We start from the raw sequence: 144,179 nt of genomic DNA, 5'->3' as shown, positions 1-144,179 counted from the left end.
GCTGAGGTTTGGGATGCAGCTGATTGGAGAGAGGGCAGATGGCAGAGCCTGGTTGGGCTATATCTGCTCTTGGAGGCAAACCTGATTTACAGCTCAATCCATCTTCTACACTCTAATTTCCCTGCTTTAGTAGGTCACTCTCTCGCTTCACATGGTACTTCTTTTGGAACAAATTGACTAGGAAAAAGTCAAGAGTTTAGTGTATATTGGATGGACTAATTCAGTCACCTTTCCAGGACAAAAACAGTATAGAAATAGTATGAAAAGAGCAAGTACCTTGAGGGTTTTGTGTGAAGGTTATTCCCAGGGGACCTGAGGACCATGCAGTGATACTGTGGCAACATGACCATTGCACTGCATGTCCTGGTACCTCATCTGGGGCTGGTTGTGGCTTCATGTTCTCATTCATGGGTTGCTTGGGCTGGGTCAGGTGTTTTCTCCTCTCTTGTGACATTTAAACAGAGGCCTGGCACTGTTATTGGATGCATTAAGCTTTGAGCCCAGTTCCTCAGTGATGGAGCCTCTGCCACTGCCCTGCAACAGCCGCTGTGACATTGCAGGAGGTGCCTGACCTGAGCCGTTGTTTGCTTCCCGCTTAGTTTCCTTAAGTCCCGCAGGAAACCGCTTTAACCAAAACCACATTGCATGTGTGTTATATAACAATAATCCGTTGTTACTGTCACCAGTGGGTTTTCAGGCCCTATCCCAACACACGTGTGCCCTTGTAGCAGAAAAGCCCACCTGGCTGAGCAGGGACCACGGGAAGGAGCCGAGGCTCACCAGTCCTGCTGGTCAGGTCCATCCCAGAGAGAGCCCTGGACTGGGTGGCTGTCACTTCAGGCCTCTGAGTTGTTGCAAGTCAATATACTCATCCAAAGAGCCCAGGGGCTGGTAGAGCTCTCTGTTGCCTCCACACAGCTTGAGATGCCTGTTTTGTGCAGAAAATTTGTGGAGAATCACCATCCCCATACCCTTCTGGCCTGAAAGCAGAATGGGCACTGCAGGAGCCACAGCTGGTGGGATGCTGCAGCTCCCCATGTGCTCTGTTGATCCTTCACTCCAGCTTTCTGCAGGAAAGGAGGTGTAAACTACCTGTACTGTCCTTGCTCCAGGCTGGCCTTGCAGCCCTCTGAGGTGAACCCTCTGATTAAAGTCTGTGTGATGTCATGGATGTGCAAAGATACCCTTAGCTGCAAGATTGTGCAACTGGCTTGTAATGTGCATGTTAATAAGGCTATTAAGGTTTACAAATATTCTGCTCTTCCTTACAGTTTATAATTTAATTAATTGCCAATTAATTGTCTTATTTTCCCCCTGTGATTGATGTCAGTGAGTGGGATTAGGCAGCATCAGATGACAGAGGAAGGAGGAATGAATGCAGCATTCTATGATGGTATGAGAGGAGATGTTTTTATGGACAAATCCTTTCTGACATGGATGAATACCTCAATGAGATATCACAGAGTATCAGCTCAATGCATATTGTAATGGGATCATTAGCGAAGGTACCAGCTGTGTGAGGTTTGTATTCACAAGCCACGAGTAAGTAACGGGGAAATATTGGCTCCTTGGAAATGTTTGCCCAGCATAAATCTTTCCTTTTTTTGAGAGAGCTGGTGCTCAGTTTACATAAACTGGGAAACAATTCTCTAAGACTTGTGGGACTGAAGTAGCTTCACCCCTTCCTTTGGTGAAGGAAGAGAATTTAAACGCAGCCCTATTCAGCAGTATTTTTCCAGGGAGCAAAAGTAACAAGGAGGGTCTTCCGTCAGTGTATGTGAGCCAGGCAATGGCCCCATCCCTAAAACAAGAGGCATTGTTATTTCTAAGCAGGGAAGGTGGGATGGCTGAGCAGACACTGTATCTTCTTTTCTCCCAGGATTCTGAGTCTCTCACCAGGCTTGTTCACACTCTGCCCACCCCCAAATTCCTGTTTGATGGACAGGTCTGTGCATCACGGGCATCTAGATGTGCTGGGAATATCATTCCCTCAAGATGCTGTTGTGGCTGTGGACAGGAGCAACTTGTAGCCACGTTGGCCGAGCGGGTCACTGAGCTCAGGTCAGCTCTCAAACCGGGAGTATGAACTCAGAGATGCTGCAGGAGGAACTTTAGAGCTTTTGCCTTCCCTGAGTCATTCTGGGTGACCAAAGGCAGCCAGCTCTGCGTGGGAATGGTTTGCTGTTAGCTCCCAGAGCCTGCAGTGGTGCCAAGCAAGGGGATCTGGGGTAAACAAAAACTCAGTCTTCTGCGACTTTTGACTGGACTTTGATCGCATTTCAATGGAATAGCCCTGGAGTGATTCCAGTGGCTTTGGTGTGAGCAGGATCAGACTGTGAAACTGGGCTGCACAGCAAACAGCCTGAGTGTTCCTGCTGGTGTGGTTGAACCCCTGCTTAAATTGTCACGAACTAATGGGCCATTTCTGAGGCTGTGATGGGAACGCAGAGCCAGCCAAACCCCATCTGTCTCTTTTAATTCATTCCTTCCATTTTGAGGACTTAGCCTTTAGAAACAGCTATCGGTGATTACATAAAAGAGATTAGCCAACATTTCTGCATAAATCAAGGCCAGTGCAAGATGTTTCCTAAGTGTGTTGCGAAACTCAGGGCTGGTGGAGGACAAGTTCCTCCTGCAGCGAGTATCCCCACACCCAGCACGGCCGGTGGTGCAGGGGCTCGATGGGATCAAGGGCAAAACCTTCCTGCTTCTCAAAATGGCCTTTCAGACAAAAAAACCTCTCGAAGAAAAGATGTGCGTGGTGGGGCATGGTCTGCCCGACGGCTGTCTGGTGTGAGTTTTTTCACAAAAGCAAATTTTCTATCCAAGATACGTGATGGAAACAATGAAAGAAAGGAAAGGGCTGGAGAACCTCGTTGTAAACCAGATCTCCATGTGTGAATTCAAATCAATCTTGCTGCTGAAGGAAGAGCCAAACCAGAATGTGTTACATTCACTCTTTTAGCACAGTTGCTAAGAAAATATCTTGATGTGAACACTGTTGGATGACTCAACAACTCTTTTTTGTTGTTGTAGTTTCTTTTTTCATTTTGAGGCAATTTCATCATTTTTTCTCTCTTTGTTGCTCTGTTAACATGCAGGGTGAGGTTGTCCCAAGGTCAGGGAGTTGGAATTTCCCTTCCAGTGTTGTCTTACTTCTCCTCTCCTTTTTTTCTTGCTTTTTCTGCTGCAGGTCAGAGCAGATCTATAAGGAGGTTGCTGGGGGGAAGGCTCAGCCCTTCTCACCCATTCGATCTGCTCTGGGTAGTGCCAGTCCCCTGATGGGAGAGCACCTGACTCGGCACTGTCTTTCCACCCCATCATCAATATATCTGCATCACAGCTTCCCTCATGAGCTTTTAAGCCAAAAATACCAAAAGCAGCCTCGAGTTTTTAATTTCTTCATTTTTGAGGAACTGAACTTGAGGCAGTGCAGCTGAGTTTCAACAGGGCCAAACACATTAGCTCCCATTAGCAGCTGAGCACTGATTGCTGCTTAAAATCAGGCATGAAGTGTCTTTAATGGTATTTATTGTTTAGAGAATTGTGCTTTGAACCTGAGCAAGACCTAGGAGAAATCAAAGAAAGGTGGATTCACACTTTTATTTTCAGGTGGGAAACTGAAACAATGTGAAATTTCAGTTCTGCCATTTAAATGTATGTTGGCTCCTCATGATGAAACCAGCTCCTCAAAGGCATTTAGTAATATTTTTTTGAAAAGCATAAAGGTGCTTATTTCCTATTGAAATGTGCAGGAAACATATGCCCAGGAATAAATCTGAAAATGAAGGTGGTTATCTTTCTTCATCCTTTGATCTCTAACATCTTTCAAAATCTGGCCTCCAAGTGATGTGCCCAAGGATGCACGAAATCAAGCACTGAATCTTTATCTCCTGCACTTGTGCGTCTCTGCACTACAATTCACAATGCAAATACATTCCTCCTCGGGTCTAGTCCTGGCTAAGGAAGTCAAAAAGACTAATCCCAGAAATAAGGGTTGTGGACAGGCATTCACAATTGCCCTGCACAGGCACTCTCCTCATTTCCTCCCATCCAGGTTGCAGCTGCGTTTGGCCCATGATTCTCCCCAGATGTGTGATGAACTGAAAGATCTATCCCAGTACTTGACCTACAGGGAGGACCACGGAGCCAGTCAATTCTAAAAAAACAGCCACAGAGAATCTGAGACCTTTTCATGCTGGAAATATTGCAGTGAGGAAGGAGAGTGCCTGCAGACACCACCCGCCTCTGTAGTGAAGGGAAATCTGAAGTTTCCCCTCTGCTTTTTCCGTGCACAACAGCATCTGTACGCCTCATTTCCATCTTCACAGCTCCTGTAATTTACATAATGAACATTTGCAAAGCCTGAGATCTGGGTTCACTTTGTACCACATTTACTGTAGATGACCTTCAACGTGCCATCAGAAAAGTTTCCCAGGCAACTTTCCCAAAGGATATGAATGTGAAACCTAAGATCGTCAGGAAAGGAGAAAAAGGAAATAAAAGCAGATTTCTGAGATATCTGTCATTCAAAGATATATTTTCTCTTCTACAGCAGAACAAAAATATTTGACTTTAAAAAGGAAAGGAGTTTTGGCTTTAACAACTTGCTTCTTTAAAGCAAGTGTTCGTATCAGGTCCCTCAATAAAGTGACTTTAATTAGTTTTGCCTTCCTAGATCTGCAGAAAGAATTTCCTTGATAAAAATGCATTTGAAAAAATGATAAGTAGAGGGGAGGAAAAAAACCCAGAGAGGCAATTTTATTTGCATTCCTGCATAAGCAATGGCTGTAAAATAAGTTTATCCACCTCGGTCCCCTAATCAGGTAATTAATCTGAAAAAAAGTCTGGTGACAGATAACTGGCAATCTAGCAGAGATTCAGGATTGAGGAGGAATCCTGACCTCGAGAGATGGGAATAGGACATAAGAATGAGAACAAGCAGCTGAAGCCACTTATGGCTCCTCTGAAGGTGTCAGCTGCAGCTCTGATTGTGCCTCCTGATAGTGCTCCAGCAATCATAAGGTGATAAAGCAGGAACTGACCCATTTTTGCCTATCCTCAATGAACTGTCCTCTTCAGCCCTCTTTCAGGTGTCAGCAGAGCTCATCTGACAGAGTCCTCAGAAGCTGCATCTCCAATATTATATTGGAATTTATGTTATACTTACGTGGGCAGAAGGAGGCAAACTCTTATAGGTGTTGCTTGGGTTCTGGATAACCACAACTCAGGGATCATCTCTCATCTGAGGGGGTGCCTGTGAGTTTGCTTTTTGTTTGCTGTTTGGGCTATCACACTGCTTACTGCTCACGGAAGCAGTGGAGAATGCTTTGAAAGAAGAGATGTGTTTTGTAACTGACTCAGGACTCCTGTCTGTACAGAAAATAAATGGAAAGCTGAAATACAGAGACTTACTCTGGAGATGAAGAAAGGTGCTCATGTCAGCTGTCAAAAGACTCTTCAGACAGAATGAATCACAAACCCACCATGCTGGAAATGCTAAAGTAGATAAACGTGACACTGTTCCTGTTGCTGTAGGCCAGGCATGTATGAAGTGTTGCTTTACATAATAAGCTTGAGAAGGCAAGCAAGCTTTTCAGATTCCTTTGTGCTTTGAAAATAGTGCCCTGTGTGCCTCTTAGGGCAGGTAGGTGTGTTTGCACACTGTCAGGTGTGACTGGTATTAGCTTATATCTTCCTACCTCTCCTGTGTTGCCAGTGGTTTATCCATATATCCTGTGTGATTGGTGCTACTGTTAAAGGGCCAACATATAGGTGAAAAGTGGAATCTGGATGAATCTCCACCAGCTTGTTTCTTTTAGTGTGGTCTGGCTCTTGGACTCCAGTCATGATCTTGGCCTGCAGACAGATAATTGTATAATTCAGTATTTGGAAGACAGGCTGCATGTTGCAAACTTTCCACCTTGGGACCAAAAGGGAAAGGGGGGACGGGTTGAAGGGAGAAGAGGAATGCTGCTGTCCAAGGGGCCCTGGGAAGGACCTCCTGTCCTCAGTGGCTGCTGTGTCTGGCACAGCAAACAGGACTGTAAGAGGAGCGTGTGCGTGTTGGATGAGGTGTCCAGTATAACATTACCCTGAGCCAAAAAGAGGATCTCTGCAGCTCCCCTAATCCATTGTCCTAAAATGACACAAATATACTAAAGTCACAGCTCAAGGCTGCTGGACCTTCCTTTTGGACTGGGGGTGGGGCTTTTGCTTTTAGCCATAAAAAGAGGCCCTGCTTTTTTCAAGCACATGCTGGAGTCGTGAACAAATGGTTAATGTAGCTGCAAGGCAGCCAGAGAAGCTGTTCCCTGGGCTTAGGAATGTTTCCTCCTTTCAGCCTGCCTTTTTTCTTTCTTTCTTATTTTTTTTTTATGGTGCCATATAGTGTTTAATAATTCAATACATACATAATCCAAAATAAACACACTAATTAACCTTTGTTTTGAGAAATTTAATTAGTTAATGCTTAGTCTCTGTTCAGATTCCAAACAGTTTGGAGTGGGAAAGGTGCCATGGGGAAAGCATGGCAAAATATGTTTAATGCCGAGCACCTTCAATTATTTAAACAGTAACGTGGGCTGGACCAATTAAAAAAAAGAAGTTGTTATACAGGCATGTACATGCTGAAATATCTTCATGCAGTGTTCCCAAACTTCAGCCTTGCTGCAGAATATGTGGTAAAATATATCTACACATAAAGCAACTGTATGGAGGAGGGAGTCTGGTGGCTGTGCGATGATTCAGCTGCTTCCTGAACCCCAGAACCTCCCTGGTTGCTGAGCCCCAGGCTCAGGGTGCAGGAGGGATGAGAGAGGTACTAAAGCTGTTGTGGTGGTGACTGCCTGCCCTGCCTGGGGGAAGCTGGAGGGCAAATCCTGTCCTGTGTCCCAAATAGATGATGAATTTTTGGAAAGGTCAAATGCTGTGCTCTGACTCACCAGTACAAGTCATCTATGGCCCAAATGCCTTCAAAGTATGTTATTGTAGGATAATAATTTTAGCCAAATACTCAAGCTTTAATATTCTTCCCAGCTGAACTGTAAATAAAATTATTTCCTAAGAGCACTTATTTGAGCTTGATTATTAAATACATTGCCAAAATCTGGTCGGTTAATATACTGCCTGCTACTTGAGCTGAAGTATCTGAAAGACAAAGAACGAAGTAAACGAAAAGGAAATCAACATTTTGCTAAATTGCATGTTTTTAAAAATCCTATAATTGAGGCTGCTACTTCATTTCCATTTGTAAAACAGATTGAGTTCCCCTTCCATCTACTAATGGATCTGGTTTATCTCTGATACTAATTGCAGCATTTGCATGGTTTGCACAGGCTGCCGGTGGTGACAGGACTTTGGATAGGGAAAGTCAAACTGCTCCTGCTGAGTTCTGGGCTGTCACTGAGGAGTGATACCTGGCACTGAGCTCTGCTGAACTTCAAGACCTTGTTCTTTCTCCTATGGCTCCAAAGTCTGGGTCAATCAACCAAGATAAACTTGTTAATTCGTTGTCAGGATTATGTGCCTCAGGTCTCACTTGAGAAGCAGTGGGAAGGCTCAGGTGATAATAAAGCAACACCAGACAGTCTGGATGTTTAATTAAACTTGTCCGTGCTCTCTCTGACCTAGTGACTGGGCTGGAAATGTCACCAGAACAAAGGTTGCTCATCAGGTTTGCACATGGGCTTTCCTGCTGCACAGGGAAGTGGGGAGATGTGGGGCTTTGCAGCTCATTTCTCATTCTTGCAGGTTATCCTTGGGAAAGAAATTGTGCTCCAAAGGTCTGGGCAAAAAGAAAACAAGTTTGAGTTTCTTTAGATGAACGAGCCTTTTCTTGGAACCTGCTCTATCTAATCTGTTTGCACACACCTGAATTAAGCAATTATGGGCACTGGCTCTGGTGAAAACATGCTTGGCTCTTAGCAGCTGCTCAGGAGCTCAAGTATACACTTTTTATTGCTGGGGGTGAGGAGGAAAAGCAGATTTTCAGAGGATTGTACCCAGAAATGTAAGGTGGAGACCTCTGTTTTTCCCTACCGCTTGGTCTCTGCAGCCTGAACACTTTTCCTGGTATCCCTGTACACAGATCCATGATAAAAGCCTCCATGATGTGTTCCAGCCTCTAACATCAACATCCATACCAGCAGAAGCGAGCCGAGGATTCACCCTTCGCTTTCCCCCATTTCATTTCACATTTACGAACAGAGGTTTTTTTCTTTTTTTTTTTTTTTTACTTTTTTAAGTCACCCTTGAAAGCAATTCATCAGGTTCCCAGGGAGCTCAGCGTGGCAGAGGGAGCCCCGGCTACAGAGTGGCCTTTGTGGAGCAGGTCCGTGGGCTCTGTGCCACCGGCGCCGCGGGGGAGAGGTTGTAATAACGACACCAGCGCCGACCAGATGTCTTGGAGAGGATTTGGTTTCAAGACGCACGGCTGCTTGTCCAGGAGAACGTGTAGGGGGGTTCTGCTCTAATATACATAATTTGTTTAAAAAGTTTGCAGGTGTTAGAATTTTTATTGAAGGCAGGGAGCTGAGAAATCACATCCAGTTGGTGAGGTAATGCTTGCTCTACCCGGGGAGCGCGAGCAATCTGCATTAAATAAAGGGCAGCTGTGTTGCCAGCAGAATTTTATATATATGAAAACTAATCTAAGCCATACCAAGCCAGACCTCTGCTCCTGCAAATCCTGGGAGAGAATGAGAAAATCCCCTGATTTCTCCCAGGTTTCCTCCAAAAGCTGGTGGGGACTTGCACCTCCAGTGTGGGAGTCCCTGTCCTGGCTGGCACTGCTCCATGGTCTGCACCCCAACAGCTGTGGGGATGAGCTGGGGGGGATTAGGGGTGCTGCTGTGATGGAGCCATCCCTGCAGCTCATCACAGGCTTTAGAGGAGAGAGAACAGCTGCTTCCTCTGTCATCGCCCAACTAATGCCTGTGACGTGTGGCCCCACAGGGCCCAGGTAGAGCCGGGTCCTCACTTCTGCTCCAGCTGCAGGGCTTTGCTCTCCTAAGCCAGAGAAAAAGAAGGACAGCACACACCAGCAGTGGTTCCCATAGAGCTATTCAAGGGTTTTGGTTTTCTGTTTCCTCTTCTTCTGGGCTCAGTTCTGCTATATGTTGAAGCCTCAGCAGAGGTTTAAGATTTTTTTATTTATTTTTTTTTATAGACAGGTTGTAATGTCAGGATATGAGGTTGAAAGGGCAGGTCTAAATCAAATCTCAGATGAATTCTGAGCATTTCCTTTCTACATGGATGAGATCCAAGAATTTTTCTCAGTTCAATAAACCCCACTTATTTGTGATGCTCATTCAAACAGACTTTGAATCCCTTGCTCCCACAGACCAGGGCTGGTCATTTGGGTTCTGCATGGCTCTTTCCAGAGAGCTCAGGACATGTGGAGTCAGCACGGGAGATATTTGGGGTGACAGCTGAAGTGGGCTTAATTTTTATATATATTATAGATATTATAGATTATATATATATAATGCCATCTAAGGAGTCTTTCTGCTGCGCCTTTTGCAATCGGATATGTCTGTCACGTATTGGCCTCATAAGCCACCAGCGTGCCTGCAGCAAATGTGGATAGTGCCTTCCCAAATCTTCGTTCGCGAAGCCCAGCCATGATGATAATGCCTGTCAGGATATAGCCTGTAAGACTCAGGTAGCATTTTAAGTGCTGCCTGCACCCAGTGCTTGGGGCAGAAGGACTGGCAGACAGGAGACCTGCTCTAGAGGTGGGGGCACAGGCTTTGTCCTTAGCACAGCCCCTCCAGGAATGTTGCACATTACCCCCACACAGATGTTACATAAAGAGGACTAAAAATAGAGCAAATGATACTTCACAGGCGGAACATCATCCCCAGGGGCTCTCAGGGTTTCTACCAGTTGGGACTAAGGCACAGCTGTGGTGTGGAGCTCTGATGATGGAGCCCTACACATCCCACCATGCTGCCCCCAACCTCCTCTGCATCCCTGGGCCTGGGCTGAGCGAGTCCCACAGGATCTTTTGGCTGCCTGAAGTAAATTTTCTCTTATTTCCCTCCAGGCTCTCTCTTTTCCCCTGCTGCTGAATTTCGCTCAGCATAATGATTTCGAGGGCACCATTTTCAATTTCCTCTACGGAGCCAAAATTAATACTGAGTTTATGCCACAGTGTAGCAGCGCTTTAAGCATCCACCAACAGTGTGCATATTTCACTATAATGTAATGGCTCCTAAACCCAAATACTGCTTAAACCACAACTGTACTCCACTGTAAATATCAGTGATGCTTTCCTGAACCATGGTGCCAGCAATGATGACTCCGTTGGTGCTGCTGATGTTAACATCCCCCCAGGATTTTATTACCACCAGGAGCATAAGCATGTGCAGGTGCTGGGATTGTGGCCAGATGCTGCTGTGGGGCAGGGAGAGGTGCTGGTCCTCACCTTTCTCTTTTCAGCCCTGTCTGCATAGGGAAGCCCCTCTCCTCTTCCTTCCATCACTTCTCTCTCATCACAGCTCTAGGCAAGGGTTAGATCCAAGCAAGAAAGTTCGGGTCTATTTTCCTTGGTCCCAAAGCCTTGTGGGCAAATTATTGAGATGAAGGTTTTTAGTTGAGTTATGACTTCATTTTATACCCTTCTATTCACACCTCACCCCTTACAAGAGAGGTGGCCACAGGGGTTTTTTTTAAGTAATACATATAGGTGGGAGGACAGAGGGAAATCTGTCAAAAAAAAGGGTTATAAGTGATTGCCAGGCTATGGATTGACCACGTCCACTGCCTTGGGCCGGTGATTTTGACTCTGTTTAGAGAGGAGCGGGGGGGGATTATAAGAACCCGCGTGTACAAAAGTACACAAGCCATTAATTATGGCGACTGCCCCGCAATACGATCTCGCAAGAGCTAATGGAGCATGAGAAACCTGTGGAAAATATTAGTGAGGGCTGTCAGGATGTTTGTCTTACGAGCTGCTCTGGATGATCTCATCTCTCCCAACGTTTTGGAGGGCGAGGGGTGTGCCGGGTCAGCGGGGGCTGCGGGAAGGAGGGTGATGGGGTGGGGGCACGGGGTCTGCACAGGCAGGGAGAGGGACACTTGCTGTGTTCTGCTGCTGGAGATGAAAAATAGGGATGGAAAGGGTATGGCTTGAGGGCATTTGGAAAGCATCTTTTCTTTCTGCTCCTCTGAAACAGCCTAAACAAAATGTCACTTGGAGTTGCATAACTGGGCTTGATGCAGAGGGAGCAGCACTGGAGCCCCTGGTGAGGGGCCGCAGGGGCAGGAGGGATGCAGCCAGGCTGGAGAGTGATGTGTTGCTGTGTGCAGGGTAAGAACCCTTTCTCAGGGGAATTCCTTCTGCTCCCACGCCTTCTCCCCACTGTGGCTCGCAGAGACCATGCCCAGAGGACCAAGTGATGACAAACAGGCCAAAAATGGTGGTGTGGCAATGTCAGAGCCAGAGGTCAGCTCACTGTCCTGATTTATAAGAGATCTTTCCCGCTGCATCCCAGGGCTGCCTTGGCTTTTCATTCATGCAGGCGATGACGAAGGGCCGTGCTTAAGCAGCATGACCGTGCTGGCACGGGCAGCTTTTAGGAGCAGGAAACCGCTCCCTTTATCCTCGCTTGATCTTTCGGAGTGAAATATGTGCAGTGCCCTTGTCAGCAGTAAGAGCCTCCTAAGGAAAGAAAGAAAGGTTAGCAAGCAGAAACAGATGTTTACCTTTAACTTCTCGCTTTGTGTGGACTGGGGAGGCAGGGGGAGGGAGATTTGCAGTGCAGGAGAAAATGCTCTCTGAAAGCCTGAGAAAGTCATGTCGGATCAAATCTGCCTTTCCCTTGATTTTGCTGTGGTTTTTATTTGGCCCAGCATTCTTTCTTTCTTATTATTATTATTTAAACACTCCATTCTCTTAAGGGAAAGATAATTGCTTTTTCTTTCTTCTGCCTGAGCCTCTCAATATGATTAAGATATAGAAACCAAATGCCTGGACATGAGGATGATCTAATAGGCAACGACCAGCCCGAGTCACTGTGGCCCAGTTAAAAAACATGGCACTTTTCCAGGATATATTTGTTTCTCTTAATACGGTGATTTGTTTTTCTATATTGCTCTCTATAATTATCACTGTGCTGTGTATTCACTGGCTCTAAGCTCAGTATAATATAAATCTGGAATTAGTCTATTGAAGTCAGTGTCAGATACATTTCCTTTAACATCTAAACTAGGTCTTAGAGTCATTTATCCTACTGTAGCTCCAAACTAACTCCACTGAAATAAATACAGCTTCTCTCTCAGCAGTGTTTTCCAAAAAGCCCTCACCACAGTCCCTGTCTACACTTTCCACCCTTGTGCTAAACCTTAGGCTGGGGGTTAGAAAAAAATTTCCACTAGAGGAGGTGGTTCAGATTAGGTATTAAAAACATTTTTTCACTATAATAGCGGTCAGATATTGGAATAAATTGTCCAGGGAGGTGGTGCAGTCACTGTCTCTGGAACTGTTCAAGAGATGGCTGGATGTGGCACTTGAGATATGGTTTAGGGGTGATTAGGGTGGTCTGGGTTAATGGTTGGACTCAAAGATCTTAAAAGTCTATTTCAACCTTGATGATTCTGTGATTTTGTGAAGATAACGCCTGTGGCATCTTGCTGTGCCTTCACATCAAACCTTTCTTTAACCCCCCACTGAAATCTGTCTGTTTTCCTCGCTGGAGTACAAAGGACAGCTGGGTCGGAGCCAGAGCCTCCCCCTGCACCGCTGGCAATGCAGGTTGCTGTCCCTTCACCACTTTAGTTCAGCCTCCCTCCAAAGCATTTTTGGGTAATCGTGGGCTCAGGCTGCTGTTAAATGTGGTGCTTGAACCTTTTGTCTTTCCCTGGGCTGCCAGGGCTGGAAATGGCTTTTACAGGTTTATGTAAAACTTCGGCTGCTACTAACACGTGCCCAGTTAGGGCTGAATCGGGGTCAAATATTTATCCTTCCCAAGATTTTTTTCAGTAGTCCAGGGGGAGGGTGTTGAGGCCCAGAGAAGCTGTGGCTGCCTCATCCCTGGTAGTGTCCAAGGCCACACTGGACAGAGCTTTGAGCAACCTGGTCTAGTGGAAGGTGTCCCTGCCCATGGCAAGAGGGGTTGGATCTAGATGATCTTAAAGGTGCTTTGATGATCTTAGAAGTCTTTTCCAACCTAAATGATTCTATGATTCTATATACGTGGAAATTATCAGTGAAAACACTATCAGGGTTGCTGTGCTGCACACAGTGACCATGGGGCTGACCTCCTTGAGTAGGTGGACAGCTGGTCCCTGATGTCCCCTGGAAATAGTCAAGTGCTCTTCTATGAATTCTGATAGACATTGCCTTAAAATAAAAAAATGTAGCTTTTCAATCTCTTCCAATTTTAGATTCAGGTAATCTGGAGAAATCCTGATATATCTGAGAGTTTGGGGTTTTTTTCCTCTCTCAGATGAAGGCTGGGGACATCAATAGGCGCCCAAAACACGCCTCGTGCTTCCCAGTGTTTTCCCTAATTTTTTTCTCCAGTCACTGCACAATAAATGCACTTCACAGCCCTGTGCTGCTGCTTGATAACACAGCTGGAGAGAAGCTATTTTCTGATTTTCAGATATCGTGGTTTATCTCTAATGCTGGTTTTCACTGGCAGTTTAAGAAGTTCTTAGAAAACTCCTCAACTTCCCCCTTAGCACTGAGATGGTAAGAGACAGATAAAACTTGTTGTTTAATAATAACCACCAAAAAATGTAGAGGTTTTTTAGATGTAAACTCAGGGGCTATTATTTGTTTTTTTAGAGATGGCACATGGCTCAACCCTATCCTGAGGAGAAACAGAAATTATTAAACATCCTTTCTACTGGACTTAAAAACAAACAAACAAGCAATCCCAACCAACCAAACAAACAAATAAAAGCAGAACAAAACAAACTGACCCAAAAGCCAAAGAATGTAGTTTTTACTGAAAAGTTGAAACTTGAAGATTTGGGATCAAAAAACTTTCAACTCAAGGCTTAAAGTTCTGATTGGGAGATTTTCTTGCTGGGTAGTTTTGTTGGCCAAGACAAAGGTCCTCTGTCACCCGGGGATGCTCTTTCAAGTGGGAATTAAGATGTTCCCGGTCATGGTGATGAGGTTGGGTTTGGGAGCTCTCCCCATGAGGAAAAAGGAGGCATTTTTTTTAGGAAAAGAATTGCTATTTCCATTGGACAGCAGGCCTGTCTCTAAAGATTTCTGTTACGAACCTACCTTCTTTGCAGAAAACATTGTTCCTCCTGGCTACAGGCATCACTTCAGAGAACAGACACCTCCTGGTCCTTCCCTAAGCATCCCCCAAACCAGCAATATGTAACCAGCTCCTGCTCCCTGTTAAAATTCAAACCACAGCCTTCCTCACCACTCCTTTTCTCAGATGACATTTAAACCTGTCAGCAGTCACAACTGGTGTCATGCAATCCTTGTAACCAGTGCAAAAGTTGCACCCTGGCTTCCAAAAACAGAAGAAGGAAGAGGATGGCTAAGAATGGGCATAAATACACCAAAATGCCCGTGTGCTGCTTTCCCTGCTGCTGGTCTGACAGCGTTTCCACTGCTCCTCCCCTTGGAAAGCAAAATAAACACGGGCAGCAGTGAGTAATAATGTGTAATAAGTAGGGATGAGAAATACATGTATCAGTGGTCAAATTACATGGGCTGTGTGTCACCCCTGTCCCCACACCACGTTTGATGGCAGCTAAGTGTTGTTATGGATAAGGAGAGGGTGCCGGAAAGTGCTGAGAAGCTGGAGTGCATTCCTGTAGAGCAGCTGGAGGGGATCCCTGAAGGGATTCATAGAATCCGTGGAGGGATTCATAGAATCATTAGGGTTGGAAAAGACTTCTAAGATCATCAAGTCCAACCATCAATGCAGCACCACTACCTTTCTCACCACTAAAACATGTCCTCAAGTGCTATATCCATATTTTTACTTCCAGGGATGGTTACACCACATCTTCCCCAGACAGTCTGTTCCAATGCTTGTCAACTCTTTCTGTGAAGAAATTTTTCCTAATATCTAATCTAAATCACCCTGAATTTTGTCACCTATGGGCTCTGGCATTTCAATGCTGGGCTCATCACATCCCAGTGGACTTGGGATGAGCACTTGTGTGCTTGCCAACATTGCCTGCCAGGCAGTGTGCTCATGTGCCCCCCCAAGAATGGCCAAAGCTGGAAAATCTGGTAGCTCTCAGGCAGATACCTTGTATAAATGGAGATTTCTTCCGTATGCAGTCCAAGTATAGGGTACCTGGGCTTGTTCCTGGGTGAGCACAGCACAACCAGCAGCAGCGGCGTGTCTGCACACACAGCCCACACTGGCCAGCACACAGCCATGCACTGACACTGCCTTGAGTCCTGAGCACACATGTGAGCCATTCCAATTGCTTTCATCTGGTACGGCCCAAAACATGGCCACGGGTAAGCAGAGACCTGTTGTTGTTTGTCTAAGGTACAGAGGGGGCTAAGACACTTCTCTCGGGCTGCTTCCGTTTCCCTGTGATTAATATATTCAGGTCTGTAGATGTTTGTTTTTATAAACTCCACAAACAAAAACTTGATGTTTTGGTACCAAGCTCAAATATGGGAACAATTTGGTTCCCAGCGCCAGCATTTCTGATGCAAGAACTGAAAGGCGTCCAGAAATGCCGTGTTTTCACTGAATAGTCTTTGGTCCCAAGATATAGCATTTTTAAAGCATTACAGAAGCAAAAACAATCCCAGTGCCTTGAAAGCTTTTTACACTGACTCTGCTTCATGGAAACACTGACTCAGGGCCAAATGGCTGATTGTGTCGTGTGATGTAAGAAGGAGTTAGAAAGCTTAGCAGGGCATTAGAATAATGCAGTGTGTGTGTGTGTCTGCGTGCAGTGAAGGGGGGACATGGCATTTATTAGAAAGCTTTAAATCTTTTGCAGCTCTGTGTTAGTCACTTGCAAAACAGTCACAGACCCAGTTGAAAGCGATGGGAATGTGATGTCTGACAGGCTCTAAGCTGCTGAGCTGAGTTCCTGGTTGAGATCTTTTCAGTTCATTTAAAGGCTGCAAAATCTTCCTTGCTGGGGTGGGGGGGAAGCAAACGCTGCTGCTGTGCAGCCAAGGGAGAAAAGGACTTTGTTATACTTCTGGAAGGGGAATGAAGGATGTAGCAGTGTTCAGGGGTGCCAAATTCTGTCTTGGTTTCTCCTGTCACACTGAACTAAGGGTGGAGATTTGGGGATGGTGCAATCCTCCCCAGATGCAGAGGCTGGCAAGGGGAGGGATGCGATGCAAGGGGAGTTCCAGCTCTGTCCCTTCCCTGCTCCATGCTGGTGGGAAAGATTTTATCACTTGCTTTATCTTGTTGTCCTGCCAGGGAGAGAAGCCATTCATTGCAAACACGAACTCTGAGATGAGTAAAAATCAGAGATGACCCAAGTGCCTGGAGGCATAAAACCAGCTACTGAATTGTTCAGCTTGTTTAATGAAGTGGAGCAGCACAAAGACACAGTTCACATATAGATTTATATATACAACACTGGCACTCAAACAATTTATGGAGCACACTGCAAATTTAAGATTGCGAAGCCTGGCTGCTGTCAGCTGTTAGAAGGAGATTTGGGATGGAAAGTCCTATCAGAAAAGCTGCCCTTGCTGTAGTGCTGTGATGGCAGAACATGAAGGATCTGGGGATATGCCAACTCACAGCTGCTGTGGGAGGTCAGTGGAGCTGCTACTTAAACCTCAGGTCTGGCTACAGTGAAGTGCCACTTGCTGTTGTCATCTTGCCCTTGAGTAGTGACTCCCTGCAGAGCCACAGGTAAGTCACTGTCCCTGCTGCACCTGCAGCACCAACAGAGCTACAAGGCAGGTCTGCTGCAGTTCACTCCTGTTTTCTAAATATTTCCATTCTACACACACACATACAGCCATGCCACAGCCATCCATGCCATCTCTTCCTTTGCAGCCACCTCAGTTCTCAGCAGCACGGTTGTGAGCGGGCAGTCAGCTGCCCTCTCTGCCCTTGGTGTCTTCACTGTCCTCTCTGCCCTCACTGCCCTCTCTGCCCTCACCCTTCTCCCACTCTGCCCCTGGCACAGCCCCACGGTCTCCCCTGCCCGCCAGGCATCTGTGCTCATCCCCAAACCGTATGTGCTGCCAGCCTGTTCCCGGCGTGGAGGGTGAGTAAGGCTGTCTCATCGCACTGCTCCCACCTCCAGTGAGTCATCGGCCAGGAGGAGATGCAAGCACTGAACTACATTCTATGCCTGTATCTGAAAGACCGGGTTTGAATGATGGTGCAGGTCATTAGATCCCTAATTTCCTCTTTAATGGATTTCCTAATGCATTTGATGAATAAAGAGATGCTCAATAGTAAATAGAAATACCATTTGCAATCTTGGACGTGAAATGGGGCCGTAATGTTGCCATTATTTATGTTTACCCAAGCCCTGTGGACCTCAGTGAGGTGGAACAGTGTGAATGCTGAAAGGACGGGGGCTGGAAGCCCACGGCAGTGTCAGGCCGGGCCACTGCCAAAGGAACAACTTGAGTGTGCGAGCGATTTTCGGAACATGAATGATCCCATTGACTCCTGATAGCCTGCGGATACGACCTGGGCTGAATGGGCCTTGTGTTTGCAGGGAAAGACGGCCCAGAAGGACCTGAGAATGACTCCAAGCAAACGTTGCTAAATGTCACTTTATTCGCATTGTCTGTCCCAGACCGTGAGCTGGGACATCGGGAGGGGTCCTGGGTGCCAGCCTGGGGCTGTGCTGGGGAGGAGATGGTGTGAACAGGGTCCTGCCTGCAGCTTGACCAGCTCTGTGGGCTGGACTGAGCCCCTCGAGGGGCTCATGCTCACTGCACGGGAGCTGCCATCCCTCCACAGCCTCCTGCCCGGGTGGAGCTCTCTGCCCTGCTGGGTACAGCAGCTTGAGCCTCTTGTTTCAGAAGTACCACGTTGGTGCACAGTAATGTGATTATACATTCACATCCACTTGTGTAAAGCTGGCAGCATCCTCAGCGAATATTTTCATACCTCCAGTTTCTAAATGGCATCTCTGCTAACAGCCATGTATCATCATTACCAGCAAGGCTTTGGAGGACGCATGAGCAAAGTGTGATATTACTTAAACCTCTCCAAGTACTGTCTGACAATTAATCAGGCATGGGTTGGTTACGTTTTCACCTTACTCGGTGGAGAATAATGCAATGTAACGAGGCAGGATTTTAGTTAAAATTCTCTGGTGAGCTGATCCCCCCAGGGCAAGACAGCTGTCTCCCTGTGTGTATACGAGGACACCATGGACCAGAAGGCTTGTCTAGTCTTTTCCTTCCTGCTGAAGCATCAGCATCAGATATTGTTGGGTCAGTGCCAGAGATGAGAATCCAGCCTAGAGGAATCAAGAGTCTCATCCAAAACTGGAGACCACCAGCCCTTGCTGGCCCAGACATCATTTGATTTTTGGGGTCTCATCCTGCAGCTGTTTTTGCTACAGTGTTCTCTCCAGTAGTGCCATTATGTATTAATAAGGGACAGAGCTGGCAGCAGGAAAGGGCAGCAGAAGTACACATTTGTCTTGCTGTCCAGTAAGCCACATAACAAATAGTGATGCCAAGTGTAATCCTGCTTCAGTTAAAACTGTTGCTTTGGTTTGTCATCATTCATTGTTTGCAGTAAAGCAGCTTAATGACAGGATGTGGGAAATGAAAAGTTTTTTATGTCCTCATAGACTTTTTAAAATAAAAATTCCTGAGTGATGAAGGGGAAGAAGGTGCTTGCACAGGAACCTTGGCCAGGGTGAACCTTCCCCAGCCAGGCTCAGGAGATGGAGGTTTTGCTCTCAGCTTCAAAAATAACCTACTATGTAAATCCAGGCAGTATGCAAGCAGTCCCTCTGCTTGCTCTGCTTACATTACACATCTGGCGCAGATGCTCCTGCCCGGCGCCTTGCAGAACGGGATTTGCATTTTATGGGAAGAAATGAAAAGATAAATCCCATGGACCTGTGTGGGGCCACTTCTTTTGCAAAATGCCTCATGGCCAAATGTTAGATTTTGAACCTAAATATAGGGGAACGGAGGCAATTATTCACATGGACCGTGAGCAAGTGTATGAAATCTGAGGTGGACAAGTGCTTGAAGAGGAGACTTCATTAGGCAACTGAGGTGCATGGGGTGCCTTTTTCTTTTTTAGATGTATTTTAATAATGATCTTAATTTTCATACAGGCCACAGTGGGGCTCCACCCCTTCTCATGCTATTCACGTCTGTCTAGTTGATGGAGCAGAATTACCAGCATGTGTGTGATTCTTTGCTCCCAGTGGGAATTCTTCTTCGTGGTTGCACTTACATCAGGTAAGCAAATAGGGAACCTGATGGGTTTGGTGGGAGATGCATTTCTTCGGGGCTTTAGACTTGTTTCTGGTAGGTACAGCCCTCGAAGCACCACCAAAGGCTGGGATGTGGCCAAAGTCTGTCTAACTACTAGCCCATCCCCTGCTTGACTCTGCCTCTAGAAATATTCTCTCTCCTCTTCTATGTATATTTATTAAGCTATGTCCTGAACTACATGAAATCAGTGTGGAATTTGCCTGAGGTTTCTCTCTGCTGGCCCAGGGCTTCTCAGCAGTGTACGCAAAATTAAAGGAGGTGCTGGGGTTGGGATGAAACCACTCCTGCTTATTGGAGAGGGAGAAAGAAAGGAGTCAGGGAGCTGTGCTTTCTGCCCTCGGTGCTGCAGGAGGGTTGGGGAGTGGCTGAAATCTCTCTGGTGGGCTTCCTGCATACTTGGGATTTTCCATGTTTTACAATCTCAGATAAGTGTCACCTTTGGTTTTTAGGATTGTTTGTTATATTCTTACAATAACCTATTACCAGCAGATCACTAATATGCTCATCACCACTCTCTAGGTCCAAAAGTTGGTTTTTCTGTAGCTTTTTTTTTTTTGCATCCCTTGAAAATTTCTATTTCCAACCAGCCTACTGTTATCTCACTTTTGCTATTTTAAGTTCTGTGGCACAAAAAGGCTGACTCACAGAAAGCCGTGTTGTAGGAAATATTGGCTCAGCTGAGGAAATAATTCTCAGTTCATTCTTCCACTGTGAGATTTGGGGGTTTTTTCTGTCCCTTTTTTTTTCTCTGTGTGTGTGTTTTTCGGTCTCGTGTTATGGCACACATCTAGCACCGTGAAAAATGGAGAGCTGTTTCTAATAGACTGCTCTACCCAGTCAAATCTCTCTTTCTCTATATACCCTGAAGTGTTTTATGTACCTGCTCAGAATGTTACAAAGGATGCTCACACAGCTCACAAAATTTGGTCTCATTTTGGAAATGTTTTGTGGAAATATGCTGCTTAATCTGCTGCAGCCAGTCACAGTTACTGTCGCGGCGGTGCATGTCGGAGGGGGTGAAGATTACAGCCAGCTTGGGGAAGTTTGATACGTTATCAGAAGTCCTCAAGAATAAAACTGAAAGAAGTGGATGTTCAAAGAAATGTAGAAAATCGACAAAAAAAAAGGGGGAAATACGGGAGGCCCCAGGGAAATCATCCTTCTGGCTGGACTTGTGCTGCTCCTTCTGAGTACCTGCAGTCACCCTCTCACTAAGGGATTGTGTGGAATAAATCCTGGGTGTGCTTTAATTGAGTGCTAAGCACATAAGCAATGTGCAGTGAAAGACAAGGCTGGAGATCCAGGATGAAATCCTTGCCCAGCGGGGTGGGGAAACAAAAACAACCCAACAACTGCAAAACCTCTATTGACTTCAAGGGCTTTAATCACCGGAGCAAGTTGTCTAATAACACACTGCAGGGTGTGCTTTGGCACTGCCATCTACTTCATTCATTTTATGCTTAATATGCCAGAAAACAACGTTTAACATCTTGTATAAATGGATATGGCATATCTGTATGCAGTAAATCAGCTGATGCAAATAATATAAGAAACAAAACCAGGGGCTTTCGAGTGTACCTACTGATGTTTTTTTCTACACCTTTTTGACACCATCATTAGCAAAACCTAATTAGAAGGTGGTTTTCAACAACTGCTGTCCTCAAGACATAAAGTATACCCCTCAAATAAATAATATTATCATCATCTTTAAAATACTCCATAAACACTAATTTACCCTCCCAATTTACTTGTGAGATAGATAATTATGTGTTAACAATAATATAATCACCATTAGTAGCTGTGTTAGTCCTCTCTTTTTATAGATGGAAGCTCATGCCCTGATAATAAACAGCTTGCTGAAGGCCACATGAGGAGTCTTTCAGGACTCTGATTATGGAGCAAATCAGTCCTGGCTCTGTCCTCTCCTCACATAAAAAACGGAACAATGTCAGTATAATGAAAAAGAAAGCAGGATTTAAGCATGGGCAAGAAAGAGAAATCTTCTTCAGGTTGGCTGGATTCTTGAACTGACAGGAAATATTAAATTAGTATGTGACAGAAATCAAGGTAAATAATAAATATTATACCTTTTGTACTTGTGCCTTTATTTACTCTGCAGTAATTATACCGAGTAATGTAGATTATATTATGAATCACTATGACGCTTACAAGACTGAATTTTTTTGCAACCACATCCTGGCCCTGTGAGATAATCTGTTTGATCTCCTACGAGGGCCAGATATGTCTTGCTTGAAACTTCAGAGGTGTGTGAGAGCAGCTGGTACACACCCTTTTTCGTAACCATGTTAAAATAAAACAGGTTTGGATTTGCTCAGCCAGTGTAGGATGTAACATCTGAGTTACAACCCTGCTGTGAAGGGAGCTTTGCCATAACCACAGAGTTAACAGGGACCCCTTCAGTATTTCTGTTTGAGAAGTAACATTTTCTTTCCATCTTAATGTGGATATTTTCATATGCAACTAAAAAAAAAAAAAAAAAAGAAAAAAAAAAAAGAAAAAATTAAAATAATCCTTAGTGATTAAAGCCAAAACATAAATGTGTTCCTATGCCTCCAACAACCCCAGTTCATGCTAAAGCTACAGTGCTGCACCTGTGATAACTAAACCCGCTGAGGTCAGTCAGTGCCACTTCCCAGAGTCAGGTCTGTGTCAGCATCTTTCTGTGTTGTTCGCTCATTTTTCTCCCCTTTTTGTGTGAAATACCCACCAATCCTCCTGGGGCCGGATTCTGGGTCGCAAGGGATGATATTCAGCTTTTATTTTGTCCTCCCTCTTGTGCCAGGATCGACTGTGGGAGCCCGGGGAGGGACAGTGGCATCCTTTGCCCTCAGTATCAGCCCTCTGTGGGCAGAGAGGCCCAGGGGCAGCAGCAACAAACCCATTGGTTTTCTTCTCCAAAAAAGGACAATGTGCCCAGGTGGGAGCAGCTGCTTCCCTGCAGGAAGTCAACGTACAGGAGCCCTTGCTTGAAGGGGCTCAAGCAGCAGGCAGCTCTTCTCTGTTTCTTCCACTTTTCCTTTAAAAATCCTTTCCTCTGGCACTGATCTCGAAGCTCTCCTTGGTACAACACGTTCACACACACATTTATGTTCCTCTTAAAAAGCCTTCAGGGAATGCTGGGCCTCTGGATGGGAAGTCAGCAGCAATAACACAGTAAGGCCAATGGCTCAGTTTGGTAAGTATCTCTGTTTTTTAGGGGCCTGCTGGTAGATTTTAAAATCAGAAATGTGAAATTGGCCCTGTGCAGAAGGGCTGAGGCGAGCAGCTCGTGCCCTGTTGGAGCTCTGTACACCAGGGAGATGCTGACAGATTCTCGTGCCTCAACACCAGTGTAGGGCAAAACGTGCTCTGAGCAGCATAACTTGTGTCCTGAAACTTCTGAAAGAGCCACTTCATGGCTTTGGATCACACAGTCCATCAGCTGCCTATGAATGAGGGACTATTCACCTGGTCATGCTGTGCCTCTGCTCTTGCTGTTTATTCTGGGAAGCAGAAGCCTCTGAGATCGATCTGGTAAGTGTATCAATGAGATGATTGTTTTGGGATTGACTCCTCCCTGCCTTATGGAGTTCTACAACTTTATCTCTGTGTGTATACTTTAAAGCATCTGATAAAAACTAGTGCTACAGGTATGCTAATGACTAATGTTAGACATTTTTTACCATATATGTGCACTGTTCAGTTACTGATGAATTTGTACACTAGGGTACAGGCAAAAAATGCTCCATACTCAGAAAGAAGCCCTTTTCCAGCATGTCATCTTCTGCAGTCATTGTCAGCAGACTCAAAAAGAATAAAATCAGTGCTTTCAAACTGGTGAAATCTCCATTTCCTTTCTCAGGACAATACAAAGACAAATAGTTTACAGGTGTGGGTTGGTTTTGGTTTGGGTTTGGTTTTGGTTTTTTTTTTAAGTTGATATCTGCCTCAAATTAAAGGGAAAAATAAAGTCTTAGAGTATGAAGGCCACCAGCCCTAACTGTTCAGCGCTTCCGGCTTGCAGCCACAGGGAAGTCAGGGTGGAATTGTTAGGGTGTGGGTGTACTTGTTCATTAGGATTAAAGTGCCCTTGTGGTTTACGTTAATCCACTTTGGGATGCAAACTGACAAAAGCATCTTTGCGGGGAATTGGACCGTCCATCCAGGGAGCCCGATTCCAGCACCCAAGTCCCTCCTCCACCCTGCCAAGCCCGGGAGCTCCCCCGTGGGAGCCTGATGGTTCTTCTATTTAAGTCAACAGGGTTTAAGTCCCGCTGGTTTAAATATCAGGTTTAACTGGGGCTTGCCTGCATATCAAAGGCACTATGGTAATTTTTACAAGGGAAAGTGTTGAGGGAAAGTGTTTGCCTAGTGCTGTCCAGGCTCCTCCCCGCTGTCCCTGTTGCTCAACACGGTGCTGAGTCACTGCCCTTTCTCACCCAGTAAGTGCCTGCACTTTCTTGGTGCTGTGTTTGTGTAGGATGGGGTCATGCATGCCCAACCTGGGGGAGTCCTCTGCATAAACAAGAGCTAAAAATGAACAAAGAGCCTTCCTGCTTCGCTGGTATTTATTTACGCACTGCCATGCGTGGTAAGTTCCATTCTGGCACCTGGATTACGTGTGGATTGGGCTTGAACTTTCCTGGAGTCAGTCATACACTTCCCGCTGATGTACTGGTGCCTCACTGGGCCTTCAGTCTCGCCTCGATCTGCAGAAGATTTATGGAAGGATATTATATAGATTTAACACAATACCATGGGTTTTATTATTTGCTGGAAAATGTTAATAAACCCCAAGTATTACAGATGCATTTTAATCCCTGAAGTGATTTTTGAGTAGAATGCATGAATTATTAATTGTTGTTATTGTTATTATCGCAGTGCATACCTACCTCACAGGGCATTGTGAGGATTAATTAATTCTTGTAAAGATGTAAAAGGCCATATAGGTGTCAAGGGTTATGACTAAAGTGCTTTGAAAATGGAAACCATTCTGTGAGTGCCAAGTATTATTATTTATGGAGTCCAGGCAATGTGCTTGGTGCTGTGCAAACACTGGGCCAGTTATTGCAAATATTTGCTTATATGTGCTTGGTAGGCTGAGCACTCCCTGTTACAAGTAATTTCAGCTATTTTAAGGATGTGTCTTAAAAATATGGCTGTGAGAAGACTTGCCAGTCTCTGGGATGCCATGGGCCATGAACAGCTGGGCCACTGAAGCACTTTGGAGGCAAGCTTTTATTCAAACACAGGTATGAACCAAGACCTCAGAACCGCTCCAATTACACATCCAAAAGTCAGAACTTTGCCCCGTCTTTCCCATTACTCTGGGAAAGGAAACTTAACAACAGTCATTGTTTCAGAGTGCCTCTCCCAGCTCAAGGCAAAGCCGACTGCCCAAGCTCAGCTTGCTCACCAAACAATCTGCTGTAAACCACAACCTGCTCAACTGCCCTGTGTTACCCAACATCCGTTCTTGGAAACCTCTGAGAGCGAGAATCTCCCTCCCAGACGCTCTGGAAGTGGCCTCTGGTAGCTCTGAGCCCAGCTACGCATTTGGGCAACAAGAACTACAAAGTCTAAAGTTCATCGTGGAGAGCAAAAGGCTTTTGTGCAGTCCTGTGGGGTGTTCGCCTTCGTGAAGAAAGGGAAACCAGAACAAAACGGATGGGATACAATTATTAAAGCATCAATCTGTCAGAGTGCACTTTGTAGATCCTGCAGAGCAGAACGTCTCCTCGGGTAATTGCCCAGCCGAGCACGTCAGCAGGTTAAAAACGAGAGCCTGGCACCCCGGAGCCGTGACTGAACATTTGGAGAACGCCAGACCACGGAAACCTCCAGCCAGATGACTTCAGTTCAGCATGTTGTCGCTGCTCGGCAGATGGATGGGAAGTCGGTGTTTGTAGTTCCTGAGGGCCAAACAACGCACACTCCAGGGATTTTCCCTCCCCCGTTTCTCACACAAGCTTTCTGAACGTTACACCTCTCATTCCCGTTTCATGGACTTTTCTCACAGCTCCTCCCATATCCTTCTTTAGGCCCCCGGTGTCCCCCACTCCCCTAGAAGAGCTCCTTTTCCTTTTGCCTTAGGCTACGTGTGTATTCCCATTCCCCTTCCTCCACCCAGTGTTTTTGCTTATCTTCTTTCAGTAAATCATAGTATCAAGGAGGTTAAACTCCTTTAGAAGCATGGTCAGATCTGAGATAATAATGCAGAAACTAACGAGTTTCTTTGTGCTAACGAGTTTCTTTGCACTTCTTTTTGCCCCATTTAAATTTCCCAACTTTCAGCAAAGTGGTCAAATTTTGGAATTGGACTGGTTGCGGTCTTCAAAAATTATCACCTCTTACATACCTAAAGCAGATAATCTACACACCATTACTGAGAAGAGAAAGTTGCCCACTTGGGCCATTGAAACCATTGCAGAAATAAATATTGGACATCAAGGGATTTGCAATTACAAATATGCTTCCTGACTTCCTAGAGAGATTTTGGTTTTCTCATATAACTCTGACCTCTTCCAACAAATGGTCTGAAGGCCCAGGGTTTTCTCAGAATTGTATGATTTTGCAGTGCAAAAAAATCTGTTTTCTCAGAGTATTTTAATATTTTTCTTCATAAAAGAAGGAAAAATGCATGGGCTTGACCCTGAGGGAAATGAGCACTATGAGGTGATCCTACACCCAGACACCCACCCATCCAAGGCCTTGTGGAGTGGTTGGGTCCCACCTGTTTTTAAGATGATGCTCAGGTAGGTAAAATCTGCCTGTAGTATGTCTTAGGCGTTAGGCTGAAAGTAAAATCCACTCTTAACTCCAGAACTGCTGCCTTATGACCAGAATTCTCCAACAATGCTGAGCAATATCCATTAAAAAAAAAAAAGGAAAAGCAGCACTGAATTCGTGGCCCATCTCTTTATCCTCTTTTGCCAGCAGTGAAATCAAGCTCTGCAGAACTGTGGTGATGTGGAGGCCGTGTTTGAGCAGCACCAGACCTGGGATAGGGTCCATGGCGAGCCTTTGGAATGAGCAGGGATAACATCAGATGTTTCTATCGGATCCGTGCATGGTTTGTGGTCATTGTGACTCTGCACGGTGCCAATGACCGGACATGAGAGTGCTGGACTGTCGCCCAAGAGCGTGAAATGCTGTTGCAAAACCATTTTAAGATGGAAAGGGCTGCCTGGTCACGAATGTGCTTTTGATTAACAAAGCTCGCTTTCAAAAACAAACAATGCAGATGGCAAACAGCATTTCAATTCTAAAAACGAGCAGAACCCAGGTAGGACACTACACTGCTGCAGTGGAGGATTATTTTCATTAAATGAAATTAGAGGGCAGAGGCGGTAGCGGGGCTGGATCCCGGTGCCAGCTGCCATCGCCAACTGCGACGGGCTGCGAGAGAAGGAAAAAACCACCATGTTACATCCTGCATTTACATAAGCGCTGTTGGCAGCGCAGTTTAATGGCTTTCCTAGAAAAGCTCCACGGCCCGGGGCCTGCCATGCCCGGGCGGCCTCCCCTTCCCCTCCCATCCCATTCCCCGCAGCCGCTTCCCCGGGAGCAGCAGCGGAGGCGAAGGGCGGGCGGGAGGGAAGCAGGAAAGGAAAGGGATCCGGGAGCGGGTCCCCCGCCCCGACCCCCGCGCTACCAGGGCGGCGGGGTTGTGTGGCCGGGCCGGCCCGCTCCTCCTCGCCTTGGCCTCGCCTCCCGGCTCCGCTCCTTCCCTTCCTCCCTTCCTTCCTTCCCTCCCTTCCTCCCCTTTCCCTTCCCTTCCCGTCCCTTCCCCGGCGCCCATTTCGGCGCGGCCGGGCACCCGGAGTGTCTGCGGGCCGCCGGCTGCTCCGCGCCGCTTGGCTCCTTCCCCCAGTAACAGCTCCCACATTCCGCCCCGATCCCTCCTCAATCTCAATCACACACACACACACATATTACTTTTTTTTTTTTTTCTCCCCTCCTTCCTCGGGACTTAATCTCCAGCCCCCCCTCGCCCTCCCCACCCTCCCCTCCCCCGGCCCCTGGCTCGGATATAATTGAATATCACAGCGCTACGCGCTGGGTATTTTTTTTCCTTCCTCCTCCTGTGTGTGTGTGTGTGGTGGTTTTGTTGTTTTTGGGTTTGTTTTTTTTTTTCCCCCTCTCCTGGTATTTTTTTTCTCCTCCTCCTCTTGGTGTGGACACCTTAAAAATACATATATATAGATATTTATATATATATATATATTATCGACACCTATACGCGTGTACACACACACACACACTCACACGCAGGGATGTGCGCGTATAATATACACGCGGCGGTATAAAACACACGGGAGGAGGAGAGACAATCCAGGGTGAATTCCTCGTGCCTCCATTCCCTGGGAAAGGGGGGAGCAGCCGCTCGCAAGGTAAGGACCGGGGGGCTCCGAGCCCCGGGGGCGGGAGGGGGCCGGGGATGGGGATGGGGGGGCGGCCGCGCTGTTTGTGCCGGTGGAGGCAGGAGGGGGATGGGACCAGAACGCCCCTGTGACCCCCCTGTTTTTTGATATATGTGCATATATATACGTATATGTGTGTATAATATATATATATATATTTACCCCCCTCCCCCACTCCGCGCCGCTGGCTTCCCCTCCCCCACCCGCCTTCATTTTTTTTAAATTTTTTTTTTTTTTTTTTAAGAAAAAAAGGGTTTAACGGAGCGGGGGATGGGGTGGATGGGGGGGACACCGGACTCGGCAGCGAATGGCACACGGGAGCCATGGCGAGAGGCCTATTTTTAGCCTGATTTGTGTGGAAGAGCGGCTTCCCCTCCCCCCCTTCCCGCATATTTACTTATGGGGGGGGAGGGGAAAGGGGGGAGGGGAGGCCCTGCCCCTCCCCCCACTGCTCGGAGTTCTCCCCCATCCCGACCCGGCCATTCCTTGGAAGGGGATACACACCCCTCCCCCAACGCCCCCCGGGCCATTCCCGATGTTTCTCCCCCCGCCGCGAGCCAAGTTATTGATCAGTTTTCCTGCGAAGTTCGGGGCGGAACATGCAATACCCCGCGGTCGCAGCGAGCGGGCACAGTTTGGGGCATAAAATAAGCTTTTTTCCCCACTTCACAGCGTCTTTCTGTTCCCGGGTTTATCCCTGTCTGAAACCCTGGTGTAAATTGTGTGTTGCATCAATGAGACGGGCTCACACGTTGATGCAATATGTACATTTTCTTGGTGGAGGATATAAACCCTGTAATATGTGGCTTATTATTGTTGTACCCTCGAAAGGGTTAAAATCTATCGTGTTGTTCCAGGTGAATTTAATCTTTCATCACCGAATTTCCTTTTAAGGAAGCTTGACAGAATAAAAGTCTCCCCTCGCTTGTCTTTATCCCCAGAACAGCAAAACTTTGTCTGTGCTTTATGGCAGGGGCTGGTTGCTGCAGATGACACGTGAGTCTGGAGGAAAGTTTGGTTTGTAGGTCGCTGTGTAGGAAAGTGAAGTTTGCTGGTGAAGTTTTTACTACTCTCCAGTGTGCTCAACTTCCTCGTTTTCCTGTCTGTGTAAATCAAATTCCTAACTGATTTATGGGGGGAGGGGATCACAAAACATACTCCTTATTGTTAAGGCATGGGAGGCATGATCAGGAGAACCAAGTCTTTGTTGCGTGAAAAAAAAAAAGCAGTATTCTATTCTGGGCTTATCTGACTTGCTTTGCTGTCCTGTGGTACAAAAATAAATGTCTGAGCATGTTGAATGTATTAACTGAGGTTCTTTGGTGTTGGTGGTCTCTACCTTTTGGTTGTCGGGAGTTGTGCCCCTTTGGCAGAGCGGGCACCGTTTTGCAAAACTGAACTTTAGGGTTTGAGTTGTACCTGAGCTTTTGGGCAGTTTTGGGCCCTCTTCTTGCTCTGAGCAGCCTGAAGGCTGATGTGTGTGAGGCTCATTCTGGGTTTTGGGCCTTCCTTTGGACACATGTTAGCAGGGTTTTTGGAATATATTTCAAATGAGGACTGAACCTCCAAACTCTTGTGTGTGCCCCTGTATTTAAGCAAGTGGGCATGTGGTTGGGCATGTGAAAGGCTTTTTTCCCCCTTATTCATAGAAGTAAGAGGTCCACGCGGGTGATGGTGCTTAGGGCACAGGTGGTGCCCAGTACATGATCATGACAAGCTTTCTGTGGTTTCTTGTAGTGTTTTTTTTCTATTTTTCCTCTTTGCTTTTGGCTGAGGTCTAATGGAACAGCAGCATACTGTAGTATTTGCCTAAGATCACCTCAGCTTGTACACTGTTGCTGCCTTAAGTTTTCTTAAGGGAAGGTGAATTTGTCTTCTGGTGCTGTGTCTTGAGAACTTGGTGGCCTGCCTTCTAAACTGTTATTGGGAACACCTGGAAAACATTTGGTTCTCACTCCATGAGGAAAGGGGTAGGAAATGTAATTTATATGTATGAAAAGAGTTGGTGTTTGGCTTTTGGGCTTTATGTTTATTTTTAAGATTGTTCAAGAGTTTATTTATTTATTTATTTACGTTTGTTTGAATATGTGCAGCCGTAATGCGTATGCGTAGCGTGAAGAATGCAATAATTACAGGAGATTGTGTTGCTCAAGCTTTTTCCCCCTCTTCAAACAGGTAGTTAAGATTTTTTTTTCCTGTGAATTTTTTTTAATATGAATACTTCTTTCAGTTTTACTCTATATATGGTAATTATTGATGTTTGTGTAATGCTTTGAAGTTATAAGGCAGGGTATAAGCGCTAAGTACCCAACAGCAATACTTCATAGTCATTTTCCCATCATGAAAGAGTTTGATGCTAAAAAGTGCTACAGCCCTAAGCATAAAGAGGCTCTGGATGGATTAGGGGAAATGGTCAAAATTGCTGATTAATGTTGTTTTCAGATAATAGTTTTTAGTTAGGAAGAACAGATCTGAATGATGTAAAGCAAACTGAGTTATTTTACCTAACTTGATTTTAGTCTGGAATTTAATTGAACGTGGACTTCACATTTTAGTCAGAATGTGTTTGCTGTTAAAAGTTTTTTGTAGTGGCAGTAAAGACCCACATCCTACAAGGATGTAATCGTGCAGAAGTCAGGAAGTCCTGTAAAAAACACAACTTTGTGAACATCAGTGGTCTCATTCGGCTGAATAAGCTCTGCAGCTGTCTGTGAAGTTGCTCCCAGAAGCTGGGTGTGTTTTGTATTAGTGGTGGGCAGTAGGATGTGAATCTTTCATTATACTGATGCTGTTTTGGTATCACAGGGCTGTTAAGGGTTTTCGAGAAGGCTGAAGTAGTGACATGTGTGACACCTTTCCATTACTAATCCTGTTCCACTGCACGTTGGGAGTCCCAAGCAGTAGCCAACCCCCGCCAGTTTTGGCTTGCTTTGCCTGTCTCTTCCATCCCCCCAGTCCTACAGCCACTGGGGATTGTGGTGCCTGTGTGAATTCTGACACCTTACTGGCAAGGACACTGTGCTGGCAAATGGAGAAGAGGCAGACACAAACCTCCCGCCAGCCATTCCCCTTCTGAACTGGAATAGGGAGGTCATGAAGTGGTCTGGTCCCTGCTTTGGAGAGGAGTGCAAGGGCAGGGTGTGCTGCTGTGTCTGTGCTGGGATATTGTGATACTGAAATGTATCGTACCAAAGTGTGACTCATTCACAGTCTAATTCGTGTTGTTTATATGGAGTGGTGTGATATCGTTCTGTGTGCTGACCATCCTCCCTGTGCGTGTGTTTGGGCGTGCGTGCACACAGGGTTTAGGGTGTAATAATGGCTGTATTTAATACCCTAAACATCAGCTCATGCAAGTAGCTGCAGGTTGGGAGAGAAGTGAAAGTGTGTGTGCATGCACACTGTAATTATGCATGTTTGGCTCCTACAAAAAGTAACTGCTGTGAGAATATACTCATTGCGTACTCATTTTTAAATACAAATTTAAGTGTTTGTGTTAGGTGGAGAGGTGTCAGTAGTTTGCCATTAGGAACTATGATTGACAGCTCTTTTCAGTGTTTGAGTTTCACTGCAGCATTAATGTAGTAGCTTCAAATTAACAGGTGATGAAGAAACCATTTCTATGTTCCTGCTATTGCTTTGGCTAACCCATTCCCAAACATGTGCAGTTTTCTAAGTGCTGCAGTATGAAATTAGATGGTCTTAATTTCTATAAAGTAACTTAATAATAAGAGTGACTTTACTAGAAAAAGGTTCATCCAGTGATCCCGAGCAGAGTAGATGGAGACTGCTTTATTCGTCTCATAATTGGTTTCCTCCGAGATAAAGTATGACAATGAAATGAGGAATAAGAAATATCTTTTGATATGAAATTGTAGGGGAATATATTGGCTTTCTTTTAATTTTGCAAAATTGAATTAGCTAACTGGAGGTAAGAAGCAGTGAAGATGAGGCAGCTTAGCTGTCACTTTGGGAGGGTTGATTGCTTGAGTGAAAAGGTTTGGAAGTCTGGTCTGGAAATCACACTGCCAGTTTGTATGAAAACTGTGAACAACTTCTTCTCCTTAGGATTTCATCTTGTGATGTCAAATCCAGAATGGGAAGGCCCTTTTCTTCTTTCTTGTAATGAAAACAAGGCTGAACTTGTTGATACAAAATGCCCTGGAGTCTCAATGGCCTTGTTTGAGCTCACATTGAATTTTCCTTTGGTTCTGAAGGATCTATAGAGTCGTAACTCAGCTTATACTCTGAAACCCTGATCTTTAATACTTTACCACGTAGCTTTCTGTGACATCCTTTGGACTTTCCTTTTTACATGGTTAAAAAAAAATAAATCATTCCTTGATAAGAAATAGGCGGTCATTCCAAGCTGGAGGTTATTTAACTGTAGGGATAAGTGCACACACTGGTCAGGTGTGAAGGATCTTGCTGTCTTGGCTAGCCAAGGAGTGAAATGCTGGTGCTGCACCTCACCCTTGCTCACTTTCTTTCTTGGATGGGCTGATTGCAGGGAAGACTTCTGAGCGTATTTCCTTACCCGTAGAAATAGTTATCCAAAGGTTTGGGGAATTGGTGTAACTCTCTGAAAAACCTACTGAAAGAAGCTCCAAAGCGATGAGGAGGAGGAGGAATGTTACGGAATTGTCTTGGCCAATGTATGTGATCTCATTCAAAGAGTCCCTTTTTGGTCTTTGAATGTACGTGTATGTGGCCTTACTCAGTGCTACGAGGAGATACTGAGGTCCTTCTCAATATGTCAGTTTGAATACCAGAAGCAACATCCCTGGGTGTGCTATCAGACTAACACATCATTTTTTCAGGATGAGTAATGCAAACAGGTTGGGTGTCAACCTGGTTACGTGGTTCAGTGCCTGCCCGTGGCCCTTTGTGGTGCTCTGTGTGCCATGCTGGGCTCCAGTAGCTGAGCGCTCCAGAGTGCAGTGGGAGTGGGGATCAGTCCCCTGGATTTGTGCTGCAGTTCTGTTTGGTGCAAACATGACTCCTCTGAAGAGTATAAACTGGCATCTGCATCTGTAAAGTAAGATATTAATAGTCTTATTTTCTAAGATGCTGAGTCCCCACAGTTGCATGTGAAGTTGGCAGTCTCTGTGTGTGCTTAGCATTTCTAAAAATCAACTCTTGTGTGTGGTTTGCTGGCTTTTGCAAACTCCCGTGAGGGTGTAGTTTCTGTTCCTGGGAGCAGTATTAGTAAAAGGCTATGTTATGTACTCTGACTTGTGTTTATTGTTGTAATTCTGAAGTCTCCATGTTGCAAAGGAGCAATCTTGTTTACTAGTAATGTCTAGCAGTAAAAAATCAGAATCATCCAGAGAAAAAACAGTTGTGTGGTTTTTCTGTTTTTCTTTTATGATCTAAGGCTCAGTTCAATCTTTGTTCGATCTCAGTGTACTACAGACACACTCTATACAACCGTGTGCCATATGCAGACATGCTGAGTGTCATTTCAGATTGCTGGAGGTGCATTACTGGAAGTTTTAGGTGGTGTGGTGTTAGTAGTAGGCCTTCCCTTCCCCCAGTTTCGCCAGCCTGGCAAGGCAGACAAGCAGCAGGAGCACCCTGCAGCTAATGCTGGTGCTCCTTTTAACCCGTTGTGGGTTTGGGGAATGGTTCAGTCACTTCCCCAGCTGCACGCAGAGCTCCCTCCGAACCCCACTGACGTCAGGCCGATGGTAGACTTTTATGAATTGGGACTGTGAAAGTGCCTGTGGAAACTTTCCTGCTCTGTACACAGCTACGTGCCTGCTGGTCGAGACCAGAGAGCGCACAGAAAAGATCTCTCTGCAGCCTATTCCTGGAGCATTTTTCCAAGGTTACGAGTTAAGGGTCAAATATTTACTGTTTGTGAAAATGTAGTGCTAAATATTGTGCCCAGTGCCAAAACCACAGAAATTGTCAAGGTCTAGAGCCCTAAATATAACCAGCCCTAGAAGTTGCATCCATTTGACATTAACGATGTTAAAAGTTCAGGCTCTTCACATGGGTGGCCTATCGCCGGCAAACTGAGCAGGGAATTTGCTGCATGGTGAGCACACACGAGGTGGATTTCAGTCCCCTGATGGTTCCCTAAAAGTACCAGGCAAAGAAGCAGCCGTTTGATTTCCTGCAAAGAGTTGCCCAGGCTGGCCAAGGAGAGGAATAATAAGTTTCATAGCTCTTTTGTGATTTTTGGACAGACTGATTCACGCTCGATTGTCAGCAAGGCTTCTGAAAATACGTTTTTGCTTTGTAAAAATAGTAATAAAAAGATTCAATTATTTTTCATTTATTATTGATGCTGGTGTAACTTAGAGTCCTCTTGGACAAATGAGCATTTTTGCCATTAATTTGAGCACTTGGGAGAGTGTTAAATGTGGCTGAAAATCTTACCTTAAAACACCAATTGATCTTAACAGACGTGAGTCTGTTGCCCCTCCCCCCTGCTTCCTGGTGTCTCCAGCTCAAAGAAATCATGAGGACTTTTCCTCTTTTAGGTTATGTTTAAATTTGTGGAGAAAGAAATAGTTTTGATATTGCATAGACCTATGGGGGAAACAACAAGAGATCTGGGTCAAAAAAGTAGGACGTGCAAGATTTAGAAGCTGTTGAAGTGTATTTATTTGTCCTGTATTAGGTTAAAGGAAGTATTGGTGCTCTCAGTTTGGCGACGTGTCCTTGAGTCTGCAGTGTGCTGTAAAGGGAAGACAACTGTTAAACAGTGAATCACCACTAATTTTTGTATGGATGTCCACATTCTTCTCTAGTGCAGAAATTTTTGCCTGGATATTAACACAAACATGCATTCCTAAATAAATACTCTTGGAGATAAATTTTAATTAGGAAGTGCTTTGTGAAAATACAGATTTTTACCATGATGGTGTTTGTGAATCTGTAACGTATTTACTTAGGAGTTATGTTTGTTCAGATAGAATACTTTTTAGTGTACTTTGAAAGCAACATTAGCACAGATGTGGATGGAGGAAAATGAGGGACCCGTGTTGCCAAAACCATCTATTAATGCTGACATCAAATAAATTGTGCTAGAAATGGCTACTGCAGTGGATCTGGGGTTTAGAGAAGTAGGGTCCGTACTCGCTGAACAACATGAATATTCTGCTGGTTCAGACCCAGGACCTGATTTTTCCCTTTATTTCAAATGCACAACTAAATTTCACAATCTGGTGTCTTGTTGAGATTGTAAGTATCTAGCACTGGGTAGGATGAAAAAAAGTCAGGAATAAGAAACTTCGGTATGTTGAATTGCAATAAAACTTGAACAAAAATACAATGAAACAGCCTAATAGGCAGCTTTGGTGAGCTTGATCTGATAGCAGGAACGGATATCTAAATGTAGCTGATTAATAGAAACCAACTTTTTTTTTAACAGCTTTTGCCATTATAGTAAATGTTTGTCACAATTATTTGAATTGTGAGAAAATTGCTTTGTATTACTGTGACTGTGTTCCAGGGCAGATTGTGGAGGGCCTTGGATTGCATTAGAAATATCAATGTGTTTATCTTACTGTTGGCAAAGTCCATGTTAGTTGGGTCTTCTGCTGTCTACACGTGCAAGGTTATTTTGATATGGATTAGTTATTCCTAGTTCATCAAGGCTTTTGTAAGAATCTTTCTTACAGTGCATTTCATACACAGTAAATACATTAGTAATTAAGTTCTAAGAGTCTGTTCCATTAAAATAAAACACCCCCTTGCTCGTTGGGTCATCCCATTAGGGTGCCTGGGCACCACAGCACTCCCAGGGGTATTATTTTCCAGTAGAATGCATGGGCATTGCTTTTGCCTTAGAAATTAACTTAGAAATTGCTCTCTGTGTGGTTCTGGGGGCTGGCCGTGAAAGCTCCAAACAATATTCCTGTCAATCTCCTCTTGTTGTCCCAGTGCCTGGGACACAGCTTGGGGTCCCCATGTTGGAGAGTTGGTGGCTGCTTGTATGTACTGGGGCACTTTGAACTTTTAGAGACCCTGTGTGTATTGACAGAATTGGTAAGAAGAATTTAAAAAAATATATATGAAGGATAAAGGGATGGAAACTTTAAGAGGTAGCCAGGGAAAACACTTTCGATGTGTTTTGACTCGCTTTTTGATGCTATGGATGACTTCACACATGAGGCTCGGAGGGTATGTGAAATGCAGTGACAGACTCCAGCTAAGAGTACGTCCCCTACGTAGGCTGAGGTTCTCTGTTGTGCCAGCAGCAAGGCTTGTGTCCGTTGGACACTGCTGCAGAGCTCCAGAAAGCTCCACTGATGGTGTTAGAATATGTAAAATCTAATTTGCCTGCTCGATGTGCCTCCTGCTTTCCCAGCCGTGGTTTGTAACTACCTGCTTGCGGAACGGAGTTTTTTCAAGGTGAAAGGAAAGAAATGTACTGGTTTTAAAAACACACGTTCAGAGATCAGGTTAGTCAGATTTCATTTACATTAATGTTCCTGTAAATGCTGTAAATTTGGAACTGCAGCGTACTTCCATGTGCCTCTTACTGCCTAGTTTTATTTGTTAATCTGGTGCTGTTGGGCCTACTGCTGTTCTGTGTGATTAAAATAACCCCCCAAACTTCCCCCTTCATAATAAAAGACAAGTGGTGCAAGATTGTACTGCTTTTTTTCTTTCTGACGCTTACTCTTCCAAGGGTTAGAGTGGCTGTGCCTGCTCCTCTTCTTGGCTCTGCTTCCTTGTCCATGATGTAGCATGAATATGGCAAATTAGTGTTGTGTACCAGAGTGTTTTGTGTCCATCCTGACAGTTTCCATCACTTTATTCTTACCCCATGCTGAGGCTTTATTTGAGTTTTCTAATCTTTCCCCACTTGTGTTTTTTCCCTGGACTTTCTCTCTCTGTCATTTTGGACTTTTCTTTTGTGTTCTCCCCATCTGTTCTTGTCAGTCCTTTAAACCGGTGCCTTTTTGTTTCCGTTCTCTGGGGTTTCTCTGCTTTCTTCCCATTTCTCATAGCGTTAGTTAAGTTTACATATAGGGCTTGATCCCAGGTAGGTAGCCCTCTTGAACCAGAGGGGCTGAAAGGGTTTGGATGGTGCTGCTGAGGAAGTCTCATTTTGCGGGTTGGCAGCGAGCAGAGGTGAGCAAGGGCTCTGCCTGTGGGCAGATGGGTGGCTGGGACAGGCACGCAGGAAACAGAGAGGACAAATTTTGGCAGTGCTTTATTTGATAAAAATAATCTTGGCTTTAGGCATAAAGCATTGATCCAACTCTTGATGAAGTCAGAGGGAGGCTTTGGAGGGAGTTGGTGTGAGTGTTTAGTGCGAACACAAAAAGCTGAGGAAGCCTGAGCAAAAACCTCAGCGCAAGGTGAGGTTGGCTTTGGGCTTTTCAAAATAAGGGGGTTTATGCAATAAGCTTTTCACTGATGTTGTGACTTAAAATTAGCAAAAACAAAGTCAGTCATCCCAAAATCAGTGGCAGCCTTATCTTATTGTTTTTGTTGTGGGTAGTGTTGACAAGTCACATGCCCCATTGTTCTGGGTGAACAAACACTGCTTTGAGGCTGCGAGCTGCGACTTGCGCACAGGCGCCTCTGTCCTGCCCGGCACAGATGAGTGTGTGTAAGTGTGACTTTGGAGTGGAAAGATTGTCTTTAAAGACTTCACGGCTAGAAACTGCTGTAATATACGAAATAACCTCTTGCTTGGTATCTAAGCAGCATTTTTATTTGATGTCTTGTCGTCCCGAACCTAAGAAAATAAGCGCAAGTGGTTAGGGAGTCATAAACTCTCTCCTACCTTGTTGTCTAGAGAAACCTATGGATAGCAGGCTTGTGTTCTGGCTCGGAAGCGCGGATGTGCTTGGGGCAGAGAGACCGCAAGATGTTCTTTCTCAAAAGTCAGGAAAAGATTTTTGCTTGGAAGTCTTTCAGGTGTAGGTCCTTTACCTCAAAGCTGTTGACACTTGAGACGATAACAGTGAACCTCATCTCTACTGTGGTCACAGTTTTGTGGATCACCTTTAAATTACTCTTGCCATGTATAAATCCCTGTAATCGGGATATGTGTAGTGTAACTAAGATGGATGCAATAGAGGCTGGCTGCAGGAGCAGACTTGGCACTTGGAGGCTGTGGATGTAGTCATCCAGCTGTATCTGGGGGAGAATTCCATTGAAATTGCTGTGAGTTTCGCTTAAGGAAGAGCAGAAAGATTACTCTTCCCTGCCTACAGTGATTTCTATTATGTTGTTGTGTTTAGTACATCTTGAGTAGCTATGCTCCAAAACCCATCCCTCAAGTGGTTCCACCACGAAAATTCAGCCTTTCCTCATCCCCAAAGAGCTGCCAGGGTCCAGAAAAAGCACAGGCGTCTTGAAACTTCATATAAGGTGGCATTCCTTATGTGTGTAGTATAAGGAATATAGTAGTGTAGTAGCTCATTGTCTGGTCCAGTACTTTTGATTTGTAGAATCAGTTGTTGGGTTTTTTTCTCTTTTTGTCAGCTCGTAGTCTTGCTTTTTCCTCTTCGGAAACCTGTGCTTGCGGTGTGTTTTATACCTAAACAAGAGCATTCACCAAAATGGTCCTGAATTGTTAGAGTTCCATTGCAGGTATTATCAAGATGCTTTCATATGTAATGTCACGAAAGGTGGTAGAAACTTTCAGGCTGGTAGAAACTATTGTAGCTTGATAGAGGCAATTATGGAATTACTTTCTGGTTATAAAGTATTTCTCTGCATTTTCAGAGGCCTCTCTAGCTTTGTGGTGGATTCCCAAGGACACACCTCCAGTCCCCACACCCAAAATTTTGCTTTTCTGAGTTGACCTAATATACGTGTATGTAACAGATAACTATGTTTACTTTAGTTTGCATCACTGAAGATTTTCTGTCCTCATAATGATTAGGACAGAAGCTGGTGTCAGGATTATCTGCTATTTCTGCCACTCTGTGACCTTAGCAAATGGATTAACAAATTTACCCATGCACCAGTGATTTAATTCTTAGCAGGAGCATTTTCAGACCTGTTCAGTGCCCTGAGACCTTCTGGTGAAAGGCTGCATGGCAGTGTAAAGTGGCTCGTTTCATTTTTCATCCTCTGCTTCCTTGGAGTTTTCAGTTTAGGCAAGTGCTCCGTTCCTTATTTTTGTGTGTGTCTTTTAATTTTGTCTTATGTTAGACAAAACATGGTTCTTTGCATTGGAAATATTTTCTGATAGTGCCAGTACATGTTGAAATCAAGCTACTTGGTTCGTAAAGTAGCGTATTTGTGTCCTTAGTAAAGTGGGAATGCCACCTTATATGAAGTTTCAAGACGCCTGTGCTTTTTCTGGACCCTGGCAGCTCTTTGGGGATGAGGAAAGGCTGAATTTTCGTGGTGGAACCACTTGAGGGATGGGTTTTGGAGCATAGCTACTCAAGCAGCCACTTAACTCAGCAGTTGGGGTGGGAAGGGAGGTGGTGGGACCCTTAAGCTGACCCTGTTCTTGATGGAGCAGAGATGCAAAAAAGTTTCTATTGTCTCCTCTGCTGTGCTGATAAAGAGGCTTATTGCTCCTAAAAACATCGTCTCTGTAAGGATGTGTTAAAGGCAACAGCTATTTTGGGAGTGGGATGTGTGTATTAAAATCCAGGTAGTTTTACTGAACCAGTTTGCAGCATGACCTCACAAACTGCTGCGTTGTTACTGTAAAGGTGGTGGTAAACTTTAGCTTAACCAGAGGTGTGAACGGTGAGGGTGGGCCGTGAACTTCTTATCTCAGCTTTGCTATCAGACAGAATCTTCACAGGCTGCAGTGGGGTGGCTGATAGCTCAGCCCAGTCTGACACCAGCCAGCAGGATCGCATGACTCAAACCGTCTGGGCTGCTTGGGTTTGTCCGTGTAAAAAATAAAAATAAAGGGTGACACGGTCTTTGTCACGTGCTCACAATTTCATTTGGGCAAGTCTTTCTTTATAACTTCCGAAATGATTCTTGTTTATAAATTTATGGTTAAGCAAATGCACAAGCTTGTATAAATATCTTTTTTTATGCCCTTTACTGGGAGCCAGTGGTGTTTTCCTTGTCTGAGGGCGTTGATTTCAGGTGAGTGTCAGTATTGGTGCCTCCTAAAACACACTTCAGTCTTGGCTGTCACAGATATGCTTGTGACACTGATGAGCACATACTCCCTGTTGTTGTTTGGCTGCTTTTCACTTGCTGGAAAATGAAATTTTTGGGAATCTCTTCAGTTTGGGAATAGTACTTTGGGTTTTCCTGTTGTAAATTGTAATTTTGTATGGTGACTTTTCTTATTTTCACCATATTCTACTCTGAGAAGTATCCTCTGGTTAATTTGAAAAGAAAGTCCTGCCAGCACTTTAATAAATTGCTTAAACTTTACAAAAATGTATTTACGCTTGCTGGCAGCATGGCTTGAAGTTAAAAGAGGGAATTTACAGTATGTTCACATTTTTGTTTGGAATGACTCCAGAAAGAAAGTGTTTAATTCCTCTTTAGTGTAATATATATCTATATATCAGCAGATATAGCTGTTGGTGTAGTCAAGCCCTAATTGTTGAAAAATTATCACTTTTAAGTGTGATCCTTGTGTATATTTAGAAGAGCTGATTGAAGCCCTTTCTTAGTTGAACTGTTTTCTCGTGTTCTGAGGCAGTTTGTGTTCTTTGTAAGAAATGTATTATCACGCCATTGAAGTCAATTCAGGTTCTCTGGAAATGATCCAACCTTCAGGAAAGAAAAATATTAGTGCGCATGTTGAGGGAAAGGGTTTCCCTTTATTTCAGAATTTGCTTGTCATGTGTAGCAAATAAGCCATTTTCAGATGCATTAAGGCTCTGTGAAACTAATTTTCAGGGCTGACAGTTTTCTAGTCCCGGGTTAAACAAAAAGATTTAAATTTAATGTTTCCAATTTTTTTGTTTTGTTTTAAATAGCAAGGGATATGTACATTTGCTCAGTTATAATTTGAGTGCCGTGCATATTTCAGGAGAACAGAAAAATTAACTGTTTGAAATTATGATGACGATGGGGTAGCATTTTTTAGCCAGTCATTTGTCTCAGTGTCTAAAATATTTTGTTGCCAGTTTAAATGTTGGAATTTACAGAAGTAGCCTTTGCTTGGAAGCCTTAAATATTTGTAATGTGTTGTTTATTTGGTTTATGAAGTCTTGTGCTGTTTGAACGCTGGTTTTTGTTTTAACTATGAGTTTTGGCAAAGCACATTCTAGTCTATGTAGTCAGTCATAAACAAACCAGAGGCCACTAATGTTTTAGTCCTGCGGCTGTATCAAATTGTATGGGGTTAAAATTAAAGCTGGGTGGGCACGTACATCTTGGACCTGTGCTCCTCTGAGACCTTCAAGATGCTCATGTCAAAATTCTGTGCCTTCAGTCATCAAAGCAGTGACTATCTCAAGTTTTTATGACTTTAATCTTTTAACTGAGGAGGGGCTTGCAGGTTTCTAGGCCTGGTTTGTGGCTGAAGACCAGCACTGCACATACAAACCTGTCTCGAGTTGGGTGCCTGCTCTCCAGAGCGAGCGGAGGTTCAGTGATTTTTGCAGGATTTCGTGTGCTTCCCTGGGGAGGGCAGGGATTTGGCAGCAGGCTGTCCTTTGGTAGCTGTGTGCTCTTCGAAGTTATGCAAGCTGGGCCATTTAGCAATCGGTTTCTGAAGGCTGCAGACAGGCTACAGAAGGGTGGAGATGAGGTGCAGCCAAGAGGAGCCCCATGATCAAGGACTCTTCTCTCAAGGCTGCTCAAAGGCTTGTGCCGAGGCGCCCAGGGAAGCAGGCGCTGGGTCAGGGGGTCACCCCAAAGTACAGTCCAGATGGCCTCTGTCCGGGGTCAACAGGAGAAGAGGCTGGAGCCTTCCCCTAAACAGAAGGGGTAACTAGGCTGTACTTGAGCACAGCCCTTCTCCAGGAAAGTGCCACCCTCCTGTGCCCAATTGGAACCTGCCCTTTGTTCCCTCCTCTCCTCTGATTTAGCTACCAAACCGATGGCATTTTTCCTGCACCTGTCCAGAGCGCTTCTCTCGGTGTTGCTTCTGAAACAAATGCCATCTTTGCCCCCTCATCATTGCAGTCATAGAGCTGCAGTTTAGAAATTATTATTATTTTTTTTTTTAATATTTGCACATATTTCAGTTTATTTTCCTCACTTAGGCTTTTAATATCTTAGTGACTCAAAACCTCAACTGGCTTTGTTTGGAACTGTTTCTTCCTCAGGGAGAAATCAGACCCGAAGTGTATTTTTCTGAAGTTTCTGAAGCAAAAGCTCTGTGGTAGCATTTCTGAGTTGTTGAGATTAGCTCTGAATTTCCAGATAATGTAATTTTCTTTTTTAAAAGAGGTCCCCTCCCCCCTCCCCGGCAAGCCCTAAAGTATTCTTTGTGTGAATATACTATATGATCTCTAATTATATGATCACATACCATTCCACAAATAGTGCAATACAATAGCATAGAATTATTCCTAGGATCTTGTAGAGGTCTATTCACCAGACTACCTTAAACCCTGAGCTTGCAATTTGTTTTGTGTAAATCGACTCCTTCGCCTCCCAGAAGCCGTGTTTACTGTAGCTCTGCCTTGAAGCCCAGGTTCAGAGCTTGTTATGGAATCAGGGTTTGGGATGTCAGCCTTGAAAGTTGCCATTTAGCTGCTCTTACACAGCATATGCATATTAAGTAGGATAGCAGAATAACAGTGAAATTGCTCACCTAGGTCTGCAGATGAATTACCATAATTAACTGCTTCTTCCCATGAATTGTACCTAACGAGGGCTGTGCTGTTGGCTGAAAATAAATTGCATAATGCATTGCTGTTGACTAAATTATTTACATACCTCAGAGAGGAGATGGTATAAAAAGGCTGCAGAATAAGTGCTGGACCATTATGAAAAAGAAATGGGGGGGAGGGAATCACAGCTAGAACATGGTGTAGCCTGCCTTCTCCCGGGTCACCGAGGAGCTCTGTGTCCTGTTTGCAATACAGTGTGTGCCTCCATGGTTACATATTTATCACATTGCATTGCATAATGTATGTGTGGAGAAAGCAGAGTTAGATCTGTGCACACAGCCTTGGGCCTGCTCTTAAGAAGAGTGTGACTGTGTGGTTATAAATTGCTAAAAATGACTTTTCTTCCCCCCCCCCCCCCCCCGCGTAACTGGTCCCAAAATATACGAAGTCAAAAGCAGAATGTGGCTTAACAAAATCAATTATAAACCAAGCTGAACAATTTTTGAAATGCTTGCTGTTCTGTGTTTATTTGTGAAGCGTCTTTTGTGTGCCTGTTGTGAGGTGGTTCAGCATTTGTGGGCTATATTCATGGCCTGTTTTTCTTAGCTTCCTGTTTAGCCAAGAAGTGTTTTAAAAGAGCTGTATTTTCATCTGCTAGCCTATTTTTGTGTTGTGGAATCCTCTGCAGTCCTATTTGTTGATACTTATTAGAAGAGATGGTTTTGCTGTATAGAGATTACTTACACTAATTTACCAGAGGATTCAGACAATAAATATATGTGTGAGCTGCTCTGCACATGAGCACTGGCAACACCAAATAACTGCAGTAATAAATGTGAGCTCAAACAGAGGTGGCGATTTGTGTTAAGACTTTTCCAAAGTGAGGCTTGTCACAGCTTGTGTTTTCCATGGGCAAAAGCTGGTCTGGAATCGTAGATCTTGATTGCTGCTTTTTTGGGGGTTTGCTTTTTTCTGGGGACTTTGTTTTGGACCTAATCTTCTCAATCATTGACAAAACTTGAAGGTGCTTTTTGTTCCTGCGTGTAGGGATGTCCATCCCTGTGCCCCCATCACAGAGGTGGTGGTTTGGGATGGACAAGGAAACTGCAAGTGGGGTCACGGCCCTCACAGAAACTCACTTGTTTATGTGATCACTTCTGGTTATGATCCCAGTGGAAATGTGGTTGCAGAGGGGAAAAGCTTTGTAAAAACAACTAAGCTTGGGAAATTGGATCACATTTGTTTTTTTATAAGTAGGCCAAAACATTTCGTGATAAGGCTGGTATTGAGTAGGCTCCCTTCTCTTGCCAGACTAGCTGGAATAGCTCAGCTGTTGCGATAACAGCAACAAGAAAAATGAGTCAGTTGTTTTCTTTACCTGTTAAAAATTTTTCTTGAAAAGCTTTATTTCCTGTTTGACAACATGTGCTTGAAGTTTGGCAAAGTCGTGACCTTTGTGTCAGCAAGGGATATTTTTGGTTTTGTTTTGGGTTTCTTTTGTTGGTTTTTTTTTTGTTTTGTTTTTTTTTTTTAATGTTGGTGGGGCTATTCCGTAGAACATAAATCTGACATTTTGCATTTTTAATATAGTACGCTGTTCAGGTGAGTGAACCACTTACTGTGGAGAGGTTGTGTGTAATATTATTAATAAGCCTTAAGTGACAAAATGGTATTATTTGGTATGCAAGCAAAAGGGTAAAGATAGCAGAATAATCTTTGAAACAAAATGCATTAATGTTCATCCAACATTTGTGACATACCTAACAAATTATGACAAAACATTTTTAACAAATGTTTTTCTCCAGAATTTCAGAACATTTTCACTTCCTTGCACAATGTACTTTGTAATAATGGGTGATTAACAGTGGTGTAAACACATCCTGTGCAAAAAAGTGCCACAGAGGGAAAAATTTGGGTCTCTGTGTGTTGTTTGGGTTTTTTTTTTTAATATTATTTTGTCTGCCTTATTTATGTTTTTAGAAAGGGATCTAAATTTAATTTACAGTAACAAATTGGAGTTTTCCATGTCAAAGTTGTGAGATTGCAGTGTTCCTGGCTGGTACAGTCCTTCACATACACAGTGAACCCTGAAGGCACTGCTGAAGGACAGGGCCTTTCCTGCTGTCCTTCTCCTATTGGTGTTTGTCACTGAACTTCCGAGCTGTTATTTTGGAGAGAGGGATGATCAGAAAGGGTGGCAGAGACCTTGGAAATGCTCTGCCAGAATCTGAGATCTGAACTGGGGTGTGTGAATGCATATTTCCTTTTTGAGGACTGGAAGAAGAGTCCAGGGCCTTAAGAGCATAGAGGAGGGGGAGCAGTGGCAGTAATTGTGTTTCTTGCTCTTCTCTTTGGAGCGCTGATTACATGAAGACATAAGTTCAATGTACTGCTTTAGCTGGGTAGGAACTTCACCAGCTTCGTAGTCCTGTCTGTTAGCAATGAACTGTGTGAGGATCATGAGTGTTTCAGGATACTGCCACCTGACATGGCACTGCATGTCGCCTGTGGGACAGGGATCCATCATTCTGGGCACACCACGGGGCTTAGTTGTGTTTGTGTGTGGTTAGAACTGCAGTGACAAAATACTGCAGTAGGGAATGGATGCTCAGAGATGAAAGTGTGCATGGTGTTGTAACGTCCAGGAAGAGGAAATGGCCACTTTAGTACCTGTGGCACCACTGTCTTCAAATTCGTTTGGCTTTTTGGTTTGTTGGGTGAAGTTTTTTGTGTGTTACAGAAGGGTTGTAAAGGGAATAAATGAAAAAAATTCGTGCAAAGCCTTGGCGCAGTGAGAACCTGTTATGAAGTATGAGTAGAAGGGGCAGGACTTTACACTTAGGGTATAACTATGGATATGGAACAATTGTAAATTTGCAGGTGAGAAAATATTCTACTTTGCATCAGGCTTTCCAAGTCCCAATTGAGCACGGATAGAATTTGTCTTGGCTAACATCTGTTCCTTTCTGGAGTAATTGACTTTAGAGGAAGGCATGAAACTTTAATATGATTTCTATTTAGCTCAATCTATCTCTTTCTTTGTATTTTCAAAACATATTTTATTTTATTAGATTCAAAAATACAGGTTACCTATACAAGCTGCTGGCTCCTTACATAAGTAATCATATGATAAATACAATTAGATTGAACTTCAGCAATATTGAAGCCACTTCCATAGGAAGTTGGCTGACTGCCCAGGCATCTGACGTCATTGTAGGAACCGCACACTCGGTCTTGGACAAATATCTTTGGCACAGTCCTGTGACAGTCACTGGGGTTGGGATCTGGGTGGAAATAAGCTCTGAAGTCTCAGTGTGTTATGCCTGATGCCATCTCCCTCCCATCACATACTCAGAGGCTGGCAGGAAGGTATCTGTACTGTCCGCAGGCACGGGGAGGAGGAGGAGGATCTCCAATCCTCGACCATTAAACGTTCCTTCATATACAGCAACAAGTTTCCACTCAGCCTTCCAGACTCCTGTGATGTGGTGTAATAATGTGGGATGAGGACTCAGTTGTGGCCAATGTAATTCTTGGTAAACAGAGACGGGGAATGATGTCTCATTAAAAAATGTAGTGTGGCAATAGGAAAATCATGTTTATTACCAGTTCTAGAGTTGTATAAATAGAGATGGGAGACATCTGCTGAGCGTTGCTGCAGAAGAAATACTGAAATCACATTTACTCAAGTTAATAAATCCCAGAGCTAGGAAGGAAAGTGGTGGAGCAAGGGGTAGAAGCAAGGCAAATGAAATGAGCAGTGGCAATGGAATGATGGGAGAGTTTTTGAATGTATTTTCATGAGAAGGTAGCTGTATGTAGTTGAATATAACAGTATTCAGTGTTGTAGGATTTTATCTCCTCATACTTGTTGAAAGGGCAGGACAGACTAAACATGACTATGGAACTCCTTGCATCAGGCCATTAATTACACTTTTATTTAGGTAATGAATGTGTACTGGACTGGTGGAAGTGAGAACTGCATCTGTAGAGCAAGTGTTATAAGGGACGGTTATAAGGGGATTCCCAAATCGTAGAAGGTTTTTGTCTCCTCTTTACACACCTGCAGGATTTGATCTTGAAAGATTGTTAATGCTTATTGTAGAGTGGGGAGTTGGGTTTTTTGGTGGCCTTTTATTTTGATTTTTTTTTTTTTAGTAGTGAATGCATCTCAATAAAATTTTGAAAATGAGAAAAAACCCACTGTTTTTGTGTAATGCAGTTCTAAGCTACTAAGGAACAGTTGTAGTCTAGATTTAATTTCAACAGTAAAAGTAATTTACTGCCTGTTACACATGAGCAAAGAAAATCCCAATATGCTGAAGAATGTTTTGAAACTACTTTCACTGGAAAATGTAGACAGAAATCTCTCAAAATTGGTCACTGGCTACCTAAACAAGGTAATTGTGTCCCCTGTGTGACCAAGTTCTTGCAGGATCACTGGTTTTACCTATTGGAGCAAGAATGAAATAGAAGATGAGAGTGCCACATAGTGCAGTTCCAGAAATAGATGCCGGTATTTCTCTTTTTAATAACAAAGTGGGTCGAAATAAGGAGAAATTTAGAAATTACATCAGGCATTTTTCAGGGTGGTTTGATAGAGCTCTGATCGCTGTTTTATTTTGTTTTGGGGCTTTTTTTGTTGCTTGTTTTTTGGTTAGGTGGACCTAACTTTTTCTTTGGCGGTTTCACATGTCTTGTCCTCAATCTATACTGCTCAATGTTTATCTGCCGCATTTGTCTCTTGAAATTTGCAAGTTATTCTGTTGACCAGCACTTCTCTTTCATCTCCTGAATTTGTATTCAGGATTTTTTGTTTGTTTAGCAAAAAAACGTAAAATAATGCTGTGCTGTTTTCCACTCCTCTTTATTGCCTGAGCAAAATTGGTTCTGATGGTTGCAATGTTACCTCAACAGCTGTCCCTTCCCCCTCTTGTGTTGGCTTTCCTCAATAAAAACACATTGTTCATCCATTTCCAGTTAACGACCAGCTCCCTGAACCCATTCAGCTTTATCCGAGTGTGACACCAACCCACATTCTCTGTGGAGCATCCACGAATTTATACATTCTGACCCTATTGTTAGTATGATGATTTTCTTTAAGGTTATTTTTAGAAATTTTATAATAAAAATCAACTGGGAACAGCTCAGGAGGAGCAGGGCAATACTTTTTTTGATCCCCAAATCATTCTAGTTTGAACCTTTTTTTTTTTTTTTCAAAAGATATCTTTTTGTAATATGTATTTTGAGGTAGAAAAATTGTAACATTTTGAATGTTGTCCAAACAGACCCAAAAACTCAGAGACTTTCTGACTGCAGGCTGGATGGATATGCCTTCATGTTCTGTGGACACTCGTGTGTGTAAATGAAATAGTTGCATTTTGTTTAATTTGAATGGTGGAAATTATTGTAGTATTTAGTGAAACAGTAGGATTACTGTAATAGGGTGGCATGGGAAGACTTCATTATTTATGGGGCAGTTTTTATTTCGTGGTTCATTATATTGACTTAAAATTAATTCACTGTGAGATTCCTATAAAATTTGCTCTCTATGAAATGGTATTTATTTTACCTTTTAATAGGCAAACCCCAATTCCTATGATAGGCATGAAAATAATTGAAATAAATTATATCCAAATAATTATTTAAATGCAATTGAAATGCCTGGACCCCCATCAGTCTCCCTAAGTGAAGTCCTTGTAATGGTGTTTTTCAGCTGCATTTGCCTGTGTCCTGCTCTCAGGTTGTCCCATGTGAAGTTTAACGGGAACTTGGGTCAACTGGAGCAACTCTTTGCATTAGAAACGTGACCTGGATTGTCTTTCTGGTAATGCCATGGTGAGGATTTTAGGAACACCTAGACAATACTGTTCTTATTGCTGCCTGGATTTAAGGCCTCAGAGGATTTAAGTCTGTAATTCTGCTGGGGTCAGAAAGGTGATGGACTCCTTGTCCGTGTCAGGCTGCCTCTCCACTCCCTGTGCTCAGTGAGGAGGACGCCAAAATCAGTGTTGAGGTGGGGTTTAAGTTACACACTGAACTCTCACTGGGGTTTTGATACACAGAGAAGTAAGGAAAGCTCTTTAGGATCCTTGTTGAGGCGAGATATTAAGCTATAACCAGATCTGTGCCTTTCTCAGGTGTCTCCAGGTCCAGTTTCCTTGCAACGCTATGTTTTCAGAAGCTCAAAATAATGCCTTGTTCTCTACTGATATTAATCATCTTGCATGCATTGAAATGTGGATCTGACTGTGACCCAGAACAATTCAAAATCAGACTTCACGTCTTATGAAAATAAGTGGCTCCCAGAGGAGAAAGGACTTCTGTTTTCACTTATTGCTTGTGATGCTGGGCTGTACTTCATAGCTTGAGACGTCCCATCTTGCACTGACTTCCTCCGTGTCCCAGTTCATGCTGACAATGAGATTGGCTTTGATCCCAGCCTTTACTGGGAGAAAATCTTGTAATGGTTTAGGTGGCCTGGGGACAGATCTGATAAGAGACGATTTCTGATGTTTTATCAGTGGGTCAGGCAGGAATTGACAGAAATACAGCTGGTGTACATTTGAAGCATGGAGAGGGAAGGTATCATTGAGGGGAAGACAGCTCATGGGAAGAATTGAATTGGCTTTGGGAACAGCCCTGGAGGAGGAAACTATTGAAGTAAAGGCTGTGAAGATTGATCTTTTGGGGGTTATAGCTGGAGGGTATGTGAAACATTTTGCTTTCATTAAAATAAATTGTATTTGAGTGTTTTCTTACTGGTACCTTATCTCTGCACCACAATTGAAGGAAGTTACTTTTTGTCCTCTTGGATTGCAGTGGGTGTGTCTGTTTTTAGCCAGTTTGGGGGTTTTTAGCTGCAATGAATGGTCTAGGATGGTTACTTAAGTAACAGGTTTCAAATTGGGAATGGAAAGTTAGATTTTTAGCGCTGTGTGTGTTCGCAGTGGACTCATCTGAGAACAACATTTAATGATTTCATTGAAAACTGTCGAGAGCTACAGGAATATTTGCTTAAATTAATTCACCTCATTAATTTCTAGATGACACCGGGTAGCATGGGTGTGCTGGCTACCCTGTAGTTCCACCTTGAGGCATGGACAAGTGGATTTTTGAAGCGTGATCTTCTCTGTCAGAGGCTGTGTGTAAGACTGGTTGCCCATTTGTCAGAATTTTAGACAGTCTGTGAGACAAAGTTGCTCCTGTAGAGGGGCCTGTTTCTGAAATATGTTCTGGAGACAGTAAGTTGTGGTGGCAATTTTTGTTGGTATTTTGAGGGCTTTCTCGTTGTCCTCCTCATCCTTGTTGAGCTGGACAAAATGGTTACATTTTAAGGCAAAAAATGTAATCCTTTTTGATAGCTAATGCATTGCATTATTCAACAGCAACCTCCAACAGTTAAATGTGGTATTGACAGTTGCAGTACCACCCTTCAATATATTGAAGATTAAAATACGCATGTGTGTTTGTGGGAGAGCATTTCTGGTGCTTTGTATTTGATATATCATTGCCTATTTGTCATTATCTGTCTAGTTTCAGACCTACCCACATCACACCTGTGATTCTGCAGAGAACATGTGGTCAGAGTTATACTTCTGTGCAAAGGCAAGCGGTTTTTGGTGCTCTTCCCCTAAAAAGTGTGAAACAAGCTGCATGGAAGTTGGAGCAGATTCAGAGCCTGCAGTTTGATCTTGTGTTATCCTGGTTACCTGCTATGGCAGTTTGGCCTCCCCTTCATTAGAGCGTTCCTCTATTTTATTATTTCATTTAGGAAATTTGGGTTTTGATGGCACTAGTGAAAGCAGAATCTCAGGAGACCATGCTGACTGGCTGCAGTTATTTGAGGAAAACTCAGAATGAAATTTACCTTCTTTTCTCAGCAAGCAAGAACACAAGAATTAATACAAGATTAAGACCAGATTCCTCCTCCTTTATTGTCATCTTGTTAATTGTAACTTTCAGTTATGGCTTGGGGGGGAGAGGGTGTGTCAGTTTACCCAATGAATTAAGAGGAGTAGTGGGTGGAGAATGTGGTAATGAGGAGAAAATGAATTTTTGAGTAGTTCAGTCCAGCACATGAAGTGATGTGTTTGTATGGAGGGGACTGAATTAGTTTTCCTTGTTTGTGACTTTTTTTTTTTTTTTTTTTTTGGAATGTCTTGTGCAGCACTTTGTGGTTGGATTTGGGGCAGGATATGTTCTTGATCAGTGATGACTTTCTGTTGCACTTTATTGGGCTGTGTGTTCCTGGAAATTATGAGCTTTGAGTGGCACTTGGAGACTGGCATTTCTTTGTTGTCCGGAGCGACAGCTGTATTGTTTCAGGGAGCAGGGCAGGTATTTAAGAACCCCAGATCTCTACATGACACTTGAGGCTTCCAACGACAGTTGCCCTTAGTACATGGCCAAATGGAAAATGGCAATCCCATCTGCATTTTCTATCCTGCTTTCAGTCTGATATGGAGACTTAGAAAAGTTACCTAAACTATCTAAAAACCCAAACAAGACTAACCTTAGGTCAGAGCTCCCATGCTCACGCTAATGGGTGTGTTATTTTGTATGTGTGCTTTTTGACTGTCTTGTTTCCAGGAAATCAGCAAGGGCATGATGTGATGGACACACTGCCTTTGGAGGAGCCGTAGTGTCTGATCAAACCTGGCGTGTGCCAGATCACAGCTGCTCCTTCTGGCCTTTTTTCGTGCAAATTCAACCTGGCAACATAGTTTTGTACCAGTTTCTCTCTTGTGTGGTGATTCTGTTTTGGTGTTCCATGTTCTGCTGAAAGAGCCCTTGACCTGTTTCAGCTGGAGTCCTTGGTGTGGTCGCAGAGGGGGGGGGGGGGGAAAGGTTCACATTTGTGGCAAAAAAAGCCTCAAACCCTTGCAATACAAGGAACATTATTTGCCACTGTAAAAATTTCAGATTACTGCAGTGCGAAATGTGAGGAGAAATGGTCTCTGGTAAGCAGTTCTGCAATAAGACATTTCTCCAGTATCTTTCTCTAGCTTTTCAGTCTTCAGACATGGAAAGAAAAAGCATGTTGAAGTTTGTCCTTGCAGTACCACCACGGCAGTCCAATCTACTGCTGTGGGTTTGTGTTGTTAATGAGGGTGCTGGGTGAGGTGTGTTTTATGGCCACAACCGTGGGTCATGTACACTAGGTACAGTTCCTCTGTGTTCTTACCATGCTGGTACTTCATGGTCCCAGACTCTAAAACTCCAGGCTCCTGAGTATTTATCTGGTGTCCTCTGAAACTTCCAACAGCTGAAACAACTTCCGTCAAACTTGAGGATAAGTGAGAGGGAGTTTGCTTAATAAAGAAATAAATTCCGCAGTGTCTTCTGGATGTGAACTTCTCACATAGGAGTGTGCAGTTAAGGTAACTTTAAAGAAATGAAAGTTATTTTACATGAGTGGCAGACTCTTACATCTCCATATGATTTCCTCATTGGATCCCCTGTTGGCAGTTCACAATCTGTCCTTCAGGCTTGCACGTACTGGGTGAGTGTTCACTGCATTTTCTCCTCCTAACTACCACAGGTGCTTATTTGCTCCTCTCTGGCCTGTGGCACTTACAGGTTTGCCTCTGGAGTGAGGAAATGAGGAGTCATTAAACTAGAGGAAACTCGAAAATAGCTTGCTTCAGGCACCTTATTGCGAGGTTGTTTAGTGTTATTCTTTTTTTTGAATAGCAGAACAAAGCCACAACAGTTCAAATGTTTTAAAAGCCTTTTCTTCACTGCTGTGACTTGTTTATTTCTTTTTGCAATTTTTTTTTGCTCCCCTCATGTTATATTATGCAATTTTTGGGCTGCTACCTTACCACAGCTACTGCTTTAGTGAAGATGAAAATAGTAACCTGAGTAATACCTTATGCCAGGGATGGCACTGACATGTTCACAGGGAGCAGTTTGTTACCAGTGGTGTCTGCAGGGCTGTTCTTGCTGCTGATGGCACAGCTGGGAAGCAAAGTCTGTCCGGTTAAGGAGCAGGGAGAGCCAAACGGGAGCTTGAGGTGATTCCCACATGGTGATGTTTGGTGATGTTGGAAGTGAGGAGCAATTGACTGCGAGGGGAAATCTGACTGCTTGGGGCTTGAAGGCTTGGCCTGGGAGGGAGAAAAAACGTGTCACCACCTTAGGGGGAAAAAAAAAGCCAGGAGGTATCAGGCATTTGGTGTGGCAAAATTTGAGAACAAAGGAGATGGAAGCAAAGGCTTGGGAGAAAAAATGGCTGGAAAGTGTCAAGGCAGTAGACAGAGGTGGCAGAGGGTGAGTAGCTGGCAGAGGAGAAGCTTGTTTCAAAATGACTGGGACCATTTGGTTTGTGTTAACACATTCGACTTCACAGTTTGGGAGGAGTGCAAATAAACTAGGTCATCTCATGCAAGCCTTGTTAAAAGAAACGTGAAAAAATGGCTAAGTGTAGTAAGAGAAACTATGGGAGACATCAAAGATAAAACTGTTTGAATGGTTTTATAATTTTTAAAATGATTATTTTTATTGGATGTGTAATGTTAACTTAGTGAGGCAGCATAGATTTTATTTTCCCTACTGCTATAGTTAATGATTATCTTGCTTCTTTTGGAGGCTGAAAAATAACAGTGGTCGAGAGTGGCTGGGGCTTTGGAAATATCTGTAACTCACTAGGCAGTGGTTCTGTAAACAGATGCGAGACATCTTGGAGAAGGATATAAAATTATTTAACCATTAAGCAGTGAAACTATGGAATCTTTCAGTGTGTTCACCCAAGTTCTTACAGGTTCTCCCTCAAAGGAAATAAAACCACTGCTAGAGAATCTCATTAATTTATGTCTCAGTCGGCTCCAAATATGTACCAAAAATGCATTTCCTGACTTAAAAATATGAATTTATTAGGACACTACTGCTGTGCTGTGGGTATCATGGGGAAGTTAACTCATCTAGTGAATTAATGGAGGCATGTGTGTTGAACTTCCTTACACAGCCATTCCCTTTTGCTGCCTATGGCAGGAACTGATCACTTTTTTCCTGCTGTTGCAGAATAAGGAATTGGACCAGAGGCAGATTGAGCTCTAACAACTGTTCTGTTAGAGTTGCTACCCAAGTGCAGGGGGACCAGGTCTGTGGCTTCCCTGCAGGTTTGTGGTTCGTCACAGCCACCTTGTCATCCTCAGTAAAGTTCAACCCTTGAGAGGAAATTTAATTCATTTTTCACAGTAGTGATATCAGGTGTGGAGGCTGAATAACCAGAGCAGCCGGGGAAGGATTTGGTAATCCTCAGTATCCCTTGCTGTCCTTTCCCTTCTGCTGCCATGGGTGATAGGGAACATCTCTCTTTTCCTGGCAGCAGAGATTTGCTAGCGCTGACAACTTTCTTTGTACACTGGCCTCAGCATCGAATGTCCTTGAGGTAGAACAATTCCAGAAGCCTGTCCTGCTAATGAGAAAACAAACTGATTTCTTTTTAAGTCTTTGCTGGAAACTTAGTGAAGTGTCTGCTCAGGTTCACAAGTCAGGTCATCCCCACAGTCAGAATCAGCAGTGGAAAAGTTTCATTAAACAGTCGAGTAGTCTCCAGTTTGTGTGTCAGGAACCCATTAACAGCTGAGAGAGGTGTTGGGAGAGGTTTGTAAATTGGGGAGCACTGTGGTGAAGGTAATCAGGGAGTGATTGTTGTCACTCTAACGCAAAGGCTAAAGGCATCAAATGAAACTAAAAAACGATATCCAAAATAAACAACAATTAAGTATTTTTTTTCCTAGAATATTCCTACAGAATTCTCTGCCTCAGAACACAGTAATGCTAAAAGTTTATGTGCATTCAGAAAGCCATTGTATATTCATGGAATAAAAAAATCACCTGGAGCTATTGAACACAGTTTTTGAGCTAACATGGAAAAGGAGACTTTTGAAAGGGTTTGAGAAGAGACTTGTGAATTTGGGAGCAGCTCTCATAATGAGCACTGTGTGAGAAAGCATGCTGATGCTCATCAGAAAATACATCAAGTGCATCATTAGCCATTTGGAGGGAGCTGAAGTTGGCTCTTTGGTACCAAATCAGTGATAAGCAAAGTGCAAAGGCCCTTCTTGGCTATTTAGAGAAGCCTGGTAAGTGTGATGTGTTCGAAGGTGAAGCTGGGTAGGGAGTACAAAGAGATGTGGCAAGACAAAAGCCAGTCATCTCTTCAGAAGGATTTTAAGTGGATATGAGTGGAGCAAGCTTGCTTTTTCCAGGACCAGCACCAGGTCAGGTGGGAGGTAATGAAGAACTTCAGTTGGATGGATGGATGGAATAGGCCACGTTTTACAAGTACTAGGCAGAAAGAATTGCAAAATTTAGATATAACCTAGTTAAATCTATAGTCTATAGAAAGATAGAGGCATATAGACCTGTAAAAAATATGGTTTTTATTGAGCAACACTTTGCATCTTGTATATGTATGTACTTGAGTGTTTTGAAGATGTACAGTCACAGTCTCTAAGTCTACAGAAACACTTCAAAAATAAGAATACCTTTGTTTTTTATTGCTGTTTACTCGAAGTATAAGGAGCCCTGGAATGTACACTAAGACTTGCAGAGTAAAATGGTCTTGCTTTTCTTTGTGATTATTTAAGGAGTAGATGCACTGATTGCAGAAGCTTAGTTAAAGGATTTTTGAAGAGCAGTGGAAATGGAATGATGGTGTATGTCAGCCTTCCAGCTAATATTCAAACTGTATGCTTTAATTAATCCTTTTTTCTTCCAAAGTGATCATTGCATGAGATTGTGGTTACTCTAATGCAAAGACTAAAGGCACTACATGAAAATAGAAAGTGATGTCCAAAATAAACAGGTATTTTTTTCCTAGAATATTCCTGGAATCTACCAGGTATTGCTCAGATATGTCATATGGCCTTTTTTTTAACCTTAATTTGTGAATGTTTATGACATCTTTTTTGTTTTCTTACAGTGAGAAGAAGTTTTTACCAAGCAGATATTTAGCTAAAGAGAGGAACTTTACAGGTATTTCAAAATTCTAGGAGCACTATAAACATCATCCTGCCAAATTAAATCTGCTTTAACCCTCAGAATGTGGTTAAAGAAATTCCTTTTAACAACTATGGACTTGATTCTTTTTATCTACATAAATGTTCAATTAGAAGCCTTGTGCTCATAAAATTAAAATATGCCACTTAGTTCAGCCTCCTTGAGTGGTTGAATGTTACATCTCTTAATATTAGCAAAGTGGAATGGGTTGGAGACAGTGCTGCTGTACAAGCTTGGGGAGACAGTCATGTTAAAGTTTCTTGCCTCTTTTTCTTCCCCCCAGATGCTCACAGTTTAACCTCCAGCTTTCCTCTCTGTGCAGCTGCTGTTCTTTTTCCTGGAAAAAGATAACTTTGAGGGAACGTTAGCTACAGTGTGGGTGCACGTGCTTAGCAACCCTGGTGTCTAGGGGAAACGAAGCTGGGCTCTATATGCCCCCAGCATGCTTTGTTTCAAAAATGTGCTTCTATATAAAATATTTAAAAGTGTTTGTGCGAATATACGTACATATCAAATATAGTGTTTATATGAACATGCCTCTTGGATAGATTTGCTTTGGTTTAAGTTAGAAATAGCAATTATGTGCTCACAAATTGCCTATTACATATGCCCAGTATACAGTTTTTTCCAGTAAATTTGTAACAGTTTGCTCAGTTCCAAACCCCTGTGAGCATGCACTGCCTCTCCAACTCGTTCTGGCTTTCGCGTGCAGAAACAAATTAATTTGGCTTTGCGTATTAAGTGCTGTATTAATGAAAACTCAAATAGTCACATATATTTATGGGACTTTGCAGTTGCCTGACTTTTAAGATGCTCGATAACGAATTAGAATTAAATACAAACTCAAGGAGCTCCTTTGGCAAATAAGCAAAGATGCTCATTGCACTCATCATGCGGCGCTTTTTCATGCACATAGTATTTACTTTAGCAGCATGCACTGTAGAATGTGCCCCTTAAAGTGCGAATTGTGGCTTAATTATAGACACAGGAATCACAATTTTAAGTTGTTTTGCTGAAGGCTCTGCACTGGCTCTCTCTGAAGACAAAGTGCACATTTTGGGAACAAAAAAATCCACAACCAGCAGTACCTGCTGGATATGGAGGTGGGCTACTTTATTTTATAAAAGAACAGCCAAAACCGTGTTATTAAGGTTTCAAAGTCGTCAAATATTCCAAAGGCAATGAACAGACAGAATTAACCATTATAGGACCAAGACATTTAGCAAATACACACCACCACTAACTGGTGCTCAACCTGCAGGCTCTTCTCAACAGAACGGCTCTCTGGCCATGGGTCCCAGCCTGGGGTTATGCAAGGGCTCTTCTCTCCCTGGAGCAACACTCTGTGCTTGTTCTTGTGGAGTTGCAGTGGGTTCCTGGTCCCTCTGGATGGCAGTCTTGCCTCCAGGTGTAGCTGCTGGTTGCCCCCAAGCTGGGTGTTAACCTACAAGCTTGATGAGAGTGTTCTCTAAGTCATTGATAGAGACATTGAATAGGTCAGGTCCCAGGAGAGATGGTTGCAGTATCCCATGTTACTGGCCTCTAAGTTCCCAGAATCAGAGTGAGCAAAATCACAAATCATAGAATGGATTGAGTTGGCAGGGACCTCAAAGATCACTTCATTCCATCCCCTTGCCATGGACAGGGACACCTTTCACTAGACCAGGTTGCTCAGAGCCCTGTCCAACCTGGCCTTGAACACTTCCAGGGATGAGGCACCCACAGCTTTTTTGGGCAACCTGTTCCAATGTCTGACCACCCTCACAGTAAAGAATTCCTTCCTCATATCTAATCTAAACCGGCTCTCTGTCAGTTTAAAGTCGTTCCCATTGTCCTGTACAAAATTCCTCTCTAGCTTTCTTGTAGGCTTTCTTTAGGTACTGGAAGGTGCTTTAAGGTCTCCCTGAAGCCTTTTCTTCTTCAGGCTGAAAAACCCCAGATCTCTCAGCCTGTCTTCATAGCTGAGGTGTCCAGCCCTCTGAGCATCTTTGTGGCCTCCTCTCAGTAGCTGAAGAACCCATTAACCGCTGCCTGTGGAGCCCAAGCATCCAACCATGTTTCCACCCATCTGGTGGTGTTTCATCCAGCTGGCAACGTCCCAGGTTGGATATGTGGATATGGTGTCAGGCAGTGTCAAGCCTCACTAAGGTTGGGGTAATATTTTTGTTTTAAAGGTAGCAGAAAATCTGCCTTTCTGCAGCCATCGAGGACCCCTCAGTCTCCACGTGCTTTCTGACGTGACAGTGGCCTTGCTGTGACCTTGGCTCTCTGCACCCTTGGACATGGCCCATCTGGTCCCGTGGGTCAAGTTGTATCAAATAATCCCTGATATGAGCCTCAGCCTTATCTCCCATCTGCTGTCACTAAATCATCCACCTCCTTCAGCAATGGGCCTGCTTTTCCCCTGTTTAGCCTTTTGCTATTATTTGCAGCGTTAAACATCAGACTGTTTTCTAAGCGTTTTGACGAAACGTTGATTTGGAAAGTTATGATTTATCAGTGAAATGCAATGCAGCGTGTGTGCTACACTCCAGTTATGTGTGCATTAAGTGTTCCCATAAGAAGTCTAAACTGAATTTTGCAAATTTTTATTTAATTATAGACTTACGTTTCAGGATGTATTAGGCCACCCACTGCGTGTGAGGGCGTTCTAGATTGCTCCCAAAGAGCTACTGGCTGCTTTGGGAAAACTTAGTTCTTGTCATCAACCTGATGAAGCTTACAGGAAATTTTCCTGCAAAAATGAGAGCAACAGCTCTACTCTGACTTCTCTATCTTACCTGATAATTTAATTTTAAAAACATGAAGTCTAGTATTTGAAATAACTTCTTCTTAGTGACAATATAAATATTTTTCATTTTTATTTAGTATTTAAAGCAGGTGCTGTGACCGTTTGTTTGTGTATGAATGTGTGCACTTGTATACTGCGTAGAAAAATACTCAGCATTTATGTCTGCTGCATTCATTTAGTGTTCTCAAAAAAACCCTTGTATGTCTAGCCAGAATAGGATTTTACTGTAAACCTAATGCAGTGTGCTCATTTGTATGGGTTGCTGCAACTGGAATTTTTCAAATGCATAATGTGGTGGTCATGATAATGTGTTTACAGAGTGTAAAATTTGAGCTTGAATTATGATTGCTAAAATAATTGATCATCAGGATTTGTGCTTTGCATAAGAAGAGTTCAAGAAAGCTGAATATTAAATAAACAGCATGTTGGATGAACAGCATTTGTCTTCACTCACAACTCATCAAAGAAACAAAAACTAAGAGAAGAGCATGTATTCTTATTGCCAATTACTGTCCAAGGAGGATAATGGTACAATCTTTATGACCTGCTAGAACTGTATGCTTAAAATAAATTTCCCATTACATTCCTCTCAGTGTTAAAATACAGTCTTTCTACCAGCAGATAAGTTGTGCTAAAAATAAAACCAGAAAGGTCTCTCATACATAGTTTCTGGTTATTAAATAATGTGCAGTCTCTCCATTCCCTTCCCAGCAGGCTCTTCTGGTTTCTCCAAAGGCTTTGGGAGCTCCTGCGGGAATTCAAGGAGTTGGTAGATGCAGGGGGTGAATGAACAAAATTGAAGCCCTCTCCTTAGAACTTCTCACCTGTTTTGGATCATCTTGCAAATGAGTAGAAATGTATAGAATTTCTGTTTGTTTTAAAGCAATATTTACCCTGTATCTCTGACATCTACAGTAGGGCACTCAGACATCAAATGTGATCTTCCTTTTGTGGGAATTTTATGTTCTGTGAGTAAAATTGTTAGAGAAATTGTTAGGATTTAGAGGTACAGATTTAATTTATAGGAGTCAATAGTGCATTCAGTATGTTTGATCAACCTGTAATCTGGGAATGTAATCTTTTAGAGAAGCAGCCGAAGGGCTCTGTAGCGTGGGTGGGCCAGGGAGAAGGATGGAATAAACAGCTCTGGTTGGAGTGGAAAAGCACAGAGAGCCTCATGCCTTGTTTTGATGTGGTGCATTTTCTGCACCGAATAAAGAAATAATGCTGTCTTGGGGCCGAAGCCATTGACAGTGCAGTCGGTGGAAATCTTTTAGAAATGATGCATTAGTCTCACAGAGATGTTTACACCCCCATGCCTTTGTTTTCCTGGAACACTGTGGTCTGGAAGTGTGGGAGCGATGCAGCTGCCGCAGAGCCAACAGGTTGCAGGGCTTTGGATGTGGCAGCAAAGACAGGGAATGTGTCTGTCATGGCATAGGCAGGAGGAATACAGGACATACACACCCTCCACCCCCCCCTTTTTTTTCTTTTATTCCCTTTGGCAGTTCTACCATCTCTAGTACATCTCTGTTTGTATGCTAAAATGATCAAATCAGTAATGATCACTTTCTTGGGGTTTTTATAGTTTTTCTTGTTTCTTTTCCATAAGGAGTCCTTCAGGGCTTCTAAAGATCTCATTTCTATTCTTGTGATAGCAGGTGCCTTTAATCTGTTTTTCTCTAGTCTTGATTATTCTTTTTCTGCATTGTTTGTTTCTTCCTTTTGGCAATGTACATCCTCAATTTTGGATTATTTTAGATTTCTATTGCTAAAATCAAAACATAGTCAGTAACCGTCTTTCTGCATTTGCTGATTTATTTTTTTGGGCTGTGAGCCCCCTGCCCCTTTGGCATCTTAGTTGTCTGCATATGGTAATTTATATTGTCTCTTAGCTGCAAGATATTTTTTGTTCAGCAGATTATTCGTGTTTGTTTGCAGTCGATCATTTTTGTTTAATAGCATTTTCTATTCCATGGCACAGCAGTGTCCTAGGAGAAAAGGATTTTCTCCCAGTGCTCTAATGAGTTGTTTTCTTAGCTCTCCCAAACGGTGTCCCATTCTTAGAAACAGTCCAGTAAGTGTCCTTGTGGTGTGGATGTACATTAGGGTTTGGCAGATTCATTCTGCCTTGTTTGGAAATTTCTCAGGCACTGAACTGAATAAAACTGAATCCGACAGCAAGTTGATGGAGCCAGAGTGGCAATTAGATGCCAGTCCCGGCCTGCCTGGATCCTTCTGTGCATGCTCTGCTCAGGGACTCCAGTGACTGAGCTCAGATGCTTCACAGAAGGAATGACTCGGCAGAACACGAATCCCCAGTGTCTCCAGGAATGATCTGAAATGAGATTTCTGGTGCTATGATCTAAAGATTTTTTTTTTTTTTTACAGTTTCTCTAAGTAAAATCCATCCAAGACTAGCAAAAAACTAGCAAAACTGCTGACCAAAGGGTGCTCCCCTCCTCCTTTGGCGTCTCCAACCAGTGATACTCAATGTAAAGGGAATTTTCAGAAAGCTCTTTAAAAATTAATAAGATTGAGGGGTGAAAAAGCCCAGAGATAAAGCTTTAGAAATCACATTCCTTTAGTAAAAGTTTTTCTTGAAATGAAAATAACCTGAATACCAACTAGAAACCAATTTTTGTCATATATTCTTTTTACCACATTCCCTCTTTGAAGATATGGGAGGTTTAGAAATTCTTGATTTATAACCTGTTTTACTTGTTATATGAAGATCTGTTTGATTTATGTCAGTGTTTGCTACTATACAATTTAACATATTTTTTAAAAAAATAAAATTATTGATTTCTGCACCTCAGATTCTTATTTGTTGTATTGATCTTTCAGGGCCTTTAATGCTCTTGAAGTGTGTAAGACAGTGAAATATAAATTCAGAAGGGGGTTTCTGAGGTTTCTTTTTTTATAATGTGTATATTTTATGTTATTATTGATTCCTCATTTGCCACTGTACAAATGGGAACAGCTTTATTATTCTTCTGACGTTGCTTGTAGTTAAAATCAGCCCTCTTGTTCCAGTCACTGGTGTTTCTTACGGATGTTCCAGAAGGGATAGATAGGAGGAACTGCAAAAAACCCTTAGTTGTCCATGAGCTGAGATTTTCTGATCTCCAAAGTGAACTTTTGGGGAACCCTTTCCTGCAGAAGAAAGAGCAAGTGTGGCACTGTTGTGTGTGAATTACAGAAGTGAAGTACAAAAAGCTTAGTTTTGATTACATAGTGAATACAGAAATAATTGCAGGCACAGTAAGATATGTGACTTTTGTGGCAACTGCCCTCTTATTCTCTCCCTGTTTCTCAGGGTAGTTACTTGAAGATTGCTATATTCTGGATACACTTTTGTAGTTTATTTAAATGTTTGCTGTTTTACAATTAAGTGATAAAGCTAAACTTAAAAAAAACCCCACAAACAAAAAACCCCAAACAAAAACCCACCAAAGCAACCCAGAAAAGAGTAGTTAAATTTTCTTATTTGTTTGTTTGGTGCTTGCTGTTTTACCTCCATAGGAGCACTAACAACCTCAGGATGTATGTCCTGCTAGGGTTTTGCTTGGATCTGTTGCCTGCCTTTGCTGCCCTATTCAAAATCTTTTTCTTTTGAAATTATTGAACTGCTCTTTGAATATCAAGGCTGATTTTAGATGTTTCTTTAAGGAGGTCTTTCAAGCTTTAATTTACACCTTTGACTACTTAATACCAGAAGAAATGTCTGCAAGGCCCAGGGTGGATCAAAGTGAAGACGATTTAATCAACAGGCAGAAGCCCTTGTTTGAAGTAATTGATTGTAATTTTGTTTTAGATTTAGAGAAATCAAACTTTGTCGAGAAAATAACTGTGCTGCAATCTATTAAAATGTTTGATTTGCTACTAGGATTGAGTTGTTGTAGTAAAAATGGTATTTATTTTGCTAATTAGGCTGATTTACTGCTTTGCTCCGCTTTTGTTAAAGCGCATAACCTTCATTTATACAGATTATTTAAGTTTTTATGACTTTTTATGAAGTTGCAAGTTGATGAGTAGCATGTTCCTTATTTATTGTGTCTAGCTGCATTTAGATGAATGCGTGTATCTGTTGCACAAAATCTTCACTTACTTTTCCTCTTGCAGTGTACTGGATAAAGAGGGACTATTTGTGTAAATTGTGCATTTAAAACTAGGAAGAACTACTACTATTTTAAAAGTAGTGAAATGAATTGATTTTATTCTTCAGCATTTTGGAATTAGTAGGGATAAATTAGTAGGCAGATAAATTTCTTATCCTTGAATGTCCAGAGTACCTTGTAGGTACAAGGCAGTGAAGTTAGTTGAATGCAAACTAGTTGGGGTATTAAAATTAATTTCTATACCACTGTGAAAGCTGACCACTTAACAGTTTTAAAACATGCTCTTTGTGAACACTGTCTGTGATTTCCAACAGTTCCATCAGTGGTTTAGCTTTCTTCAAAATTTAATGTATTGCTTGAATATTTCATTTATCTGAAACTATTCTAGTGGTTTAAGTCAGATTTTGGTATAGTTTGCCAAGATTTTAAATTTAATTTCAAGTTAAAATTTAAGCTCAATCTTGACACAAGGTATATCCATAGAAAACACCCTGGCCCTGAGGTGCTGTTCCTGCTGCTGGGGCTCAGCTGTGCCCAGCTTGGTCAAGGCAGTGCCATCCCAGGCAGTGCAGAGCACATGGAGCAGTGTTTTCCTGAGTGCCCTGGCTGTGTGTGTGGGTTTGGTTGATTTGAAACACCAGGTTCAACTTCTTACTTGTCAGAGATGCAAGAGAGATGTTTGTGAATTAGTTTTGCTGCTTGGCTCTGGCCACCCATTACTCTGTGGAAAGTGGAAGTAGCCAGGTGTGATTTCCTGTAACTTGGTGTTGCATCCCTGAGTTTTGAAGGCTTTCCTACGCTTCAAGGATCTCCTGTGTGGCTCAGTGCAGCCTTTCCTTTACAGAAATGTGCACTAGAGCACCCATACCCTCTCCATCTGACTCTGCTGTTGTGGGGCATCAGTGACGCCCCTGGATTTCTCTTTCTCATATCTTGCTGATATCAATCAATGTCTTTTTATCTCAACCTTAAAATTGTATTATCCAAGACAAACTGTGTAATTGTAAAAGCTTTGTTTTTACTGAGGAAATAATAGTGCACATACCAAAGATGCTGCAGTGGGTTCTGTTGCCAGAACACTGATGAATTTAAGTTAAAGAGTAATGAAAGACTTTTTTTTTTTTTTAATAGAAATTTTTTGCAAAGGTTAAAAAAACCCAAAATAAATAAACACTTTTTAAAAGAACAAACAAATGCTTCTGTGGTATTCCCTCTTCTTTTGTGCTGCCCTCATGCCATGACTGCCTGGTGAGACAGTGGCACTGGGCTGGAGATGCAGCCTATGCTGGAACTGGAGATCCTGCTGCCAGTTCTCTTCAGGCACCGTCATTTAGTTTTGTTTTATTCTAGTTGGTTAAAAGAATAAGCAGTGTGGTTTAAAATTTACTATGTGGTACCTCTAGGGGTTTGTATTTCAATCTTTGATAATTCTAATCATATTTAATATTGATATTGTGGAAGTGTCTGTGTTCCTTACCAGAATTTTTAAGTTTACCATGCCTCAGGTCTGGCTTTTTGGGTCCTTCTGGCCATGAGTAACTCAGCTACTCATCTTGGGCACTGCCCATAGCTTTTCTTTGCAAGAGTGTGTTGGAGATGCTCCTTGTGTGTCCAGGCTGTGAGCAACCACAAGTCCATCTGAATCCTGATAGTTTCACTCAGATTATGGGGCAAGGCCAGTGGTCTATTGGGAGGCTGAGGAAATGTCTGTCCTTTAAACTTGATTTATATCATCGTTAATTCACAGTTACCAGTGAGAAATGATTAATCTAAAAGAGAAAAATAACCCCCCAGGAGGGTTTGGGTGGAGTGCCTCAGATAGGACTGCTGAAATGACCTCACCAGGTCAAGTCTTCTGGTGACTAAGGATGAGCAGACCATTTGGATCCTCAGTAGTATCTTTCTGGTTTGTTAATCAAAAGAAATGCAAATGTTGGCTTTAATGTTTTTGCAAGTACACCTCTCTTTCTAAAATGTGCCACGTGAGAGGTTTTTACATGGAGAGTTCCACATGAAATCACATCGCCCCCTTGGCAGTGTTGTTATGTACAGCAAAAGTGAAAAGCTGTTTCGTTGCACCACATTGCTGGAATCCAGGGCTATTTCCTTACCTTACCCTTTATGGCTCTCCCAGCATGTCTGGGACAGTGGAATTTCATGCAGTGACAGGAGGCTTGGTAGATCCCTGTCACTCATCTGTTACTAACACTTCACGCTATTGTTACTTCTCTGGCATGAAACATTTGCACTTCCCTGTGGCTGAATGCCTTCACCCACACTCATCTTTGCCCTGTGAGCCCATGGGTGGTCTCTGGCTGGTCCATGGAGGCAGTATCTTCAAAATTTGGTAAGAGTGCTTGGCAAGTGTCGTTTTGAGGACTGGCAATTGTCCAAGTCACTTAAGAATTTTGTAGTAAAGTCGTTACACACTGAAGTAATAAAAATTAACTTCATGTGCAGACTAAAATGAACGTAGTTTCAAATCCATTTTTACTACTTTACAGGAGGATATTATTAGGATCAACAAGATAAAACTAGTGAAGTTTTCTGAATCATTGCATTAACAAATTATTTAGGTAAAAATACCCCAAGGAAATTATCTTAAATTGATAAAAGAACAAATAGTGCTAATTGCTCTTAAACTTAGAGTGTTTAGTCTGCAAATGTTGCTAGCAAAACTGCATCCTTTTTGTTTTTGTGGGAGAGGGCCAGTCAGTGTGTCTGTGGTAAGCACACCCAACCTGCTACAACAGTCCAGAAGGGTCAAATGGGACTTCTCTGAAAGAGTGTCTAAACCAGTGAAGTAACAATATTCTTAGGAAAATATGGCAAGTGTATTTATTTCGGGGTAAAGCTGGCGTGGAAAAAAAAAAAAAAATTAAATGGGTTAGAAGTGCTTGTGTTTGAGACATTTTTGTAATTCCAAGATTTTGCTTTTTCCTTAGGCAGTGATAAGAATGATAAGGCACAAGAAAAAGTCTGATAAGTGATTGCAGCTGTAGAGTGTCATACAACAAAATATATATATATATTGAACCTTGCTTTTATCTGATCTGGTAAACAGTCTCTTCTGAAGCACAGCAGCTTGTAAACTTGGGTTGTTATTACTTGTGGCTGATGGAAGATGCATCATTATCGGACTGCCAAGTTCTGTGCATTTATTACAGTGTGCTGTATAGGTTCTGTGTATCTGTTAGTGCTAAATACATCATATTGTTCCATTTTAACATTTTTAAACATTCTGCTGCTGACTTGAAAAAGTGTGGTAAAAAAGCATTGTCAAAAAAACAGGGAAGAAAAGTCCTTGACTAGGTGTGACTAAGATAATACCTACAGTGTTCTGCTTGGAGATGAACCAGACCCTGATATTTGATGTCTCTGACGCTGAGGGGAAATACTTTTGCCAGATGGAGTATTTTTGAGAAATGTGTTTGATACTCCTCACCCCAGCATTCACCAGTTGTTTCCTTGGTTAACCAGTGTGTGTTGGTGTGACCACAAAAGAAAACAGCAAAATCTTCATTTTATTCTCCATCAGTAAAAACAACTAAATATCTGTAGGTTCAAACTGAAAACAGGTGTAGCCTTTTTTAATTTTATTTTTAAAATTCATAGACATTCATCACTTTTATTTGTAGAAGTGAAAGCTGGGCTAGTTTGTGGATGCTTATTGAAGCTGTTTCAGAGCAGCAGAAACCATTCATGGACCAAGTAATTTCAGTGATGGTAGCTATCTGACGTATCTTAAAATTAAGCTACGGCTAAATTTTCTATCTTTCACAAGTTGAAAAATTAAGGAAGTTTTCCTTCTCAAAGACCAAGACCAGAGGACTTGAGTTTGTTACTTTCTCCAATCAGTCTAGTAGATCACATTGATAAATGTGAGTTGACTTAAAAAAAAAAAAAGAAAAGCCCCAAACCCACCGGTTTTGTGAACCCTGACAGCAGTTACAAAGAATTCTGCAGGCGGCTGCAGAGGCAGAATTCTGTAAATGAAATTCCCAAATGGTGAAATCCTATCCCCAGCCTATTCTAGTTTGAACGAGATTTGCAGGATGCACAGCTCAGCCAGTTTCACATTCCTGGTGTGAAACAATCAAGATAAGAATCAAAAAGTAAAGAAAGGGAAAAGCCCTGTTAGATCAAACGCTATACACTAATCTTTCTCCTTAGGCAGAATTACTCCTTCCAGAGTCCTTACTACTCTTGCTTAAAATAAGACGCCCCATGGCACAGGCTGTTTCTCATGATCAGTCTTCGGCTGCATGATTTTGTTTTGGGCAAGTTTTTCCTGGTTATTTAAAATGTGTTTCCAGCTTCCCAATCTTCACTGGATAGGCCTAAATCTTTTCTTGCCCTTGACATTTGTTCTTGTGAAATCACTGTGTCTCTTCTGCTGCTCAAGATGTTACATACCTGTACCTGAGACTGATCCCTTAACTAACATCAGCAGTACTTTTTCCACCTTTTTAACTGTTTGCAAAGGGGTGTAATAGGTTATCTAATCACACTTCCACTTGTTTGTAGGGTAAACACCTTCTGTGTGTTGCGCTGTACCTGTAATACATTAATTCAAAGGGGGTATAAGTTGAGCTATACAGTTGCAATGACCGCAGGAAATTCAATAGAAAATATTTCCAGTGAAACAAAAACACTGACTTCACTCATTTTGGCAACAAATTGCGTTTGCTTAGAGTTTTTTGCCCTCTTTTTTAATAGGGAGAGACCTCTTCCCCAGTAGGAAGACCCAACACAGCTGAAGTGTTAATTAATGTAGTGAACAGTATTTTTTAGAAAAAGCCTTTTTTTTTTTTTTTTTTTTTAGTTTCAGAATGAACCAGCTGGGTCTGTTTGGGGGGTACATAGTTTATTAGCTCCACTCTGTACATGTAGCTAAGCCCTCTTTACTGCTTAGGACAGACTTGAATAAGGGCACTGTTAGGTTTTTACCAATTGATCATAGCCTAGTGATGATCTTTGTGAGACCTCTCTACTGTGGTTTCATTTCCTGATGCTCATCAGATCTTTTGAATGTGCTGTCACTGATGAAACAAATGTGTTTTCCTTGGTTATGCTTAAGTCCTGCTGTTAACCATCCCCCGCAAAAACAAAACAAAAAAAAAACCCACAAAAAAACAAAAGCAAAGAACAAGCAGGATTATTATATTAGTTTAATGTTGCTGTTGATTAATGACTTTAGTCCATTTATTTAATAAATGTTTTTCTCCTTGACCATAGTGCTAAAGTAAATATTTTGCTATGTTTCTCTGTACTGTAAGCTTCTTATTCTTTGGAACAGGTTTCAGTGTGTCCTACTCCATGTACAAGTCTAATATTGATGCAACTATTTTGCTATTCAGTCGGTGTGACAGATAAACAGCTCTAGTTTGTAAATGGTTTGAAAAGACAACAGAATAATAGATACATATTTTATACAGTTAATGTCTCTGTTGTTTCTGGTATGACTCATACCTTGTACATCATTCCATGTTTGCTGTGAGCTTTTTGTGCTGGGTTGCCCACTGCCATCCAGGGCACCAGGCATCCCTTGGAAACAGATGTATTTTGATGATGGAGCTGTAAGGCAGTGCTGTTCCCACATTTCTTCCCTTTCAGGACTGCGTTCCCTCTTCCTCTCTTGAGCCAGTTCTGTCCTCTTCTGACCCTGCAGTGGGATGCTTCAGGAACTGGATGGTAGACAGCTACTAATTTTTTTTAGAGGAAAGGAAATGTTGAGGGCACCCAGCTGGCAGAGGGTAGATGGGGGGTACTGAGGTCTCCCCTTGCAATAGCATTTAGGTTCTTGTCTAGGAGTGACTTGAGCATAAACTAAACCAAAACCTTCAGGTGAACCACACCTCTGAGCTCTTATGGACACTAGCCAGCTGATTTGGGAACAAGTGTGCTGTCCCTCTGCTTTCCATGTTTTCAGCCCCTGCTGCAGGGATGTCTTACCTGCTTGTGAGGCAGGAAAGCTTTTCATGGTAATGAGAGGCACAGGCTTTTTTTTCCTACACCCTCATCTGCAATTTGTTACAGCTCAGTAGCTGCTGTGTAAGAGTAAGTTGTCCTTTTAGCAGGGATGGCTGGATGTGCATGAACAAGGGCAGCCCTCACAGGTAGGTTTTAACTCCTTGTGAGTCAGAGCCCTCACATAAGGATGCAAATTACCCTGTTGGAGAAATGAGAAGGGCAGAGGCAAGAGGTTTGTAGGAATGATGATGTTGTCCTACTGATGGGAGGTAGTGGAGATTTGGAAAAAGGGAAAATACCTTTGTGTTGCTTGGTCTTGGACAACTTGTCTGCTGCTTAGTCATGGGGTTTACCTGTACAGAAATAAGATAATCTGATGGTTATTTGTGTGAAACGATCACCAAGGCACAGTATTTCTATAGAAAGGTGTTGCTACTGCATAGGTATATTGTGCCTCAGATGTCACTCAGTTTTCAAAAGTTCCTGGTGAAATGAGAGAGGACTCTAAGCAGAAGTGGAGCAGCTTTTGATAGCCAGTATTTTTGGGGAAAAAAAAAATTATTTCTCAATGTGTTCTATGTATCATTTCAGGGCAGTCAGTGTTACCTTTTTTGACAGAGTGAGAGGCTTATGTTTTTCTCTGGCTTTGCACAAAGTAATAATAGTAATAATAATTTTAGGAAGAATCTGGAACACATTATAAACACCTTATTTTAGTGGAGCTGCATCGCAGGAACATCTGGAGTACATGAGCCCAAGCTCCACCACAGGCTTTACTTCTGACCTCTGGTATGACTAAAAGTTTTCAGAAAAATGTTTTCATACCTGTGGATTTTTAAGTGCTTTTGAGTATTAAAAGTAACTCATAATTTTGAGGGCGATTTTAAAAGAATTCTTGGATCCTGACTCTTCAGCCTGTGCTATTGCTTTCACATGCCCAGTATCACAAGTAAGGTGGATTTTTTTTAGAACATGTTAGAATACGTTTTGTTTTTTAAACCCGATACTTTGCTGCGAGGACAAATATCCTGCGAGGCACTCCTGCAGCGGGCAGACGGAAGGCAACCAGCCTTCCTACTGTGTTCCCAGAGAGGGAGAGAGCCACAACTTCAACACCACTGGGTGTACTCAATGTTCAGGGTCAGTGGCCACAGCGGGACGACTTGAGCCTGTTGACGTCAAACCCGTCTGCAAACACCCGAGTCTTGCAGCAGAACCCAAGTCCTGCTGCATTGTTTCAATGTCCTCAGCAGCTCGTTAGCTTGGCTTGACAAAAATGTAGATGGAGCTTTTACACTGAAAGAATTGACTTCTGGGTGCCCAAAAAAGTAAGGGTGGTAGCGCTACTGATACTGAGGGAAACACAGCCAGGGCTTGAATGATGGTTACATTAATTGGGGTTGAAAATAACATGATATTGTCACATCCTCTTCTTATTTTGGGAGATTTCTTTATTTAAACATTTTGAGCCTAGTTCCAAATGTGATGTCTGGGATCCCACCTCCCCTAAGCATGGCATGTTTGAGACGGTTTTAAATGAGTGTAATAATTTAAGCTCTTGTGCTTTTGTCCCACTGTAATGATTTCTGATGCTTGCCATAATCTACCTATGTTCCTCTGCAAGGCCACTGTGAATTCCAAAGCAGAGGAATATATTGCTCTGAAAACACGGTATCTGTTTAAAGGCACAGATGGGGCAGGCACTGTTAGAAGCAGCAGGGAAAGGGAAGAAGGTGATTTTCCCAGGGAAGCAGTTTGAGCTTTGTTCCGTATCCCCGCATTGGAGACCAGTCTAAAAGTCCCGGCAACCTTGGAACTATCAGTTCCCTACAAACATATTTCCATGTTGACAAAAGGAGGTGCTGCCTCTGTTCAGCTGTGAAGGCTCATCTGAGTTAACAGGCTCTGCGTGGGGAAGGGAAAGGTTGTCACCCAGCAGCACGGCTGAGTTGATTTAGCAACCCGGAGCAGGCTGGATTAGTATTGTGGGAAACATGGCTCTTCCGACCTCGAGGGAAGGGAATGGGGAAAAAAAAAATCTGATTTTTTTTTTCTTTTTTTTTTTTTTAAAGTGGTATATTTTGTCTCTGTCTTGGTTCAGTTTTTAGGTGTGTATTTGAAATCTGTAATAAACATAGAGAGAGAAAGAGTGGCCCCTAAATGCTACACATTAGATTTTTTTTTTTTTTAAGAGAGCGAAAAATTTTTTTCTCTTTTCAATTTGAGTGAGTCTGCTGAGAGCACCCAGGTTGACAGGCTATTTTCTCTGATTAATCTTAAATTTAAAACTCAGTTCTAGAATAAAATCACCAAAAATTATTTGTCAGTATGCTGCTGTTATTATCAATATGTCACTAGTCAACCATCGTGTCTGCTATTTTCAGAAAGAAAACCCCACAAATTGGAAACTACCTGGAATTTTCACAGGTAGGCTGCCATCCTGCAGGTAGCAGTCTGTAAAGGTGGGGTTTTGTGACTGCTCCAGAGGCCAGAGTCCCTTCATGTAACACTTAGTGCTTTGAGTAATAACTGTTCATACCCTTTCCCAGTCTAGACTGGGTTTAACTTCATTCTCTAGGATCCTTTAACTTACAGTTTATGTGAATTGGATTACTTGCTAATGAATTTCATTTAAATACCTTGCAAGTGAAATGGTGCTGCAGCACAGCTCGCCCTCCTCCATCCCGGTGGTACCAGCTGATTGGTATTGACAAGATTACTGGGCTGCGTTATGGGTTTTTAATGGAGCTGGCTAAGATGGTTTCCTCTCCAGCAGTTCAGCTTCCTTCCCTTTCAGTGGGCTGTGAGCTGTTTTCTGTGATTGCCTCAATTTTTTGACTGTTACAGAAACTGGTGTTTAAACTTGGGTATAGCTGCTACAGTATTCCTTTTCTCTGGTCTGATTTACTCTGTGTTTCTCACTGCACAGTGAATCCTTTTTCTGTGCACTTCTGAAGAGTGATTCCTATATATGGATGATCTTTTCTCCATAACAGTGCTGTCTGCTTACCCAGTTCTTACTCTTTATCCCCTCAGATACCTTGCTTTGTTTTGATTGTTGGCTTACATACGTCCTCAGACAGACAGGTAGTTGTTCTTTGAAAGAATACTTCTGACATGTGGAAAGCTGGGCAACTTTAATGTGATATGAATGTACAAGATAAAATTTTCACCTCTGAAACATTCAGAAAGTCAGCTTACGTCAGGTTTTCCTATATTTCTGATGTAATAAAGGTAAAAGACGGGAAAAAAAGATCAGGAAATAAAAGTTTCTCAATTGACAGAGAAAAGCTGTTTCAGACAGGGTTCAGGAATATGGGTGGATATGTCTCTGGGCAGGTCTTGGGATGCTTTCAGTGCTCCCTGATGAGGCTTCTTGTAAAATACCCTCTGTAATGCCCCTCTCCATCTGAGCACACTCCCGGTGCTGTGCCACTCCCTGCTCCCAGAATGAACTATTGGAGCAGTCTGTGGGTGTTATTTTGTCACTGGGATCCCTATTGCTACCTCCTACTTGCAAGTAATGACAGTTTTTCACAATGTCTTGTGTGTGGTGCTGATTCCTCCCCCCACACAGTTATATGTATTTGTTTCTCCTGAATTTTCTGACTTTGTATTTGTCTCAGTTCAGCTTCACTGTTAGATCTGAAAAGCAGATGTTATTGTCGACATGCTAAATTGCTTAAAAAAATTGCCATACCTTGCTGTGGAACTGTGATTAAAAGAAGTAGCTTTGTTTTTCTCTTGTTTATGTTCCAAGCATGGCAGTGGTATAATCACCGCTAGTTTTGTGTGTGCCTGTTAACCAAATGAAAGGAAGGATTCAATGGAGCGATTAGTTTTCAATTTAGGCTTTTAAAATTATTGTCTGATGCTTTTTACAGCCTAGTTACTGAGAGGAATATCCAGGATTTAGTTATTTTTAATTCTGTTTTGATTGGGACGCTTTTTCCAGATACTGAATCCAGATAAAAGCTGGATACTTGAGGATAATTTAGAAGAAAAGATACCGTGTCCTTAGAAGGCTTTTGTAATTCACAAAGCACAACATCTAGTGACTAAATTTGTTGTTCGGGCTCAAATAGCACCAAAATCTCAGAAAGTAGTATAAACAGTGTGATCCTAAGAGGATTAGAAGAGAAACACAAGTGCAGAAGTTCACAGGGGGAACAGGAACAATTCAAAGCTCGCGCAAAATCGCGGGTTTAGCCGTGGCACAAACGCCATGTAATGGCTGGAGGGGAGAAAGTAGCTTGAGTGGTGGCCTTTCTGGAAGAAAATGGCTAAAGATTTTTGCAATAGCTTGTAGAGAAATCCTTGCTTTGAACTGATTATGTTTGGAAGCTGGTAAGGAATAACATCAGTGTACATCTGAGCTGCGTGTTTATAACCAGATTGTCACTGTGTGGTTCCAGGGTTGTTTTTATCTGTGGTTTCCTTTGTACCACACAATTATTACTCGGTTGATATAGCAGCAGCCCTGTCTGTGCTATCAGCATGGATTATTATTTGCCTCTTTGATGTAGTTGGTTTGGTGTGTTAGTTTTTGGCCCTGCAGGTGGGAACTGCCTGTCTTGTGCAACCCGTTTGCCCCAACCTCTGTGTGCAAGCTCTGGCCTCGAGTTTATGGCCTCAGGATGCTCTTTAGGAGGAGATGATGTGTGGTGTTGTATTGAGTGTTTGGGCACACTGTCACAGAGGGACATGGGCATTAAGTGTGCCATTCTGTGCAGAAAGAGCTGGTGTGGGCAAGGGTGGTGAGTGCTGTCTGTGAGCAGGTCACTGCACACATGGCAAAATCTTCTTTCTTTTTAAGTTGAGGGGAGCAGTCTTCAGGCCACGTTTAGTGTGTTAGTCATCAGGCAGCGGTGAACTGTTCCCAGCCTCTCCAAGATGAAGGATCCGAACTCACAAGCTACCGTGCATTCCTCAGGTGTGCTTTATCAACTTCAAGGGCATCTGGTGGATTATTTTTAAGTGTCACATAGTGTAGCAGTTACTGCGCCTGGGCCCATGTTTAAATCACCATAACAGGTCAGAATATAAAGGCAAGAGATAGTCTAAAATCAATAAATTATAACTGTCACCTGCACTGTTTCAAGGTGCATGCCAAAATCCAATAGGATAAATTTGGAAAGAAAAAAAGCTGCTTATGAGGCATTTGTACTCAGCACTCGATTCTGAAGAAGGACATCGCAGAGTTTTCTAAATGTTTACGTGTCATTTCAAGCACCCTTATTTAAAACTGGAGCTTACAACCAATTAACATTGAGTGAGGAATGAAGTCAGTGAGCCCTTTCTTTTCTCATTCTCTGCTCTCTTGAGTCTTTGCTTCCAGCTTCTTTCTGTGTCACTGCCCTGTGAGATATAAAGCAAAGGACAAGAAGCCTCTTCCACGGATCAGGCGGAAAGGTTTCCCTCTCTGGCTCTGATGATAAGTACTGCACTCAAGATTGCACAAGGGCAAAGAGGTGTTGGAAGGAGACAGTTTGGGCAGCATGTACCAAAGAAGGCCTTTTTTCATTGACGAAAATGGTTTATGTTTGTGCAATCATCCTTTTATTTACATTTGCCGTGTTCCTTCCCAAATGAAATAACCCAAACCAAGCATCATATTTGGAACAGGGCAGCAGGGCCCCCCTCTACCTTTCTCTGCACACAGCTTTTATAATGATTGAGACTGTTTTTCAAAAGAATATTTAGTTGGTGTTTTGTTCAGTTTTTAAGGAAAATTCTTTTTATAAGCAAGTAATGCTTTAATGGGGTCTGCGGAGCAAGGTGTTAAAGCTTTCCCTTCTCTGCTGGTCTGCAGCTCTGGCTGTGGAAAAAGCAGACTTTGAGTGGCCTTGCATAGGATACTGTGCCACTTGAGGAATAGAGTTTTCCTCAGCCTATTTACATAATTTCTGCCGCCCCAGTACAACTAAGCAAGGAAATAAGAGCATGTTTGCAAATTCTTTCAATTCCCAGCATTCCTCAGCATCCTCTGCAGTGCCTCTTGCTTGCACTGTGAAGGTGACGTTTCTGCCTGCTGTGTGGGATCTTCTAAGAATAAAGTAAGCCCAAATGCTGCAGGTTGCTTTGTTTTTGTTTTTGTTTTTGTTTTTTTTTGGCTGGGTCCAAGAATGGCTTTATAATAATTTATTTCCTACTCGTTGAGCTTGAAAATTGTACCTGAGAACCTTGTGTTGATCATGAGCCCCAAACCCCATAGTTATTCTTTAGTCACAGTAAAAGTTTTTTAGCACAGGTTACAGATGCTTTGTAAAGAGTTTAGTCTAAAAATAGTGTGATAATACTTTATTAGTCACCCATGTCCATCTGTCACCCTTCCTGCTCTTTGAGTGGGTGATTAGATTATATCCTAAAGAAAAGTCGTCTGGCAAGTATTTGTGTGAAGGGCAGTCGCTCAGGAATATTAGTGTGAATAGAAATCATTTGTCATTGCTGAATATAAAAATGGATGTTGCAGTGGATGGACATCAGAATCTGTTTGCTTATACTGAACTATTTCATTCTTAGATGCATAAAACTATTATTGACATGCAGTGAGAATTACTGAAATGTAGGAGAGTGTGGATTTGTTTGGATTATATTTTTGTTGGGGTTATGAACGCGGGCAAGATTTCTCTTGAATATTGCACTAGGAAGATTTCTATTATGTACATGTTGTCAAATATTGGCAGCAATTATTATGAGCTGGTTTTTTTAATTACTGAGGTCACTGCAGGAGTTGGTAACTGTCTGGGCACATGGGTGCACCTCTGTACATAAACAGAGTTATTTAGTGCAAGATGTGTTTGAAAAGCAGATTTTTTTTTTTTTTTTTTTTTTTTTTTACTACTTCACAGTGGATGTAACCATTTTGGAAGTCAAAGCACTGGAATGTTGATTTTTGTTCGGGGCTTTTCAGAGTGTTTAGGTGTTGGTAGCTGAGGTTTATTTCCAGAAGAAATTTGGCATGGGCAGAAGATACTGTCAGTTGCCTGGTTGCCTTCCCGAAGCTTTTACCAGAGAGTTAAGGCAAAATCCAGACATCAGGATTTTTTCTACCCGGGTTGTTTTGTTTGTGTGTGCTCCTGCTGAATGGGTGTGACCGTCTAGAGGTCTAATGGTGCAAGTGTTCATTCACCAGGCTTGTTTGTTCAAAGGTCTGTGTTTCAGGCTCCCCGCAGGAGCCGATGTGTGATGTGGGGAGCGACAGGATATGCAAAACCCCAGCTCTGTGTGCTGTGTGCTCTGCTGTGCTCTGCTCCAGGCTGTGCAAACTCAGTGGTAACCACTCAGCAACCTGAACAGAGCAGGCTGCAAGGCCCATATTTGAGAACATTTTATTGTGTGTTAACACCACCATTTTCAAAATAATAAATATTAATGCGTCCTGTTTCATCTCCTTATTTCCTTGTCAGCATCACCCTTCTGTGGCAAGAGGCGCCCGAAAGGAAAACTTCTGCATATCAATGCACTGCCAATGGTAAGTACCTTTTTAACTGACTGAAGGTGGTGTGGTTCCTTCCTGCTCACGCGCCATTAGCAGACTTGTATTACAAATCGTATTTTTTAGAATAATTACTTTTTAGCACACAAGTGCTAATTGTAGTTTTTTTGAAGAACCTCTAAACCATTATGCTGTTTGACAGAAACACAGTCGCACCTGGTTTTTATCCTGTGGAAAGTAGGGCAGCGTGTTAATTCTGAAGCGAGAAGTGTGACTTGACAGTAACATGGCTCATCCTGTTGGTAGCTGGTGTTGCTTCCTCTTTTGGCCAAAAGCCTGTTTGGGGCGAGCTGTAGGTGAGCTGAGCGTTCTGTTGCCCCCACTTGGGTGCTCTCTGCAGTTTGTTTCAATATTAAACAGCTTCTCCTATTAAAAAAACCCAACTCTACAGTGTAAGGTGTATTTTGCTTCAGGCCATTTGTCAGTGCAAGACCAGTGAAGTTAAAATCTTAGCTTCTGTAGGAAAGGAATTGGTTGGTGCAGTCTTCTTTTTCCATCTCTGGAATGTTAGTCAGTGTTACAGACTATTGGAAGTTCATATTTTCAGATTGTCTTCATGGTTTGCTGGTGATTCCTGGTAGTTGTGCATATGGAAAGCAGAGGTGAGATCTGAAGGGAAGGACTGGAACTTACTGCTTCAGCTTTGATCAAATAGTCTTTTTTCAGCAGTCTTGGGTTCTTGTGTTGTCACAGTTGAGGTGTACAAGAATGGTAACTGCAGCCTAAAGAAATAAATGGATAAAGTGCCAACCTGAGTTTTATATTTAAAGCATCTCTAGATCATTATGCTCAGTACAGAAGTCAAAGGGATGATATTTTGAACCACTTGCTTTGAAACCTGAATTTTGGATCCTAGAGCTGTTTCCTTTGGTTTGTGTGTGGGCATGGGTCTAAGGAATGTGTAAATAGCCACTGTCTTTGCCCTGTGAGGAAAATGACACTCCAGGAGAGTTTACTTGGCTGTAACTACTTTACTTTGAAATGCAGTAAGCAATTCTGTTCACTCCCAAAGATGACATGGAGTGAAATGTAATATATTTGGCACTAAGTAAAGCAAATACACGCCTGAAATCAGCAGATTTGCACCAAATGTGTATGTCATTTAATAGTCTGATTTTAAGGCTCAGAGTTGATAATGTGTAGAGTTTGTATTGATTTGGGATGAATTTCAGCTGGTGATTCGGATTTGTTGAGTGAGAAAGCATCGTGTTTACATGGTCGCTTAACCTGGTATTTCAGCTTCTCAAACCTGAAATGAACAGTGTTCTCAGCCTTTTCTAGTATTGCTAAACTTTCATTGTTGTTGACCTTTTTCCAGTAAAAAGCTACTCTGATTTCTTTTTATTTTGTAGTAGCTGAGTGTTATTTTAGTTATGATTTAAGATACCGATCTGTATTACTGCTTCTCTTAAAAACATGACTCATTTCATATTAACCTAGTCCTTATACTTCATAAAATTTTAAAATACTGAGAGACTGTACTTGAAATGTTGCTGCATTTTGTCCTAATTTTCCCCCTACAAATTATATTAGAAATTCAGAATTGCTCAGTCCCCAGGGCATGGTAGTTGTTACAGTGATCATAAAATATGCCCAACTGTTACTTGCAGTGAAGTACTCTTTTCTTTAAGGGTTGTTTTTGTGCTATAAGTTATTGTATTTTATTATTCGAGAGATTTCTAAACAGTTACTCACCTCTAATTAACTTTGAAATAGTTTGAATTTACATCCAAGAGACAAGTTAGACACATTCTTCATCACTCCAAAAGTAATCATAACTTCATCAGTATAGTAAAAAAGGCTTTTATAGGTTCTTATTATGATATTTTTTTCTCTGATGTGTGTAAACAAAATGGGGGCCAGAGGTTGCTGAAAAAAGCAGTTTGTGTACATCTCCCAAACAGGACTTGGTTTAGCTTGGCTGCCCATCTTCAACACATGTATTTGAATAAGAAATTAATTTCTGATTCCCTTGAGAAATGGTAGTAGCATTTTGGATCATTTTTTAATCCTGATTGTCAGTTCCATTTCTCAATAGTAAAAAAAATAGTAAAACAATTTACACATCCTCTTTTTTTTCCCTTAGATTTTCTATTTTAGAGGTAATTAAAAGAAGCTTATTTTTTGCATGATATATGATACGTAGCTGATAACTAAATAGGGTAAAATTCCAGTTACTCCTTAAAAATACATTGCAGTTGTTGGCAATTTTTTTAAAAATAAAATATTTATATGGCTGTGTCCAGTGGGTGTAAGTTCTCTTTCCCATTCTTCCAGTCAGCTCTAGTGTTCCTCACCCTCTCAAAGGAAAGATGCAAAGGCTTAACGAAAAAGACCTGTTAAGTGCAGGAAAATAAGTGTATAACGCTACTTTTTCTAGGATTTCGAAGATTCATTTAGAGACTGATAACTGGGTACTTAATCCACAGTCACAAGGATTAATGGATGTATTGGAAATAAAAATTTAAAGCCTCGGTCTAAGCAAAAGATGATGTCAGGATTTCAGCAAAGGCTTTAGCAAATAAATTTTCTTATGCGATGGATCAGGTAGCTTGCCCGAGAGAGGTTTCCCATCGTACCTTGCAAGGCTTCTCTTGTGAGTTTTGGAAGCAAAACAGTTTGTCTTTCTGTCTTCTACAAGTTACTGAAGCAGGTCTCTGTGTGTGCAAAAATTTGTCTGGCAATAGGAGTGTGCTTATCTGTGCATGTATCTATGCAGGCACGTATATGTATATCTCAATATATATAAAGGACTGTGCAAAACCCAGAAACTTAGAGAAAGGTGGGAGGTACAGTTTGAGGCTCTTACATGACAGGTTGCTGTGATGGGTTTAATTTTGCACCCAAAAAGGACTGTGAAGGAATCAAACAAGCAAGGCAACATGGTGGCCTTCTGAGAGGCATCCTGGAAAACACTGTGCCTGGGTTCTTAGCTCCATCTTTTACTACATGGGTGGTTTGTCAAACATCAGCACCCTCATCGGTTGAAAAGATCTCATGCAGAAAAGAATAGGGGATGTTCTTGTTTATTACAAGCTGCCACAGGCCAAGTCTGAGGTTAGGCAGTGAACCTATGTTACTTATTCTCCAGAAAACTGGTGTCATCAAAAGCTAATGCATGTCCACATAGTCTTGGGGGCAGTACAAACTAGGTGATTTGAATCCATTCTTTTTAATGCTGTCTGCTTTTAGGTAAAGCCGTCATAGTGTGTTTTGAAGGTGTGACACACCTATTGTTTGTTACATCAACTGTTCCTGTCTGTAAGAGATGTTATAGAACAACTCTGCAGGGGCTAAATGTCTTGAACCCGGAAATTCCATGGGTGCAACATTTCAGTGTAATTATCTACCCAGCTTGTTGAGCCCAACAAGGCTCAACAACAGTAGGAGTGCTTGGAGGAGATGGGGAGGATAAGTCACTCCAAAGAAAAAAGGCCGTTCAGTGAAGGGATTGGAAGATGTCTCCAAAAATTCCCCCAAGACTGCAGCAAGATTTTTTACTTTGAACCCCTCTATGGTGCCTTTAGGTTGTCCTGTGACCCTACCACTCCTTAGAAGAGAGGTGAAGGAATAAATGAATATTAACCTGTGGTTCTCCAGCAGCTAAACCCATCTAAATGCTGATCTATCTGCCATTAACCTTTTGCCAGTCCATTATGTTAAAATGGTTTCATGCAGAGGAAGACAAATGAGGGAGAGGGCAGCAGCCTGCACCCAGAACTGGAGGGGTTTGGTGTGGAAGTTTTGCCTCTGCTGGCAGCTGCCAAGGACAGCTGGAGGTCTGTGCCACCAGCTCCAAGGTTTTTGCACTGGAATTGCAAAATTGGCTTTGTTTCAAGAGGAGCTGAGTGACGTCTCTCCAGTATGAGTATATACGACGGAGTGTCTGGAGATGGGCAGAACTTTGTAAGGTGGTAGAGCTGAAGGTCAGTTGTGATTATACTGAGCACAGGGACCCCTGCTTTCAAGAGTTTATGAAACTTGACAGTGCTGAAGATGTTGACTTAAAAATAAATAACCCTGCAAGACTAAGGCCCTTATTCTATGAAATACAAATGCATGTGCATACATGTAACTTTGAATGTAGGAGTAGTTGTTTTGAGATATAAATAAGGAGCACTCGCATGCATAAAGCTAACCAGGCTTGAAAGCACTTTGAACAGTAGGGCCTAAAAGTGCCCATGAAATTTATTGTTGAGGCTGTTGGTTGTACAGTTTATGGAGTGCAGCTTTAAAAGGGAAAAAAAATATATTTCTAGCAGTTTCTAAAATAGTCTAAAGTAAGTGACAACATGAAATTTTAGACTGTTCTGCTCCTTCTGAAATCAGTGGATGCTATTACCAATGAAGGAATGTGAAGTGCAATGTATTTTGTCTGATAATTTGTTATGGCTGAGAAATTATATTTCAGAATGTTTATACATCAGTTCTATTTATTTGATCAGCATGAATTAGTTGATCTAGTGGTTTATGTGTGGAAGAGGAAATGCTAATAATGTGATACAAAAGAAAAGTTGTGTCACGTGGTAGGGTGCATACTGTGATAAGCATTAAAAATTGTATGTACGTTGTATTCTGAACCATTTTTGGAAGGGTTTTTGAAATGTCTGTTTTTTACAGAAAGCAAGTTAAACACATTAGCAAGATCTCTTTCTGCTTCAGAAGGAAAACATCCCTTTTCCCCTTTTTCTGCCATTAAAGGTCATCATGGAATGAGTCAACTAAACCCGAAATGGAATGTCCTTAAAAAATTAAGAAGTGGTGGCTCCATTTTGAAGTAACATTTGTCAGAGAACTTTCTACACTGGTTCTCTAACCATTTTACAGTTCAGAAGTAAACTTTGACTAAGAATTCTCGGCAGAATCATAAATATATAATTATCTAAGCAGCCGGGATTATTTAGCCCCTGGCAGGTGCCCAGTACCGTGCAAGAGCAAAGGGAACTGGGCCAGTATCTCAAGCTCTATGGGAACATCCTCTAAAATAGGATAAGGGCCATTGGCTGTTCCTTGTCTACTGCCATTCATACATTTCAAATCTTAAATGTACCTGAAAAGAGGCCTCTTCTGCTGCAATGGGTTGTCTTCTCTTACAGCTGGTTTACTCTGTTTTTTTCCTTGTTGTCTTCCTCCTGCTTCACCTCTCCTGCCTTGGGTTTTTTCTGTCTTTACTGCTTTATACTGGTTTTGTTCAATAGATAATGGCAGCAATAGTAGTGCAGTTAGCATTAGATTATATCTTACTTGATCAGTGTGCCATCTGCTTTAGAGGAGAGGGAGATTTTATGTTTTTGCTCTGGGTTCACTGCCATATGCCCGTGGTGAAGTCGTGTAACCTGAAATGACCCTTTTCCTGCTCTATTATATGAAAGAACTAGAAATACAGTGTAAAATCTTCTTGACATTGACTAATTTTGTCGTGTAGTTAAAAAATTAGACTGCATATCATAGGTGTGCATGAAGTAGGATGTTGTAGAGAAAACTCAAGGACAGGCTCTTTTGTGTCCCAGCACGAGTGTTGCTATCTGGAGAAGAGCAAGGCTTGTTTCACGGAAGACTGTGTTAATGTGTCAGTTGTACCATTAGGCCTTGATCCTGGTTTCCTTCTTGTCAGCAGAAAGTTGTTGTAAGTTCAAGTTAACAAAGGTAAAAGCTGCCCTTAGTCTCAGTGGTGCTGATGCTGGGAGATAATGGATATTGCTGCAGAACAACAGGAAGTCTGCAGGCTCTGGGGAATGACAGTAGTGATACTGACTTTTATTTACTTAGGAGAAGCTGAGACCTTTGGTGACCTGGTCACTAAAGACCAGGGACCCTGTGTCTTCATGGCCATCAACAGGGATGGCAGGTCTGGAAGCTGTACTTGGATGCCAAGTCTCCAGTTCACCAAATTAACAGAAACAGAAATTGTAATCAGTGGGTTATTGCACCCATATTTGTAAATAAAGGTCATGTGTGGTGTTCTTATTGTAATTTAGTGAACAAATATAAAAAACTATTCAAGTCAAGGGATCTGAATAATCGGGGGGGGTGTGTGTGGATACTGAGCATATGTGTGTAGGATCAGCATCCATGAGTTTAATACTCACAGAAATGGAGGGTATTGGTGTCAAATGTGAGCCACGCTTGGAATCTTTGTCCTCATTAATAGTATTCATGAAATCTTCCCCTTTCACTTAATTTCTTTTGGCTGTAGATGGACCATATTTTATTAAGGTCTACATGTGTTTTAATGATGTTTTATGATCTGTTCAGGCATTTGACAGCTGTTTTTAGAAAAAGATAAGCCTAGTAGTGTAGGTCAAGTTAAAGTCCATCATAACAATATGAAAGGGAGAGGATTTCAATAAAGTAATAAACTGGCAAATGAGCTTTTACAAAATCAGCCATTTCACTCTTGTAACTTGTTTTTTCTATTAGCTTAGTTGACATGTTTTGTGAAAACAACCATGCACTTCTGGTAAAGAGTATACAGTAAGTCAGATAATATATATATATGATGGACTGTGAAGAAATGATTTTAAGTGTATGCTTATTAATGAACTCAGTGGTTAAAATGAACAGGGGGCAGATCAACAATCAGAGCAGATTCTTTTTTCATGAATAAAAGAAGCAAATTTAAAAGTATCAGGTACATAACACACAAATTAAGGGAAAAAATAGATGGTCAAAGGTTAAAGAGGGAATGAAAACACAAGTTTTATGGTCACAAGATCAAATGAGGCATTAGTTAATTTTCCTTTTTTTGGTGCAGTTCAGCGGGAGTTCAAGTAATTCAACCGAGTGATTGAACTGGAACAGAAAAGAGTGCCAGAAAAACTGGTTGCTAATAACATAAACAGAAAAAATAATCAAATGAACTTAAGACTCGATGTCAGCATTTCACATTAAAATGCATTTAAAAAGGCTAGAATTCCATCCTAGTTCATGGAACCTGATTTACATAGAAAACAAATTTGTAACAACTATTCTTGCAACAGCTGATAAATTATTCTGCTAATGAGCCGTCAGAATGGATTTAACCAACAAGTGGCTGAGGCTCAGAAGGTGTTTTCTGGAGACTGACCATCTGGGAAATGGGAAGTAACTTGAGGAGTAGGTGAGGATATTTGAGCCCTTACCTTTGAACTGTGAGGAGGTCACTTAATTATGTAAATTGCAAATGGAAACCGCATTAGGGATGCTGGGGTTTTGCTCTAAATAAAAGATAAAATACATTGTATTATTTCCTACCATTGACACCCCTGAGGTGATGTTCTGCTCTTTAGCCAAGATCATTACTGCCTTTTCTCATGCACATTTCATTCTTTTTATGATAAGCAAGTAACTAGTATGTTTTTGAGTTCATGACTGTGAATGCAGCTTAGAAGAGATTGTTGGCATACCTTTCCACTGGCCTAATTCCTAGCTTCTTTTATATTTAACTTCTTCTAAAAACAAAATCCTTTTGTGCTGAACCGTTCAATTTTGGTTATCATGAAGATATTCCCTGTGCTGTTGCAGTTCATGAGATTCCTGGTTGAAAGTCCACCCCAGTGGATGGGCAGACTCTGGCCCGTCCTCATTCTTGGCTCAAGGTGGGAGCCGTGGTGAATGGGCTGTTGTGGAGCAAAGTTGCTTTCACTGACCCATCCAGTTTTGTTTTACCATTCTCTTTGCTGAAGTTGACTGAAACTGAAGTTTCTCAGCATATCGGCCTCCTTGTAACCTACAGGAACAAGCATTCCCTCTTTTTTTGGTTTTTTTTTTTTTTTTTTTTTTTTTTTTTTAAGGCTGGGGTTTTTTAATTATTTTTTCTTTTTATTCACACATGCTGTGATTGTCTCCATGGTGGTCTGTGTGTTTCAACTGAATTTCCTTTTCATCGTAACACAAAGTAAATAAAATCCCAGTTTTTGTCTTACAGTATGCCCGTGTAGAGGCAGTTGCAGGGATTGCCCCAGTGATGTTGGCTTGGACTCGGACTACCCCTGTTAAAGCTTCTCATTTTCATCAGGCTGCTTTTCAGTCATCTGCAGTCAGATGTGGGTTGTAGCATATTTGGAAGAAGATCAAGTGTTACATGGCATAGCATAACTGTCATCCTCTGAAATGTCTTAGTCCTGGGGTCCCTGTGTCTGTAGTTCTTGGGAACTCTGGTGTTGGGTTGTGAGGAAACTGAGAACATGGGACAAAAACTGTCACCTGGGAGAAAACAGTATAATTAATGTGAACATTTTACTTCAGCAAATTCGGAAGCACATAAGTCTTAGACTCGTTTTTTTGTCTGATTTGGAAAGCAGTTTAATCTGTTATATAAATCTTTAAATTTATGCTTTGAAAAGGAGTGTTACATGCGTAAATTCTAAAGCATTCCAAAGAGAACTTGTGGCATCTATACATAGCAAACCTATGGAAAAAAAATACTCATTTTTGGGGTTCCTAAGGTTCTGTTGTTACCCCAAGATAGATGTGGGACTTTTTGCATAATGGATGAGTGGAGAAACATAGGGAAAGGCAAAGCTTGAGCAGAGTTTTACTAGAAGCGCCAAGTTACAGCTGTGGTGGGTGACATCAGCTTAAAAAGATGTCAACTATGCAGGACTCATAAGTTAGGAACCTCTCTGCTTGCTTTTGAAGAAAAGGCATTGCAACTTAAGCCAAGTCAATTGTTCCACATATTTTTGTGACTTGTAACTCATCCGGTGGAAAATCCACAGTGGTTTGTAGGCACAGTGCTCTGAGTAGGGAAAGGAGCTTGGGGATTCCAGGAGGAGATCTAGGTCACAGAGTAACACACTTGCTTCCTTATTTTCTTGCCCTGGCAGCGTGTCGTTTGTGTTCTAAGTAGTGCTATATCCACAGGAATCTTTCACCAGAAAATTAATGTGTGTCAGAGAAGTCATATATTTAAAAATAAAATAAATCTAGCCTTGCCTCGCACATCTCTTCTGGCTACAGTCATGAAAACTGCCTAGAGGTCAACTGAAAGGGCCTGTTTGGGAAGTGGGTGAAGTCACAGCCCTTCCTTGGGTGGTTTGTGGGAACTGAGTGTAAGTTAGGACCATTTGGAAGATAATGCTGTGGCTCATTCACACAAGCAGCTTGCTGCACACTGTGTCAGAGTTGCGGCAGCACAGTGTGATCTTACCATGGGCATGGTTTTAGAGGACTTGAAGAGCAGTTTTGTGGCCATCTCAAATTTGAATTCAGTGTGCTATTCAGCCCCTCTACCAGCATATGTTGAAATCCTGCGATAAGAGTGCTATAATTAGGAAGCTCAGTTGGAGAACTGGGTGAAGGAAACACTTGCATTCCTTAAGTACAGTGGATTTGTCAAAAGGAAAAGTGTACTGTGATTCGCTGTGTATTCCAGAGAAGAATTTCATGATACGTGTCTTGAGTTAAATGAAAAGAGCAGGAATATACTGAAAGGGGGAGGGGGACAATTCTGTTTTAAGAGGTGAATGCCAAAAAATCCTCCAAAATCAAAGCATTTTGAGGAAGGATTTTTGCTTCTTTTTGTCTTTCTCTCATTGCATCTTAGTATAGGAGACTGTAGGGTCTGTAAAGTGCGGACTTCACTGTAGGAGATGCATCTCTTTATTACTTCTAACCAACTCTAAGTGAGGTGTATGGATTTTTTTAGTAACATCTAAAAAAATATTTTGTTTTAGGAATCTTAAATCTACTAAATATTTGCTGAGTGAAGAAAAAATCCTAGCCAGGCAGAAGTGCATGTGTAACGCTTTACCTCACACCAGGATAATGGCTGCAAATTTCTGGAGCTTCAGCCGTTTAATAAGGCATTCCTTAACTCAGCCCAGCAGCCAGAGCCAAGAGCAGAAAAAGTGACTGTTCCTGTGATGCTTTTTCCTTTCCTCTCTCAGCCTGTTCCCGCAAGACACTTCCCTACCTGCTCGACTCTAGTCTTGCTTGATGTCCGTGTTTATGCTGGCTGTTGTTTTGTTTTAACATATATATTCCCTGGTCTAAGGGAATATATATATATTATTTTTTTTTTTACTGTTTGCTGTATGGTTAGAAAATGAGAGAAATCACATTCTCTCACTGTATAGATTGTTTTTTCTAAACACAGAATGGACTTGTTATCTAGCTCTTTATCTAGTTTTTTTCCACGTAAACTGAGGGCCAGCATTTAATCCTCATTCAGTACTACAAATATTTCATTCCACTGGCCAGAGAAGGAAGTTACTGAATTTAGATAAAGATGGCAATATTCAACATTGTATTTATCCTAAGTCAGAAACAACTGGCACTTTCACAAATGTCTAGAAAAGCTATGTTACATCTCAACACTTTCATTATCTTTGAAGACTCTTCAGTGTATTTTGTCTCCCACAGAGGAGGAATCTCTTTTCTATTTTTTTTTTCATAGTTGTTCTAGGAGGACAGACAGTCAGCAGTGATACTGACTCTCTGGAGAACCTTGGTCCATAAGAGAGAGCAGCAGATGGTCTAAGGGCATATATATTAAAATAAAATGAAAGTCCTGGAAAGGAGACTTCGTTGTTGACTTTTGATGTTGTTTATTGACCTTGTCTAGTTAAATTACATCTCTTCAGCACAGGAATGAAGTTCTATGTGTTTATGCAACATTAACACAATGGGGCCCTCACCTTAGAAAAGGGTCTTTTGGATTCTGCTGTTATTCAAACAAATGATAATAATGATGTTCATTATGTCTGGTTTTAGTTGTAGTGAAGGTTCCTTGAGCAAAAAGCGATGTGCCTGAAATAGAGCAACAACATTTTTAAGTGAAATGAGTAAAGGCCCCATGATCCATTGCATGTGTTGCTTTTTAATTGTCTGTTTTGTAGATGTTTTTGTACTGCTCCATTTTATCTAAGTGTGTATAAAACCACATCAGAGTTTTTACAAGGGTTTGTATCAGTGCATGTTGTGATTTATGCTCAATAGTAAAGATGATGACTACCAGAGGTTTCTTGGTTTTATATAATCCTGGCTTTGCAGCCTTGTAATTCACTTGCTGTCTGTTTCGCAGTGCAAAGCAGCGATATAAATTCTGCCCATAGGCTTATTTGACTTTTCCTTCTCTACAAGTCACAGAAGCAGAGCTGTGGGGGTGGCAATCCCCTCCCTGCTCCTGTACCTGCTTGGTTTTCTCCCAGGCACTGATTTCTGGTAGCCTTGGGGGTTTTTTCCCTCAGGTTTCAGTGTTACAGATGGAATTGAGGGACAGGGTAAACAGAGATAAATTTGGTTACATACGGCTGTGCTGTGAAAAATGCAGGTCGTTTGTGTCTTAGAAATTGGGTCAGGTTTTAATTGCATTGTCAAGGGTAGTTAATGCTTAAATAGTTTGCTTCTCAATATAAAAGGGAACAAAAATGGATCTGCTATTAACTTTTTCTAACGCTTCTTAAATTACAGTATTTATGTGTAAATCTAAAGTGCAACAGGTCTAGAAAGCCCTACAATCCTTTAACTATTTGCAAGTGCTCTCAGTTTTCTTTGTGACAAAATGAGCTATTTTTGTTTTTCAATAATACATCCTGTGGCATATCTACAATGAGCCTCTTCTCATCTGAATGTTGCTATTCTGAACACACAGACCTGTTTGCTTCACCTGAGGCAGAATACAACATTTTTGGTGTATTGCGAGTAATGCTTCTAGCAGATTTGGGAGCCAAAGTTAAAGTCCATGATCACTTGACAGTGCTGCCTCATCCCTCTGCCTCTGCCTGCCTTCCAAGGCGTGGATCACAGGTTTGCTCTCGGTGTATCCACAGAGGCTATGTAAGTGAATAACTGTCTGCCTTTCTTGCTATGCTGCATGGGGTTATCAGGTTTTGCTCTTCTTCTAAACTGCAATTCAGGTGAAGAATATGATGGCAAAGGATTTATTGTTTCTGTGGTTATGTAGCAGGATATTCAGTTACAATAATTTCAGTTAATTAGGTTAAATTCAGCGGAAAGGCAGCTTCCCTGGCATCTTTGAGGGGGAATCCTTTTACCAGGAGATCCACATAGACTGCCCACGAAGTCTATGGTTTGTCTGGTTCCCTCTGCAGTGGCAGGGTACATGTGGGATATGGAATAATAGCCTGAAAACACAGTACTTACAAAAGGTGTTCATCTGTCAGCAACAAGGGGTTAAGTGTTCACTGTATCCTTGGGATTTTTTCCATGAAGAAGTTTTTGGTGTGGATTTTTTCGAGTGATCTGTATGAGGCAGGACTTCCTAGAAAACCACTTATCTTCATCTCTGTAACATACCCAAACCTCTAAATTCTGTCCCTGTTTCTGTTAAGATTAATTAAACAATAAAAAATAACGTCAAATGTCCTTCCCTCTCTAAAGCCAGCTGTGCCTGAGGTAAGGGTAACTAAAAAAAAAAGAATTAAAATTAAAATAATATTTTCCTTCTGCTGGTGGTGTTTGCATGTTTAAGGTAAGTGTTGGAGCAATCTGATTTGGAATAGGAGAAAAATCAGAAAATGTGAACTAGGTCTTGACTTGGTGCTGGTTTTATATAAAGCAGCTGGTTTGAGGTTGATTGTGGTGGTACAGCTACAGAGGGAAAATCTCTTATTGATAGCTGGGCTCCAGTTTTTATTTCGAGCTGTAAGACATGTGGATTCCTAAAACCATTGCTTCAATGAAATTTGCTGATAGTGAAGACTTCCACTTAGCTGGTCAAGGCCACCCTAATCCTGAAAATTTTTATATGATCTTCTTAAGGTTTAAATGCTTTCAGTATACATAAAGGAAAAGCCCATCAAGGGATGGGTGGAACCAAGGTCGTCTTTTCTTTATTACCTCCTTTTCAAGTACCTTGCAGCTTTTCTGCTTACAAGTGTGACAGTTATTAGAAAAAATAAATTGTACAATGGATATAAAAATATCCCATGTGATGAAAGTGGCTTTGGATCCCAGATAGCTTTGTGTTTTGTTTCTTTTTGCAGGTCTTATTTCCTTTTCTCAATTTTGACTCCTTTAGTTTTTAATGTTCATAGTGTTCTAGTGAATTTTAAGATAAAAGGAAAATTTAGGAAATGGAAAAACACAGACAATCCTGTTCCCAGAAAGCAAATTATGTTCTTAATAATTCAGAATTCTCTTCACTCCCCTTGGATTTAAAGGTGAATTGGCAACATGCAAAATTAGTTACAGCGACAATTGATTTCTTTGTGCAAGTACTTTGGTATGCATAAATACATGAGAAATTAAACAACTGGCATAGGGCCCCTGGTTTTGTGTAAATCTTTAGGCTGGGAGGATGATTTTTTTTTTTTTTTACAAGATTGAAAGAGCTAGCTGTAGAAGTAAGTAAAAGGCATTATTAGGAGGAATGTACTCCTGCAAGCTGATGGAAAGTGATGTGCTTTTATGCCGAGGGGAAAACTGAGCAGCAGTGGTTACTGTGTTTCTCTTCAAGTCTATCTTTCAAACATTTCTGGACATTCCAGATTAATCTGCTATAAAACTGTAAAAATAGATTATTATCCACTGAAACATGAGCACAGGTCACCTTGTTGAGGAGATGGTGTTCCTTAGGCTTAAGTTTGTTTGGAGAACTGTTTCTATGTAATTCTGTCTCCATTTCTGTTTCCTTTCCATGGCAGACATACCTGAAACAATTGAGTCCTCCTGCTTTTCTCTCAGCAGAAGGCTTGAGGCAATTTAGTGTGCATTGGCAGAGTTTCTCCTGCCAGCTCTCCATCTTCAATGAACCTTGGCAGGATGCTCTTTTTTTCCTCTTTTTTTCCTCTTTTCTGCAGATAGTGTCAGGCATCTGGAACGAGAAAGGGAGGAGAACTGTTTTCAGGGCAAATCACAAAACAGAAGAAAACGGTGGTCATAATCGTAAAAAATGTAATTCACCTTTTCTGAAACCTATGCTCTAGTTTTGCCAGAGAAGTCCTCAGTTGTATCATTCACAAAAGCTTCAGAGAAGGGGTGTTCCTTGTTGATTTTCCATGATAGAAGAGAAGAAACAGGAGAGGCCTTAGCTGGACCTCAGTGTGTCAGCAGGTAGCCACATATGGAATGTGTCTTTCTCTTGGTTAGCTGGGAGTCACTGCTGGGCTTGGTCTGGACCCAGTGTGGTTTTGTGCAGTGTCTTATGCAGGTGCAGACACTTCCCCCCACTGATTGATAGGATATATTGTTAGAGAGGTGGTTTCTGCTTTGTTGGCGACTATTCCATTTAAATACAGTCTAAAGATGGAGTAGTACATTGTATTGCATCTCACAGTGCACTGCTTGTAGCACCAGCAATCCAAGCTAGTCTGTCGATGGGAGGTAATAAAATCAGGTCCAAAAATCACTACCATTTCCTGGACACTCGCTTCTCCCAGCATCACCATGTCCAGTGTCCGATCCTTTCTCTTTACGTAGACTTCTAGATGGAAAAATGTTTGCACCAGCTTGTGTGATGTAATAAAGGCTATTAAAATGTAACATGGCTTTTGGTATAGTTGCTGATGATGAAGGTTAGGTGTTAATTTGGGAAGGCACACAATGGGGGTTTTGTAATTGAGCAGTGGCTGACATGTCGCTCAAAACTCAAAGTAGGTTGTACTATAAATATAGTCTCTTGTTTTGCAATTGACATTTTGCTAGTGGGTGGCTAATTTGAAGGGAAATAGACCAGTGATCTAATATTAATAACTAATTAATAGTTATGTGGGTATTTTAAGTCTATTTTTCTGCTTATTTATAGGCATATATTATTCATCTATGCTGTGTATCCTTCTTTGTATGTTTAATTCTGAAACTTTTGCTTCGATAATATTCAGGCTTATGTGCCTTTGCAATCAAAAATTTGAAAGGAAAGTTGGTGTATTCTTCAAAACCACTTTTTGAGGATGACAGTTTCAAGTAATGATGCCTCAGCTACTGAGGAAAGTCTCCCTCTTGAAGCAAGGCCTAACGGGAAAGCCAGCGATGCATTGCCTACATCTCCCCTTCATCTGTGAGTCCTAAATCAGCATCAGTACTGTATGTTTTCCTGTGTATAAAGTAGAACATAGGGGCAGATTTTAGGCCTCTGTTGAAAGTGTGTAGTTCATGGGCAAACTGAAGAAGAATAAAATAAGAAGGGGCATCTCACAAGAAGCCTTATCCTGTGGGATCAGAGTAAAACATGCATTCAAGTGCACATCGCTTCTCACAGCATATGTGTTACTATACCAAAGAGATGTCGTGTTTTTCTTTGCTCTGATGGGGCAAACTTCTGTGCAGGTTTGTATCTCTTCTACCTATTTCCTTTGCCTCCTGCCTTTTTTCTCACACTTGCAATTGTCTGTAAATTAATAAGTGTGCTATACTTGTCCTTTTAATGAATTCTTAATTGAATTGATAACAAAGCAGGAAGACTGTGTGAGAGATGCGTTATACTTTGTATATGCTTGATATTTTTAGATCTGTTTTGTCACATATCCAAACATTTTTAAATGCATTCCATTAAACTCTGTAGAACAGTTTTGTGATACCCCAGGCTGTAACTGCTGCAGAATTTGAGTGTGTTGCCTTTGTATCTTGTCCCTCTTGTGTAACTTTGCTGTGAGCACTCAACTCACAGGGAACAAAAAATGTTTCCCCACTATCTATAGAGTTTACATTACTCATTTAGCTGCTGTCCTAGGAGGTTTAAGTTCTGTCCTAGAAAGCATTTGATATTGTTAGATTAAAACACGGCTTCTGTTACTTGTGGAATGCACTTGTTAGTGGAAGTACCATGGTCCCTTTGACCACATGCTGCATCTTCTGCATAAAGGTCTCCTCAGCATTTGTTACAAGTGTGAGGAGAAGCCCATATTAGTACCAAATGTCTGACAACAAGCAGATGTAGTGTTTTGCCTTTTAATACCCTGCACTTCGGGGGGTGGGGGTTTGCGTGCAGCTGTTTGCGTGTTGGAAGGCACAGTTATTGATGATAGAGGAAGCACAGTGTGGGACTTGGAGCTTTCACAGCCAAACTGACAACTGCCAGCGCCCTTCCAGAGGTGTTGAGCTTTTGTGTTTGGTCTCCACAAAGCTGAATCTCTGCATGTTTTTCAGTGTAGTTCATGGAGTAATTGTCGTAAAACAAACAATTCTAGATAGACTCCTTGAAGGAAAGCTTCTTGCTCCCCATTTTCTTGCAGATATCCAAAGATTTCAATTTCAAAGCAGGTTGGTTTGTTTGTGAGGGTTTTTTTGGGTTCTTTTTCCTGGCTCTTACGTACTGTGTTGTACACAGGACATCTCTGGGCAGAGAACCAACCCAAAACAACTTGTGTCATTGGTGCAGTGAGCTTCAGCTGCAGAGAGAGGTTGGTGTTTTGGGCAGCACTTGGGACCCACACCATTTCAAGAAGTGCTTGAGGTTCAGTTGTCCATTGATAAAATGCAGCTGGTAGTGTTTGTCCAGTTCACGGTGGTCTGAGGAAGAGCTGACACCACTGACACGCTTGCCAGCACTGGTGGTGAGAGTTGTGTATGAAGGCAGATAACGAGGCCCATGTTTAAACTCTGCAGGACACATGAAGTGTGGTTTCTGTAATTTCTCTTGTTTCATGGTTAGTTTGAGCCATGTTGGAAGTGACTATCAGGGGGTTGTTTTGGAGCTTTTGCCCCTGTGTATTTTTCTGTCTCTTTTTGCATGACAGTTCATGTTTTTGTTCCCTGTGACTCAGGGAATCTTTTGTCTATGCATGTGCTTATTGTAAGTAGCCTCATGTGTAACATAGTCCTGTTGCTTCTCTTGTAATAATGAGAACCCACTGCAAGATTCATTCTTTATCTGCCAAGGTGTTTAGGCAAATTTTGAGATTCTCTAGTAACAAAAAAAAAATCCCTTAATACATTGAAAATTTACAGAAATTTGCTTGTATTTCAAGCGTTGACATTGTGGTGTTGGGTCACAGATTGCATTCTGATCTCAGAGGTCTTTTACAACCTAAGTGATTCTGTGATTCTGCAGCAACTTCAGTGCTTTCTCCTCTGCTAAGAAGTGTGTCTGCATCTAGGCAATCCTGCTTGTCCTTCTAATATTTACTTGCTAATCTTTCGTATCAAAAATAATAAACCATATTTGTCCAAGTACTAATACAGCAGGTCACAACACTTTAAACATCTTAAAAATTACCTGTATGTCGATACACAGGAAGTGTCTGTCAAACACTGGAAATATGAAGCAATGATTCCTGTACCAAATACTTGTGTCTTGAGCTGCTGCTGATCTACCAATAAATTCAAGGAACTTCAGCTGCCCTGTGTAGGATTGAGAGCAAGGGCAATAGACAGTTCATGTGTTGGAGGTTCATGAGTTACTTTCACACCTACATGAGTTTTGAAATACAGAACTTTTTTAGTGGCTGGGACCCTTGTTTGTTTTCGATGTCAAGACATGGAATATATTCTTCCAACTGAATGGACTTTTCACCTTCTATATTCAAGTTTGTCGTATGTTCCATAAGTATCTCTGTATGTACTGCTCTGGTATTTATAGGTATTGAGACAGTGTTTTCCTACTCAAACATAACATTCTGAGTAGCACCACAAATTACTGTCCTTTTGCAAACATACTTTATTTTCTCTCTCATATTATTAAAGGCCCATTGAGTCTGAAAATTAAGTAATGTAACTTTTCACATATTATGCTTTTTCAGCATAATTGGAAGATGTTTTGGATTACTGTCTTTAGGCCTGTGCAGCCAAGAACCCAATTATAGGCATGGTTAGAATGCGCTAGCGTGCGTTAGTCTGATTATAACAAGATTCCAATAATGTAAAATTGCTGCACGACAAATTAGTTTGTATAGATTTTGACAGTTGTTGCCTTTAACAAACTAAATTATTAAGCAATACACAGCTGCAAGGCTTCTAAAATTGAAGAAAAATAGATTCTTATTTCCTTGTCGAAGTCTTTTCTGTAGAGCAGGACCGCGGGCGTGAATAAGTCTGATTTGAGTTGTTCAGTTGACTTTGTGAATCCATCTGTCCCAAGATGATTTTGTCTCTGTAAGCAGATGATAGACAGATTACAAGAACTATGTTAAAGACTTTGTCAGGCACCTTCTTTTTGCCATTAGTCCTGACAAATGCACTCACAGTCTTTTGGGCTGCCACTTAGTAAACTAAGTTTTGGGAGGTTTTATTGTAATTTATGAATAAATGGTGACTAGATTAATGCTACAAACCTGAGCCAATAATTTACCTTGAGTCTCCTGGGAGAGTGCAAGAGCTGTTGGTGTGGTAACTCCATATACTGATTGAATTGCATCTCTGAAATCCAAGAACCTGTCGTTCTCTCTAGTAAGGTGTTACTACAATGCTATAAAATAAAACAAAATCTACTACATTCCAGCAATCAGGTTATTCAATCAGTAGCTTTATTACACTTTCCTGTCCTGAGCTATGTTCCAACTGCAGGTTTTGAGAATCATCGTGGCTGCCAAGTGATGTTTGTATCTATGTTGGTGAGTCTCTCTTTTAGTGATGTGAGCTTTAATTAGATATGACATAATTATGATACAAACCTGCTTTCAGTCCGATTTAAGACCAAGCCCTACTATTTTTACATACATTTCCAAGCAAATTAAAGCCCAGTTTTGGGGCTGTACTCCATCCCAAAGTGCTACTTGATATCTGTTCAAAGGAACTGGGGCTCCAGCAAAACACAGTCACTGCCCAGCAGTTTGGCTCTTTGCTTCCTCACAGTTGAAGAGCAGCAGGGGCAGACCTGATTTCTGAGTGTCCTTGGCTGCTGTTGCTTGTGGTGTTTTAGCTCTTGCACTTTTCTCCTGGGAGAGCACGATGGCACTGACTTAATGGGGGTAAATGGAAAGATGAAGGCTGCTCGTTTTCTGCACGTGGAGAAGGGTGAACCTCTGGTCATGAATTCAGAGGCAGGCATGAACTATGCAGCAGCCTTCTGCTCTGGGAATGGTGACAGTGATGCTGGCTGATGGCATAAAATAAGCTGATAGAGGTTGTATAGAATGGGGGGGGGGTGGTGTAAGAAAAATATATTAATTTACCAAATTCTAAAATGGTAAAATAGAGGGTTTTCAAGAATGATAAAATGACAAACCAGCTTTACAATGCTTTTGAGTGGCTTACACTTTGAAGGCTGCTTTTTAAGGAAAAAGAGATGCAAGCTCCAGAGATCATTTTTAATGAGTCTGTGAAGTAGTGCCTGTAGCATTTGCATCACCAGTCATGAAACAGCACTAGAGGGGGCAACCTTTAGCAAATGAAATGCTTCTGCCTTCCAGTTTGGTAAAAATGATTCCTGTGTTTGATTTTTATTTTTTTTTTTTTTTTTTCCACTGAGCATATACTTACAAAACTTAAATGCTTTAAGCCAAGTAGTGTGAATTATGATCAGGACAAAGAATTGGAATATCTGTCTCTAAAATAGAAAGAATGAGAATTTCAGCATCTTGTTTCCAAAATAGTCGCACATACTTCTTGCTTCCTTGAAGTGCCCTTGGCAGTCAGTCGACTATAAGACTTTTTGAGCTCCATTGATGTACTCTGAAAATATCCTCTGCACTTAAATCGTTAAGAGGATGAATTATGGAAATGACAGGGGATAAGGAAGAGAAGAATAGATGCACATTCACTTGGGGCATTGCCTTAAGGCTGGTGTCATTTGTTGGTTGGATGGTCTTTGAAATAGAGGCGTTAGAGGGAATGACTTGTAGCGAGCAGATCAGATATCTATAGTCATCATACAGAAAGGAAACAACATCAAATACTGTTAACAGGTGGTCTGGTGGGGAAGACAGCAGTAAACAATACTTCCTAAAAGTAGATAATTTCTCTCTCTGTGATGGGCCATATTCAATTTATAAAATACCCATCAGTACTGTTTATGACCACATAATTTACTTTTTTTCTTGTTTTCCCTAACTAAACATGGTTTAAAATCAAAACAAGCAAAAACGCCAGACAGTCATTAAAACAAAGCTGTTTGTTTGTTTATTGAAAACCAATTTTGGGGGTATTTTTGTGGATTTTTTTGGGTGTTTAATTTAAAAGTCGGGACTTAAGGAGTCCCCATCTAATAGCAATAAGGATTTCAGTTACAAGAAGTGGAAGAGAAGAACATCTAATAGAAGTTGCTGCCCAAAGCTTGGGAGGGTTGCAAACAAAGCTGTCATTGGAAGAAATTAAGTCAGTCTAGTGTGGATAGCTATATCCTTTAATTTGGAGAAGTACTGGACACATTTTCCCTGTGTTTCTTTCTGTCAGCAAAATGAAAAAGGTTGTGGAAAAAAACCCCACCCATGAAATGGGTGAATGGGCTCCGTGCTGATCAAGGAGCATGCACTAGTGGCAGGTTAATCCAGTGTGGCCTTCTCAGGTTCCCATCCTCCACCTTCACTCATATTAATCAGCCACTTCAGGAAAGAGAATGACATTTTCACAGGATCCTTTAAATTTTACCATTTGTGTTGCTGTCCTTTGCCAAAACAAGTGCAGTGTGTTTACATGTTGCATCATTACGTGTATTGATGGTAGTGAGATGAAACTCCTGCTCTGTAATTAATTTTGCAGTGGGGAAGTAAAGTCTATTTTTGCATATGGTTTTTAAATGCATAGATATTTTAAGCTGCAGTGAGAAAGATTTCATGCTCACGATGCACAAATTCTTATGGAGAGTGAGCAGTTTAGTAACAGATACAGTTGTTAAGCCTGCCTGTTAGCATCAGAGAAAATGTTTGGTTCTCAAAATCATGCACGTTTTTGAAGTGTTTTCTGTTCTTGTCCTCCCCCAGCGGCTGGTAAATCTCTTAGGCCTTTCCCTCCTGCTCATCTCTCTTTTTTTTTTCTTTTTTTTTAAACTATGATGAGACTGTAGTTTTGCAGTTTGATTCTCATCAGATTCCTTAAAACACATGTAGATAGTCATCTTGGAAGAAAAATAAAAGACTGAGCATGTAACTGTGAAGCAATTCACATCAGAAGAGTGAGGATACAGTAAGGGAAATTATACCCTGTGATTATAGGTGAGCACTGTGGAATGTGCTTCATTTCATCACATCACTTGGTAGGAATATGATTAAATTCAAAGTTTTTATCCTGCATCCTTCACTGTATGTGAAACTTTTGTTGCTACAAATTCTGCTCATGTCACTAACATAGATTAAAGAAAAAGAACATGTTCTCTTTATGTAATGTGCTTCTGCCACATATGCAATGGCTTTTACTCATATATTAACTTGAAACAGGTTAAAAGGGTTTTCAGGATAAATATAATTTAGGGGATTCTCTGATAGTCACATTATGTTCTGCAAGTACCTGCAGAAGTAGCTGATGGTTCAGTTGGAACCATCTGAAAAATTACTTTTGTTGCTTAATTGTTCTTAAAAGCCCTGTTAAGTTGGGCCACGCATTTAATTCTTGCTGTGCACCTCAGCCCTCTCCATCCCATGGCAAATGAGTTAATGTGAGCAGCTTTGCTGCTGGAGGTTAATGCAATGATGAATTTCTGGTCTTCTGTGTTGTGTTTTTTGTGTGCTCTCTGGGGAATTGTGGAGAGGAAAGGAATTCCTCTTAAAGCAGCTTCTGTTGAGGGTGTGGTGGTACCCTGCCCTCCTTTAGGGCCTCTGGATTCTTTCTCCTGTTTGGCATCATTTTGGGGGGAATTTTGGTTATTTACTTGAAACAGTTTCTTCCAAATGAATGAAAAGTACTTAATGTAAACATAAAGTGTACAAAGTTCAAACCATGGAAGTGTTGAAACTTACTGCTTCGTCTTGTTTGTTCAGCCAGGGGGATCAACATCCCCTTTTAATGACCTTTTGCACTTAGAGTTAAAATTTTATAAGTATTTTAAACTTTGCTTCTGATTATTTTTTCCAAATTAAATTTTAGCAGTACAGTTAGTATATACAGTTAGGTTCATGGAAATGATCAAAGCAGTACATGATAGCCTAGCAGAGGATTTAAATTACATTAATATGGGGTCAGGACCTTTTCAGTTATCTTGTGAACTACTGTCAGTAAGTGTTACAGAGAGGACCAGGACACTTTTCCAGTCCAGGGTGGTGGTACTGGAATGTTTTTCTCGGAAATGTAGTGATGAATAAACTGACTTTATTCTGAGTGCACTGGTGATCTCACAGTGATACTTTGTAGCATTTATTTCTCACTCCTCTGCCATGGTGTATTTATGTCTTCTTGTTCTGAAAAGTAGAACTGTTAATATGTAGATGTTAATTAAATATTAATTAAATGCTGCCATCCCTATACATGGAATAGTGTAGTGCCATCCGTGCATGTGGCATTCTCCCATCTCTCACCCATGACTCTTCCCATGGTTTTGGTGACAAATGTCCATTTGGCTGCTGGAGGTTTTGCTGGAGGGAGAAGAAGTTTACTTGAATCTCTTGGGAATTTAAACATGGAAAATGATTGCAGACCGAAGTACCCTGTGATTCCTTAATCAAAAAAGGAAAACAACATTTTCAAGTCTTATTCAGCTTAGCAACAGACTAAATAGCTGAGGGTTTCTTAGAGGTCAGTGGTTACTTTTAGAATGATGGAAAGTCTGAAATGCTACATCCTGTTTAAGGCATGTGTTGCCTTGCTTGGTTTTAATCCTTGTTTTAAGGAGGTGTTTGGGAAGTTTCAGTGTTATTTGTAATGTATTTCATGAGCCTTTGTAGCTCGAGTTTAGTATTTAGAAAATTGCTTGTTGCTTTTCAGATCCTCTTCCATTTGAGGCAGGGTTTTATCTGTTTTACTATTGAGTATGTCCTGCTTCAAACAGCATTTTTTTTTGATATGTGGATTCTTTTCTTGTGGTGCCCAGACAATGTTCCTGTGCTTCTGCCTTCAAACCTTTTCTTGTTAATCCCTTAGTTTACATAAGATCACTCTCTAATGATTTAATCTGTAATGAGTATTGGTGGTGGGAATCACTGTGTTACACAAATATAGGATCAGTAATTATTCTGTTCACAGGTGCATAATGTACTTCTAGGAAGTGGTTTATGTTTTGAAGTTGCCTGTAGAAATTAACTTCATGAGGGTATTTTAAGGATTATTTCATATAATGTGCTCTTTTTACTTCTTTGGTGTTAAGTTCAGCTCAAAAATGATGACTTTTGAAAACAATTTTTTTTTGTTTGTTTGTTGGATCATGGCCTTATGTTTCCTAATTTTTCTTGCTGTTGAATCATTTTAGTTGTATGTATTGGCTAACACTGCAATAAGCTACTGCATCAATACTTACCCATTTGTAAACTTTAATCTGGATTCTTATAAAGTTCCCCTTTGTCAGTGTGGGCAGACAAAAAGAAGTTCCTTTGAAGCTAATGTTCTGTTCTGAGGTGGGGTTTTGCTTTCAGCTAACACAGTGAGAAGAGGATAGAGTTGAAACTGTTTTTTAAATAAATTTGTTTTTTAAATAAATTCCATGTAAATAATCAAAAGATGGTCTTTAATTTTTGTTTGTTTATTTTCTTAACTATATTGTTATCAGTAGGAAACTGAATGTTGTTTTAATTCTTTCAGTAAAAAGACTGGTAGAAAAATAGCTTTTATCCTTTTTTCATCCTTTAAAATAAGCATTGATAGAAACTATCATAATATGGTTTGTGTTACAGGTGGTGTAATACCAAGGGCTGTACTGCTGCCACATCACAATTTTGTGGGGTTTCAGAGAGTAGTTCTGGTAAGGACACTCAATGATTTATCTATTTATTTGTCATACAAGTGGACTGATAGTTTGGTACAATTTAGTATTACGTTCATTTACAGTATTTGTTAGGTATTGGTTTCCACAATTCACTAAATCCTTACATTAAGTGTTCTTTTATTCAATGGTCTTTATTAACAGCTCCTTTTGGAGCTGTTAGTGTCTCATGTGTAAATCCATGTTCATTTTGTTGAGAATTATTATGATATAACACATCAATTCACAGCATGGAAATATTAATAAATAGAGCTTTTGTCAAAACACACCATAAAAACTGTTTTGTCTCCTGGAAATGGGGAGTCACTATTGCTTTGGTGTGTATCAGTTTTTAAAAAAGGGTGGAAAGTTACTGTATTTTGGTTATAGTATGTTTTTTTCAAGTGTTGAAGTCTTGTCACCCTAAAGGAAAATAAAAGTATGTAGTTCAGAGGGCAAATATTCAGACCATGTGATATTACTTGTCTCTTCTTAAATGTACTGCACAGTCACAATTTTGCAATAATTTTTTTTAAATGCATGTAACTACACTCCCTCTCTCATTTTTTATTTTGGATGCTTTCTTTAAACATATTTTCTTATCTCTTCTCCATGGCTGGGGTTACAAGGGAGATGAGATTACCTTTACTTCTTCTTAGAAAGGGAAAATTCATTCTGCACCAGTCCACCAGCAGCCATGCTCAAGTATTGTGCAAGAGCACAACTGAACATTTGTTCTTTCAGCAAGAGATAACTGATACTACATTTGTATCTGTAGAATTTTTAATATCTACTGTAATTTAACAAATGTCTTGTGGGTGTAGCAGATGTCTTTTCTCCCCCCCTCTTCTCTCGCACTCCCCCCCCCCCCCTTTTTGGTTTTAATTCACGTTCCCTTAAAGTTTTTGGCAAGCTCTCTTTGTGTGCTGTCTTAGGTCTATAGAGGGCATTCAAAGACAGAGGGAATTTGTTTTTAAAAAACCTTATCTTGCGAGTAGATCCCATAAGGTGGAGAAAAGGATATTGCTGATGTTCTCTGTGGCCTTGCAGGGTATTGTTGTACTGGCTCTGCTCCAGCACATCACTTAAGTAATTGCAGTCAATGGGACCAGAATACATTGAAATATTCTTTTGGATTGATCTGTATCTATGTATACTTTCTAAAAATGAGGTGGGGTACCATGAGAACTTCTCAATGGGATTCCGTGGTCAAGCTAAGAAACAAGCAGCAGGTCTTTCTGTGTTGGAGATATTGGGAGGGGGTGGGCCTTGCTTGAGAAATCTCTGGAGGCTGGTGAATTAAGGAAGCAAAAGGGTACTGGAAGTTGTGAGTGAGTAGGTGTAAAGACTGAAGCCATTTCCCCTTCTGTTGTTGCATTAGATTGGTTTATCTAAAATAGTTGGGCATGGTACTGTTCACACTGTATGATTTCCAGCCCTATAAGTGCATAATGCTTTGAGCATGCACTATTCATGCATGTAGGCTTACATTAGAGTTTGTTAGTCTTGGAGTGGAAGAAAATGGGCTTTCAGATTTATATGAGAGAAATGGCATTAGGAAGTTTTGAGTAGCATCACTCAAGAATGTTAAATGGCAATTCTGCAAAGTAAAAACATCACAGCTTTATAAATATTTTAAGAAAAGAAAGATGATGGGAGCTCCTTGGAGTCTGAGAAATACTGAAAATTTTTCAAAATGTTGTGAGCAATTTGTGCAGTACTTATTAAAGTATAATGTCATCTGGAGGAGTCATGGACTTCTTCCTCTCTATCATCTCTTTATTTTCAAATAATGCTCCCCTTACTGGAAATGGGTGAGCAGAATTTTTCATGCATAGAATCTGTTATTCCAGTGTTTGAGATAAGGTAAAGATAACCAAAGACAGTGGGTTTCTTTTTCTGAAAGGCTGTCCTATCTAATTTGTTTAACTCTGAACTAGCAGAAGTAGTTACTGTGATTGCTTAATTCTGCAAAAGACAGAGTAGAGGTCACTTGTGGGACAAGCTGAAGATCATTTCAGTGCAGCTGCCTGTGTAATAGTGGCCTGCAGTTACAAGACATGGTGTATTTCCATTTCTGCTGATGTTTTAGCTTGACTAAGCAAAATTGTTCTCTCTACACAAAGCTATGATTGTGTTTTCCGACCGCATCAGTAGAGGAGTCAGTTTAATTCAAAATAGCACCTTCTAATGGAGAGAGGTCCTTATTGGACACATGATATATCGTCACGTTTTGAATAGTTTGCTGTAGAGGGGAGTAATTAAAAAATTAGTGAGAACAGATGTCTAATGTTGGCCTAAGCGGTCAGAAAGAAGAGGAAATGTCCTGGGTTTGAACTTTTTATCTTAATTGGATCCCTTGTGACTTTCAGCCCATTTGATAAGAGTTTCTTCAGTAGACTCTCCTGCTTCTACTGTTCAAAACCAACAGCTTTAAATTTTAATGTTTTTATGTGTGGGTATAGGCACTCACACAAGTCTTTGCATACAGTTTGGAAGGATGATTCCTTCACTAAACAAAAACTTTATATAACACAGGCTGCTCTGGTATAGCTTTTCTATCTCCCATGTGCTGTACAGAAAAGCAAAATACTGTTCTTTTAAACTGCATTTTAGTATTTTTTTGAATCTTTTTATATGTTCTTCTACAGGTGTGTTCAGGCTCCTTTTATTAGTCAGACCCTCTGTAAAGTGCCAAATTAGCAAAAGGAACATTTGCTACACTGCTTTAATCTTAAAGATCAACAGTGCAATTGCTTCTAGAGATACAGGTGACTTTGCAATGTGTAGGAGCCGTCTGGGGCTGTGTTATGGCAGGCATGTTCATGGAATCTCTGGGAATTTTTCCTTTGCAGCAGTATAAATATGCCTCTAGACTTAAGCACTGATGAAGTACCAGAACTTGGCATTCATTCAAAGTTGTCCTTGGTCTAGGATAATTTGAGTTAGGTAAAATATTCCATTTTCTACAGGCAAGGAAAGAAGCTTGTTTTTATTTTTCAGGGCATACTGTAAAAGAAAAAACTGCTCTTGATGATTCAGATATTGGAATAGTTCCTAGGAAAAAAAAAAAAAAAGAAAGGGTATACTTCAGGGTATGGAAAATCTAGTCGAGGATGATGACAGTATTGCATGCCTTTTCCATGTATTCTAGGCATATCACCTCAGCATATATGCTATTCTTAACATTCTGCCAAAAGACCCTTGATACAGCTTCATTTAGAGAAAAAAATAAGCAGATGTTGAAGGCAGAAGGGGGACCAGCTTAATGTCTAGACAACCTTTGGAGGCATGAGTGAGTTATTCATCAAATACATATGCTAGAAGGGAAAAACCAAAACTGTTTCTCGTTGAACTTTGGATATAGCTGATACAGATGGAGACATTCTCTGCCAAAATACATAGAATGCCTATACACTAATGCCTAGACAGTATAGTTTTTGCTCATGACAACTTCCTCCATCAGATTTGGGGTGTGGTGCAGAGTAGGATGTAGAGATGCAGAGATTGAATGCCTGCACTGAAGATGGTTACTGTAGGAGAAACTGAAAATTGTATAAATTAAGGAAAGAGATGCTTGCAGGCTTGGAAAACAGTCTGTCCCTTTTTGCAGAGTTACTGGGGGCAGGGTGTTTTTCTTGGAGCTCCCCATGTCCTGGTGAGGGTCTCGTGGCTGCAGCTCAACATGTTGTGCAGTTGAGTGTCCAGTCTCACAGGGGGCTCTGGGCTGAGCAAGTCACTGCACTGCCTCTCTCTTGTTCTTTCTTTGTCACCTCACTGTCTCTTGTCACTGCACTGCCTCTCTCATTTTTTGTCACCTCACTGTCTCCTGTCACGGCACTGCCTCTCCCTCGATCTTTGGTTATCACCTCGCTGCCTCCCAGACCACATCTGACAGCCCTGAGAGACCAACGATGATGGAATGGTGGCCCAGGAATGCCCAGTGTTTTATTTCATAACAGTAAAGCAGTACTCTGCCCTCCTGACCTGCCCCAGGAGCCCTTATAACCCACCTCTGGGCTGCCTCAGGCACACACTCCTCCTTCTCAGCTGCCTCAGCCAGTGCCGCAGTTCCAAGATGTTGCTTGGGTTGCTGTTGCTTTATTTCTGTTACTTCATTGTAGGTCACACCTGTACTGCAGGTTAGTACATAGTGCAGTGCAAGAGAAATGGGAATTTTACGTTGGTCTCACATTTCTGTTACTTTAGGTTGTAAATAGAAAACAGGATAAGTAGGATAATGGTGCTGTGTCATACTAAGTGAATCGCTGCGTGCTGTCTGCAGCTGCACTCGGTCCTGCTCAGGAGTGGCCATGCCCAGTGTCCAGAGCAGGGCTGAGATCATGGGTATTTAACTCCTACTGTAATATTTGGTTTAAATTTCACAGATAAGAGCAGCTTTACCTCTTTGAATACCAAGAGTAATGTTTGTCAGACAGTGTTTGTTTCTTAATTTATTTCATGGTTTTTTTAAGAGATGTGTCTTGGTGTTAGGAAGCCAGAAGAGGCAAGTACTTCACATCCTGTTCTTCATTAGAAATAATTCTGATAAGACTTCTAAGTGATCTAAGTGCTTCTGGAAAATTTAGCTACCTGATTTCAGGGTTCATCTGGAATTAAATCTGAGGTGCCAAAGTGAATACAGTTGGTTTCTGATCCACTTCAGTGGTCCTTTTTCTAAAATAAATCTGTAAACGTTAAATTAATTTTAATTACTAGTCTTTTTTTTTTCTTGAGGAATCTCTGATTTAATATTTTTTTCCTGCTAATTGATCTTTAATTAAAAAAAATAAAGCCTAGGTGAAGATGGTTTCGTACTGCCATTTTGCACTTGTTTACACTGGTAACTGATTTCTGTCATTTGTCCTCAGACACTGCAGTGCTGTAGTTCTAAAATGGCTTTTTAAAGACCCAGAGCTGTGGTTTGCACTTTTTAATACCGGTGTTGCATTTGGTTTCATTTAGGAGTAAGATAAAGTGGTGTTGTAGGTGGCATTGATGGAGCGGTATGAGGAAAGGAGGCTTTTTTTTTTTTTTGCAGATTTGCAGCCTAGTAGGGCAGGGATAGTGGAGGAGAGTGAGAGTAGACATACCTAAAGTAGATTCACATGTTGTTCTGTTTTTACATGCATATGACCGATTGCAGAAGCATGTTATCTATAACTTTTGGGTTTTTTGAAAAGTGGAGATTTTTTCTTTTTTCTCTTTTTTGAGATCCTCAATTTATAATGGTTATTTACCTGCAGAGTCCCACAGGCTCGTTTCAGGCTGCTTTAGTGAACAGGGCTGGATGTGAAAATGCTTGGGTAAAGAAAAGAGTTGAGTTTTTAGTCTGAGGGTAAACTTTCTTAAGCTTTTTTTAAAACTCTCCATTCATGCATAATGCTGCAGTCAGTCATGAATTACACATCTTTAAATCTTTCAAGGTGAACATCTTGGGGCTAGAAAGAACCTGTCAGTTTACATTTAATTTATTCCATGCTTTAGGATGTGTTTCATGGCTGTAGAGAACTTTGAACACTAAATATGATGAATGTTAGCACATATTTTCAATACCAAATTCTGCAGTCCAACTCTATAGTTAGATTCTCAACATGTTTAATATCTGGATTAATGGAGAAAAACTTGTCTAAAGGACTGTGTATTTTTACTGTTAATGCTCATAAATACCAGTCTACCTGTTTGCCATCAATCCATAGCTCATGAATAGTACTGGCCTTTTTCCAAATAGCCAGAAGTATTCAAGGTTTTTTATTTAAAAAAAACACAACAAACCCCTGCATTGTTAATATAATCAATTCATTGTTTTCCCTATCCAAAGGGCACTCTTTGCTTTTTCTTCATCCCAAATTTAAAAATAAATAAATAAGCCTGGCCTCCTCTTCGGTGAGTAGCAGGTTCTGACATAGTTGCTCTTGATTAATGACCACTAAAGCTGGAAATTTTACCTTCCCTCGTTAACAGTTTATATTTTCCTGACTTGAAATTTTAATAAATTGTAACTGAAGGATTTTCTCTGTGTCCTGTGAGGTTGTTAAGTTGGGGGGTTTTTTTCCACTTTTTTTCACCGCATTGTGGTGTTGTCTCGGAGGGGTTTTGCATTTCATCCTTCATCTTTCAGAAACACAGGGCTCAGAACTGTTGCTATTCAACAAGACATCTGCCTCAGAAAAAGAATTGGCAGCTTTCATGCACTCACAAAGGAATTTCAGAAAAATTATTTGTTGTTCCCAAACTAGATGCTGCCAGAGTACATAATTCCAAAACTTCTTTTCTCATGGGAAAGGCATAAAAGACCAGGCTTAACAATGGGGAAATAAGCTGAATTTATTTGCGTTTAGAATAGATCAAAGCCTCTTCACCTGTTCTGTTACTGTCTCTTTTTTTTCATATGTTTATATCCCCAGCACTGCAGAAGTTATGTTCCGTGCCTGATGATCCCTGGTCTTTTCTAAAATACTGTAGAAGTTGGGGAAGATGCTCACACACACACAGAGCATCTTTCTCTGGGTCTTCCACTGCAGGAGATGCTTCTCTTGCTCCATTTATGTGGCCAGTATTATTTATAGAGTAGTTCTGTCAAATTCTATGCTGAAAATAACACCTGCACTTGAAAATAGCTTTGTAGGTGCTGAAAAAGCTGTGGCGAGAGTGTTCAGGCTGATACATGAAGGGCAGGGCAAATAAATGAGTGAATCCTTTGTTGGAAAAGGTCATGTTCGTGAAGCTGTCTGTGCCCAGAACAATGTAAATGTGTTTAGTTTTTAGTTTTCCTTTGGTTGTTCACTAGGAAACATGAACCAGTCCCCAAAGACCTGCAGAAATTTAGGATAATTACCTGAGTAATGATACCAACCTTAATAAAACCTTAAAATCTAGTGTTTCACAAAAAAAACCTATTGCAAAACCATGAGGCAATGGTGGCCACTATTTCAAAACTTGGTCTCTAACAAAATTCATTGGTGTACATCTGGATGCTCTCGGAACACCCAGAGAAGGCTGCTTGGGTCCCTGCAGGCTCAGCCTCGCAAGTACCCAGTGACACCACAGAGCAAGATTTGGGAGTCTTTTTGTTTTACTTTTGGTTATGCAAGGATTCTAGATGTGCAGTATGCAAGGAGGTGCCACATGTTGTGCTAAATTATAGATGTTGACCTGGTGCAGAGGGGTCCCAGGAGAAGATGCTGGTTGCCTCTGGCAGGCGTGCTCTGGTCCCAGTTTCTGCACCGATCCAGGTGCTGCTAATTCTGGCAGGTTCTGTGCTTAGTTACTGTGGGCAGGTGTAACTCCAACTCAGTTAGTTGTTGTTATGGCAGCATTAAAAACATTTCCTTATCAAGAATGAGGGAACCCACTCTGGTAAATACACTGACCTGAGTCAGACAAAGACCTTTCTCCTGCAGGCACTTCAGGACATGACTCAGGGCATAAGGACAAATAAAATGAACAGGCTTTAGTTGGACTAGAAAACACTGTTGTTGAAGATGAATTGAATTTTTTTTTCAACCAGCAGAATTTATTTGTGAGAAATGTTAGCAGCTCATGGTTTGTAATGGAAAAACAGTGAAAGAAGAACGTAGAAAAAGAAATGACTGAAGGAGGTACAGATACAGCCATCACTCTCTTGATGGAGGGATGGATTCAGGAGTGTAGAGTATGTGTAGGCAGTGCACGGTGAGGAGGTGAAAACCAGGGCAAATGCGTGACCACAGGCTCGAGATCATATGTCAGATCAAGAGATGAAAGCTGGAAGATGGATCACCAGCTTGGGAGAGATAGCAAGTGCAGTGGATGGAAACTGCACAAGGGTCACAGTACAGGAAAAGGGAATAGGAGTCCATGCAGCTGTATGAAAAAATCCCTAGTGAAGAAGGGGCTGCTGTTGTAGGAGTGCCTTTCCACAGATGCCTCTGAGAAGTACATCTGCTCTTTTAGTGCCATCAGGTAGCAATGTAAATATTTTAATATTTAATATATTAATATTTTTGTAACAAAATCCATTCCAGGCTACATGGTCACTAATCACTACTTCACCCTAAGATTTACAGAACACACAAAAAACCGAAAACCACAGACAGTTGAAAACTGACTAATTACAAAAGTCTGCTCGAATTTCAGTAGTTTTCCATGGACAAATAGATAGCATTAGTTTGAGCTCAGAATGAATCTTATTTTGTAAGCCATCAGCATCCAGGGCAGCAGTGTAGTGAAAAACTGTGTCACTGTTAGTGCACCAATATCCATCAGCTCAAGCAATTGATGTAGATGTAATCACTGTCTCTAATAGAAATAAAGTCGGGGTAATGGAACACTGTCACAGGATCAATGTCTCCTGTTTTGAAAATAAACCCCCTCAGCTTTGCCTTTGCATTTATGTACCAGCAGGCGACCACATCATTCAGTTCAATTGACACAGTCCCTTAGAGCCCTGAATGATCTATTGTGGGAACATCAGGAACAGCGTATTGGAAAAAATGGAATGTTCCTGATCAGACTTATCAGGCCACATTATTCAGTGGGTTTTCCAGCAGTGAAAATGAGAATAAATCAGCTGAGAGCAGAAACTTAGCACGGTATGGAGATCTTTAACTGTGTTTAACTGTTTAATTTCTACGGGTTCTTGGTCAAAAAGCTTGAACCACAGTACTTGAGTTTATTTTCATGTTCACAGATAGAAGAACATTTTTGAATGTTGCCCCTCCCCACCTTAGTCTCAGCAGAAGCTCTTGACAGGGGTTGTTTTAACTCACTTAAGGGCTCTTCTCAATCCGTTATTTTCTCAGAACGTTTTACACAGTTTGATCCAAGCAAGGATTAATGGGTGTGCTCCCACATTCATCCATAATTAAATTTTTTGCAAAGGCTTTAATGAAGCGCAGGAGATTAGTAGTTGTACAGTTGCATGCTTAAAACTGGGTACATGCTGAAGAGGCATATATGGGATTTTAAACAATGTTGCAGATAAGGCTTCTTCCAGTTTCCACCTTTCTTGGGCTTGATTCCAGCAGCTGTTCTGTGTCTAGATCCAGAGAGTATTACCAGGCTGCTATTTTAGTGCTTAGTGCTTTAAGCCATTGAGCAATTTCACAAAGCCTTCTTGAGACAGGGTCTAAAAGTTTGATTGCAAAAGTCTTTATTTATTGAAATTCGGTATTGCTGAAGGACTGTAACTGTCTAAAGGGACATTCTTTTAATGGCCTAAGAATGGAAGCTCCACAGCTTCCTTGACGTTACCTCTGCCCCCAAGATGGCCCCTCCAATAAGAAAATTTTCCCTTTTGAGGGACAGATGGACAGGTGTCTCTTCTGGAGTATTGCCAAGCATTTGTCTGGTAGTTCCCTCTCTGTTACAGGGTTAGATATATTTAGCATACAGAGCCTGGAAGTTGGACTTTGCAGGTCAGCCCGAAGGAATCCATACTGGACAAACCTACACTGCTGCTTCTCCTGGTGACTTTGCTAATTCTGGTCATCAACCAGGAGCTATCACTTTCTGATCAGTTTTAGAAATGCCACATTTCCAGTTTTGCTGCCATAAGCATCTATTGAGCCTGTGTACGGGTAGGACACTCTAACCCTGAAGGTCATCCCATCAAAATGCCTTTGGTCTGGTTTAGATGTTTGATCAAGGAGAATTGCATAATGTTATATTTCCTGGGGTGTTCTGAAAAATTATTTATGTATTGAAAGAGGATGGTGGTTTTATTTTTGAACTACTATGTCTGGTGAGTTTTCATTTAAGCCTGGTTTGTCTGCATCAGTGGGCTTGAGCTCTGTGATTAAAAGCCTTCTCCAAACATGATGTGTGGGCTTGGGATCTTGTGGAGAGTCAGGGAGGGATGGTTTTCATGAAGTAATCAGACTTGAGGCAGGACTCACTGCTGGTGGTTTTACTGCATATTTGGTACATATTCTGAGCAGCTGAGTTTGGCTTTTAAGTTTTGAAGCAATAACATATTTGCATCTGGAGAAGTGTGTATCAGAACTATCATTTCAACAGGGTTGTAATTGTCATAGAGGAGAGTTGTGCCTGGAAAGAGATGTCATAGGATCACAGAATGGTTGGGGTTGGAAGGGGACCTCTGGAGCTCGTTTAGTCCATCTACGTCTATTTTCATTGTTACCGAGAAAGTTGAAAAGTCTTTAAAATACTAATATACAATACCTCTTTGCTATTCTGTTACAGGAAATGAGGAGAGTCTTCCTCAAACACATAATTTCTTCTGGTGTTGCACTGTAATAATGTAAAAAAAAAAGAGGTTTAAGAATATAATGAGTGTCGAATAAAGTGTCAGTACCAGAAATATCTGTTTCCTTAGTCAGCCTAGGGATTTACAAAATATGGCTGCCAAGAATCACTGCAAGATGCCCTAAAGCTGTCCAGGAAGATGTATTTTTAACTCTAGAAAGTATAGAAATGTGCAGCCTTGTAGCCATAGCCCTGGAAATATGATACTGAATATATTGTTGCTCATGCCTCTGCTGTAACATCCGGAATCCCGGCCTCCTGGGTCACACAACATATGACTTTGGGGAGGAGATTTGGAGTTCAGTAATTAAATACTACTTTGCTCTAGGCAAAACCAACAAATGGGCTTTATCTGCAGTATATTTTGTAACAGTACTCAGGGCTGGGATCGGTGTTTCTGGGGACTGAATACTCAGATAAGTAGACGGGAACTTATTTTAGCCAAGGTTTTGGGTGGTTTTTTTTTTTGTTTGTTTTGTTTTGTTGTGAGTTTGGGGTTTTTTGCTCCTCTTCCCCTTCAGGGTTGTAATTCTTTCTCTTCAGAAAATTTCAGACTGCCTTTGTCATCTTGTATGCTTCATACTCTCAAATTGGCATGAAAAGAGAGAGACTGTTGCCATAAATTAGGTCACTAAAGCTGAAGTACAGAATACAAATATTTATCGCCTGAGCTAAGGAAGACAATTCAGATGAGAAAAGGAAAAGTTATTTTTTTAGTATTTGGAAATTAAGCTGTATTCTTAGTTAAAAGCAAAGCAGTAGGGTTAAAAGCTGAACATGAGAAGCAACAGTTGGTTTAAATTGCTAGAAGGAAAACCAACAAAGTCTGATCATATGAGAAATCAGTAAGAAGGTTCGTGAGATAGAATTACAGATTTTTTTTTTAATGCAGTTTCACATTTGACATATATTATTGAATCTTAAAAAAAAAAGGGCACATTTAAATAGTGGCAATTTTGAGACACAGGTAAAAATGCAGAAAATGAGAACTTTATTTTGAAATACTGCAAAAAACCCCTTATACGTCTAACTTAAAAAAAGTTTATCTTTAAATTCAGAAGGTTAGAAAGAATTCCCACTTGCAGATTATCAGGTAGGAGAACCTGAGAGATCATTTGTATTGTGCCCAATACAGTTTTGACCCCCCATCTCTCAAGTGACAATGTGAAAGAACAAATAGGAGTATTTAAAGCAAGTAGTTGATTCAGTTAAAGAAAACTCAGCTTTTTATCTTTTTAAAGTGTGAGAAAACATTCATTTTTATCAAAATTGGTGTCTAATAAATTCTAACACAGAAGGACATGGGTCATACACTGCATGCTTGAACCACTAATTTATTTTATGAATTCTCCTTTATAAAGTGTTTCTAAAGGGGCTCTGCAGAACTCTTCTCTGGATGTAGTCTTAGGAAGACTTGGGGCATTGGTGCCTCACTGCCCTAATCAACCCAGATGCAGTTGGAGAAGTGGTGGAGTTCAGTGTATCAGCACTTTCCTGGGCTACAGGGATTGTCTGTCACCTGAGTCACTGTGGCAGTGATCGCAGAGCTGTCGGGGGCAGCAGGTTTTCCTGGCTGAGGAACTCACAGTATTTGTGGCAAAGCATAACAAGGAGGAATTGTGTCTCACATGCAGTACTGAAGTATTGTTTTTATGATAACTGATAAAAATGTAAAGTGGAGTGGTAATAAAACCTTCCAAAGGCCTTGTAGGCATATTCAGGCTTTTTGGGTGGAATTAAAAAAACTTCACGTTCCCAGGTGGAGTCATATAATTTGCTTTTTTTTTTTTAATGGTCATGGTCATTAAAACAAGGAAGATTCTTAAGCAACAGTTAATAAAATGGTGTCACTGTCTATGTGCACACATGCTAGCAAAATATTTGTCTGGATTTCTTGCAAAACAGGAAAAAAATAAAAGCTCTAATGGCAATATTTCTGTTCTAGGGGATTTATTGTTTCTGTAGCCAGACTTATGTAGCAGTCTGCCTATATCTGAACATTAAGCATTTTTCAGACCTACCCAGAGCATGAGCTGCTCCTTTAACTTATCATATCTGGTATTAAACTAATGATTGGTATGTTTGGGGCAATTATTATTCACAACAACCTGCCAAGTTTTCCTGTTATCCTTCCTAATGAGGATGTGTTAAAGCCCACCTACAACTGCAGAAATATCACTTTCTTAGGCTGTTATTTGATGATACAATAACTCTAATTGTAGTGTAAATCTAGTGTACGTTATCAAATGGTGATTAAGAGATACACAGCACTAATCTCATTTATAAACTTTCTCTGCCAGTTCAGGTTTGTCTGAAAAGAAACCCCAGAACAACAAAAAAACCCTATTAGGCCAGGAGCCATATCGGGCAGCATCTGTTCTCCAGCATTTGGCATGAACCTGGAAGAGGAGTACAAAGCTATAATAAACATGCAGAGTGGAATAATGATTTGTCAGAAATACAATCAGATTTTCACTGTTGGGCACCCATTAGCCTGCAGATCTGGTGTTGGTGAGAGTAGAATTTGATCTCCTTATTAGCAGATTTTACTTGTAAATTTTACCCAAAGTGTGAAATGTGTGAATTGTTCTCAAGGGACGGAGGTGCTGGGCTGAGACCTGCCCTGCCTGATTTGGGGTAGGCAGGTACTGAAACACAGGCACAGTTTTGCTGTTAGGGAGCAAAGTCAGAGCTGATGTGCTGTCACTGGGAAAAGAAACATCATTTCCTTTTTAAAAAAGTAGCTTCCAAAAGAGTTTTGAAGTGATTCCTGACATGGAACGAGTGGGTCAGTTTGTGTAAAGTGCAGGCATGTGTCTGGTCTGTTCCTGACTTGTGGTTTTAAGTAAATCTTAAGGCTAGCATCTGTATAGACTGATACATGTAATGCCTGATAAATTTGAGAGTTTAGGGGCTTTGTGTAGCCACATTAAAAGTTACCTGGGATATCTGGATACTATGCAGATTCTAGTTAAACAGCAGTGTTATCAAACACACGCACATCCTCCGGGAAGGGGATCCTACAGAAAACCAGTGTCTTTGGCTTGGTGTTTTCAGATGATCGAGGGAGAACAGGGTGACGAGTCGCTCACACTGTAATCCAGTCTCCTTGGCACTGTGTCACTGCTGAGCATTGCAGGGATGTGTGGGTTGTGAGCCTGAGAAGGCGTGTGCTGAAGAGGACTTGATTTTGAGTAGTGAATGTCAACCTTGGTGTGGTCTCAGGGACTGGAAGCCCATGAGCAATTTGGGCATGGTTTATAAGCCCCAGTATGCATCCTTTTTTGACATGTTATGGGGTATTCTATTTATTTAATCCTAATTTTACCAGTAAGGAGTCTCATTCCCATGCACTGCGCCTGCTCCAAGGTGCAAAACAAAAGTAGAGGCAAGTGGGAGAGATTCCCTTTAAAAGCAGACTTGGATCTAAAACAGCAGTGAGGGTGCATCATGCTTTGCCGTGTAATTCCACAGAATGTTTTGAGAAAGACTTGGAGTGTTTTTTAAGGGCTGGAAAAAAAGGGCCTCAAGGATCTTGTTACATTTTCGGAATGGGTTTGGGACGTACAGCTGCCAATATTTTAAGATATTTTTAATCGTCCCTTTGCAAATTAGGCAAAAAATAAGACTGATTGGAGTTATGTGTAACTTCTACTTATTTTTGTATCATTTTTCTGTGTCTTTTTGGTGACTTAATTCCTGTATCTAAAATAAAGAGCAATATTAATATTTATTAAGTGCCCAAAATAAGTAGTTGATTGCACGTGGAAATAGTGGATTTGTAGGAAATAAGTCAGCATTAATGAGTTGGATTTATTAGTATCTGGCGTACATGTGTACAGGCGTGGGTGGATACATAGAGATAAATTTGTCTTTTTCTCCTGTAATTTTCTTGTTTTCAGCCTTTCTTCCTCTATTTGTGTTTCCATTTACATGACGCCGCTTCTAAGAAATCTCCTCTGTCACCTCCTAAACAAGCCCTGTGGCCATGTTGGGGCACCAGGGAAAACAGTTCACGTGGTTCGTAGGTTAGCGGGTTTATTTTCTTTACCATTACTGTTTTTCTTCAGCAGACACCCTTAGCAAGTTGTAACTTCTTGAAGTGAGGGGGTGGCCGTGTGTGATGAGCACTGAGAGCAGCATGACCGGTGTGTCCCCTCTCCATCCCACCTCTGCTCCTTCTCGCCATCATCCCCTCACTGCTGCTGTCTCAGGTCATTCCCACTGGGTGCTTTCCAGGAAGCTGTGAGTGAGAAGGAGGGGAGGAAGCACAGTTCCTTGGGGTGGAAACAATAGCAGTTTGAGGGTTGGCAGCATAAGCCCGGCAACCAGAATCCATCCCTGTATCAGTTCAGAACTCGTCAAAGGGAAATAATTATTGTATCATCTCCTGTCTGTACTTCTGCTATATTTCCTCTCTAATGGGACATTTTGCCTTGGGATGGGAAGGAAGATGGATTTGGTGTTGCTCGTTCTTCTCACAGTTCCTTGCATCCCTTGTCTGTGGACACTTGTCCCTGGGCACTGCCGGAGCCTCTGGGCCTGGGCTGGGGGAGACACAGCAGCAAGCTTTCAGAAAGTGTAAATAGGCACAGAAAAAATGGATAAAGCTGTATCTTGGTAAAACACTGGAACCTTCTACACCCTTTTCAGTTTCAAGTCCTCAGCAGGTGGGTGGTGTATTTATTGAAGGCATTCCTGTGTTTTTTCTGGTTGTCAGGGTCCCGCAGCCAGTGCTGCACTGCCACCTCCTGATAGCCGGGTGCCAGCTCCTGCCTTGCCAGAGAATCTTGTGGAAAACACTTAGAACCAGCCCTGAATAAATGAGGCTCGTTTGATTTGGGCAGGGTGAAGAACACTTTTAACAGACAAGAAAAAAGTTAGGGTTTTTTTTCTTCAGGTGAATTTATGCGGGATCTCCACGGTTCTGCTTTGAGTGGGGAGCCCTCTATTTATTAATAATTCAGGACTTCTCTGTGTGGCAAACAGTGTTTTCATCTGATTTCTGCCTTTTGATCTGTCTTTTTTGGTGATGCAGCAAGGTCTTAAAAATCAGTGACAGACCCATGAAATAAATACTGCCATTTGTGCATATGTGTGTGTAATGTAAAAAGGCTTCTTTATGAGTCTCTTAAAAGTTAATTACCTTTTTTCTCTGAAGGAAAATATTGTTCCTCTTCCTACACAATTTCTCTGTAACAAACAATCTTAAAGAAAGATAATTTGTGCTACGTATGGCAACAAAACATAGCTGAATAAATTGGTGTTTGGTCCTGCACATGGTGAAATTGGTTGCTAATGCATGAAATGGCTAAAAATGCCATTCATTTCACATATTGCTCAGTAAATAAGCCCTCAAATTATATTGGAATTTGGCAGGTGTGTCTTGTGCTGTAGTCATGGCTGGTGGCTGTGCAGAGGTGGGGTAGAGTTGGTATCAATGTTCTTTCCTTTACCTGTCCTGTTGCACCCACTAGAAGTTATTGTACTGGAGCAATTATGGTGGTGAGTGGCTGGGTAAAAAACCTAGGAAGGTTTGCTGATGAAAAGTGCTGGACGGATAGTAGGAACAGGAGATGGACATTATTTCATAATGTGTTCTGGAAACTGATGTTTTTACTTGTTTACTTGGAAAGGTCAGGGTTTTCAAACATTCAGAAGTCATGAGAATGTTCTTAAAAATGAGACTAGGAGTTAGAAAAAAATACTGTATTCTCTCTCTTCTTGTTTTAAAGACTCTTCGTTGCTTCAGGTTTTCAGAGGTTTTCATCAAAAGTGTATATAGTCAGATACATTATTTGTCTTGCTAAATGTTTACCATTTATAAAATCGGGGAAAATAGTATATATGTATATCCATCAATATTTTTAAAGTATTGAATGAAAACCTAGAGAAATGTTGCTACAAAACGTCTGTTTAAAGCTTGTCTCTAATGTCAAGAATTGCTTTTCCAAAGCTGAAGTTTATGGCTGAGATGTTTTCTAATTTTTAGTGGAAATAACTGGGCTTTCTTTGAACAGACACCATGTTGTAGCCCATATTGCACCTTTTTACTAGAGAAGGAATACCTGAAAATAAGAGTGGATTAGAAAGTAAAAGCGGGAACTTGCTTGGATACCGATGTGAAACCAAGTTCTTGGTCTTTGTTAGCCAGGGAGAGAAAAATCCACGTTTTAAAAGTGTTCCACAGCAATAATGTTGAATAGATGAAACTCGCTTGATTATTTTTTAAAACCTTTAAAATGAGGCCTTTTTAATGCTGGTATTAAACAGCATAGTTCCCCAGTCCGTACCAATTTGTATTGTTGGAAAATCTGGCCCCTCCATATTTAATTTACGGACCTTTATGTTGTGGTGAGACAAATGCCTTTTTAATGACTCCGGTAGACTTATTTGCATCATAAAATAAAACTATTGTCTATGCTGCCAGGGAGGTACTTAGTTTATAAATATAGCTTTTGTTGGGAAATACCTATTAGGTACTAAAAATATTTAATTGACCTACTTTTCTTTTTATTTGCAGGGTTGTGTCCTTTGTTGTGACCTCATGGTTTAACTGGGAATAAAGATGAGTATAAGCAGTGATGAGGTTAACTTCCTGGTATATAGATACTTGCAAGAGTCAGGTGAGTTTTTACAATTCTGTTTGTTAAACAATGCATAATTTATTTGGTCTTCATCGGCAACCGGCTTTAGCAAACACAGGCTCGTTTAATTATTTTGCCAGTAGGCGTGTGCTTCTGTCTGAACTGTTTCTTGGTATTTCTTCTCAACAAGAGAACGAATCCCTGCCAAGTTACCTTCTGTAACTTAATCAGATTTAGTCATTTGGAGTCTTCAGATGGCAGTCAACCAGCCACGGACTCACTCGATTGCTAGAAATGCATTTTCCTGGAGATCACTTCTCTGCAGGGTGACTGTGGCACTTTGCACCATTTTCTTCGGAGCTACTTGAAGAAGAAAATAGGATGATCAGCAAAATACTGTTTTTTCCTGTGTTCTTGGAGCAGTGGTGCTCTTGCAAGCTGGTCTTGTGTTGCTGAATTCCTTGCCTGAATGTGACTGTGGGAGGGCAGATGTTGCTGTGCTTCGAAGGAAGAAGTGGCAACTGTGACTGTATGGTGGCAACTGTGACTGTATGGCTTGTATCACTTGAATCTAAATGGAGATGAACAGATTTTTTTACAGTCTTGGGTTCCCAAAAGCCTCCCTCCCTGCAGGACGCTTTCTTGGAGGATCTTGTCCTTTGGCATCAGACTGGCCAAAACCTCCTGCTTCTTGGGAGTAAAAGGCAGTTGAATATTGTCAGACTTAAAAAGAAACCTTTTTCCTATCATATTCATCCAAACTGACTGTGCTTGTAAAACACAAGCAAGAACGCAGCAGTGTTCCCTTATTTTTAAAGCTTCCCAAACCCAGTCAGATCAGCAGTTTGTGTTGCGTGTTTGGGTTTCTAGATGCGGCCATATGGCTGCAGGGAGTTTTGAGTTGGTGGTTATTCTTGAAGCTGTGTAAGAGACAACATCATCTTTACTCACAGCTGTGACATTGACTGCTTAATGCAGCCTACATTTAGAACGGGTAGATTTGACTGGAAGTCAGGGCATGCCCTAGTAAATGAACAAGGGGTGATTGTCAGCTGCCAGGAGGGAATATGATCTCAGCAATTCATAAAAGAAGTCTGCATATTAAAGCAAAAATAAACTCCAGTCTTAAGGGTGTAAGAGATCAACTTTAATGTATATATATATACATTTAAAAATACACAATATATATTTTACCTCGCTGTTTGAGCATTTACTGATTCTTAGTTTTGTTTAGTGATTGCTGATGGGTGGCTTCAGGCTTCTTGAAAATGCATTTGGCTTATGCACCATAGGTTCACTTCTCATGGACTTCCCAATTTGAGACAGAGAAGCACCAGAAGCAGTGGTGGATGGCAGAGTTTTTCAGTATCTGCCTGTCAAAAGAAAGCAGAAACTCACTGTTCCATCTGAATTTACTGAAAACTATTACATGTTCTCATTCCAGTTGCAGATTGGTTTTGTCACAGAAGCCAAACTTACAAAATTGCTTCATCTTCATTTGAAAGTTTTCAGGCAGCTTCTTACTTACCTGACAGGGTAAAAGGAAAAAAAAGTAAATAAAGTGCTTTAAGAAAAAAATCCATGACAGAAAAGTTAATTTGCTGAAACAACTATTTTTCTCTAGGTTAAATTCAGTTTTTCAGGGTGATCAAACAAGTAGCAAGCAGCTGCCAGTGCTGCACCATAACATGTTTGCTACTTCTTAATCAGTGCACAGTGCTGATGTAGCTCTAGGTGCCAAAGCATACAGAATTATGACAGCACTGTACCGTGAGCTGAATTCTGTTCTATGTGCAGGTCCATTTCGCTTTCACGGGTATCAAATCACTGAGTAAAAATAGCAAGTGAGTCTTGGTGTGTTGGGGAGATAGATAGATAGATATATTTTATTAAATACTGTATATTATGCAATACTCACGTGTAGTTTATGAATATATAAATATGTTTAAATGCTGCCGTGAACTGTATATTTTATATTTTTTTATTGACTCATGCACAGATATTCTGCCAATGGTACCGTAGTTACGTTCATATTAAAATGTCTTTTATCTTTTTGTATGTTTAAATTAGAGACATATGAGGGAAATGAGGTGTTTTGCTGAGGGTTTTTTGTAGCTCATAAACATGCTATAACTTTGTATAAGTTGCTCAGGTTTGTAAACAGAAGATCCTACCATGGTACAGCAAATAGCATTGTCTGTCTGTAAATCAATTCTGATGTCTTTGCCTTGTCTTTAGGGTTTTCCCATTCAGCATTTACCTTTGGTATAGAGAGCCATATCAGCCAGTCTAATATAAATGGTGCTCTGGTGCCACCAGCTGCTTTGATTTCCATCATCCAGAAAGGTCTGCAATATGTAGAGGCAGAAGTCAGTATTAATGAGGTAAGGAGGCTTTGCCTGCTGGAGCGTTGTGTCCTTGCTTGCAGTAAGTTTGAATGTTAGTATTTTTTCTTAACTTTCTTGTATCCTATTTATTTACTTTTACTTCAGATTCCTTACTGCTGGTGTTCACCATGACTCCAGTGGTGGAACCAGAATGGAGTGACATAACTGGGTAGGGGTTCTGCCCAGTGCAGCCACACAACACCAGGCATGGTGTTCTGGCTCATTGCTTAAAGGTCCGTTGTCTGTAGAGTTTTTACCCTAATATAATGTTGTAGTACATCCAGACAAGTGAGATAAGATAATAATTGAGACAAGTAATCTCTTAATTTTTTATTTTCCTAGGCTGGCAGTAGGGAGGTGGGAGAGCACTATGCAGCTCTCATTTGGGTGATGTGTCGTTATAATGAAGTAATGAGAGCCCAAAGGCAAGGTTTCCAAGTAAGAGAGGGTTTGAATTTGTGGCAGGAAGGATGAAGGTAAATGCCACTTTGCCTTTTGCCTCTGCTGGCTAATTCATCTTGAGCAGGATCTATTAAATTTGATGTTTAAATGGTTATTCCAGCAGTACAGAAAGCTATGCATCTTCCTGCCTGATGCTGCAGACACTCACCCTCAATTTCCATTCTCATTTATGCCTGGAAGGTTAGCAGCCTTTCTATGTGTCAGTTAGATTACAGAAGGAAACTATTTTTTTCCTCTACTAATTCTGCTCTCTTTCCAGTCTCCCTTATGCCTGCTGTTTATATGTAGTTTTCATAGTTCCAAGCAAATCCTTTCCCTTAGGAAGTCTCAGAAAAATAAAGCAAGTGATAGGAATAGAAGAAAGAGACTCTGTATTTATTGCAAGGAATCCTTCTAGCTCCTAAAAATAGATCCTTACAAAGGCCTAGCATATGTATAAGTGTATTTTTAACTGGGTCTTGTCCATTTCAGGATAAAATTCTTCCTTGTTGTTTGAAAGCATGCCAGCACTGTTTAAAAAAAGGAAGAAAACGAGTCAACTCTCCAGATAATATGTTTATGGAAAGTATTAGTCTAATAAGATAGAATAACTTCACAAGTCAGTGACCCGAGTTGCAATGTTTGCAACTCGCTCTTCAAACAAACCATTAGATTTTGCTGCAGCCACTCATGTTTGAAATCATATTCATAGATAGCTTACAGAATTTTTTGCTTTAGCAGATGAATTAGCAAACTCGAAGCAAATAACTTTTGATTCCACAGGCTCTCCCAGAGGGCTGCAGGGGCTTTTTTTGCATATTTATAGTGGCCACTTAACTTTAGATCAGAATTCCAATCCTGACCATGACAATGATGAGATACCACTTCCAGCACCATTTGTTATATGTATCATATTAAATCAGAACTTTTGCTGTAGTGTTTCTTGGAATTTTTGCTCATAATGTTAATTTGTACTTGGTGTTGTCTTTTTTTTGTTTGTTTGTTTTCTCCCTCTGCTGTAATTTAGGATGGTACCTTGTTTGATGGTAGGCCGATAGAGTCTCTCTCACTGATAGATGCAGTGATGCCTGATGTGGTACAGACAAGACAACAGGCCTACAGAGATAAACTTGCACAACAGCAGGCAGCAGCTGCTGCAGCTGCAGCTGCCACCAACCAACAGGGATCAGCAAAAAATGGAGAGAATACTGCAAATGGGGAAGAGAATGGAGCACATACTATAGCAAGTAAGTTGAGACAGAAATGACCTTAAGCTGTGATAGCATTTTCTTGTCATTTCTCAAAATATAAGCCAGTAGACAGTGAGGTAAAAGTGAAGAGGTAACCCCTCAGCTTGCAGAAAATACCTTCAGATGGTGTCTCACCTTTGACTGTCCCCAGTTTGATATTTGGAATCGCAGGAGATGCAGACTTCTGAATTCATTAATTCACCATACGCCCTTGACCCAGTCTCACTTCTATTACTGCTCCTTTCCCATCATCTGAAGGTTTTTCACAGGACCCTCTGAAAGCTCTTGCAGAAGATAATCAGAGACAACTCTTAAAATGTTGCACCTCCTCAGGTTTGGCCCCTGTACAGGGAAAGAGGAGGGGACTCTGCCAGTTAAAACTGAGCCAGTTAAAACTGAGCATTGAAGCTCCACAAACTCCTTCCAACAGGTTCTGTTAATCCATGGATTGGGAGCTCTACCTGGCTCCCCTTAGGACAGGCCTACCTGAGGTCACGGTTGCTGGGACAAGTCAGGTGTCACTTGTCTCTTTTGTCAGTATCAATTTTCATGATTTGCTATTCAGAATTATTCAATGCAACTGCTTTCAAGGTTGGTTTATTCATCAATTCCATTTTAGCTGTGACTGGTGAAATAAATGAGTTCTCTTTGTCGTCACTGATGAAAGGAACATACCTTACAGTCAGGCTCAGTATGGAAACGTTTGGGTCAGGTGTTAAAAAATTATTCTGAAAATATTGTTCTGGAAGTCTGAATTTCACATTTAAGATTGGGAGTTATAACTCTTACTGTAAAAACACCTGAAGAAATGACATTTTTGAGAGAATATTAATATCGGGCCACATACAAGTTCTGGATTTTACTAAGAGTTTTTTTATTAGTATATATGATAAAAAGGTGGAAATATAATCTTTGGCTGAAACAAATAAGCTCTCTACTTTGATGCTCTCGTTTAAAAATCTCAAAAGAACATCTACTCGTTAACTGTGAACTGGATAGAGGAAGGGTAACCCTCGGATCACAGCACTGTTAACTGTGATCTACCAGCAGCCCCTGCTGGCTGGTACAGCACTTCATACTGGCATCGATTCTCTGACTGAAGCAATGCTTTATATGGTGTCTTTGTGAAAACTGTGCATGTTCTAACAGCCTTTTCTGTTTTCTCACACGTACGAACAGTGACAGAAACCCTTAATGCTAAATTAAGCAATAGATGTGGAATGATTTGTTTAACCACGGTGAATAAGTACGGAACAGGTGAACTGTGCAGCATTTCTCATATTCTGCATTTACACTCAGCATGAATTTATTTTTAATAATAGAAAATGACTGATGATAGATGCCAAGAGAACTATTGAATTACCCCCAGTGTGTTTTACAGAACAATATGGATACAACCTCACTTCCATGTAGGAAGTTCTGTGTTGCCACAATTCCATGGTAATTGCTGAGAGGTTCTGTTATCAGTTTACTGTATCACCAAATGTGATTATATTAATTAAAGCCATTTTGTAAATGAAGTGTCTGAGATGTAGATTTAAAACCTGTTTGACTGCAATTGGTGAAAAGAGAGATTTTTGAAAATGAATGTGTAGGAAGCATATTTGAAAGCACAAGTTAGACTAGTAACATATTGTAACTGTGCAGCACTGGGCCTGAGAAACTGAGTACTTGTAACAGCATTTGTTTTTTAACATAGCAAAAAAATAACTTTCAGCCTCAGTTTTGAAGCCTCAAAATTAAATCCATTTGGATGCGAAGGTTTAGAAGGGCAAAGAGCTTTCCCACATTTTTGAAACTCCCTATCTGTTTATAGCACTTCATAAATTGGAATTGGAAAAATAAAGGAATGTGACAGCTTTGTCAGATTTTTGCATCACATAAATTGTGGATTGTTGTCCTAATCCCAGAAGAATCTGACCCATACAGTAGTATTGTCCCAAAATATTAAAATCCACCTCTCTCTACTGTTTCCCACAATGCAGATAATCACACAGACATGATGGAAGTAGACGGAGATGTTGAAATCCCTCCCAACAAGGCAGTGGTGCTGCGTGGCCATGAATCTGAAGTATTCATCTGTGCCTGGAATCCCGTTAGTGACCTTTTGGCCTCAGGGTATGTGCACTTAGCAGGAATGTGTGGAATATCCGGCTCACTGCTGAGTGCTGATGGCAACTAGTTAAAATAACACCTACCCCAATGCCCTCTGTGCCAAGTGCCGTGTTTGCTGTTTAGAAAAGAGTACTTCCAATTATATATTTTTTTTCAAATAACAATAATAGTGTGATATAATTATATATGATACTATACAATAATGTTTTGTAGATCTGGAGATTCGACAGCACGGATATGGAACCTCAGTGAGAACAGCACGAGCGGCTCTACGCAGCTGGTACTTCGGCACTGCATCCGGGAAGGAGGGCAGGATGTACCCAGCAACAAAGATGTGACATCACTGGACTGGAACGTAAGTGCAAAAGGCAGTGCTCAAAACACCCAGGGAAAATTGTACTTAGAGTTTTGCGTAGTCAAATTTTAAGTGACAGCAACGGTGCATCCTCTGGTGGCATCTGAAATATTTCTGTTTTGACTAATTTCTTCTATTGCACTTACGGAACTTCTTTTTAATAAGTTGTAGTCAGTGGAATAATATCACAAATCTTATGCAGATGTATTCTACCTGAAATTTGTGCTCTTTAGCTTTGAGTTATACAGTAAAAAAAAAAAAAATAAATGACCTTTCTGCTGGCAGAGTGAAGGTACACTTCTAGCAACTGGGTCTTACGATGGCTTTGCCAGGATATGGACTAAAGATGGTAAGTAAAATACTTTTAATTTCCAGTATATTTTCCTGTATTGTGGCTCACAGCATAGTTTTTTATTTTTTTAATGTATTCATATCAATATAAATTTTCAGGTAATCTTGCCAGCACCTTAGGGCAACATAAAGGTCCTATATTTGCGTTAAAATGGAACAAGAAAGGAAACTTCATTTTAAGTGCAGGAGTGGACAAGGTGAGATAATCTTTGGTAAAATTAAAATTCTTTCCTTCACCATTATAATCTAATTGTAAGCAAAATAACAAAGCTGTGAAAAGTAAGTAAATTGAACTGAAGGCATGGGATGTAAATATGTACTTAGAAAGAACTTGTTGTTCTATCTGTGTTTCTTTGGGTTTCATGGTAGTTTATTGAGATATTTTAATTTCTTGGATTTCAATGTCCGTGGATCTCTTCGCAATTAGTTTAGCCTAAGTTGGAAAGTAAGTGCGTTGAAAGCAGAAACATTAAACCTTTTTAAAACCGAATCATCTAAAATTTAGTGAAGCACTTTATGCAAAGCCTCAGGGGAAAAAAATCACTGAGTTGGATATCAGTCAAGCCTGAGAATGGTTGAAAAGTTTAGAGCTGGAATATAAGGAAAGTTGATATATGTAACTGGGGAAGTGCCAGTGGTGTAATGCCATGGAGCTCATTGTTTAACTGTGTTTTATTTCACATCTCTAAACAAATTTAGACTCACAAGGTCTTTAATTCAACTTTAATTCACACTAACAAGCTGTTGTTAGTGTGAGAGATTCTATGAATATTAGGAAGGACACATAGTTATGAAGAATAGTCTTAAGATGAATTCAAAGGATCAAATAGAGTGTTCAGAAGTGTAAGAAGAGTTGAGTAACTGATTCAAGGTGCAGAAGTCAGCACAGGCTTTCTCTTAGCAAGAGTAGCAAACTGCAAGCTCAGTACAACAACTTAAAACTGGCAGTGTCACTGTAAAGCTGTAAATTCTCTCCTTTATTTGTTATTTTTTTCCTGCACACATTTAACCTGGTTTGCTTTAGTGCCCAGCTTTATAAATGCTTGTGCTGGCACAAAGGAAGGAAAATTGAATGTTTCAAAGCATGGAAAGGATGTGTTTCCTCTTTTGGCAGCTGTGATGGTTATGCCAGTTTTTAAATCTTTGTAGAGGTACAGCTTTAATTTGCAGAAAAATATTCTGGAGGAAAATAGAAGCCTTATTTCGGTCAATAAAACTTCCTAGACAAAGCAACTGAGTTTATGCTTCGAAAAATATTCTGCATTAGCAGAAAGATTGTTCCAACCTTATTGCTTCTTTTTCACAAATTATTTATGTGGTCAGTTCATGCTTCCATTGAATGTGGTGTCAAAATTTTCATTGATCATTGAGGTAGATCAGGGATATTGGCAAATAATATAGTGATCGTAAGACACAAATTTTGTCCTGTAAGATTTCTTTAACCAAAATATTGGCAGAGAATAACTCAGAACAAAATTGCACCTTTAAATCTTTCAGAATGTGACCAATTGTTGATAAGATCTCCTTAGGGACAAGTGAGTAGTTGATATTACAATCTGAATATTCAAGTATTTGAAATAAAAGTAGATGTATGGAATGTATTATGAGATTATAAATAGGACTAAGGAGGTAAATCTATTTAATTTTTGTTTATTAAAAATAAGAAAAGCCCACAACTCTCTTCTACCCTCCAGACCTCAAAATGTTGTGATTAAACACCTTTCTAATATTACAGCATATTAAGGTTTTCTACAGCTGTCTGTATGTCTACTACCATTTCCTTTAGTACTGGTTAAAACACTAGAAATATATAATCAGGATCAGGTTTGGGTGGTGGGGAGCATCGTAGGTACTCTGCTACTTGTGAATGGTGGTAATTGTTGGGAAATTACCAATTTGTACAAGTTTGTTTATTGTTTATTTATCTGTTTAATACAGACCACAATTATTTGGGATGCCCACACTGGCGAAGCCAAGCAGCAGTTTCCTTTTCATTCTGGTAAGTCTTGATTTTGGTCATTCAGGATTGTCATCTGAAAAGATGAAAAAAGTGTTATTTATTAAAGTAAGTTAAAAGATCTGGTGCTTGTGGTGCTTGTTCACACCATTTTAAAATCTAACAGGCAATCTTTGGTTACTGACTCCCATATTTGTAATGAGAATGTGAACAAAGGTAGATTTGTTCTGATTTTATAACTCACAGTTTTATTGCATTTCTGTGAAAGTCATAAGAGATAAATAATCCAAATATTCCCGACTTTCTGTAGTACAGTGGCAGACAAATCAAGTGGGTGGGCCATGAGGGACTTGTGTTTATTACCTAAGGACTGCATTTGTCATCTTCCTGCTACAGTAATCCCAGCCCCTCATCCCATTGTTCCCTGCTTCCCGCTGTGCTGTCCCCAATTTGTTTGGCCACAAACCAGCTGAAAGGCTGTTCAGTGGCCAGCTGGGATGAGAGTGCAGCCTCACAGGAGGTCAGACAAATTGCTCTGTGGGCTGCATGCTGAGCAAGCCTGCCAGAATCAGCTGGGAAATAGAAGGGAGAGGATGACGGACATGTCATTGAAGGGCCTTTAAGAAATGTGTCTTGTTTCCACTCTTCATTCTGCTCACACTACATTTCCAGTGGCATGACAACAATAAAAAACTTCATTATTTACTCCAAGCAGTTCTGAGTGCTATCTGCCATAAATATCTGGCTTGATCAAATGGAATATGTTGCCCACGATTAAGCTTCAAGTTACCACACCTTATAATACTGGAATTAAGAAAGGAAGTAAATCATTACCTTTCCCTGGCTGTCATCTATCAGCACAGGCAGGGGCTGTGAGTGGAGATGAGCTCATGTGTGACAACCTGTGAAGTTGTGGGAACCTGTTCTTTGTGCTGACTCCTGAGATTTATTTACAGATGGCTTAACTGCAGCCTGGTGTCCTGCTGCCCTGTCTTCTGTATAACTTCCTTTTCAGATATGTTCTTTATTTTCATGACTTATATTAAATTTTGTTTCATTTTGTGTAAGACTCATTTTGGCTGCATTTCTTACTGTTCATAGTGTTTGATTGTCTTCAGAGCTGCTGTAAAATTAATTGTTGCTTCCCGTTGGCATTTGTTCTAAGGTGGTGTGTGTTGAATTTGCACATGAAATTCCTGCAGAATACAGGAATAGCTTTAAATGTCTTTCTTTTTCTTTTAGCACCAGCATTAGATGTTGATTGGCAGAGTAACAACACATTTGCCTCTTGCAGTACAGACATGTGTATTCACGTTTGTAAACTAGGACAAGATAGGCCCATCAAAACCTTCCAGGGTCACACAGTAAGTACTGGAAGATGGGGGATTGCTCTGATATTTTTATTAATGAGAGACAGGGGGCCCAGTAAACTTGCCAGTACACAGCACTTGTACAGGCAATAGGTGCACATACAGGTAGTTGTGGTTAAGGGTGTATGGTAACTGTAGTCTTTGTGATTATTAGAGCAATTCTCACTCCCACGTGCAGCTTCTTTTGCCAGTGCCAGAATGCAAAAGTGAGCTTTAGAAGAAGAAACATGGTAACTTTAACACTTTGCTATGTGGTGTACAAGCATGCATGGGAAAATGTGGTGAACAGGTAGCAAAAAGCTGTTGTTGTTGAAGGCAAAGCTGTGAATGAAAATTAAATGTTAAAATCCTGACAATTATGCAAATACTCATAACTGCTGTCCAACTTTGTCTTTTGTAAGCTGTCATTTGTAATGGAAGTGAAGACTCCAACTTACTCTCATTGTTCAATTTTAGAATGAAGTAAATGCAATCAAATGGGATCCAACTGGTAATCTCCTGGCATCCTGCTCTGATGACATGACTCTAAAGGTAATGAGAGTCCTGGTTCTGGCCCTTGTCTTTGTAGGAGTCTAGAATGCACAGCATTCATGTGGACGATCCAGAAGTATCACTGTGCTTCCCAATGTATTGTCCAATATTTGCTCTTTTTTAATATAACAAGGTTAGGCAATCCTAGAAATCCATGTTAATCAAAGCCAAGCTTTGGTCCAGAGAACTTGTTACAGGCTGCCACCCTGAGACTCTGAGCATGATTTATTAGGTGCTTTTAGCTGTTTACAGAATCAGGTCATTAATCATTAAGCTGTCACGCTTGATGGTTGCTTTTGGTTAAAAGAAAAAGCTGGAATGCATGTCATGTAGCACATACAAGAATGGGTGACTTGCTCCTTTCCTGGTTTTGCCCTGTTTTCTCTTTCTTTCTAGTTAAAATCTTTGGCATGTTTTTTCTTCAGAGGCTGTGTGCACTCCTTGGTTTTTCCAATTCATCAGGAGTCATTCTATAATTCATAGCAACCTGCTTTCCTATAGAACTGGGGCAAACCTTTGAGTGCAGAGGACACTGTAACTTACACATATGAGTTCAGGGCACCCTAGAGATCCCTACAAAAATGCCTCCAGGTTACATGCACTTGAATAAATGAGGCTGTTCATGCCTGACAGGCCTGTGCGGCTTCTATGGCACAAATGCTTTCCATTACTCCCATACTGCTTTACATGCAGTGGGTGCTTTAGCCCTGTGTTTAGAAGGGTTTCAGGACGCACTTTTTGCACTGGCAGTGCTGTCCTGCTGCAGCCCTTGGGACAGTTAATTCCGTCCAACTCATGTTGTTTAATCAGGGACAGGGAATAGCTGAATGAGTAGCCACATATCCCTCCTGCTGGCACACCATCAGTCTCTGGCAATGGAAATCACCTTATCTAAATATAAACATTTAAGCATTAAGCCTCCTGTCTAAAGCTAGATGTCTAGACATCTTCAGTCAGCAGCGTCCAGCACTGCTGAAGAGCAATTCATCCTTTCCTAAGTTGTGTCTTAAGTCAAGTGTGATGAGTTAAACCCCCGAGAGCATCAGTTGTTCTCCATTGGCAATGGATGGAGTCAAAGTAGCCGCTTTACGCTGGGTGTTTAATACTTAAACAGCTGAAACTGCAGTGTGATGAATTCCAATCTAGAGCTCGATCTGTTGCTGCTGCTCTCAGTGAGTAGAGGTGACAACTGGGAACATGTCAGTGTTTGTGGGCTCAGGCAAGGCAGGCAATTAACTTCTTGGTTGCTGTTTTGAATTAAGCCCAGGCTGGAATGAGTGTTATGGTTTTGTTCAGGATTAGTTCAAAGACCAAGTGCTTGAGGATAAGTCTACACATCACTAATCACTTGTGGATCACTTACTTTTGAATGGCAGAAGGAATAAATGTCAGGTTTTGAAGCACATGTAAGGTGCCTAGTGATTTATCTACTTAGTTTTGTCTCTTGTGATGACAACTGGATGTTTGTAGGGCAGCTGATATGGACTCTTTTCATCTATACTAGTTTTGGGAAGACAAGCTAGATTTTGATCTCATCAATTTAAACTGGAAATACAATTTCAATTCTGTCTGCACATTGAAAATCAATTTCCTCTTCAGTGAAGCAGCAGTTCTGAAAAGCATCATTTATTTAAGCATGCACCTCAATTGCATCTTAAATACAGTTGGGCCTGAGCATGCTTCTTTAACTTTTTCTAACAAATTATGAGCTAAAAGCATTACTGAAACAGATATCATTAAAAACAGCATTCAGATGGCTAACTGCCATATCAAGTTTCAGATTTAGGAAAAGGTATAAAAGCCCTGCAAAATCCCTTCTGTAGTGGCAGTGTAGAGTCTTTATAGAGTAAAGGAGTTGGAGTCCTAATGACCTGTGTGGAATACTGAACACACACCTGGCAATGCAAATCCTAATAAGCCAGGAAAATGCCATAATGGTTTTTGCAGTATGTGTCTATGGATTTGTAAGAAAGCAGAAAATTTCTCTACTATCCCTTTATATTTCGCTGAGTCAGTGTAGCAAGACTGTAGGCAAGTAGTCCTATTTAAAAATAGGACTGTGATGTTTTGTCAACTCAGACGTGAACGTATACATATTGCTCTTCTCATTTCAGCATCTGTTCTCATCCCTGCACTTTTCAAGGGTTTGCAGTTAACTCAGACAGAGTGGTTTCTATAGACAGCGCCTTTATTACTCATTAAGTTCACTGGGGGACTTAAAACCCAAAGAATGGAAGGTCCTGGAATAATACTTGGCATAATCACTCTAGGAACCCAGCAGTCATAGCAAACGTTTTGAGTGGCTTAAAAGGTAGCAATCAGCCTGCAAATGATAAAGAAGAAAGATGTAAAATGTGTTTTAGTATAATATTGTGCTAAATATCTTTGTGTTTTCTTCCCTTTTTATCATAGATCTGGAGTATGAAACAAGACAGTTGTGTCCATGATTTACAAGCACACAACAAAGAAATTTATACTATCAAATGGAGTCCTACAGGACCAGGAACAAATAATCCAAATGCCAATCTTATGTTAGCAAGGTACTATTTAATCCTGGTTTAAAATGCTAGTTAAACATTATTTTTACTTGACTCTCTATAAATGTAGGTTCACTGAATGTTTTGAAGCATGTAGGATACTTTGTCATATTCTGTTTGTATTAGTAACAAAAATATGTTGAATTGAGATACAATTCATCTCTTGTCTTTTTCCTTGACAGTGCATCCTTTGACTCTACTGTTAGGTTATGGGATGTAGACAGAGGAATTTGTATTCATACTCTGACAAAACATCAAGAACCTGTGTACAGTGTAGCTTTCAGTCCTGATGGCAGGTATCTGGCCAGTGGCTCCTTTGATAAATGTGTACACATCTGGAATACACAGGTATTTTAATACTCTTATGTCTGTTGGGAACTTTGTTTTGGTCTTTTTCATCAGCACCTTTCCAACCTTTGTTGCTCTATCGTGTTTCAGCCACAAAGAGCTTTGCCATTCCTACCACACTGCTTCGCCTTCTCTTTGTTCTAACATTACTTCTGTTCATGGATGTACATTTAACCTCTCACCTGAGTGCTTGCCTATGATGAAGTAATAATTATCCTTATATTGTCTTTACTTAGCAGAAAAACCCCTACAAACCAAAAAGACCTAACCAAAAAATGACCAACAAAAAACCACTCAGCAAAATGTTTCCAATAACACTTTGCATCCAAATACTGTCTTTAACTCTGAACTTTCAACTCCTGATAAAACAGGTTTCTTGTGAAAAATGACTGGATGTAGACTAATACTAATCTGATTAGCTGTTTCACTGAATTTCACTGAAAAACAAGAGAATGTAAAGCAAGAGAAGGTGATGACAACAAAAATGTTTCTACATAACTTTGTAAAATAGGACACTATTACTTGTTTGGTATTTCTGGCAAAAATAAACAGTTTTATTATGACTGAAAGTTTAAGGACCTTGTTGTCAGACATGATGCAATCTCTGGCTACTTGGAATTAGGTATTAATTTTTGAAAGGCTCATTTTAGTAATTGGAAGTAGTTGTGACCATCCCCAGTTTTCCCTGTCAAACACAAGAGCTCAGGATGCAATGATTGTGTCACATTCTTTAACACAGTGCTGAGACTGTCCAGAAGTCTCACCCGGACCATTTTCTTCTTAGAATTTCAGCTTTTAAAAGCAGTGGGCAATTCTTACATGTACAAATTGTACTTGTTCACTTCAGTTTTGTTGCATTAATTACCTGGTTTGTCCCTTTTTAGACAGGTGCCCTAGTTCACAGTTATCGGGGAACAGGAGGGATTTTCGAGGTTTGCTGGAATGCAGCAGGAGACAAAGTTGGAGCAAGTGCTTCAGATGGTTCAGTAAGTGCTGCTTGACTTGGCCTCACATTCTAATAACAAACATCTTCTGAAAATCTTCTGACTAACAACAGAAACAAAATTTCCTTCTCTAACTGCAGATTGAATACAGCCAGCTCACCTGTAGGTTTTCACCTGTAACGGTGCTGTAAGGAAAATGTCTTTATTCCAGTTCAATGCATCACTGTTCTAAGCCCTCCAAAAACTTCAGAAGGTGGAGATGTCACCAATTTATATTTTCTATTCCTACTGGGCTTACTATGGAAGTATGTCCAGTCTGGAAACAAGTTCATTTTCACCTCTTTGCCCTTTTCAAGTGAAAATGTTCAGTGTAGGTGATATTATTATAACGCATGATAGAAAAGACATACCCTCTGCCTTGCATTCAGTTCCTAAAAATGACAGGAGCTGTATGTAAATAATGTTCTGCTTACTGTGCTTAGAAAAAAGGAGGGAATAAAATCATACATTTAACTAATCATGAATGCCCCCACCATCATCTCCCAGTGGGGGCATTGGAGCATCACCTCCTGGCTGCTCTGACACTGCCCTGCAGAGCACTGCAGTGAAATGTGAACATGGAGGTCTTTATAATGAGCACAAAACAAGGGTTTTTTGCTTGCCTCTCTCTCACCATGGTTTTCAAAGCATGGAGAAGAGAGCCTAAGGAAAAGCAAAATTAAAAGAAAATAAGGGTGATAAAAGAACTGTGTTTTGAAGTGCTGTAGCTTCCTTTACCAAAGTCAGCAAAAGCAATCCTGGCAGTTTAGTAGTCCAGAGTCTCAGATAGTATCTTAACAGAGGTGCCTCCTGCATGCTCTGTGCTGTTAAATAAGGTTCTCTTGTTAAGAGTTCAGAACAGAAAATAGAAGTTTTGGCTTTTAAGAAATCTAAATTCTAGAGAATTATTTTTGATTGGTCTTTCATATAATTTTAGTCTTGTAAGTGTAGGCAATATCATAAAAGGACAAAAGCTCAAGGCATATCCTGAGTAGAAATTAATTATCATTCCCCCTAGATCACCCTTTTTTATACATGCTGTGTAACCTTTCCAGTCCTCCAGTTAATTTGGCCCAAGAGGCTGATTGTATTTGCAATAGATTTGTTTTCACTTAGTTTCTGTTTTTTTAAAAATTTTGGGCTTATTTTGTTTTATATTGTTTGCTATTGAAAGCCCTTCTCATCCACTCTGTACTTAAAGCTGGTAGTACCTTGCATATGTTTATATTTTACTAATAGATTTCTGTATCTGACACACATAGAAGCACTACTTAGGGGAGATTTTTAGAAGACTAAAACTGGAATTTGTATACTGTCACTGTTTTTTTTCAGAATTATTCTGATCAATTCTACTGTTTGCCCAGCCCACAGATTTTTGAGTTCATTTTACTGTATTTTTATAATCTAGATTACAAGAGAATTTAGTGACAAGATGAGGGGGAATGGCTTCAAACTGAAAGAGGGCAGGTTTAGGTTAGATATTAGGAAAAAAGTCTTTACTGTGATGGTGGTGAGGCCCTGGCACAGGTTGCCCAGAGAAGTTGTGGCTGCCCCATTCCTGAAAGTGTTCAGGGCCAGGTTGGATGGGGCTTTCAGCAGGTCTGGTCTAGTGGAAGGTGTCCCTGCCCATGGCAGGGGGGTTGGAACGAGATGATCTTTACACAGAATTGTAAAAACATGTCATATTCTGCAGTTTCTGTACCTTTTATCTCTTTCTCTTGCAGGTTTGTGTATTAGACCTACGGAAATAGCGCTACTAGTTGGAAGCCATGGACCGACTATGAATGTGTACATAGCCAAAATGACTGTCCCTGACCCATGTACTGCTATAGTCCCAATCGAACCATGGCCAGTCCACTACAGCCAAATGTAAAAGAAATATATACATATACTGTATATATAAAAAAAAAAAAAAAAAAAAGGAAAAAAAAAATTACACCCTGAAGAGGATGACAGAGTTTTGTCACAGCTTGTGAATCCTGTTCACCAAGTGCTGGAATCTGCTGTGCCCCAAAATAACATTTAAAGGTTTTGGATATGAAAAACAGAAGAGAGAGCGAGCAAGAGAGAGAGAAATATACCATATACAAGAGCAGACCCATATACATACCAAATTCAGAAGATACTAATGGCAGCCTTCATTACCCTTTCCCCCATTAAATCCATTCTCACACGGATTGTGGGGTATTTTTGTTCTCAGTAGTTGAACAGTTTTGTGTGTACAGAGAAAATGGACTTACAGAAATCTGCAGCAGTAGTTTTTTTCTTTGCTTTTAAACATTGGGTTTTCTGTTTTGTTTTGGTTAAGTTTACGGATGCATGAAGTAAGGGAGTGAATTAGTTTCTCGTTTATGTTTTTTTCACCTTGGAAAAAAAAAAGTGCGTTTCTTTGAAACGTGTTTTGATGTGTTCTTTGAAGAGGTAGTTTGAACCTGATAATGTTTGGTACATTTTGTGGCTCCCAGAGCGCAATTTTGTGAACAGAGGGAGGGTGGAAAAGGGATTATGAAGAGAGAAGAAAAAAAAACAAGACTTCTTCAAGACGTGGTATTTCACGTCCTGCTCATCTACAAAGTATGAAAGTAATGGGTATAAGGTTATGTTTGATTTTTCTGGTGACATGGCTGAAATGCAGTAGTTTCTTATTTGGGACATAATTCTGCCAATCTTAAGACCAGAAGGGCATAAAAACACAGGAAAAAAATACAGGGATGAAAAAAAAAGCAAAAAAGAAGACAAAAAAAGAGGAAAAAAAGTGCATCTTCTGTTGCTTTAAGACCATAGCTAAAATATGGTTAAATTGTGCACTATTGTGAAAAGGAGCAAAGTATAGCTGGGGGATTTTGTTTAAGAGGTTAAGATCTTTCTGGACAAGGGTTCATGCCACAGCTTCTTTAAGAGTTGCCCATCATTATTTGTAGGAGCTTAGATGTATAACTGTAACCAAACTCCAGTATTAAAAGTATTTCATGTAATTTTTCTTTATTAAAAATAAAATCTTTGGCATATATTTGATAACACTGCCATTAAGAGGCAAAATGTTTACTACCTTAGATTTAAAAAAAATCTGAAACAGAGGACTTGCTTCAAGTTTATTTTAATAGCAGTGATTCAGCTTATTTAAAAGATGAATACTTGCACTAACTGCCCTGCTGCTCCAGTCCTGCAGTTCATTGTATCTTGTGACTACATTTTTTCCAAATATAGGGTAGATGTAAGCTGCTATTTTTTTAATAATCACTACTATATAGTGTCTTTTACTCTGTTTACAATATCAAGTATTTTTCTTACAATGACAGATGTATATGGCAAACTTTTTTCTGCTCATGTGATTAAAAGTATATTGATAGTGATTTTATTTGTAAATGATAGCATGAGGTTGTGTTTACGCGTATGTGTAGTCAAAAAGGTTGCATCATGTCTTGCATAAGATTCCAAGAATGTAAATTTATAAAAAGAGAGGTTGTCAAATTTATGTCACAGACATTTTACTTAAGGAATGGTTTATATTACAGAGCTTTGCAAAGTTATCAGTTTTATAACACTATTTCAATCACAATTAATTTTGTGGCTTATGATTGTTAGTCTCTAACCTATTTTTTTATTCATTTCGGGGTTTTTCCCCCTCTCCAAGTTAGGTATAAATTCATTTAATTGAGATAATGCAGCTTTGACATTTTAACCATTGTTCTTTAGGCATCGATTTCTGCTATTTCCATGAAATAAACACGACTTGAAGCAAGTCTGAGTTTGGCTAAGGTAGGGTAGCAATTTGCCAGTGGTAAAGACAAGTCAACAGTACATTCTTTATATATACCCCAGGATTATGCTACTATAGTACACAGCGTTTAAAACCAACACAAAGTCATATCCATAAAGACAGTTATCTGCGGTGGTTCAGTGCCAGCTATTTTTAGGGTTTTGGAGCATATTGCAAATGTTTAGAGCAATTATCCTGTGAGTTACAATATGTAGGAAACCTAATATATTGAGTGTCTGGCACTTGAAATATTGCTTTTATTGCTGGAGGTCCATGACTGTGGCTGACCTCTGTCATTTAATGAAAAAAAAATAAAAACAAAAAAAATTCTGTGCAATAATTTAAACTGTGCTCCCAGGAATAGACACAAATGTTTTGAGTATGTTTAAGCTGCATTTTTCGTTTAGCAATGCATTTGTCAATTGCACTGAATTTAAATCTGAAAGTCAGAAGTGATTCTTGATAGTACTTTTGTATTTTAATATGGACAGTTTATTCATTTTCATAAAAGTTACTGGGACAATTCTTTCAGCCAATCTAAACAATTGTGGTGGAATTCTGTGACATAGCTGCAAAATCACACAGCCATGTTTTAGGGTATTACCATTTTCCTCTTTCTCAGTCATCAGCTGTTTTGGTTGTAATTCTAGTTGCTTAAGCATAGCGTCACACACTCAGAAATAGATAAAAAACAGAGCTCTGGTGTCACCAGGCCAGGGTTGCCAGGGGCTCGAAGCACAACCCAGCAGGAATGTCAGATCCATTGGCTGGAGCGCTCTGGATGCGCGGGCTGAGCCCCCAGCCTGGTGTGGGTCAGCAGTGCCCCACTGCCTGGAGTGAGGCCAGTTTCCAGTAGGGAAGGATCCGTAGCTGTTTGTTGTTGTTTTCCTGCCATGCCACAGTGCTGCTCCTGCTCCTGCCGCCTCTCGCCTCGCGCTCCATATGCCGGTCACCGCACATGTGCAAGGTGTGCTGGGTTCTGTGATCACATGAACCAAAAAAGGCAACAAAAAAAGAGAGAACTGCTACATGAAGTACTATCTTTTATAGCACAAAGGCCTCGTATTCAATAGTGAGCTGGACCATCCAAATTGTTCCTTTAAATTGAGGATGCCAAGTGGCAGAAAGACCCTGACTTTGTGCGGCATGTACGCACGTGCTTAGTCTTACAGATGGAGTCATTCCTATTTTTTTCCAGTTCAACACAATAATGGGAAAGTATCCAAATAGAGGATAAAAGGAAGGGGAAAAACTGGGCTCAGAATTAATGATGGGATAAGAAATGAACTGCTCTTGAGTTCACTGTCTTTCTACATGTCCATCTGAGAATCCTGTTTCTCATTTCTGCATGATCAGATCCATGTTTCTGTAGAGTTCCTCTTTCCCTATTTTTACTTTAACTTTTTCTGCATTTTTAAATTGATGTAAAGATTCCCAACCAGTGGACTTTTTAGTGTAGTTAAGAGAATATCTAGGTCCTCATAAAAGCTTTTTTAGACTCTTTGTAATGTTGATAAACTGAGTTTATTCTGGGACTACCATTGTGCAGGGTTATTTACTGTGTCTACTAGATGATTGGAAATCTTATATGAAACACTAAAAGTGCCTCTTTTTCTGGGTTGGGTGGAGGGGAGGTAGTAGTTTCCAGAGTCAGAATGACGTGGCATTTCGAAGCATGTTTCTTGATTTCGTGACACTTTAATGCATCTTGAGAGAAAGGCCAAAGATTTCTACCAATTTTAATTGATTTTCATTTTTAAAAAGCACTCCTTTTTCCTTACACTGCTTACCTCATGCTAGGGTGTTTGATGGGACTTTGTACCTTTGAAATGTTCTTTGTGTTTAGGAAGAATAGTGGGTGGCATAGGGCGGTCATGCCAGTTTGCCTTTGGAGCAACCTCAGCAGCTGATCTGTTTGGTTCCGCTGAAGGGAAGGGGTTTCATTGCGATTGCAAACTGGGGGTTCCAGCCTGTAAATAAAAGGTTGTCTGTTTTTGTCCGTTTAGCAAAGAGGAGCCTTGGGACCCGGTTTTTCCAATCTTTGCCTAACCAGAAATCCCATTGTCTTTCACTTCATGAGAAAAACCTTGGCCAGAGCGAGCATTGGAGGCATTGGGGCCATGTTGAACCGCCCAGCGTTGCGTGTAGGTAAAACGAGCCACATCCCCCTCGACCCGAGGGCTCCCTCGGCTGCCATGGGGTTTTGCCAGAGCTGGATTTAAGCCCAGTGTTCCTTTTTGGCTGAAAAACCTGATAGCTTCTCCCTTCAAAAAGCCCTCTAGAGCTGTTCCCCGGGGGGATCTCTCCAGACGTCTTGAAGAAAGCAGAAGCAACATTGTGGCATGTTAGAAGCAAATATGGCTTCGGGAGACAGCAGTAAATCTCCGTCAAGATCCCTGACATTTTCCATAGGGAGAAAGCCATGGAGCAGTCCTCACTTCTCCCTCTAGAGAAAGCTCTGAATTACCGTGATCTGTGAAAGTGTGACTGTCTTCACTGTCAGTCTGGTGGGAGGCAGATGAACCAGGAAAATCTGCTGTTTCGAGTGGATCGCAGATTTAGTGTTAATAGTGCTTCAGATCAGTAGTTTTAAGTACATAATTCGCTTTCTCTGCCTTTAAGTTTGAAGCTTGACAATAACTTGAGGCATGTTTTTGTTTTTGTTTTGTTTTGTTTTTTTTTAAATAATCATTCATTTTTACTTCATAATGTTTTTTGACATTTGTGGATAAATACAAGAAAACAGTCTGCATGTTGTTGCTAGTCCAGTGTACTTTGCAATCTTGTCCTCAACAGACTGCAGTGTGCAGAACAGTAATTCTAGAATACAGAAGTAATTTTCTCTCTCTCCTGGCATTGACATTGTAGTTGTAATGGTTTCATTTGGAGTTACAAATCCTTTGGGTCTAATTCTGTGAGCCTACCTATAGCACTGGATTAAAATGTCTGCATCATTTCTTCAGTTATCCAGTTAAATTACAACTGTTGTAAAAGTGTAAACCAGCCCATGACAGTTTTTTGTACTTGTTTAAAGGACTTTTATTGTTCAGTTTTCATGATTATTGTCTAAAGAAGACTGATATAGATGTTCTATACTGTCCTGGACCATGTTAATTACACTTTATGATGTATTTTGGTTCTACATCACAATGATTTGTCCCCAAGGCCCTTATATCCCTTCTAGGCACATTTTCTGTTGCAGTTTCCCTTTGCATTGTATTGCTTTGACAACTGTAATTTGAATCAGAATTGAAAGAGGTCCAGAATAAAATATATTTTGATATTACCTTGGCTGAATGTTATATACCAGTAATTTCAAATACTTGGGATGGAAGATGATTAGGCTGGGGAAGTGAAAGACTGAAACACTGTTTTTAATATTTAGTTTGGCACATTTTCACATAAGACAGGCTGTAAACAGCAGCAAGAGGCAGTGCACTGTGTGGCTGCATGATCTTTGGGAACACACAGTAGATCCTCTGATGGTGACCCATCCTCTGCTACCACTTCCATCTGTTCGATTTAGAGGAACTGGTTTCTCTCATGTGTGTTTTATGTGCTTCATCTTCTCTTTATCCCTGCACTTGTGGATGAAAAACTGAGTCCAGGGGTGCTTGCAGCTGCACCCCAGCTATGTGAAGACTTCGGAGGAGCAGCTCCTGTATGGTAAAGGAATCTCATGTTGGAAAGATCTGTTGGTACGGAGCAATTCAGTTTGGTTGTGCAGAGGGACATTGTTTGTGTTACTGTATTTCAGATACATGAAGCCATTTAGATTTACACATTTAGAAATAACATAGATCCATCTATACATAATGATGGTTTAATTCCTTTAGAATTGTGGGTCCAGTCATGGTCCAAGTGAGGGAATTCAGTTTATTTTCAATGTCTCTAGAACTTCATGGTGAAATTTCTGCTTTTGTACATTACTGATTTGCTCTATGTTCAAGAAGTAAGTTTTCTCAGTAACGTTATCAAAATCAATTGATTTTAATCTTTTGAAACTTGCTGTCGTAAAGTGTCTGTAACGGGTTGAAAACAGAGGAGGGGCTCTGTTTTACAAGAGTAAAACCAGTCTTGGATTCCCTTCACCTGGAGTCTGAGAGCTCTGCAGGATTCCTCTGTCATCTCATGGATTTTGAGAGAGAAATACTGAAGCAATTTCATGTTTCCAAGGCAGTCTGTACTGACTAATGTCACGAGACAGAGGGTTTGTGTGTGTTGAGGTTTCCTGAGTGCAAATCCTCCCTGTGAGAGCAGCCACCCTGAGATGCAGGAACCAGGGAGTGGTGGTGTGTTACATATATGTTGTGTTTGGGTCATAGTGGTGCCCAGACCCATCCTGTGAGGAGGAGACAGTATTTCAGGTAGGTGCCTTATGCCGTTGCTTCCCTTTGGAGTTTATTTACCCTCATGCTGTAACAGTCTGGTTCTTCTGTAGGAACTTGTGATCTCGGGTATTCATAAAGTCCACGTTCCCTGCCTTGTCGGGAAATGATTTAATGGAAGTCTATGCAATATCTTTGGTTTGCTGATGTCAGCACAGGGCAGCTGTAATGGAATAATAATTTAGGAGGAATTTATCAATGATTTTATAGAGAATGATGATGCCCCAGTTAGTACAGTTTGTCCTTAAGGAAAGCTGACCCAGGTGTTCTGCAGTGCAGAGGCTTTTCTGTTTCTCTGACTAGGTGAAAATTGGTGCCATAAGGGATTGTTTGAAGGATTAATGAAGACACAGGTTTTCTTAATAGATGTAATATGAAAATGTTCAGCTTCTAGATTAATTCTTCAGATATCAAGGCAAGATCTTGGGCTCAAAAAGATGTCAAGAAATCTCAAGAGAAGTTGATTACTTTCAGCAGACTATTTTCTGGTTTCCACAGAGATTTTCTGACTTTTTCTAGATTATGAGAACCCTGTTTTTAACCTTGAGAATGCTATATTTTGAGCTTTCTGAGTTATATGTTCTTGGACATTTCAAGACTTCACTGGACTGGTGACGGCTTAGACTGAGTGTTCTGCCTTCCCAATTAGAGAATCAAAGGCCCCTGCTCACAGTAACACTGAGGGGGAATTCCCAATTACTACTTCAGTGGAAGCAGCACTTCTGAAGGGAAATGTTGGTGGATGAAGGATTTTTTTTTTCTGACATATCAAAAAATCCATCTGTTAAATATCATGTTTCCCATTCCACTATGTTGAAGTGCTCATACAACAAACTTAAGGCATCATTTGCTCTTTGCGTGTTGTCTCAGCCTTGATGGAAACCATGAAACCTGCAGGCTCCATTTAATTTCCACCTTTGTCCTTGCTTCAAACATCTGCTGACAAGAACATCTGAAGGTGTAGGGTCTGCCTTTGAGGAATGCCAGGCAGAGGGACATAGGTGGGATGTAAGTCATCTGAACACAGCTGTTGGCTCTCCAAAGCTGTATTGGGTCTCTACAATCCCTTTCTTGCTCACACAGTTGTGCTGCTGCATCGCTTGCAGGTACAGAAGCCATTGGAGCACAATGTCTGCTGGCTGTTATGTTTGAGCTGCACTGGGGCTCTATGCTTTATAAATTTGGAATAAGACCATTTTTTATGATACAATGACCTTGCATTCCTAATACTTGGGAGCCAGAGTAAATTTTGATATATATCTTGTAATTTCTTGTAAGTGAATAATTTTTAAGGTAGCAAATTCCCACCTCAGGAAAACAGTGAAGATTGCAATTACTGATCTATGGTTTACTTCTTGAATAGTTATTTGAAAGTTTTGCAGTTCTTTCCATTTCTATTGCCTCATCCCATTTATCTTCAGTTTGCCTGAGCACTGCAGCAAAGTCATGTGCTGATTAGGTGGATGGGGACAAACTATTTTCTAGCAGTGAGTAATTTGAAGCCAGGAGCCAATTCCCAAGACAGAGAAGTAGGAGTTTGTGTGGTTTGTTGCAATTGTGTTGTTTACTCTCTCATGCTCAAATCAGTAAAACTTGCTGCGTGTGCTGAATTAAATATTCTATTATTTTATTCTATTTATTTCCATTCAGTTCCTGCAGCTAATTCCATAAGAAATCATTCAATGTAGTTTTCATAGAGAACAAATTATAACTTTGCCCTGTGTGTTGTTCAAGCAGGGAAATCTCCAGTACCCCTTGGAAATGTCAGCTGTATAGGGGTGTAATTTGTTGCTATTGCCTGGACAGTGGGTAACTTCCAAGCTTGGGCTTTAGGTATATGATTTCTTATCTTGAGCATTCAAGTGTGAAATACTTATTGAGCCATTTATTTATTTATCTCCTGGCTTATTAGTGTTTGCTTGGCTGGGTGGATAAATCAACTCAGTGTTTCCATCAGATGCTCTTCTCATTGCAGGTAAGTTGTGCCTCTGAATTGGGCAAGAAATGAAATAATAAGAAATCTGTGCCCATAGTGCTCTGTTAGTTTGAAATTTGCGCATTGTGTGACTTTGTGTTGTTTGTAGCTTGATCACTTTTTACACACGTGGATATAGGAATTCCAAGGGTTTTGTCTCTACAGCTCTCCAGCCATTTTATTCCACTTTCTCTCAGAGGACTTGTAAATAAGCAGGATCACATGGAATACTTTTGCCTTTGGAGGTTCTGTTTGATATTAATGGGGGTCATCAAGTATTCAGGAAGGTGAGGGGACATGTTTGCAGTTGTAGGTGTCGAAGAGCCCTCGGCAGTCAGGCAGCTGCTCATGCCTGTTGCTGACAAACAGCTGCCAATACTGCAATGCCCTTAATGGTAAAGCACTTTCCTCTCTCATCTGAGTCTTCTTTGCTGCAATTACAAACTTAGGTTTTTGAGCACCCAGAATTTGGGGGAAAGAAAAAGCTGTTTATTGTTCACAGCAGCTTTTTATATATTTGAAATCTTCTGTTGTGTCTTTTCTTCTTTAAGCTGAACCGTCCCCAGTGAGTCTTTAATCAATTCATCAACACCAGCTGCTCTCCCTGACAAACAGTCTAATGAATACTGAAATAAGAATCTTGTTTATAAGAAATACGGTCTCTGAAATGAGGCAGGAAGGAACTGAAAGCAAAATAAGGCTTTTGGTTTTGAAGTTCTGTTGTAATAAGTGCAAACAGTGGCTCAAAAATTTGTAGGTTTGCATTGCTGATGTCCCAGCAAGGGTGGGACCCCCTTGTTCCTGGAAGTTTTACATAAGCAGCTTTTTTATCATCTGCAACCTTTGTTTGTGTTGTTCCACCTTCCTGGTTTTCAGGTGCTGACAGGGTTTTGTCCAAAGCTGCCTGGCAGGCCTGTGGCAAAGATAGGAATTAAAATGAAAATTTCCCCCAAAATAGGACGGAGGACCAGGCTGAGGGTTGTATCTCCCCGTGGCTTCCACCTGGGACTGTGCTCCCAGACAAACACTGTTACAGAAATGTTCCAGAAACAGTGAGAATGGAGAAGGGCCCCTGGGAAGTGGGGCCTACAGATAACAGAAAAGCGAATTCATAAAATGCTTCAGTGATATGTTAATATACTTGGTAAGAATACCAAGGAAGAGAGAAAAAAATCTTTGCTGCTTTATATTAAACATGCTTTCAGGCAGTAAATGTTTTTTAATATGATAAAAATATATTTCAGTCGAGGCTGCTTCTGTCTCATGGAGACCTACATATTCCTGGTTTCTGACCACACAGCTATTTTGTCTTATGAAGAGCTTCTTTTAAACAGACCAAAGTCACAAGGATTCAATAATAACCAAATCTATTGTGAATACAAAACTTTAAACACATACTACATTTTAGAACTGGAAAACCCCAAACATCTGCAAACTAACTAGAGGTCACTTCTCAACTGGGGCTGCTGCTGCTGTGGGGAGTAAGAAGAAAATGCGTCTTCTTTTTCAGCCTTATTTGAGAGAGTTTTAAGGATCCAACAGTCCCAGTGGTGGTAGAGAGGGTAAGTGTGTGCTGTATTCTCAGCTGCTTCCATATCCTCAAGGAGAAGTGGATGCTAGAAGAGGAAGTTTTATTAGCATGGGATCATATATCATGCTATATGTTCATTAATATTAAGAAATTATCACTGCTGCTGAGCAGGAAGGATGTGTTATTTTCCCATTAGATTTATGTATCTTCACTGTTTTCCAAAAACAGTGGTTTTTGGAAACTTTGCTACTCCAGCTGGGATGGCAGCAGCAGTGCTATACTTAGTTCATGGTCAGCTGCAAGATTTTGTTTTATTTTCCTTTCCCCAGTGTTACGGTAGGAGTTGTGCTTTGTATGGGCTTCTAAGCAGTTGTAATTCTGGGGCTGAGAGCAGGAACATCCAATGGAAGCTCAGGAGCTGCTGCAGGGTATCCCAGCAAGACTCATGTTGTATTGAAGGCTGTTTCCAGAAACACAAAAAAGAACTTGATCTAGACTAATAGAGCTAGGGTCTAAGTTTCAGGGTGTGGGTGAGTGACTCATCAAGGTATCCTGACACCTCTTCTGACTCAGAGCAATGCTGTTCGCACGCACCTACCCAGCGTCCAGTGTGTGTAAATGTGGAGACAGGATAAAAGGGCAGTGTGGCTTTGCAATTGCTTGTGTAATCTGAAATAAAGTACAAATAGATAACAGAAAACTGTCTCGGAAAGGGAGCAAGTGTAGTCAGTCAGATTCAGAACATAAGTGGTGTTATTATTTCCCATTTCCTGTAAGCCAATTTACTGTACTTCCAGCCTGCCTTGTCCTCTATACAAAGCAGCAGCCGGAGGAGTCATTAAAACAAAGATTGGATCCCGAGATTGCCCATAATTCAGATACTTCAGTGATAGAAAAATGTGTAGTTTCAAGAGAAGGCATGTGCAAGTACCAAATCTCACCAAATTGCAGAGATGTAAGCTTGTTCAAACCAACCCCTCTGTGCTTTAGAGGAAACAATTTACGGCTTTAGTAAATAAACACAGCTGTTTAGAAGTTAAGATTAGCCTGTCAGATTCATAGTCTGCTGAGTAAATGATAGTGTGCAGGCCTTCCCTATCTGCAGAAGGGAAGATGTTGGAGCATGCCTCAAGTGCAGGACAAAAGGAGATGAAAAGGCAGATAGAAGAGTTGATGCATTTGGGACTACAGTCCTTCCAGCTGAAGGGGGGATGGAGTGCTCTTCCAAAGTCAAGTCTGCTGTTGCAGCAGGCACACGTGTGTCTGGGGGGGGTGGTACAGGAAGAACGAGAGAAAAGTTAGGATTTCAGGAAGAGTACCAGGCTGTCAGCCTTGCAGAACGACAGGGAAACTTCCACAGGCACAGGTTGGAGTCAGCTACTGTGCGCTTACAGATCTTCCTCTCATTTCCTTGCATTAGTTTGTCTTGCAGGAGGGCTGCCTCTTCCCACTGTTCTATCTCCCTGTGCCATGGTCCACAGCCATTAGCATTAAATGCAGGAT

At 41.1% G+C, this 144,179-nt stretch overlaps 1 protein-coding gene across 6 annotated transcripts; it reads left to right on the top strand.

The window, feature by feature from the left end:
- Positions 1-27,217: 27,217 nt before the first annotated feature.
- On the top strand, positions 27,218-138,068 carry TBL1XR1 (TBL1X receptor 1). Of its 6 annotated transcripts, XM_032697774.1 has the most exons (18): positions 27,589-27,801; positions 29,925-30,006; positions 75,833-75,897; positions 99,495-99,562; positions 116,334-116,436; positions 118,636-118,781; positions 120,253-120,472; positions 122,446-122,593; positions 122,804-122,945; positions 123,231-123,294; positions 123,396-123,493; positions 125,235-125,295; positions 126,496-126,617; positions 127,080-127,154; positions 129,567-129,694; positions 129,874-130,039; positions 130,924-131,025; positions 132,747-138,068. In XM_032697774.1, the coding sequence occupies exons 5-18, from the start codon at positions 116,379-116,381 to the stop codon at positions 132,771-132,773; spliced, it is 1,557 nt and encodes a 518-aa protein (XP_032553665.1). In that variant the 5' UTR covers positions 27,589-27,801; positions 29,925-30,006; positions 75,833-75,897; positions 99,495-99,562; positions 116,334-116,378; the 3' UTR covers positions 132,774-138,068. The 6 variants fall into 6 exon arrangements, with proteins under 6 accessions (XP_032553669.1, XP_032553665.1, XP_032553668.1 ...); XM_032697777.1 differs by lacking the exon at positions 29,925-30,006 and having other exon boundaries at positions 122,461-122,593; XM_032697773.1 differs by lacking the exon at positions 29,925-30,006.
- The last annotated feature ends 6,111 nt before the right edge of the window (positions 138,069-144,179 follow it).

The sequence above is a fragment of the Chiroxiphia lanceolata genome, chromosome 10, assembly GCF_009829145.1.
Source record: "Chiroxiphia lanceolata isolate bChiLan1 chromosome 10, bChiLan1.pri, whole genome shotgun sequence".
Taxonomy (NCBI): Eukaryota; Metazoa; Chordata; class Aves; order Passeriformes; family Pipridae; genus Chiroxiphia; species Chiroxiphia lanceolata.
This window is presented reverse-complemented; position numbering and strand designations above follow the sequence as displayed.

Excerpts from the sequence above, each read along its gene's own strand:
- TBL1XR1 (XM_032697776.1), top strand. The coding sequence starts at position 116,379 with ATGAGTATAAGCAGTGATGAGGTTAACTTCCTGGTATATAGATACTTG. Across the intron at positions 120,473-122,445 it reads TGGAGCACATACTATAGCAA|TTTCCCACAATGCAGATAAT; the intron begins GTAAGTTGAGAC and ends CTCTCTCTACTG. Across the intron at positions 123,494-125,234 it reads TAAGTGCAGGAGTGGACAAG|ACCACAATTATTTGGGATGC; the intron begins GTGAGATAATCT and ends TGTTTAATACAG.